At 35.5% G+C, this 144,179-nt stretch overlaps 4 protein-coding genes across 8 annotated transcripts in view; 2 read left to right on the forward strand and 2 right to left on the reverse strand.

The window, feature by feature from the left end:
- Positions 1-2,464: 2,464 nt before the first annotated feature.
- tmem30b (transmembrane protein 30B) lies at positions 2,465-10,005 on the reverse strand. The gene is made up of 8 exons (XM_056477264.1): positions 9,880-10,005; positions 8,851-9,047; positions 8,479-8,586; positions 6,823-6,930; positions 6,635-6,725; positions 5,820-5,963; positions 5,532-5,738; positions 2,465-3,808 (listed from the first exon to the last, which is right to left on the reverse strand). Exons 2-8 carry the CDS (start codon positions 9,034-9,036, stop codon positions 3,624-3,626), a joined length of 1,029 nt encoding a protein of 342 aa, XP_056333239.1. The 5' UTR covers positions 9,037-9,047; positions 9,880-10,005; the 3' UTR covers positions 2,465-3,623.
- A 506-nt stretch (positions 10,006-10,511) lies between these two features.
- Positions 10,512-29,178, forward strand: kdm1a (lysine (K)-specific demethylase 1a). Of its 4 annotated transcripts, none has more exons than XM_056476656.1 (21): positions 10,512-10,586; positions 11,504-11,788; positions 12,721-12,895; positions 13,040-13,173; positions 14,896-14,974; positions 15,092-15,184; positions 15,404-15,510; positions 15,585-15,666; positions 15,801-15,895; positions 16,387-16,404; positions 17,178-17,320; positions 17,456-17,546; positions 17,620-17,754; positions 20,159-20,232; positions 20,330-20,441; positions 22,112-22,244; positions 22,335-22,522; positions 23,560-23,674; positions 26,268-26,395; positions 27,970-28,116; positions 28,203-29,178. In XM_056476656.1, exons 2-21 carry the CDS (start codon positions 11,525-11,527, stop codon positions 28,389-28,391), a joined length of 2,502 nt encoding a protein of 833 aa, XP_056332631.1. In that variant the 5' UTR covers positions 10,512-10,586; positions 11,504-11,524; the 3' UTR covers positions 28,392-29,178. The 4 variants fall into 4 exon arrangements, with proteins under 4 accessions (XP_056332631.1, XP_056332633.1, XP_056332629.1 ...); XM_056476658.1 differs by having other exon boundaries at positions 12,721-12,886; XM_056476654.1 differs by having other exon boundaries at positions 11,504-11,787; positions 12,717-12,895.
- Positions 29,179-42,935: 13,757 nt separating this feature from the next.
- Positions 42,936-113,019, reverse strand: luzp1 (leucine zipper protein 1). Of its 2 annotated transcripts, none has more exons than XM_056477686.1 (4): positions 112,791-113,019; positions 64,149-67,271; positions 48,276-48,462; positions 42,936-45,741 (listed from the first exon to the last, which is right to left on the reverse strand). In XM_056477686.1, the coding sequence occupies exons 2-3, from the start codon at positions 67,092-67,094 to the stop codon at positions 48,304-48,306; spliced, it is 3,105 nt and encodes a 1,034-aa protein (XP_056333661.1). In that variant the 5' UTR covers positions 67,095-67,271; positions 112,791-113,019; the 3' UTR covers positions 42,936-45,741; positions 48,276-48,303. The 2 variants fall into 2 exon arrangements, with proteins under 2 accessions (XP_056333661.1, XP_056333660.1); XM_056477685.1 differs by having other exon boundaries at positions 42,936-45,774; positions 112,791-113,018.
- A 26,774-nt stretch (positions 113,020-139,793) lies between these two features.
- ptafr (platelet-activating factor receptor) overlaps positions 139,794-144,179 on the forward strand; it is a 6,973-nt gene continuing 2,587 nt past the window's right edge. The window contains exons 1-2 of the mRNA XM_056476881.1: positions 139,794-139,883; positions 143,099-144,179. The exon at positions 143,099-144,179 is cut by the window's right edge and continues 2,587 nt beyond it. Coding sequence (XP_056332856.1) covers positions 143,133-144,179 — 1,047 coding nt within the window. The 5' untranslated portion in view covers positions 139,794-139,883; positions 143,099-143,132. The remainder of the gene's footprint in view (positions 139,884-143,098) is intronic.

Raw genomic sequence — 144,179 nt, forward strand, 5'->3', positions numbered from 1 at the left:
CCTGCTTCAGCCATCTGAAAGAACAGGAAATGAAGGCACCCATATCACACGCTCATAATACAAAAACAGTGATAGCAGCTCGGCCAAAAGCGTCGGTGTCGACGGCACAGTCATCCAGAGCCCGAGCGGCCGCCCTCGCGTCCACACAGGTGGTGAGGCCTTTATGCTTCTAATGAGATTAAAACTTAAACAAAGGCGCTAAAGCAGAACTTTACGCTAGTTTTAATAATAAAGCCCTCTTAATGGTTAATTAAACTATTAGGATATTTAGGTAACACCACTGTACAACGAGAAAGAGAGAGAGAGACTGAAGGCTATCTATCTTGTGTACTAACACTCATTATTGTTAACCTTGACCCAACCATGCCACCTAGTGCACATACAGCAGTGTTACGAATTTTATTGCTGATGGACATTGTCTCATTTGCTTCTTTTATAATTTAGCTGATGATGGTTTAATTAAAATCAGTTTCTCAATATACACACGTATACAGATGTCTGTTTTAATTAAAATAATACATTTATCCAACATTATCAATTCAATTGTTCAAAAGCGACAGTAAAGACACTTAATGTTACAAAATGTTTTATTTTGTATTGATGATGAAATTCTGTAAAGATGATGGCCTGTATCTAATATTAGTGAATATAGTATGCACCAATAGAACAATACTAAGATCTGTTAGACTCTTTCACAGTTTTATTATTACTACTATTAATTTTTGTAAGCATGAACATCTCTAGTTTTTAAATGTCTGTGTATTAAATAAATGACTGATTAAAATAGGAAATGGTATCACATTTTCTAGAAATCTGTTAGCATTGTGCACCAAATCAGCATCCTGGAATTAATCATAAAGAATAAATTACACTTTTAAATATATTAAAACAGTAAAGAGTTATTATCTGTTCAGTAAAGCATACACTTAGTGCACCACTTAGGGGGCTTCCACACAGGTTATGCATCTTGCTGATATACACTGTGAACATCAGCTACGCTAATTATTTTCTTTATTCTCCATTTCCACCTGGGGATACTCTTCCCGAGGCCCCCAGACTATGCAGAGTCACTGATTCGATCCAAGACCAACGACGAGATGATCCCAAGGTTTCCATATCCTGGACCTGGCCGAATCCTGAACAACTACTGCGATGGTCATGGAGAAGTGGAGAACATGAGACTGATTCCTGTGACGCTCCAGAGACAGACGAGTCTTCGCTGAGGCCAGCTTCCAGCCTCCGCCACTGAGACTGCAGCTCTGCACAAGACGTTTGGCCAGCGGAGAAATTAAAATGGTCGTGCCCAACTGAGTCTGGTTTCTCTCAAGGTTTTTTTCTTCACTTCCGCCTTTAGTGAAGTTTTTTTTCCCTCTCCGCTGTCGCCACTGGCTTGCATGGTTCAGGATCTGTAGAGCTGCGCATCGATGGATTTGCTCTTCAATATTTGGACTCTCAGTAGTGATTATTAAACCACACTGAACTGAGCTGAACTGAACTTGAACACTACAAACTGAACTACACTGTTCCTATTTACTGTGACCTTTTATGTGAAGCTGCTTTGACACAATCTACATTGTATAAGCGCTATACAAATAAAGGTGAATTGAATTAATTATAATTATCTCACAATATCCAAGTCTTTGCTACATATTTGCCCAAACAAATGCTTGGCCTGCATCAGAGACTTATCAAACACATTTTTAAATAATCTTAACAATCAAATACTTTTAATGTGTTGGTTTCCCTAAAATATTCTAATGTTTCATGTTTACGCTAAAGACACAATGTGATAGAGAGTTTCAGTAATTCATTAATTCCATCTAAGTTATTGAAAGTCTCATTTATTAGTCAAATCAGCATGCTAGAATAAATCATAAAGGATAAATATTACACTTTTAAATATATTAAAATAGTAAAGTTATTAATTGTAATCATCTCACAATGTCCAAGTCTTTGCTACATTTTTGCCCAAACAAATGCAGTCTTAGCGTGCATAAGAGACTTCTATCAAAAACAATTTTTAAATAAACTTACCAACCAATACTTTTGATGTGTTGGCTTCCCTAAAGTATTCTAATGCTTCATGTTTATTGCAAAAGACACAATGTGATGGAGAGTTTCAGTAATTCACTAATTCCTTCTTAGTTATTAAGAGTCTCATTTACTTGCCAAATCAGCATGCTAGAATTAATCATAAAGGATAAATATTACACTTATAAATAAATTAAAATAGTAAACAGTTATTAATTGTAATCATCTCACAATATTCCAATCTTTACTACATTTTTTGCCCAAACAAATGCAGTCTTAGCGTGTATAAGAGACTTCTATCAAAAACATTTTTGAATAATCTTACCAACCAAATACTTTTGTTGTGTTGGCTTCCCTAAAGTATTCAAATGCTTCATGTTTATTACAAAAGACACAATGAGATGGAGAGTTTCAGTAATTCACTAATTCCATCTTAGTCCCAAATTTTAATTTATTGAAAGTCTCATTTACTTGCAAAACCAATGTGCAGACAATGTCTAAAAATATGGTTTAATAAGATCCAAATTACATTCCAAATCAAGCCCAGGCAATGAAAAGTTTTTTATTTATTAAAATATGATCAAAGCATTTCATTTAGAGCAGATTCAGTCTGAAGTTTTATCCTTGCTCCTCAAATATTGAACTTCAAAAACACTGCAGCACTGTGTGGAATTAAAGTAAAACCCTGCACAGAAAACTGCTCCCAAATAAAACCTCTTTCACTAACAGGGATCGATATCAGTGATGCGTGCAAACGAAGACTCCATGAGGCAGTCAAGATTTGCCCTTCACTTTCATTTAATTGTCCAGCACAAATGGCACTGTAAAAGCACAAAGTTTTCATTGCCTGGAAATAAAAAAACATTCATCTCTGTTAAACTAACAACAAAAACAGTGCTGCTGTTATGGCTTATTGTGTATTATAAGACAGAAATAAAATGTGCAAACTTTAATATTATAAAACAGCGTTTAAAGTTTATGACAGAAAATATACAACTTGCAATACATTTTAATTCTCAATATATTCAACTAAACAAACACAAAGCCTTAACACAGCAATGCATTTGACAAGTAGACATGGCACCTGAGACTGTCTCTATATTTCGTATCTGTTAAAAATTTCTTTGTAGTGGAGGATTTTACAATATAAAAATAATTTTGACTTTGCTACGTGTAGATTGTTGTCCAGAAAAAAAAAACAAAATTTATCCGTAAACATCTATTTATACCTGAGACAATCATAGAAAAAGTAGACAGATACAAAACACCTCTAACAGTCCCTGAATTACCCTTGCTCTTGGTAACAAACTGGATCTTCATATTCTAAAATGAAGATGAAGATTTCACATTGAAGTCATTTCTCTGAACATTAGTATAATAGAGTTTTTCCTCAAGTCTAAAGAACATCTGCTCATATATATTTAAGTAAACAAATAATGCTTTAAAATAAATAAATAATTGGCCTGAAGTTAAAATTATTTAGCATGTGAATGCCAAAAGACGTTTTATAATGTGTCATTGTTGTTGTTTGAAAACTATCAATTACACCCAATGTTTCTTTCCTTTCTTGTTTTTTTTTTCTTTATGGGTCATCATGCATCATCATCATCTGAGAATTTGAACTTAGCATAAACAATGAGCATAATTATTGACATGACCACACATAATGAGCCAACCACTAAATAAGCAATGCCCAAGAAATCGTTCCTCCCTCCCATCCAAGACACGTTACTGAAGACCACCTTCTTACGACCATCAAAAGTCAGTACTGGGTAATCTGAAAAGTAAGCGGTTAAGGAACAGACTTCATTTTAAAGCTTTGTTTACATTGGGCAACTTGTCTTTTTACACACTAAGAGAAAAACATTGTTTTTCATTTTTCAGCCATAATTATTTCATTAATCACACTCATTAATATAAAACAATATGTTTAATTAATAAAAATTGACAATAATAATAAATAAATAAAATAAAAAGAGTTTTTTTAGAACACCAGTCAACTTATATTTTCTCAATATTAGTGAAAACTGACTTAATGACTGCTGAAAATGTTGCTTTGCCATAACAGTAATACATTAATATATATTCTTCCTGTGAAATCCAAATTATTTATCTTTATTTCCCATATACTTTTTACAGTATTTCCTGTTGGATTAAAAAAAATTATATATATATATATATATTGAACAAACCACTGTAGTCCAATAACTTGCCGAGTTAACCCAATTAAAACTTTAAATGGTGCTGTATGTAAGTTGACTCTTCTAAAGCATTAAAAAAATGCATATTTCATTAATTCATTCAGAAAGGCTCTCAAAGCATGTGTCAGTGACCGAAATGCGACCTCTGTTGGACAGTAGCAGACTCCGAAATGACAGATTCAGAGTTCCACATGAGGTTAATAATTAGCAAATAAATATAATATGTTATATATAAAATAAATATGATGAATGTAAACATTAGGTGAGCGAGTTGCATTGTAACCCTGTGTCCTAACAATATGCTACGTGGCGAGCTTCGCGGTGATAAGCAATTTGGTTGTTTGCACCAGACGAAAAACAACAGAAATTTAAATACAGCCATTCAGAAGCACAGAATATGAGCTCACTGCGTGAAATGGTAAAGTCTATAATCTAATTAATACATAATAAACCTCTTTAATATTATTAAATGTAGATGCTGAATCACCGATAAGTTTTTCAGTTCTAAAGTTCAGTTTCAAACAATTTATTTTATTTTTAAACTATCTGCTGCTGCTTTTAGTAGTATGGCAATAAATGTCATGTAGAATGGCATTTAAATTCACATTGTTAGCATTTAAACATTGAATAAAGCGCATGAGGTGTACCTTGTCAGTTTATCCTGTTGTTCAGCTGCAAGAAATAGAAGCCATTTTAATATTGATAATATTCCTGTCCTGCGTACCGTTGCTTTTATATAGAAAACGACTTAAATCAGCCCTTAGGCTCAATCGCCAGACTCAGTCCTGCTGGTCCTTAATCTGGAAACATGCATTTGCGTTTGTTTTGATCCAGTTCAACCACTGGGTGTCAAACTTACATACCGCACTTTTAAACTTAATACTAATATCTTGCAAAATAGCTAAAAAACTATTTTCCATTTGTAAAATGAATTTCTTTTATGTAAAACGTCACAAAACTGCACCTTTAAAACTAATTTCAATAGTCATGCCTTTTCAACAATTTACATAGGGATATTAAGTGTATTCAAAGCCTCTTGTTTGTTGCTTCTACTTTTTGCACTGGAGCAGCTAAAAGCCACACCCAACCTGTAAAACCTGTTGGCCTGGATCACAGGCAAATGTGCTCAAAGACATCTGCAAAACAGAACTCAAGCCATATGTGAACTATAAATATCTAAAGACTGTAGTCATGACGAAGCTACTAACTTTAGAAGTCTGGTAAATGAATAAAACATGATAACTCTTTACTCTTAATCCCTTTGATTTGAATGAGTTTTGACTTTCAGATGAAGGATACTGTAATGGACTGTCAGAGAGTAGTTCCCAGCAGGGAGACCCGCGGCATAATTGCCCTCTGTGATTCGCCGGTAAAGCTTTCTGAACTGAGGAAGTGCTGCTCTCCTCATCCACACGAGGAAGTCCTGGTTCAGAAAACCATTGTTGTTGGGGTCTGTGGGATCCAGGTCATATGCTGGTTTGGGCCAATTTATTGGCTTCACTGTACCTGATGAAAATACAGAACTTAAGTTCTATTGCAAGTCTCAAATTAAGTATAGGGAGTAGTTCAAGCTTTAAAATGAATTACCAACAAAAGCATTTGCTAAAGAGCCATTGACAGATGAAGGGTTCCTGTACTTGATGTTGTAATCAGTCCACCAAGCTATGCCTTTACCATCTAATGGCACCAGATTTTTGGTACCATTGATTATTTGGTAGAGCTCAAATGTGTCTAAAGAAACAAACAAAAACATTCACTGTAAAATATTACAGCTCCATTAAGCGATTTGAACATATTTCTTCTATTTAATTCCAATCATTACAACAATTTTTGCATTTTAAACTAAACTCAACTTTAACTTCAAGTAATATTATTCAAATAATATAAATCAAATTAAATTATTTTTTGCATGAGTCTTGAGAATTGAGAGTTACAATATTATCTTTATGATGAATCTGCTCATATTTAGTTAAATCAACTCATCTTTAAAGCGATAGCTCACCTAAAATTTTAAAATTCTGTCATCATTTTCTCACCACTTGTTTTAAACCTGTTTTACTTTCTTTCTTCTATTTAATAAATAAAATATTTTGAAGAAATCTGAAAACCTGTAACTACTGGCTTACATAGCATTTCATTTTCCTACCACAAAAGTCAACGTTACAGGTTTCAGCTTTCTTTAAAATATCATTTGTGTTCAAATAAAACTCATAAAGGTTTGGAATCATTTGAGAATGAGTAAATGGTGATAAATGTTCATTTTTTTGGGGTGAACCGGCCCTTTATGGCATAAGGTAGAATACAAATTTAAGGTTTACCCAAATAAAATGGGTTACAGTATTAATGACACATCCCAGAGCTACATGCACACGTCAAGTTGATCTACAAAACTGAAATGATACCGTTGAACATGCTGTTTGCTATAGCGCCACATGGGACAATGGGTCTGTTTTGGGAGTCATAACTATATGGAGAGCAGACAGATTGTGGACTCTGGAAAATATAAAGAAGAAAACCAAAATGCATTACATAGAAAGCAAGATATAACACATTTTAAACATTTAAAAGATCATTCTTGCCAAATGCACACCGTGAAATATTGTGTATCGCCAGAGAGCTGATAATAGTCCAAGGACACGCCATATTTCCTGAAGTTCTGGTAGTAATTAGACAAGCCATAGTAAAAGAAGACAGGACCCTGTAAAATGCACAGACATTGGTCAGTTTTAAACATTTACACTGAGTATTAAGATGCATGTTTGTCATTCTGATCAAAAGTGTACAATGACAAATGCAGGTATGAATGAAGACATTTGATCCGGAGTATTCCACAATGAAAGCAAACTGTGGTCAAATTTATTCAAACAACCCCAAAAAGATCACCTATACTCTGACTGTTGACCTCATTCTTAAACATTATAGGACAGGTTGTTAAAGCACGCTAGCCAGAAATTTTACATTTTAAATCAAACTTCTGGTTGGTTTGAAGCTGACAAATGTTTAAAATCAAAATATTATTTCACCAGTCCTTATTCTAACACAAACCCACAGTGTTCTGTGTAGTTTTACAGCTATGTAACTGTTACTTATCATGTCATTTTCTTTATCTCCTTTCAAATTCATAATTCATTGCAAGGTTACAATGTCCTAACAACATGCAATGCAACATGATTCCAGCAACGAGCAATTTGGCTGTCCGCTACAGACGTGACACATTTAAAATATTACAGACATAAAAAATATATAAATAATATACATAGATAAATAAATAAAAATAATAATTAAATAATAATAATAATAAAAAGTAAAGTACATGTCTGCTAGTAATTTTATTTTCAGTTTGGCAATAAATTTCAGACAAAATGTTATTCAAACTGATACTGGTGACATTTATCACTGAATAAAACACATAAGCAGCATTCGAGATAATCATTGTCATAGTAGTTTATGCTGTTGTTCAGCTGCAAAGGTGCAGAAATCTGAAAAACAGAAAACTTTTAAAGCAGAAACTTTGCATGTTATCATTATAGATAGTTAGGAAAACATAGCTTTAATCACATTTTCACAGCATCACGGTGCTTGTAGTTAGGACACCGTGTTAATCAAAGGATCAGAACAGGTTGATGCACACCTGTCTAGGCATGGGACGATAACCTTTTTCAAGTTATACCGCGTTTTGGAAAACTTAAGGTTTTAAAACCGCCAGAATTTTCTGCTATACCGCTCCTACGGTATATGTAAGATTTTTTTTTACCGTTTTAGGACAACTGTATCTCCAGCAGAAAACATATCCAAAAATGCATTTTTAAATTGTAAAGAAATCTGTGTTTTTGAAACTAATAAAAACAGCAATGAATAATTAATTTGAATGACTTAAGTCTGACATGTTTACTGTTCCAAAATATTATAAACGTTTCTTAATATAAAATATATTGTGTTCAAAGAGGAAAAAAGTTTTAGTTTTATACCCAAACACTTAAAAAGAGCATATTTTAGAGCAGTTATTACCGAGAAACCGTGATATTTTTTCCAAGGTTATCATACCGTCAGAATCTTATACCAGCCCATGCCTACACCTGCCCATCAATGAAGAAAGTGGTTGAAGGTAGACGAAACACCAAGTGTAAACAGGAATATGTCTCCTCATCTACTTGTGATTTGATTTATCATTTGGGATTCTTAATACCAAGTGTAATCGGGACCATTGAAAGAACAATATCAGACTGAAAAAATGTGGAAACTTTACCGTAAACATTTTGTCGAGGGAGAATGTGATTTCACAGGTGCAGTTTTGGCTACTTATCATCGAACAGCGGAAACAGGGCGAGTCCGTCGCAACACCTGTGTAATCCATCTGTGACATGGTGAGAAAGGACAGCATTCATTTTTAATAAATGCTTCTCTTTTTGCACAAAGCAGCTAGGTTAATAACATGACTACAAGGCAGTATAATGTAAACTCCAAAGTAACTCTAAAACAAGCTTGAATGTTTAAGTAGTGTTGTCTATCCTTTAACAAACAACCAGGAACGGACATCAGTACATGTTTAAACTACTTCATCAAAGAATGAACAAAATCCACCTGGATCCTGTTTATTTTCCCTGTAGTAAAGGCTTACCTCTTGCACTTGGATGGTCTGTGAGGTCAGAAACAAGCCAACACCGATCCCTATGAAGGCCAAACCAATGACTAGAAAACCAGGAATGACAATGCCAGCAGAGAGCACGGGCTGCCATGCTGGGAGCCTTTGTTGTGTGAAGGCTGTGTTGTCAGGCCGTTGTGCCGTCTCTCCCTCATTCTTCATCCTACTGTTCTCTGAAAGGAGGAACAAGACATTGCAAGTAAATTATGTATAGGACATGGAAAAAATTAAGAGACAAATAAAAAAATTATTTTAATTTCTGTTTTGTTTTTTTGTTCCAGAAAAGGACAGCTGGTCAGAATAACAAATGCTTTTATTTGTTGTGACTGAAAATTAGGGTTATTCCACTAAATTTATTTCTTAACTCTTCTGTATTTAAAACATTGGTATTGTGTGGTCAAAATAAATAAATTAATGTCCAAAACATGAATCCATTTGTTTTATATTTTTTTAAATAAAAAAAAGCTTAATTTTAAATTTGAAAAAAAAAATGTAAATCCAGAGAATCCGAGAGTTTCCAAGAGGTCTTAATTATTTCCATGGCAGTATATTTAAAATAATGAATCAATATAATGAAACTCACATAAGAGGTTGCTGTACAGTGCAAAAAACAATGCAGATCCAATTGTATATTGTAATTGTATAACAATAGACAATAGTAATATTGCTCCAACTCCACAGAACAGACTTTTAAACAATTTCTATTGTAAGCAAACGCCAATTTTTGAGCCCCAAATAAATATTACATATAAATTGTTTTGGTTTGATACATTTGACTTAAAAGTACTGCATTTATTATTAATTGACCAATGTGTGTCTCTTTACGGTCATCTTCTCAAATATTTCTTTTGATTAAAGTTAAGGTTAATTCCATTGAGAATAACTTACAGTAAAACAACAACCGATGACGTCGAGGGAAAAACAAAACAGTGCTTCAAAAATCTCGATCACTGATGATCACATTTTTAAGAGTAGGAACCTTAAAGCCATAAAAACAAAACTCACCTCAAGAAAGAGATCGGCGTAAGTAAATTGGCTTTTTTAAGATGCCCTCTTTTATAAAATCGTAAGTTACATCGACAAACAAGAGACACACCTTCACACAGTCTCGTACCTGTTTTACCTGTCCAACACCTGGGTCAGCTTTTCCGCTTTTCGTATGCTCCTCCTATTGTGCCTACGTCACACCCCTGACCCCTCCCAGATCCATATATATATTAGTTTAAGAAAATCCTATTTTGTGAACTTGCTGTATTTACAGCTTGTAGCCATGTTTCTAAAAAAATAGTTTATTATGGTATACATTTCGCGTTTTATATAGAGATTAGTAAATTCAGCATGTTCATATTTCAAATTCAAATTATGTAAGTAGTGTAGGCTACTTAATTTAAAATTATTTTAAGACCCTTGCATGTCACCCTTGCATGTTTACTAGGGTTCTCAGATGATCCCAAATTTAGTAAAATGGTTTTGGAAACGGGACATTTGATGTTGTTGATTCAGAGTATAAATTTTGCATACAGGTGAAACATGCAAGTTGAATTTGTATAACTTTCCGCAACATTTGATTGATGGTATTTTTACCCAATTACAGTGCTGAACGATTTAGATACCACCCTCTTCACCCTTGCCGTCTACTCTGATTGGCTGTGTGATTGCAGCAAGGACAGGCGTCTGTTTCTTTGTGTGAAACTCCCCACAGCAGCGAGGAGGTAAATATAAAAAATATTATTTTTACATATATAAACAGAGCATAACACGTAAAATGAGATTAACGCATGTCAATTACTAACATTTAGTAAGATATACACTAAAATTAGCAAAGAGGAGCTTGAATGTAAATAACATTCGTTATAAATAAAGTTACTTGTGTTAGCATTATGAAGAGCTCGTGCCGCTAGCAATAGCATTTTAGCTAACTACTGCATCAGACCATCAGTTAACGTTATCCGCTCATTTCATCATAGTTTCAAAATATGTTTTATTTGAACGTTTTATGAAATACATTTTTAATAGCTTAGCTAACATTCAGAGCTGCGATTGATGTTCTGGTCATGAATTTGTGGATTTTTTTCTGCTAGCACCATTAAAACAGCTCAACTGTTTAACGATACATTACAGTTGTAAAGCTAAACACCGATAAAGGCAACTATGTTCACGTCGTATTTTAATGCAGGTGAATGCCTGATGAACACAACCCAGTTTGCTTCAAATATCGGTTTATTTGAGTTTAATGCTAGAGCATTTGTGAACGTTTCGTAACGGGTTGTTCACGATCTGTTGAGCAGTGATATTAAACCAAAATATAAACAGTACGTTCAGTAATAATACACAATAATAATGAACATGTGAGTTTTACTCAAAAAAGCTCATTTCAAAGCTATTTGTTTTGAAACCGCAGGTGCACAACGTCGACATTAAACGTATGCAAACCTTATGTTGTTTCGAGAATAGCCATTCACACGTATTTGTACATGTGCTCTGTGATAGCACGTTCTAAATATGTTTGGTATATGAAGAGTCAAATATAGTCATGATCTTTAGACAGTTAAACATTCTGGCCTCTGTTTAATTGTCTGGGTATCTATTGTTGGTATACATACATTCATCTCTTTTCTCCTCTATTAAGGAGAAGCATCTGTCATCTGTGATGCTGTCCAATAAGAAGTCAGACCCAGGCTCCTCCTCTTCGTCAGGGGGTAACGGTGGTGACCGTGCTCCTGAAACCCTTGCTGCCCCTCTGGCTGGTCTGGCGGGTCCCTCTGGCCCAATTTCAGCAGATGTAAAAAAGAAAGAGAGAGCCTCCCCAAGTGGAGAACCAGGTGGACCCCCTCTGCCGCACCCGCCTGGACCAGGAGGGATTGATCAGGACTCTGCAGAGGGTCGTAGAACTAGTCGACGTAAAAGGGCAAAGGTAAACATCTCCAATAAATTTTCCTGTTCTCTTATTCAAGAGAGAACAGGCACGATTGTGGTAGGCTTATTTAGCTGAGTTTTACTGGATTGGAAAAAAAGTTATATTATGAATGATATGGAATTTATTTTTTTACTTTTAAATAATACTAAATATGTAATATTTTTTCCATTTTGACCCAAAGAGACACACAAAATATAAATATTTATAATTTGTAAATGTGATAAAATAGGTTGATTTGTATAATTTTGCATTATTATAATTGTTTTTATTATTTTAGCAGCGATGAGTGAATGTTTTTGTTTAAGTGCATTCAATCCGGTTGGTTGGATACTGGTAATTCTTAAATATACATTCTTATTTTGTGAAATGATTAAAAATGTGAACTTCATTCATTCATTAATTTTTCTTCGGCTCAGTCTCTGATTTATCAGGGGTCGCAACAGAGGAATGAACGACTCTGGCATGTGTTTTACGCAGCGGATGCCCTTCCAGCCTCAACCCAGCACCATACTGGGAACCACCCATACACTTTCCTATTCACACACCCTCATACACTACGGACAATTTAGTTGTAGTATAGCTTTTTGTTTTAATTGTGGTTCAGATATTGTTAATGTCAAGAAATTCTCTGGAATAATTCGAATAATTTCTCAATTGTTTAATTATAAAATGCTGGTTAAAAAAAACTTTATTTTTTTGTTTGATAATTAATGAAAAGTTCTGAATCAGATAAAATATTGTTTTAGTTGTAAAATATTAAATGAAGTTTGCTTTATAAAATAACCAGACTTAACACACTCAAAAATTAAACTGCCATAAGTATATTGATCAATTGTGAGATTCAGTCTAAATAAGAGGCTTTTATTTTTTCAACCCAGGTGAAGCAGGGCTAGGTTTTAATGAAGCTTTTATTGTGCCTCCTGCTGCAGGTGGAGTACAGGGAGATGGATGAAAGTCTCGCTAATCTTTCGGAGGATGAATATTACTCGGAGGAGGAGAGGAATGCTAAAGCTGAGAAAGAACGCAAGCAGGTGATTCCTCCACCAGCACCACCAATAGAGGAGGAGAATGACAGCGAACCTGAGGAACCATCAGGTATAAACGGTGTGGCTTAATAAAAACCTTTGCACTTTACAAATTTTCTGAAAATGCTTTATAACATACAAATAAGTATTTCATAAAAGAAAGTGGAGAAAAAATGGTACTGATAGCTGTGAATTTGTGAATTTGAAATGTTGGGTTTCTCAGGTGTAGAGGGGGCCGCCTTTCAGAGCCGTCTCCCACATGACCGTATGACATCACAGGAAGCTGCATGCTTCCCTGACATAATCAATGGACCACAACATACTCAGAAGGTGTTCTTGTACATCCGAAACCGCACAGTGAGTTCACTTCTGGAGGAACTATTCTGTGATACAGTGATCTCTCATTATCCGCGGAAGATAAGTTCTAAAAATAACCCGCAATAGCAAAAATCCACGAAGTAGTCAGCTTTAATTCTTTACATTTATCATAGATGTTTTAAGGCTGAAAAACCCCTCACTACACACTTTATACACTTTTCTCAGAGAGACATTAAGGCCCAATCCCAATTCTATTTTTGTACCCCTACCCCTTGGCCCTTAAAAACAAGTGTGAAGGGGAGGGCTTCAAAATTTACCCCTAAGAAATGGGACAGCACTAGAGTACCTACTCACTTCATCAATTGTCATCGCAATCTCTTGCTTCATATAGGATCAGATGATCGAGACTTCTGTAGTTATTCCAGTTGTGCTATTTTTTTGGTATTTATCTTCAGGAAATCATTAAAGGCATATATCATGTTATCATAACGATCTAATGTGGCAATGATATTGTAACTACTGTGCATTTACACAGTGGCCATATTCATCTATGTAAACACACCAAAAACAACATTAACATTATAGCAGACATTGTAAAAACATATTCGAGTGTCAGAATGTTGTGGAATTGCTGTACAGGAGTTGTTATTATTAGAGATTATAGATAGTGAAATTTAGCGGTTTTTATTTTAGCTTTTTTTATATATGTAAAAGCATAACGGTAAAACACTAACGCGGTTATGAATATGTTAAAACTTTTTGCTTGTTTGTTGTAAAAATTAACAATAATGACAAAAAATACTAATTTGCGCATCTCCTTACTTCCGGGTGCAACTGCCCTGCCGTTGTAGCTTGTAAATTCTGGGAAATTTTCTTACCCCTTGGGTTCGAGTGTGGTATTTACCCCTTCCCCTTAGCCCTAAACGTTCAAGCTAAAGAGAATTGGGACACCCCTACCCCTTGACGGTAACGCGCAAATTGAGGGGTAAGAGGAAGGGCTTAGGGATAGAATTGGGATTGGACCTAACATTTTCACACTTTTCCCTCTTGTTTAATCACTCACAGAGTTCAAAATTTTGTAGAAAAATAAGTCTAGTATTATAAAACGAAATCAGAGATTAAAACGTTTAATCCTCATTTATTTATTAACTTCTACTTTTCTTTAGCATGTCCAAAAGTTAAACTTTTTGTGTGATGGTTTGCATCTTCCTCTGCCTTTTGGGGCTATCGCAGATGCCATTGATGGTGCAGAACATTTTATCAACATTGTAGTGAGAAAACTTGCAAACATGCAGTACAGTACATCAGAGTCAGAGAGGAGATTGATTGACAATGGTCTACAGCCAAACAGAACACATAACACAATGCGCTGTAGAAAAAAAACATGTCAAATTGCACAAAAACATTCACAAAACTGCGAGGCCGTGAAAAGTGAACCACATTATAGTGAGGGATCACTGTATTTGTGAATTTTCTCATTTATTTTTTATTTTTTATCTTGTATTCAATGTTGATGTTGAATTGATCAGTGGTATTAAAAACATTTAAAGTGTTACAAAAGTTTTTAAAAAATCAAAACCAAGCAGGACAACTTTTTTCAGTATTAATAATAATAAATATTTACAAATCCCAGATCATCATAGTAAAAAGCTTTCTGTAAGATTTCTTAAAATATTTTTCTGAGCAAAGATTATAATGCTAGTGTAGACAGAAATGTTTTAAGAACATGTTTTAAGATCCCCCTTTTTTTTGAATAAATAGCTTCAGCTATGGTTGGACAATCCCAAAGTCCAGCTGACCTTTGAGGCCACAGTGCAGCAGCTAGAAGCTCCATACAACAGTAAGTGTGTATAAGTAATTCGATGTGATTACAGTTCACCAAATGTATAAATATATTTGTATCTGTTTTACCATCTTTGTGCATATTTATTGATTTGTCTGTGGTTTCTCTGTGCAGGTGATGCCGTCCTGGTCCACCGGATACACAGCTATTTAGAGAGACATGGGTTTATCAACTTTGGCATCTACAAGAGAGTAAAGCCTCTGCCAAGTAATTGATCTCAATGCTACAACACATCACATCTAGAGATAATATTGTCCAGACCAGATGGCAGCAGTATAAGGCTTTTTCCACAATCAATTATATTTCATTTGTCAGATGTGGAGAACACACTAGTAGCATGTTTGCAGCTGCCATTTAAACAGACACAGAAAGCATTTTATATGTACTTCTGTGTTGTTCTAAAAAACCTGTCTTATTTTCCTATAGCAAAGAAGACTGGAAAGGTGATTGTGATTGGTGCCGGGGTGTCAGGGCTGGCAGCAGCAAGACAACTGCAGAGTTTTGGGATGGATGTGACTGTTCTGGAGTCAAGAGTAAGTGCACTGTGCTACAGTGTTTTCACTCAAAGTCTTTTTTATGTTTTACAAACCTTGATTGATCTTTATAGGATCGAGTTGGTGGACGAGTGGCCACTTTCAGAAAAGGGAACTATGTAGCTGACTTGGGTGCTATGGTGGTGACTGGACTGGGTGAGACATATTTAAATACTCTTCTCTCCAGAAGGTGGCACTGTTTACCATAGAAAAAGAGTCCTATATGTTCAGGTTGATATTTCATAGACATTTGCAGCAGTGAAGTGAACTGAAGTGTGTGTGTATTTCAGGTGGAAACCCTATGGCTGTGGTCAGCAAACAGGTCAATATGGAGCTGGCTAAGATAAAACAGAAGTGTCCCCTGTATGAGGCCAATGGACAGGCTGTGAGTATTCTTGAAACATGTAGTCAGACATGCATCACTCGTCTCATAACATGGATAACTTAGATATGCTGAACGCTCTGAACTTATACATGCTGAAATATAAGAAGTAAAAATCAAACATACATGGAATATTAAAGATAAGAGTATAACGTAAACAAAACACAATTTAATGTAAAATAAAGACGTTTGACAATCCTTAAGACCTCAGTGTGTATTTCAGACTATTAATGTGCTGTTTAAATAAAATATGAAAGAGCAGTGCTCCTCTTGTTTTCATCTGACTGGCTGTTAAAAGGCAAGCACTCAGCCTCTAATTGGAGAGAACAATTATCTAATGGTCTTTTTTTTTTCTCTCTCACTTTCTGCCCCTCTAAACTTTCTTAACATTTTCTCTTTACCACCCCCATTCTCTCCTATGTGTTCTTTTTACCTCTCATTTGCTTTCACCACATTTTCAATTCTTAAACTGATGGATTGCCCTGATTATACAGGGAGAGCGCTGCACAAGTGTAAGTACATCTGTTTATATTATCATACAACATTTATTATTAGAGGAACTGTTATAACAACTTTATTCAAACACTCAGATAGAAAGCCAAGTGCCATCATTTTTGTTTATAATGTATGTTTTATATGAACACACATCTGTTCAGCACAGTTTGTTGTCCAAGAACATGATGGAAGTGAACACCTGTTAAACGACAGACGTTCTCTTTTTATAGTGCATTCTGATCCACTAAATGCAAGATGTAATCTGTCTGCATTGTTTAATAGTGCAACTGAATTGATGAATTATTAATGTAGTGTATTAGTAGAAGAGATAGTTCACCCTAAAATAAAGTACAGTTTTCTGTTCGTTTACTCATTCTCCAGACCTTTTAAGATATAAGTGACTTATTTTTTTTCTTCATTAGAACATTAAACATTTAATTATGTTTATACAATGCAAGCAAGCAGCTGCTGGCATGTTCAAACTCAACAATTTATGCAGGAATATCAAAATTAATACATGTGGCTCCTGACAATACTTTGAGTTTATAAAGAGAAACAGTCTGTGCAAGAAACTGAACATTATTTGTATCATTACTTTTAATCATCTGCCTCAGCAAAAAGTCCTGACAATCTTTATTGCTCAGATTGATCATTTAGCTTTGTAAGACCTCAGTGTATCACCAGGGGACAGCAAAGACCACAGTTTGAGCTATATTTTTTAAATATTCTTCTGTAGAAAAAAAGCTTAATATTATCAAGTGCTTATTAAATGTTTGTAACTTTGCCAAAGGTCCCTAAAGAGAAGGATGAGATGGTAGAGCAAGAGTTCAATCGCCTGTTAGAGGCGACATCATACCTCAGCCACCAGCTGGACTTCAACTTTCTTAACAATAAACCTGTGTCTCTGGGACAAGCACTGGAAGTGGTCATACAGTGAGTGAACTCTATTTGCCTCATGTTCTCTGAGCATTTGTAAACATGCCTCTGAGTAAAAGCAATTTCTGACTTTTATACTTTAATAAAGTAGAGTAGCAATGTGTTGTTGAAGTGCTACTCTTCTATATTCAGGCTACAGGAAAAACATGTAAAAGATGAACAGATCGAACACTGGAAGAAGATTGTGAAGACTCAAGAAGAGCTCAAAGACCTACTGAACAAGGTAATTGACATACATCCTTCATTAACAGCTTACTCATGGCACACAGTTACTTAGATTGTGTTTTTCTGTCCAGATGGTGTCTACTAAGGAGAAAGTGAAGGAGCTTCATCAGCAGTACAAAGAGGCTAGTGAAGTAAAGCCACCCAGAGACATCACAGCTGAGTTCCTGGTGAAGAGCAAACACAGAGACCTCACAGCACTCTGCAAGGTAGAAGACTAAACTTCCCACTTTGACCAAACCCCCATGACCTCATCCCACATTGACTATAGACCTTTTTTAATAGTTTGGGCATGCTTATAAATTTAGAAACGCAGATAGCATAAACCTACATGTCAGTTAGTTCTTTTCATGTTCTAATTTTTGTGAGCAAAAAAATATAAACAATTGTATACATGGCAAAAGTGGTACTTCTGTCCTAATTGGTTTGTTTGTATTTTTATCAAAATGAAGGTCATGTTTAGTCAAACCAATATCTGAAACTGTGAACATTGTTTCTGAAATAGACGGACTTAGCCCTGATGCTAATCACTCATTCAGTAAGCAAGCATCCGTAATGACATTATCTAATGTGTTTAGAGACTACAGATGTGTCATGCTCGATCTCAGTGTCTTTTTACTGCACAGCAGTTTTTTCCAAACATGCCAAACACCTCTGCGCTTGGTAATGGAGTATAATACCATTTAAGCCTGCTGTTTCAGTTGGGTTGTTTTAGTACATTTTCCAAACCACAGTCTAACGCTGTCGGACTCTCTTTAGCACCCGCAGTGCAGAAAGTTAAATTCCTAACCTAAACAGTCGTCACTGGTGAGATTTTAGCATGTTAATTCACATAATCACTCTCAATTGTTGCCCATTAGAAGCATTCGGACCATTTATGGTTGAAACAGGAATTTCAACGCCTGTTTGCTCGCACTGAGGTTTGACTTCATTTTAAACTGATGATGTACTTTTAATACAGGTTAGACCTCATTTTAAACTGATGTACTTTTAAAGCATAACTCTCATCTAGATGAAATGTTAAATCTTTGGTTCATAGTTTGCAAAATTGAGAGTGGTTTTATTCAGATGTTTATATTCTCCAAATCAAAACTTGATTTCAGAAGGTACATTTTACAAATAAGTACATACAGACTTAATAGTTCTAAGGGGCGAAATCATCTGTTTTTCATAATATGCATGACCAGTCATTTTGGGGTCAGTACCATTTTCCAAACACTTTTGAAAGAACTCTTGTATGCTTGCCAAGACTGCAACTGTTTTTGATGTATCGCTTTAACTTTTAATACAATTTAATTTTGTAAAATATAAATATAAATTATTCCTGGATTGAGAGTTTCAGCAGCCATTATTTCAGGTTTTAATGGAACATGATTCCTCAAATTATCTGAAGACATTTCTTTAATATGTATCAAGATTTTAGTGTATGTTTATGAAACCATAATGCATTTTTATGTATTCATTGATGAAATTTACCTTTGTTCCAGAGGCAATAAGGCTTTACAACATTACACTTTAGCAAGTTTTAAATTTACATTTCTAATACATGCGTCTTTCCAAGGTTTTTTTAATTTATTTTTTTTTTACTATTTACGAAGTTATTTATGAAGCATGCTGGATTGTTTTTTTTTTTTGTTTTTTTAAACACTGTTGTAAGTGATTTGTCTCTTTATGTGTTCGTTGTATCATGAAATGCTATTACCCTAATCTAATTGCCCCTGGTGGGATTAATAAAGTTGTTAAAACTTAACATTAAAAACTTAAAAAAAAAAAAAAAAAAAAATCAATAGAATATTCAAAATAACCACCTGTTCATTTAAATAGTTTTATTAACACTGAGAGTCTTTAGGGTCACTTTTTATCAGTTGTGTAATGAATAAAACCACTTTGTTTTCTTACCACCTCCAACATACAAACTTTCTTACTAACTCCAAACCAAACTTATTATTTTGTGTAAAGTATTTATTGTCAAAAAGAGTCATGAGAACAGTTGAAGTTTGTGCCTATACCTGTAATGTTCTGTTTTTTAATACTACTGAATGAATGAAAAATAGTACTATTCATTGTGCTTGTGGTCTTAATATGACTAAAAACAAGATACTGCAGACTATAACCAACTGACACAGAGAAACTGTAGCAGGATATTTTAGAGTTATGTGATGTGGTTGAAGGGGAGGATTCTCTTTAAATAGTCCTGTGCTGGTTTGCTGGGTGAACTGCTGCCCTGCTCAGAAGAGGGATGATTCTGCCCTCTGAGACCAAATAACTTCTGCTGCCCTTAAACAAACAATGTACACATCCAAAAAAATCACTCTTGAGTGTTGAGGAGAGAGGAGGGTCTAGCTTGGAACTGTGATTTGTGTTTAACATGAATTTATTTTGAATATTTTTTTTCATAAAGCATATAAAGGCATATATTTAATATCGCATCAATGTTTAAAATGCATTATAAAGAGTCAGACACTGGCCACCCTGATATCTGGGATTATCATCTCTATTGGGTATGATCATTATCATCACTGGCCATTTAAAAATCCACATTGGTTCAACCTCTTAAAAATCGAATAGTTATATGAATGTTAAAAAATGTGCTGTTCTGTGATTCTGCTGCAGGAGTACGATGAGCTGGTGGAGATGCAGGTTAAACTAGAGGAGAGACTGCAGGAGCTAGAGGCCAACCCACCCAGGTAATCAAGAAAATAACAAAACCACTGACATCACATTAACATACCTGGTTAAACTGCTGAATGGAGTCCAAGTAATGTCATACTGGATCTCTTTCAGTGATGTGTATCTGTCTTCGAGAGACCGTCAGATTCTTGATTGGCACTTTGCAAACCTGGAGTTTGCCAATGCCACACCGCTGTCAACACTCTCACTCAAACACTGGGATCAGGTACAGCTCGCTTACCTTTTCGTGCAAAGCACCTGTAATGTTTTAGGCAGTGTGCCCTCAAAAGCTTTTTACTACTTTGCAATTATTTTCATTGGAAAACAAAACATTCTAAAACATGGGGCTTGAGAATTTTTTTTTTTTTTAGAAAAACTCATCACTGTCACATCCTGCTTTTGCTTGTTGTTGTCATCTGTAGTTGCACTTACATAAAACAAGTACTTCAAATTGGGCTTTGCTGTCTGTGAAATCAGATACAGGTAATACTTAAGTTATAATCCTTATCATAAAAAAAAATAATAATAAAAAATGCTGCACTGCCAAAGTGCTTAAATGTCCACATCTAGACTGGGAAAAAATGTGTTAATGGCCATACGGCATGCAGAGTGTTCATGTAACTCAACCGGTGCTAACAATGCCAAGGTCATAGGCAGTGCCAGACAGAATCTGTAGTTGTTGTTTTTTTTGCCATTTCTGCACAGCAGTTCGTTAAAAAAAGAAAATAAATAAATAAAATGACTGTGGAATGACTGAAAGTGCAGGAGCTGAAAATTTAACAAAATAGAAACGAAACTTTCATGTTTCTGATGCAAATTGAATTACAGCTTTGTTTGGTTTACAGATCTAATGTCGTTTTTTTTTAACATAATACATCCACTTAAAGACAGAAAAAATACTTTACAAATTGCATTGTACATTAATTATACAACCATTTACATGTTATTCAATAATATTACTGAATTAATATAAAACCTGAATATTATTATTATTATTATTATTATTATTATTATTATTATTATTATAACCTTTATTTTACCAGGAAAAGCACATTAAAATTAAAAATCTCTTTTACAAAAACGTCCTGGTCAAGATTAGACATTATACAGTTCACATGGGTTTAACACACAAACAAACAAATAACAGGTAACATTATCCATCAAAACACATACAATGACAGTTAAAAACGATTCAGAACATCTACAGGCCAATGTTTCAAACTCCAAAATATTTCAAATCTTTTTAAAAGCATGTAGTGAAACCTACTCTCTAAACTGTTGCATTGTTTGGAAATTATTCCATGCAAAAGGTGCTGCATATTTTAAAGACTTTTTCCCCATTTCAGTACGCACCACTGGTATAGACAATAAATAAACTTCCTAAGACCGAAGGATATTGCTAGAGACAGGTTTTTTACAAATGTGAGTTTGAAGATATGAGGGGAGTAAACCCAGAATAGATTTATAAACAAAGATATGCCAGTGCCTGAGCCTACCAGTGGAAAAAGCAGACCATCCTACCGTAGTGTACAACACATAATCTTAAGTGAGGGATTTTAGATTTGTTATAAACCTCAGGGCACCATGTAAACAGTGTCTAAAGCATGCAAACTCTGACAAGATGCATGCTTATAAATACCATCGCCATATAGTCCAATACAGACAAAAGTTGCAGAAACAAGCTTCTTTTTAGCATCAAAAGGCAAGATTTAATTCTAAAATAGAAGCCTGAAATCACTTAATTTTTTTTACCAATTGCTGATCATGAGAGCCAAAGAAAAGGGTGTCAAAAGAAATCTGCAGAAAGATATGAAGATGAGCCGTCATAGGTTTGATTTCCAGTGTAAATTCAAATTACAGGAAACAAAAGTGTTTGTTCCATCTGTGTTTAATCAGGATGATGATTTTGAGTTCACGGGCAGTCATCTGACTGTGAGGAACGGGTACTCGTGTGTCCCGGTGGCCCTTGCCGAGGGTCTGGATATCAAACTCAACACTGCAGTGAGACAGGTCCGATACACATCATCTGGTGAGTCAGTCAGTCACTCAAGCTCTTGTTATGTCTGTATTTTGGTGTGTTTTGTTTGTGTTCATGACCATCACGTCCTCCCTGTCTCAGGTTGCGAGGTGATTGCGGTGAATACTCGCTCCACTACCCAGACATTCATTTATAAATGTGACGCCGTGTTGTGTACCCTTCCTTTGGGAGTGATGAAACAGCAGCCGCCGGCCGTACAGTTTGTTCCTCCTCTGCCAGAATGGAAGACGGCTGCCATCCAGAGAATGGGCTTTGGAAATCTCAACAAGGTGTGAATAACCCGTTTAATCCATTGCAGATGAGAGAGGTGTTGATGTAATGACAGTGCTGGTCTGTGTCAGCATGGGACATTTTATGAGAATATCAAACCAATCCATTTAGGCTACTCCAGAGTGAACATTAGCTTGGGCTGGTTAGGTCAAATCAAATCTAAAGGGATGGATATTGGTATCTTTCTATATATAGTCCTTAACAAATTTACCCCTACGTATATTGAGTGTCCGGGATGCGTCATCGTCATTTTCCTTCTCTGCACTCTCTCGCTCTCCTCGCTCCATCTTCTAGTTCAGCTGCAGCAGAAAAATGCTGCAGTATTATGCAATTGTCCTGCTCCATTTCTCAGGTTTTGTCACAAGAGGGCACAGTGTGGTACTGGATTCATTCACAGTGCTGCTATATCAGAACCAGCTGTCTGCACACACCGCAGGATGTCAGAAATGTACATTGAAACAGTTTTTCATTGACTCGTTGAAAGCATGCATTAGTGAGGAAGCTTGCTTTCAGGCCCCCCCCCCCCCCCCCCCCCCCCCCATTTTCAAGGTGCCCTTTCTATCATGTATTTTTATCTGTATAATGATCTCAAAAAGTATGTATGTGCGACAAAGTGGTCACATGATGGTAGTATAATTAATAGTGGCCTTTTAAGTGGTCTTGAACACATTTGAATTATGCTGATTCAGCATTAGACTGCTGGTCTTTTAATTGGGTTTATTTAAAGGGGAAGTTCACCCCATCACTGCACTTTTAGTTAATAAATTAATAGAATAAATAAAATAAAAATTCTGTCATAATTTTCTTAGCCTTATGTCGAGTGATTCCTGTATGATGTTATTGTATGCAAGACTATTGGTAGAGAGTTTGGGTGACTTTTGCATTTCTTTTTTGGTTCACAGAAAAAAAACATTGATGTCTGGGACCACATGAGTTGAAACACAATTCAGTGTGCTGTGCTCTGCAGATCATATAATGCATGTCAAATGACACTTTTAAAAGGCCTGTCTTCTCAAATGTGTTTTGTGTGTCCTAGGTGGTGTTGTGTTTTGATAGAGTATTCTGGGATCCCAGCGTTAACCTCTTTGGCCATGTGGGAAGCACGACAGCCAGTCGAGGAGAACTGTTTCTCTTCTGGAACCTCTACAAAGGTGAACGTAATTTTTTTAAAATCAATGCTGTTATAATTCTGGCTATTAAATTGGGAAAGGAGGTATAGGTCATATAGGCAATAAATTGTGTTGTGTGCCAGGAGCACAAGTAAATGGTTAATATTAAAATTTATTATAAAAAAAATAGTTTTCATACTATCAGAATAAGATTCTGACGGTATGATAACCTTGGATAAAAATATTACGGTTTCACAGTTGATGGTATTGTGATTACTGCTCTAAAATAAGTTCTTTTTAAATGTCTGGGTAAAAAACAACCACTTTTCCCCAATTAAACACAATATATTTTGTTTTTGAGAAACATTTGAAATATTTTGGAACAGTAAACATGTCGGCTAAATAGTTCAAATGAATTCAAATGAATCATCTTTTTGCTGGAGACACTGTTGTTCTAAAGCAGTGGTTCTCAAACTTTTAAGCCAGCAACCCCCAATGTAAGATAGTCAAGAACTCTCGACCCCCCACTACCAAAGCATATACAAACAATAAAAATAACTTCTAAGCTGTTCACAATATTTACTTTACATTACAGGGCTCGAACATTTTGCTTGGTAGCACTGGTGCTCCTAACTTTAAAAATGTAGGCGCACCAGCCAAAATTTAGTCGCACTCACCAATTATGAGCGCCGTTACTACAAGTTTTATAAACATATTTATTGCATTTGAAATCAACATTAACCAAAACTACCAAGCGAAAAATATATATGCAGAGACACGGACTGCTTACGGACATTTGCATACGCCTTTTTACTAGCAATACCGGTCTTTTCATGAGCTGCAAAATTTGTTTAATCTTAGTCGGTACAAGCCCTTTTGCTTGGTACGTGGTGTTAACTATTGGTGTACGTGGTGTTAACTATTACATATAGCTGCCACTTGCACGGCTGACAGCATCTGGCGATTAAGTGAAGGATTAAACAGAACCTTCCTTGCTTAAAATGTGTAGATGTGGCAAACAGTTACCTGAAAATTTCGTTCTACAGACTTTACAGTGAATGCTTAAGTTATTTTCATAGCGGACTTGAAGCCACTGGAAGTCTTTTATCCACTCTTCGAAGAGTGTAGATGGTGGATTAACATTCACCACATGGTCAGTAATCAGAGGTGCCATTATTTGTAGCTTTAGGTGGTTTCTAAAACTAAATCTGTCAGTGTTGTTTTCATTCGCATCTTCAGTGCTTTACATTTTCGTGGTTGTTTCCGCTCCTGTCGTCTGAAGGCAGAAGGCATTGACTGAGTGATTGACAGCTGATTTTAACCAATCATTCGCGTTCAGTTCTAGAGCAGTGGGCCAATAATAGATTGTGAAGGCGGGCAAGCGTTGCAGGCTTTGTTTACTGCAGCAAATTGACATCTCAAGTGTTTTAAACTGTTCCTGAGCCTCTGCGTTTCAAGTGCAAAGATGCATTCTGCCTGAATGTGTCCTAAATACTTTATGAATTCATCCTGATATTTCTGAGGTTTCCTACTTTTGTCTGATGGGGTCTTGCTCTTTAGTAAAAGTAGACTGTTCCGGTTTTCACATCCACACACGTGCTGTATTGATAACTGGCGAGTTATTCGCTGCACAGTTATAATGTTCCATTCACTTTTAAAAATACTAGTCAGTAATATCTTTTTAAAAATCTGAAAATATTAGCTTTCACTTGTAATACTGAAAAATATATATTATAATCACTGAAAATTACACAACTTTTAAATCACTCTCGCGACCTCTAGTTTGCGAACCACTGTTCTGAAGAACTAAAAAAAGTAGATGAAAATATTACATATAGCATAGGAACGATATAGTTTTTGGCGGTTTTAAAACCTTGACTTTTCAAAACTGCAGTATACCTTGAAAACGGTTATCGTCCCATGCCTACGTTAGAGTAATGAAGTGAATTTAGCTAAATCATGATAAATTATTAGAAACCTGGATTTTATTTTCATGGCAAGAATTTAAAAGATTTTTGAAGAAAACAAATCTTAAAAAAAGGTTTTAAAGGTAATGAAAAAATAATAGATCATGTATGTTTGCTGCCTCTGTTATACACTTGAAAGTATGAAACCTGTGAAAAAAAATGTGTGAAACCTGTGAAAAAAAGTGTTCAGATCACCCAAACTCTATGGTAATGGTACATCCTTATATGGTCATTGATGGAGCTTGGTCATCAACAGGAAGTGTCTGGTAATTTGTGGAACAAAATCTTATTTTTTGAAGTAGTAACCTCATCTGAAACACAACAGATTTCTAATTTATGGCATTGATTTTCAGTGTAAAGTGAACAAAGCTTCATTTAAGCTTCATATGTACAGCAATTTAAGTCAGAAATGTTATTTCAGATCTCTGCTCAGAAGCCTGGGCTGATTATACTAATTATAAAGTATAATTATATTATATTGTTTAAAGTGTTATACAATTACAATAAAGAAAATCTGAACGTAATAACAGGCAGGAATGAGCTTGCACCTCAACCATAATCAGTAAATGTCATAAAAATACAAGTTGATGAAAAGCTGTGTGATAATTATAGTTGCATAATTATGCCACTTAGATCTCACATTGAACCTGACCTTTGCATCTTCACAGCCCCCATACTGTTAGCTCTGATGGCAGGAGAGGCTGCAGGCATTATGGAGAATATCAGCGATGATGTCATCGTTGGCCGTTGTCTGGCCATCCTCAAGGGCATCTTTGGAAGCAGCGCAGTCCCTCAGGTGAGCTCAGAGGCGCTTGCTTCATTTCTAGCTCTGCACTTTACAATGGTTTTTGTGATCTACTAGAGCCGCACAATATTAGAAACTGCAATATGAATACTGAGATATGAATACGGTTTCACAAGATGGTTTAAATAGCTTTATCTGACAGTTTTCTGGAGAGTCTAACAGTATTCAGGTAGAGAAATTGAATAATCACAATGTAAACATGATTTCTTTGTCTCATTTCTTGTCTAAATATCTAAAAGATTTCAGATAAAAAAATATTGTTTTGTTTTCACCTTCATAAGTAATCAAGCTAAATTAAGAGCTTTTCCTTAAGACAAGCAAAATTATAAGCAATAATCTTATTTTCACTGACTAGAATCAAGACAAAATCAAAGTAAGAGTTTTTTTTGTTTGCATAAATTGTATAAATCATTAAATTTAATTAATCTTTCTTACACCTCCAAACATCATTTTTTTGTGTCCAAATGTTTTCAACTCTTGAAATGCTCAAATGCCTTCAAAACACATGCTAATGCTAAACTTTCACACTAGTATGGTAAAACGTATTAGTGGCTCCTGGTCAACCATAATTCATACTCAATGCGGCATATCTTGCAATGTGATTATTGCGAATGCGCATGTTGCGATATTGATGCTGAAACAATAGATTGTGCAGCCCTATATACAACTGTTGCAAGAGGAAACCTCTACTAAAATGTAATGAAAACATCATCTCTCGCTACACATTAGCTATGTTTCCGTCTAAGATGCGAATTAACTTTATGCGCAAAACTGGATTATCGCATAAAAGATGTTCAAATAAAGCAGCGTTTCCATCCAACAAGTCAAACAGAACAATATCGTCACTTCCTGATTAACTGGCGCCCAATATCAACAGTAAAAACGGAATTTATGTAGGTAGGAAAAACTGCGTGAATCTTTTCCTTATTTAATGAAATGACTTGCGCCTCAGAAGACGATACCGACACGCAATGAACACGTGGTGGCGTTGGAAGGCATGAGATGCGGAGCACAGACACTCTTGACAGTTCTGGAGGTCATTAATAATATAATAACACTAATACTGAAACAGTTAAGGCGTATTAGAATGACCAAAACAAGACTTCAGATGTTGTACAGTGTGCTCAGCCTGCTGGTTTGTCCATTCACACACATTTTTATCATCACATGATCTCTTATAGAAAATCACATGACCTTTTTTTTAATGCACATACTGGAATTTGTTCAGTAAAGGTGTTTCCATCGTAGTTTATGCGCATCTTTTCTTATTGAATAAAAAGTTTATTCTACTCCAGTTGTGCGCATGTTTTTTATGCACATTTTCAAAACTGATGCAGATCTTGGTGTTTCCATCTACTGATTTTTTTTTTTTATTATTATATATATATATATATTTTGCGCACATCCAAATGGCGGATGGAAAATATATAAATATAGGTGGATGGATATATAAAAATAGGTGGATGGAAACATAGCTGTAGACACTGTGGCCTTCTCTCGGTGTATGGGGCATGTGGCTGTTCTCCACGGGTAACAAACTGACTCTGTTTCTGTTGACATGGCAGCCGAAGGAGACGGTGGTGAGCCGCTGGCGTGCAGACCCCTGGGCTCGAGGCTCGTACTCGTACGTCGCAGCCGGCTCTTCTGGTAATGACTATGATCTCATGGCTCAGCCCATCACACCTGGTCCTGCCATACCTGGAGCCTCACAGGTGAGCATCTTTGTATATTGCTCATTTCCTTTTGACGTAGTAGAAGTGGATGTGATGACAATTGTGTGTGTGTGTGTGTGTCGCAGCCTGTTCCACGTCTGTTCTTCGCCGGTGAACACACCATCAGAAACTATCCCGCCACAGTGCACGGCGCTTTGCTGAGTGGCCTGAGGGAGGCCGGGAGGATCGCCGATCAGTTCCTGGGAGCCATGTACACTATGCCACGCCAAGCCACGGCCAATCCAAACCCACAGCCCTCCCCTAGCATCCAATAAACCCGGCACATGGTGCAGACTGAGAGAAAATGAGCTAGGGATTGTCGGAGAAAGAATGTCTTGGTTGATAAAGAGCGGGTGGGTCAAGTGAGGACACCGGGTGACTCCTTAGACTGAGAATGTGTGTTTATGGGAGAGTTTGTCTGCGTGTAAGAACATGCCTTTAGGGAAATCATTCACTAATCTGGGAGCTGGAGCCGGGAATTAAGTAAACCTTTAGCTCGGTTTTATTTTTACCTACTATCTAACTTATTGGTTATCTGAAAGGACAAGTGGATTGTTCCAGTAGAGTTATGTCGGAATGTGCCTGGAATGGTTTGCTCCATGCTAAGGCACATATAAGCACATGGACTATTATTTACACTCCTACAAAGTCCTCGTTCACATATCAGATGTTTCAGTGCAGAGCATTAAAGTTTCAATTGTAAAAGATAGGAGATGGACATGGATGCATTAGTTGAAATCCAACTGCCCACCCAACCCATTCCTTTTTATTTTTTCAGAATAATAGTAAAAAAAAACGAAGAAAAAGAAATCAGAAGCAAATGTTTTGCCTTTCTGTGTCCCTCACTTTGTAGCTTGAATGTTTTTGTTTGGAAAAGATGTCTTATTAGCTGGAGTGCACATTGTGTTGCTAATAGGTCTGTTTCTGTTATAATAGATTCTCAGTTCTAGCTTTGTTTTTGAACAGTTCAATGGATTTTGAAGTTTTATTGTTTAATTATTGCTTTTTTTATATTTTGTGATTTATTTGATATTAAAAATAAATATGAAATCATCTTCATAATTCCTAATGTCTGTTTCTTCATTTAAATGTTATTTTATTCATTTTTGAAAGAGTTTGCATTGTTAGAGGTAAGTGACTTTTTTTAATCATTTCAACTTCTCAAAGTTTGAAGTTATAATTTAGACTTTATATTGTAATTTGCACTTTTTAATCTTAGTAAGTACTGTCAAATTAAGACAATCTGAATTACGAAATAAATTTTAATTATGATGTCAACATTGACAGTCAAAATTAAGACTTAGTTGAAATTGACTTGTCAAAAATATGATTCATAAAGCCGAAAAGTTACTAAAACATGTACTAAATGATTGAGGTATTGTTGAAAGTTTGATTTAGAAAGTCAAAATTAGGAGATAAAAAGTTAAAATTATGACTTTACAACAAAGAAATGGCTAGTCAAAATAATACATTTAATTATGATCTAGCAAATTACATTTCTGAAACTTTACAACATAGAGATTTCAAGATATGTATGTTTAAAGTTGAATTTTTAACTTTAAAAGGATTAAATTTAAAATATGATTTGTTAAAATTATGACTATATTTGAAATTATTAGATAACAAAAGTAAAAAATTTGACTTTGTAAATCAAAACATTTTATCTCAATTTCAACTATTTCATAAGCAAAAGTAATATATTTTGATGTCAGTCAAAACTGACAAAATTATGATTTATATCAAAACTATGAGATGAGTTGAAATTCTCATCTCATGAATTTGATTTCATAAATCATAATTTTAATGTCAATTTTGACTGCCTTGTAGTTTTGATTTTAGAAAATTAAAATTTTATGAATCCAAATTTATCACATAATTTTGACTGATTCATAATTTTGCTTTTATTAATCTCATAATGTCATGTTTTAATGTCATAGTCAAAATTATGAGATGAAAAGTCAAAATTCTAACTTTTTGACGTTATGAATTATGAGATATCAAAAGTTTACATTTTGACTAACAATCAAAATTATGAAAGTCAAAATTAGACTATGACATCAATATTTTTATTTCTAAAATCGAAATTATGAGATGGTCGAAGTTTTTAATCTCATGATTTTGATTTTTAAAAATCAAAATTTTGATCATAGAATAAAATTAGATAGTCGAAATTGACATCAAAATTTTTATTTATAAAATCAAAATTATGTGAAATGTTAAAAAAGTTTTGATCTCACTATAGATTTTATAAATTATGATTTTTATTGTCAAAGTTTCGACTATCATGATTTTGATTTTATAAATGAATTTTTTTATGTCAATTTGACTGACATTTGACAGAATTTGATTTTGACATCTCATAATTTGGATTTTATAAATCATAGTTTTGATGTCAAAGTCAAAGTTGACACCAAAATTATGATTTAAAAAGTCAAAATTATGAGACAAATTTAAAATTATGATTTAAAGAAAAAATTTTGACTTTTCAAAAGCAGGATTTAGAAAGTCGAAATTACGAGATAAAAAGTCAATATTATTACATTACGACAAAAAGTCATAATGGCTAAAAAGATTTTTAAAAGTCAAAGATGACTAAAGAAGTCTGAATTTTGACAAAACCTTACGAGATAAAGTTAAAAAATTAAATTATCTAAACCTAAATTAAAATGTATGACCTGGCAAATTACATTTATGAAAGTCAAATTTATGACTTTATTGAAATTTCAAGATAAAAGTAGAATTTACGTGTAAAGTTGAAATTATAATTTTAAAAGATTTTCAAAAAAATCTAAATTATGATCTACAGTCAAAATTAAAACTATGACATACTAAATCAAACTTATAACTTAATAAATCAAAATTATGACAACAAAAAAAGTTGTGAAATAGTCAAAATTACAAAGATAAAAAAATGACTTATGACAGTATGAATTTTGACATGTCAACATTGAGAAATTATGATTTAAAAAAAAAATCCTAATTATGATGTATAAAGTCGAAACCATGAGATAAAAAAAATTATCTAGCAAATCCCATTTATGAAATTTAAATGTTTAAGAAAATTATGAGATAAGTTAAAATTTTGACACTAAATCAATCAAACATAATTAACTTAAAAATTTAAATTATGAAAAGGATTCAATTTTGACTTGTCAAAAGTATGATTTAAAAAGACAAATTTATGACTGAAATTAAGACAAAACGTCACAATTATGAGATCAAAATTATGACCTAATAAAATGTATAACTAAATCAGAATTATGACTTAATTAAAATTATAAAATCAAATTTGATATAAAAAATTTTAATTATGGCTTAGCAAGTGGAAATTATGAGATAATCAAAGTTCTGACTTAATGGAAATGATGATTAGAAAAGTCAAAGTTTCAAGATGAAAAAAACCCCTCAAAATTATGACTAAAAGGTTGATATTACGATAAAAAAAGTCTAAACTATGACACACTGTGTCCTAACTGCATGCACTGCAATGTCATGACACATTAAAAAGTATCTTTCCATGTTAAAACCAAATTTTGTTCTAAACATCTGTGATGGCGATGAGCGAAATTTCTATTTTACAGTTTATTTATTGCTGTAACAATGTAATTCCTACAACCCTCATTTGAAGAGTCATGAAAGCGCTCTACTGCAGCAGTCTATAGAATAATAAAGGTATAAAGTATAGAAATGGACTTTCACTGCAGTATTATGGTGATACATTACATCATTCCACTTCAGAGGCCTAGCAATACAAATTTCTATAAGTAGCCTGACACATCATGGCCACAACTTATGAAACATGTATATAATGCAGAATAACAGAATAATGCCAATATATTATGAACATATTTCATCAGTATAGGCTATTGTAAACACGCTTGCTAATTTGTGTTTAGTTTCAATGTAGCTGTTAAGCCTGATTAATGACATGAATATGGTATAAAGAAAGACTAATATACATTTATTCTGACAATTATACGTCATCATTTTATCTCATATTTTCAATTTCAGAATTTGAAACTTTTTAAGGCATGATTTCCCCCCTTACCTGGCAAAAATGGGCTTCAATTGAAATAGTGTTTGCATGCTAAGAATGAGCCTGTGAATGTGCCTCTTGTCACTTAATATGTTGTTGTGGTTAAAGCTGAGTAAAAACAAATATTGCCAAAAAGCCGGATTCTTTAATTGTTCCAGGTCACATCATGTATAAAAAGGTTTTTTTTTTTTTGAATGATTAACATGAAAAATATTATTTTTAACGAGAAAATTTCTTGTTGTTATGACATAAGTGAGTGGAAAAGCTATATGTGGCAGCAATGCGTCACCATACACTGTGACCAAAAGAAAAGTGAAAAATAAATATGTTTCAAACATAATATTTCAGTAAGGTCCTTTCTTATGTGAGGTCCAGACTAAACAACAGTAGTTCCGACACTCCATCACATCTCTTGCTGTGTTTAATAAGTGTGTGTGATTACATACAATGATTAATGACCGATTGTTGTGTGTCTCAATGGCATTTGGGAAACTTCACAACACCGAGACATCAAAAAGACATTGCCAAAATCATATTGTATGGTGTGTTTCTTAGCCCCATATGTTCCATTTCCAGTTAGTTCCTCTTTATTCTGTTCTGTGAGCATTTCCTTCCCTTTTCTGCCTGCTCTGCTTTTTTTTTAATTCCTTCTTTATCCAGCATCTCCACATGTCATGCTGCCCAGAGGCTTTGGTGGCCTCTCTCTCCTGCTCTCTGTTCTTACTATAACCCTTCCAGGCCTCTGGCTTTGGCCCCGGTTTGTGTGGTGTGGCTCCTGGCAGCTACACTACATTGTGGGAGTCTGAGGGACCTGAGCTGATATTGGCCCCAGCAGTTTGGTTCATGATTAGAGCCTTGAGGAGCCTGTACCGCGATGCCACAACCATACTCTAATTCATAATACTGCAGTCGTCCAGCGGTTTTGATAATGTGAGTACATTCGGTTCGCTGACCGCAGAGCCCAACTGCCCTCAAATCACGTCCATTAGATATTAGGCTATTTTGTGGATGCTTTAATGTTGAGCTGTTAACTACAGGAAAATTCAAGACGAGCTCCTCTAGATTTATTGACTCTCCTCGAGCCACAACCTATGTCTCTAGCAGGAAATGATGCACTCGCTTCATTGCCTCAGGACAGACTCCATAATCTAATTGCGTAATATAAAAATGGATTTTTATCTCCATGAGAATTCTACTAATATTGTAACACTGAAGTATTCCTTAAAAGACACCTGCATGTCCTCAGGGATCTCTGATAAATATTTCTATGAGTGTGTATCTCTGTTTGAATGTGATTTCTGATGCAACAGGCTTTGCCGTACATGAGCATGTCAAAACTCAAACCTGACTCATCCTGTTCACAGTCAGATGTTACACTTTATCACCCACACACTACAACTTCTTCACAATGTGCCCTTCAACACAGAAACCCCCACACACCCTGTTGCTCAAAGTGCAGAAGTCTACTTCATGTGGAATGAAATACACACTCACCGGCCAACTTATTAGGCCCTTCTGTTCCACTGCTTTTTAAAGGAGTAGTTCTCCCAAAAAATGAAAATTGCTCCATAATTTGTTCCCACTCAAGCCGGTGTATATGACTTTCAGACGGATACAGTCAGAGTAGATTTACATTTTATCTAGGCTCTTCCATGCCATGTGATGGTGTTAGTGACATATTTTTAACTTCCAAAATCACATCTGTTATAAAACTAACCCTTACACCATCATAGGGGTTAACGCATGTCTTATGAAGTGGATCAATGTGTTTTGGCAAAAAATAATAAATAAATAAATAAAAATAAATAAATAAAATAATGAATAAAAAAAAGTCAAAATTATTTGCCATCCAGTGAATTTTGTTTCATTTTCAAGTATTTCCCTAAAGATGTTTAATAGGAATGTTTTACAGTATTTCCTATATATTTTTTTGTTTTCTGGAGAGTCTAATTTGTTTTATTTCGGCTAGAATAAAAGCAGTTTTTATTATTTTTTCCCAAAAATTTTTAAGGTGGATATTATTAGCCCCCTTAGGATTTTATTTCGATAGTCTACAGAACAAGCCATCATTATACAATGAATTGCCTAATGTTTTACCCTAACCTGCCTAACTAACCTAATTAACCCAGTTAAGGTTGCACTTTAAGCTGCAAATTAGTATCTTGAAAAATATCCAGTAAAATATTATGTACTGTCAAGACAAAGATAAAAAAATCGGTTATTAGAAAATGCTTATTAAAACTAATCTGTCCATTAAACAGAAATTGGAATCTTAATTCAGAGCAATATCACACGAGTAGCAGTGCAATATGGCTGTATATCGGCACTGGTGGGAGGTGGGCGTTGGCTCAAGGTCGCAGACCAAGTGCCTTAGTACCCCCCACGAGATATATCCAGCTGCAGAACCGCAGAACCACACACGTTTCAGGCACACAAAATCTAGCACACACGATTTAGGCAAACCATATATGGGAACTAACTAACTCCTTAGTAGCATTATCGCCACATATTGAATTTCACCAATATGGTTTCCCATTTCAGTCATTATTATTATATCGTAACGATCATTTTACCATCTCTGCAGTTTCTGAACTCAAATTATGTAAATAAAAATAATTGGTTAAAGACACTTATGACTTTATTCATGTGTCCACATACACAAAGAAAGCATAATAGACCGTCTAATTGTAGGATTAAGTGTAATAAACTAATTCAGGATCTTAATATTATCATACTTGGTTAAGATCGTTTTTGTTGTAAAATATAAAAAGCAAACAATAATGTGTCACATTAAAATTAATTACTATAGTTAATCATAAACAATATATAATATAGCTATAAACTGATTATCTTAACTGATTATCTGATTATAAACTATCTTTTACTGAACTGTCACAGCTGTTAGATATATATATATATATATATATATATATATATATATATATATATATATATATATATATATATATATATATATATATATATATATATATATATATTTACTTATTATTATTATTTTAAAATTAATTATTAATAGTTAATTTGTTTCTATTGCAAAATTTTTGTTTAAAAACAATATATTGCTTACTATAAATTACTACAGTATTTAATGTGGGAAATCATTAATTAAAAGGTTATTAGAAAATTAAGCAAATACACACTATTAAATCGCTTGAGTAAAATATTAATATAGTGTTATACATTTATTACATGTAAAATATTTTTATTACATATAAAGATTATTGCCTATATTAACTTGCTATTATTTCTTTCATTATAAATGAATCCATTATATAAATTAAACCTGTCCAATTTAGATCTTTCAGCAAGGCCAGCAAACAATCTGCTATATCGACTCTGTCAGACAATGATGACTGATCATCCGTGATGACTGACAGAAAACTGTTCCGTCTATTATATTGAATAATATTCCTAATCGCCCGTCTCGATCGCAATATTTGTGAAATAAAATAAAGTAAACACTATTGTTTATTGTGTACAATATTTATTAACCACATATATCAAAATATATCGATGATGTCCAAGAAGACGTTAATACCATTAACATCCGTCGTAACCATATATGGTTTGCCTAGATTGTGTGTGCCAGATTGTGTGTGCCTAAAACGTGTGTGGTTCTGCGGGCCTGCAGCTGGATATTATTGGCCCCCCACCAGTGTCGATATACAGCCATATCGCATTGCTGCTCGTGTGATATTGCGTTTATACAACAGTTTGACAGCATAATCGTGTATAAAAAAAAAAAGAAAATCAAACACAGAGAGTCCCAAACCCCCTTTTTTTTTTTTTTTTTTTAACAAGGAACTACTTTCTTCCACCATTCCTTCACATCTGCAGCTGACCACCAGAACAGCAGAAACCATTGCTACTTCACAAACGTCACTTTAGAGCTAGTATTAAATGATTCTCTAGCATGTCTAAAGTGATGACAAAACAGGTGATTTTTTCTCACATTTAAAGATTATAAGGCTGAACGGCATGAGATGATATCAATCTACAGAGATTTCCCAGGATTTCTCTGTTGCAATCAGGATATCACTATAATTAACCCAGAAAAAGCCAAAGCAAAGCAAACACTACCAGTTCCTGTAGTATAAATACAGCAATACAAAATACAAATAAGAGAGATCGACTCAGAATGTCACTTACCTGATTTATAAGGATTTGTTCAGCTGTAGTTTGAAACTTACATTGAGAAAATGCACTTTCTGTGGTCTGCTCAGACTGGTTGATGGTGGCCGTTACGCTGAATCTCAGAAATGATAAATATTTTAAAATAGGCACTATCCTTATAAATAAACTGCATCGTTGCAATCTAAACAACTACATTCTTGACTAAAAAAGCCTTAAAAGTACATTATGTTGTCCAACAACAGCAATATCTGTCAAACTGTAGAGTGTCCTCTGCTTGTCGCTGTATGTGAGCGAAGTAATACACAAGAATGAAGGAGCTATACGAGTATTATTGTATTATTTGCAGGATATCGCACAGCTATGAGCCAATCTGATTCAAGAACCAGACAGAACTGTTGTTTATATATATATATATATACACACAGTTGAAGTCAGAATTATTATCCCCCCTGAATTATTTGCCACCCTGTTTAATTTTTTCCCCAATGTCTGTTAAATGGAGAGATTTTTTTTCAACACATTTCTGAACATAATAGTTTTAATAACTCATCTCTAATAACTAATTTATTTTATCTTTGCCATGATGGCAGTACATAAAATTTTACTAGATCTTTTTCAAGACACTTCAATACAGCATAAACTGACATTTAAATGCTTAACTAGGTTAATTAGGATAACTAGGCAGGTTAGGGTAATTAGGCAAGTTATTTTATAACGATGGTTTGTTCTGTAGACAATCAAAAAGATTTTTGCTTAAAGTGGCTAATAATTTTGTACCTAAAACAGTTTTAAAAAAATTAACAACTGCTTTTATTTTAGCCAAAATAAAACAAATAAGACTTTCTCCAGAAGAAAAAATATTATCAGACATACTGTGAAAATTTCCTGGCTCTGTTAAACATAATTTAGGAAATATTCAAAAAAGAAAAAAAATTCAAAGGGGGGCTAATAATTCTGACTTCAACTGTGTATGTGTGTGTGTATATATATATATATATATATATATATATATGACACCATATAAACTGACTTACAATTATTGCTAATATATTAGAACATGTACATATTATAACATATTATAATTCCAATGGTTATTTCTAGCAGCACTGACAGCAGAACGAACAGATGAATCACTATTTATCTTAGCCCTTTTGTTAGCCTGCTCTACAAAGAACAAAATACTGTATAGTAAGTTTAATTTAGCCTGTTTTCATGCAACCGCATCAAGGCTAAATTCAGCCAGGATAGCTTGAAAATCCCAGCTTAATCTCTTGATTTGTGCAACATCCCTCTGAAGTCAAAAAGGATACAAGGCGTACCCTCTTATAATAGCCAATACACAAATGGTATGTCTAATAATGACTTAAAAACACTTACTCAGTTTTATGTTAATGCTTTTAATTAAAAAAAAAATCTTTACAAATGCTGATGAATGTTCTAGATGGGAAGAAAAGGCAGGAACAAGATTGATTTTACAGTCTAGACCTTTCTCATCCAGTTTATTGAAATTTGAATGTCTTTCAAATTCCTGTCCTCTTAGGCTGACGATTCATACAATTTCGGTCTCAGAACAAGATTAAGGTTTTAAGAGCCTCTTCAAAGACTTGGACAAACAGTGCATTCTGATGCTTATTGAACTCTCAGAGTTATAGAGTTCTCTGCAGTATTCTGTCATATTTATCTTGATTTGTAGCACTTTACTATCTAGATAGTTGTAGTTATCTCTTGTTTAAACGTCCATGCCAATACTTATCAGTGCCAGGCCATAAAACACAGTCCATACATTTACTATGTACTGATCACTTAAAAGGAAGTTCAAGCGTCAGGTCGCTGTAAAACATTCTTCAGAAAAACACTAAAGGCCCATTCATGCCCAGCCCAATAACAGCAGGTTTTAGAAATCATTCAATACTTTTATGGGTGTCCACAATTGTACAAGAAGAGACACAGCACATTATGTGGAAACAGCATAGAATTTTGTATGAAAATAAAAGTATTTACAATATACTTGTAAGGTAAACTCTGTAGTTCTTTTTCTTAGCAGACTATGATGGATGATTATTAAGGAACATCTGAGGTTCATTTAAGGGATTGTTTACCCAGAAAGGAAATTCTGTCATCATTTACTCACCCTTGTATTAGTTTTCTTTCTTCTGTTGAACATAAAAGATGATAACCAATGAATTCCATTGTATTTGTTTTCCTGCTATGAAAATCAATTGTTTCAGATTTCCAGCTTTCTTTAAAATATCTTATTTTCTGTTCAACAAAAGAAAGAAACTCATAAAGGTTTGGAACCATTTGAGGGTGAGCATTTCTTTTTTTACTTTTTTGAATGAACTATTCTTTTAAAGAGCCCTATTTTGCATTATAAAGATCATATTTTGGTTTTGGGGGTCTTCAACAACTGATACGCCTGCAAGGTCAAAAACTCTTTCATTGTCTTATAATATACATTTACTTTTACCTAACTATCCCAACGACTCCCATATGATTTGTTCAGCAATTTATTATTTTTTTTTTTTATTGAACAGTAAATGATTACAGCATAATGAAACATTTTGATCGAACACAGAGGATGCCAGGGGGATAAAACAGTTAAGAAAAAAATACAGTAAGTTAAACAAGAATTACATATAAAGTAAAGCTTAAAAATAAAAATACAATATTAAGAGTGTAAGTAATTCAAAATGAAGTACTGATGTTACCGGGGGATTTTAAATAGGGCATGACAAGAAAATGTTTTCCTAGCCTTAGTGTTTCCTGAACCAGCTAGTGTTTCAAAGTATTGTTTCAATTTTTTATGAATACCTTAAAAAGTGGTTTATTATTGCAGAATTTGCATTTATCAATGTGATATTTAGCAAGTAAGATTGATGAAGTAGAACGCTTTCTTAGTATTATTGTCTGTATCAATAAAACCAAATAACACATTTTCATTCAGCGATTCATTTGTTCCCAAACCACTTCTTTTCGTGATGCTAATCTGCGCTGATTGGTCCGATGACACAGTCTGTTGTGATTTGTCGACTGATTCAGCGCTAGATGGAAAGAAATGCTCAGAGCACAGTGTATGAGAGAGCACAGAATTCAATGCATATTACTCTCCTCTTAACCCCCCTAATCTTAAGTAATACCAAAGACACACATTCAGTGGTAATCTACACAGTGTCAAAAGTTGAACTATTTTGAAAAATGACCGCACTGCGCGTGAGGAACAGCTGATGGTGGCCGAAGCAAAGCAAACAGCAGAGGATCGCGAGTTCAGAAAAGCATTTAAATAGCTAAAGGAAGAAGCAAACATTACGTTTCAACGTGGTTTTGGACGCAATATGAGAATAGCCCATACAGATTTAACCTGAGAGATATAGTACAAGCACTGGTCTGTACTAGATACGTGATTACAAGTTACAACACACAATTAAACACATATTTGGCAAACTACAGAAAACGAGGCAACAACTTTAATTACACTTACATGTTATGATCCGGAGGAAGAAGAAACTGGTCCATATGAATGCAAGAAATAATGCTCCAGGATGACCAGATTCAACACTATGTAGAGCTAAAAACCGAGGTTCTGCTTAGCCAAAGACAAAGAAAGAAGACGGAGTTGGCAGGGTAATTAATCACCAACACACATGACTGCATTCTGACGGAGAACTGCACCTGTACGGCAGGGTATGTGAACTTACAGAGGTAAAGGTGGTTATTTATTCACACATTCAGACTTTTTCCTTAATAATATAATTTCATAAAAGTATTATTTGCAAACTCTAAATAGCAAAATCATATTAGCAGCCAATGACTATCAAATTACAACATTGTTTACAGTCAAATCAACAGTGTTAATGTTGTTTTCAAGTCACACTTGCAGGTTATTTCAGACTGAATATTCAAAGTGTCATGGTAAATAATATAGGGAGTGTGTCAAAAGTTGTCACTGAATGAATGTGTGAATAATAAAACCAAGTTTACCTTAATAACTTACACTTTCACGTTTCATTCTTAGCATTCAGTGTCCGCAGTTTAATTAACCATATGTAACGGTTATTGCTGAAATCATTTCTGCAATCAAAAACAAGTAATGTGTATGATTCAGCATAGCGTGAGCTTACCTGATATAACATGAGAACTGCAGAGTCCCCCTCACTTTTAGAGATTTAGAAACTGGTGATTAATAATTATATGAATGTATGATCTCATACAGCTGTCCCCCCACTTTTAAAATGTCCGCTACGACCCTGGTCCTGTGATCCCCCGCGCTCTGCTGAAGGGAAAGGCGCATTTACATACCACATGCGGTACTACATATTTGATGATGTACCGTATCGACGTCAACACATTCAGGCAAAAGATCCAAACCAAACACGATTCAGACTATTTTGTTAAAGAATAAATAGTTTAACACAGTGCACTTTCAGATTTAAACCTCAGCTGGAGGCTTTCACTGACTTAGAGCTGTGTTACACAATGCATGGAAAGTTATTTTCAAAAACCCATAATAGGGGCTCTTTAATGATTATTCTGTGTTATAAACAATATATATATTCACTGTTGATCATTCCACATTAAATAATGAAAAATGTAAAATATAATTACAAAGAAATGGCAAGGAACTCAATTAATTAAAGTAAATAAATTGGAGGAAATAAGAAAGGGCATCTTGTCCTGTATTGCCTAACCACAAATTTTCAGGCAGACACCTAATATTTACTTTCTTGACTAGAATATAGCGTTGCCTTTATATCTATCTGGTATTACACACAGAATGTGCCTTGGCAGAGTAAACTGAATGGGTGTGATAGACAAACAACTTTTTAGTTCTTGAACATGCATGCCATCATCACTACATTCAGTCTCGATGACTGGTTAATAAATAAATAAATAAAAAAAACAATTAATAAACACACAAAACCAAACCAGTTACAAACAAATTGCTTTTATTATATTAGCTGGAATACATATAGCCTGCAGTTCAGCCTAAAGAGATGTCTAGCTCCATGCACAGTGCTGAAACATTAAGCTGAAACATGCGCAAATATTACAGTACAAAGGTGTAAGACTGAAATACAGAGAGTGTGTGCGTGTGTTATTGCTGACACTGAAAGGCTGAATACAATGAGCACGTTCACCTGTGTCCTCACCGCAGGTTCACTCTATAGCCATTTACAAACACTGCTATATCAGAGAAACACCACAATTATGCTCTCAGCTTCTGTCTCCCTTCTTGAACCACGCAGGCCTGTAGTTATATGTGGAGTGTGTTTGGAGAGATATGCAAGCAAGTATCAGTGAATTTCAATTCAGTTAGTGTGTGTTACAGCATGTTTGTGCCTGTGTATTTAAGGCCTGAAATCTGTCTTTGGCAGCGCTTTTAATACGGCACAGGAGATGAATGAACCCTGAATGAACAGAAGGGGAACCCACAGTCTGAGCGGTTAATAAAAGATGAGAACAGTACAGAACTGAACCATACTGAGCCCCTGGCTCAATGTATGCATTAAAAAGAAAGAAACAAAAACGTCACCTAAACATTTCCCTTAGTCTGAAAGAAAAAAAGCATAGTTAATGTTTGAAAAGTTGGTGATTCACTACTTTAACTGAGTCTACTACCTTTAATAATTCATACAAATGATGAATAAACAAAAGATTGACAATAATAAATCAAAAAAGAAAGAAAAACACACTCTCCAGGAGCCCAATAAGGTACACATCTACACAGTAAACAAAAAAGGGAACAAAATCTTAACAGATCTTAAACATGGCCCACTTTACAAAATTACAAAATACTTTTAAATAAAATCTAACCGATTGTAGTTTGAAAAAAAGGCAAAAAATAAAGGAAAAGCTTGACAACAGAAATATTTACCCTTTCAATTTCAATAAGGCTTTTAAGAAGCCATTTGTTTCTTTGTAAACTACAAAAATACACTGGAATGATTTTTGGCACATTATGTGTCAAATAAAACAGACAGAGCACACTTGGCCTTACAGAAAAGAAAAAAAGAAAGAATAATGACACAAACTAAATTAAAACACCTCGCAGTCTATACAAATAATGTGGACAGTCTACTTCTCAACTTATTCTGTCATTCTGGCCATTGCACAAACACACATACACACACACACACACACAAATATATATACACATCTTTGATGGCTGTACATTCACTTAACAGGGGGCAAAACAATACAAAGGGGGCTTTTTAGAAAATCAAATCCATAAATGTTGAGGAAAAGGGTAAAAGAGTGATTTAAGTTAAGTGCTGGTTAAGTGCAGATTCTGAAGTGTGTTATTTCATTACACGTGACCTATTTTTGGCCTTTAGGGTCAATGCCGGCTCACAGTGCAGGCATAACTCAGCAAAGCCTTCAAATAGCTCTTTTCTGTACATTCAATATTACTTTATTGCTTAGAAATGACTTTTATAAAATAATTACAACTTCTTTCCTCTGTAAGGCTTAGAAAATCGTCACTAAAAATGATTAAAAACCATTCCGAGTCAACACCAGCTGGTAGTAATGCTAACCGACTGGCATCATAGCTAGGTTAAGTTGGTCTACCTGAAATGCACACTAAAGTAGACAGGGGGAAACCTTGATGTAGATGCATTTTCATCGGATCTTTTAAATGAACAATAAGTGAAACTACATAACCTTTGATCCATTCTCAGATGTGTAACCGAATATCACGGCGATTATTTCCACCGAGAGCTAAAGACAGAAGCGGAGGAATGAAAATCAGAGACATGTGTTGGATGACTTCTGAGGGCGAACGGCACACTGACACGTTAGTAAATAGGCTTGAGAAACGAGGAAGAATTCCATGCGAAATGCGGTTTCAGTCGGCCTCTTTAAGAAGACTCCTTCACAAACTCTGGACTGTCTTGTGAGCACATAAAAACTAGGGTTTCCGACAGCTGCGGTTGAAGCAACAGAGCAGCCGAGAGATGTTTGCCTGGCCGGGGGGTTGGGAGAGGAGATGTAGAGTCTGCTGGTATTTCCAGTCCAGACTTGCTCTATATCATCACATCCATCTGGGTCATGCAGCAGTGGTAGGATGGCGTTTGCAAGCTTTGAGTGGGTTGAATTTTTTTAGAGAGGGTTTTACAATTCATAATGCTGAGCTCTATTTACGGAAGTAAGGTCCTGGCTGACCCTCTTGGTACCACACACAGGCTCCATCTCCGTGAATTGCACACCACCCATTGGCCGCTCACCCACTCTGCTTCCTCTTGTGCTGCCAGCTGCTCCCACTTCCTCCCTCAGAAGTTCTGAGCCCATCAAATGCAGCGATGACCTTTAACCTGCAACCAGCCTGGGGGCCGTATATCAGGCACGCTGCCACTGCTTTAGCCAGCCAATAAAATGGCTTTAGGGACCGGCAGCTTGGATTACAGCAGCTCAGGGCACTAGGGTATTCTGGGAAAGCAGGGCAAGACATACAGAAGACAGCATGTTTGCTTCAGAAGGAGACCCCTGAACGGGAAGTCGAGGTGAAGTCTGGGATATACATTTCTATAGACGCACATTTGTTTTTACCATGCAGAACAAAGCAAATCTGCGAAGTCAAATTGTGGCTCACTCGCTTCTACATGAAGGCTGTTTTAAGTTGGATGTCAATGATGTTTTGTAAAGAAATACTTTTTTATTTCTGATAAGCCACATCATCTCCATTTCTGTCGCATAATCCAAATCGCAATTGTTTCCTGAAAGATATAGTCTGTTTTCTTACTTTTGAAGTGTGTTTTAATGATTTAAGTGCAATTACAAATAGATTAGAATCACTTAAAATGGATTAATTGATAGGCAAAGTTTCAAAGACTCCATCCAGCCCATGGCAGATGGATGAATGTCTACACAGAAGCGTAGGAAACCAAAGCTAAGCATGATCATGTGGCATGGATCTTTTTCTAGGTGTAATAAGCGAGACGTTGCAATGACAGAGAACAGTCCACCTGAACATCGAACTCTATAACAACATGACACAAATACAGCATTCGATTCAAACAAAAACGGATCAAATAAAACATCCCACATTCCAGTGGCATTGGAGGTTGAGTTCCTCCAGAGATAATGGACCCTACCTCGTCATCAACTGTGACATGGTATTGGATAAGAGCGATATTAATGCACACAGACACTGTTGAGTAATGTCCAAGGACAAAATCTGAGCCTGAATGTGAAACTAGAGTTTAAAACCTAATAGAAACAGTACATTTGAACTGCAGCAGCTCTATTCATTAACACTTTAACAAGTACTAAACGCATGAGAACCAAGTGTCCAACATTACAATGTTTTTTATGGTGAAGCCATCTATCCGGGCACAAGCATTCCTAACTCAAGCATTCGGGATCCTGTGTGGTGTCATGCTAGCCACCCTCAAGGCTCAAGCTCTACGGCTGAAATAACATGAAAACATGACCCATCTAGGGGTTTTATCATACCAGCAGAATCCCAGACGCTGGTTTCCTGTGACACACCGAGTGTTTGGATCATTGTCTTTCTGTGCAAAGATTGCGATTAGAGTCAGAGCGGCTGTGAGGAGTCCGCTCTAGATATCCTCCATAAAACGTCCAGCATTTGGGTTAAGCTACCTAGATGGATGAGGTCACATCCGGATGAGCTTAACATGATCGTATTATTCTCCAGCAGTTCGGAATCCAAAGTAAGCATCCCTTCGGAGATACTGAGACAGGGAAGGGTCATCATGCAAACACATTTGCAAAGTTTTGGTAAAGTGTTGGCGGCCCGTTTGCTATGCTGGTTGTGGGAGCATTCAATCCAGTTAATGAAAAGATGAAGAAAAACTAGTAGACATGATCAAATACAAGGAGCAAATTACAAATGAGATCAAACTCAACACAAGGCGCTTTAAGGATGAAAAATTGGGCGTATGTACATCAATCTATACTGTCGACATTTGGCTTAACATAAACTTCTAGAATGTAGTTGATTCTATGGGTTCCTACGACACAAGGGAAAAATACGTGTCTGGATGATCAACAAATATCATTTGTGTGTGATAATCCTGACGAATTCCTGAATTAAACACCGTAGACCAAAAACAAAACAAAAGTGAGAGATTGTCAAACGAACTGAAAACCAACGAGCTGTAACTTGCTCCTTATGAAAATAACTCAAGGTTTGAACATCTACCAGAACCCGAGGCCCTTTCACATCCTCCCAACATCAAGACAGTCACATGTCTGTGCCTCTCCCTTGTCACGTTTGATGACTTTAATACACGATGAGGAGCAGAAGAGGATTCATGTGGCTTCTGTTCCCTAAGTGATGGCTGGAAGATGGTGAATTCATACAGGTTTGGTTGATGTAGGAGTAGTACGAAGTCCCCAGGGGTCACTCTAGTCTGGAAATCTGGGAATCCGATCAGGTGTTGGGTCTTTGAGAGATGAGATGAGCTTCATACCTTGAACACAGGAGCCGCTTTGAGATGTAAGAACTACAGTAATAAAAACACAATGACACTTTAGGTCAGGACTCATTAACATGCGAGTAATTAGCTTCTAGCTTGCGTTAATTAAATATAACCCAGAATCCTCTATAGTGTGCTTTTGTTTAAAGTGCCCCTATTAACAGTGGTTTAAAGATTATTAATTTTATTTTGGGGATTTCTTTGAAGGTTTACAAGTAGCTTGACTATGAAAAAAAGCAATGACTATTTTTTGATTATTGTTGAAATCATGATAATTTCACACAATTACCCATTGAAACTGGAAATAAGTTGCAGTAATTGAACAAAAAATGTAATTCTTCTTAAAACCAAAAATATATCAAATCATTTAAAATGTATAAATAGATTTTGTTGCTATAAATAAATAGAAGATGCTCAACTGAAATATGAATACACACTAATGTGTGCATATGTATATGGTTATAAATATGATAACGTATGTATGCATGTATGTATGTATATGTACAGTAAAAGTCAGAATTATTAGCCCCCTTAGAATTAGAATTATTAGCCCCCTTTTTTCCCTTTTTTAAAATATTTCCCAAATGATGTTTAACAGAGCAGGGAAATTCTCACAGTATATCTGATGATATTTTTTCTTCTGGAGAAAGTCTTATTTGTTTTATTTCGGCTAGAATAAAAGCAGTTTATAATTTTTTTATAAACCATTTAAAGTCAAAATTATTAGCCCCTTTAAGCTATATATATTTTTTCGATTGTCAACAGAACAAACCATCATTATACAATAACTTGCCTGATTACCCTAACATGCCTAGTTAACCTAATTAACCTAGTTAAGCCTTTAAATGTCACTTTAAGCTGTATATAAGTGTCTTAAAAAATATTTAGTAATATATTATTTACCGTCATCATGGCACAGATAAGATAAATCAGTTATTAGAAATGAGTTATTCAAACTATTATGTTTAAAAATGTGTTAAACAAAAATTGGGGAAAAAATAAACAGGGGGGCAAATAATTCTGACTTCAACTGTATATGGTTATAAATATGCTAACGTGTGTATATGTACACTACTGGTCAAAAGATTGGGGTCAACAGGATTTTTAAATGTTTTAAAAGAAGCTTCTCCTGGTCACCAAGGCTGCATTTATTTAAAAAAATGACAGTACAAATTGTAAAATAGTGAAATGTTATTGCACAATAAAAAAACGTCAAAAGTAGTTTATAGTTTAATTTAATCATTTATTCTAGTGATTTTAAAGGTGAATTTTCAGCTTCATTACTCCAGTCTTCACAGTCACATGTTCCTTCAGAAATCACTATTATTATTATTATTATTAATAATAATAATAGTTGTTGTTGTTGTTATTATTATATCATTAATGGTAACAGTAATAAAAGCATTAATGACTGTAATAATTTAATGCTATAATAATTTCAGTAATAATTTTATTTGAAACTACATACAATAAGTAGTTATTAAAAAATGTAATACATATTTAACAATTTGTTTTATATTTAATAAATGCTGCCTTGATGAACAGAATCATTTTCTTTAAAAAAACATGAAAAAAAACTGACCCCAAACTTTTGACCGGTAGTGTATATAGTTATAAATGTGAATATTCTGTGTAATACCTATGTGTATAATTAAGATATTTGAGAATATTCTGGAAGGAATTATATTAGAACACATGTTCTCGCCCTGGATGTAAATAGTATTTTACATTTATTATGATTATTATTTTCTTTTGATTTTTATGCAATTTGTTTTTTCATTTATCAAAAAATTTATTACTATGTATAGCTAGTGCACTTGGCAATCATGTATATAAATTGTATGTCATTTAGGGGGCACATACTGAAATCCAAATGTAACATGAAATATTGTATGATTGTACTCAGGTTAATGTTAGCAATAAACATAAAATAATAAAATATAACAAAAAAATAATAAAATAAAACGTATAAATCGCAAAACATACACAAAAAAGCTCAACAATGTAGTGTGCAGAATTCAGAGCACAGGCAAGTTGAAAAGTTAAAAAAAAAAGTTTAATAGTTTAACAAATTGATGGGAGTAAATGATAGTTTTTTAATATATATTACATAGCATTTGTGAACATTAAGACCCAAAATTGAAACGTTAATAATTGCACAGCCCTAATTTTAAGCTCTATGATTGAGAGATTAATTTTGCAGAGTTTTTGTAAAGAACAAAAAAAAAAGATGATGCAAAGATAAATATTTCATGTCCTTCTCAATTTGATGCTAACAACATGAACTAGATGTTTAAAGTTATATCTTTATAAAGTTATTTGTAGGCAGCCAATGAAGACCTTCGGGTAGTATTATTCTAATTTGCAGATTAATTACAAGAGTGAAACTGTAATTGTTGAAGAGTTGTTGCAGAAGTTACTTTATCTTTTATATTCATCAACAGCTACATTAGACACTGCACGGTAATATTCAAATAAAAGCATAAAAGGGGCACATTCCATTAATAAGACTAAATAAAAACACATACCTCGAGTTGGAAATGTGGGTGATAGGGTTCAATTGTCCAGATGACGATTTGACCACGACCGGCTTCCATCAGCTGTGCGGTTCCTGCTGGACCATGCACCACGACTCCCAGGCCTATCGTACGAGTCCAGGTCACCTGCGGGCTGCCTGCGCCATGAGGACAGAGCAGGATCTCGATCATCTACAGACTGAGAAGAAAGACAACCATACGACAAATAAGATACAGTATATCAATGATTTCAATAGACTTGAAATCTAAAAAGTTCCACACAAGCCACATTGAGTTTTATGCTGGAACGTCACAACCTTAACCATTAACTACACAGCAGGGTTACACACTATTCCTTCATGTTGTCCCAATAGAAATCGATTAACTTAACCTAACACTTTCAACAAATGTTTGTGGATTGAACATAAAAAAACTAAGTTGGCCCAATGTAATCTCAAGAATTGTGTTGTTTCAGCTCAATTTAAATAAGTAGTTTGAACAAGCAAAAAATATATATATATATATATTTTTTGAGTGTATAACAGATTAGGGAAAATTGCAAACAGTTTCCTTGTGTGAAATGCAATACATGAGGGGAAATATAAAAACTCCATAACGGAGTAAACCAGCTTAAAAACATTATTATTATTATTATCATCATCATCATAATGCTGATCATCAAATATATTTCACTTTCTGAACAATGATATTACCATCCAAATTATGATTTCATACAATTTTATTCACAACCTTTTCAAAAAACAAAAAAATCCCTGATATTTACACAATATGCATATGCAAAATACGATGGGACCATCGCAACTGGCCCACCTTTACAGGTACTCTGCCCTGCACCAACTGTGGGCCAGTGGCATAATTCCCCCTCCTTTCTTCCTTTAGCACCAGTTAGGGGGTTAAGGATGTACTCTATATAAGGTTGGTGGTTACAGCCGGTCATCAGATGGGCACCCCCCTTCCTTGGTGTTTCACCGATTTAAGCCCATGACACCTCGGGAGGGCTCGACAGCAGATCCAGCGTCCTGGATCTACTCCTGCTGACCACCACCCAACTCTATGTTATGGTTTGTCGTTCAACTGGTTGGCTTTTCCACTGAACCTCCCTTTGTAGCCAAATCCAGCGAGATGTTACTTCTGCCTCTTTAGTAAACACTTATATCATGAAATTTAGTTGGATTTTTGTACACATTTGATGTAATCACATACATTTCATGAAAAAGTGTATTACAAATACATTATAAATATTTAATTTCTATGGTAAAAGGAATTATGGAAGCACTTTACAATAAGGGATCATTTATTAGGGATTTATAAAGCATAAATAGTCCTCACTTTAGACTAGGTCACAAAACTGGAAGAAGTTGAGTTGATAAAGCCTTTGTTTACATGCAAAGTATCTATTACTATATGCCTGAACAATAAGATATCTAAATGTTGATTTAAATAGTTTATTAATCATTTACTTACTTGTTCTGAATGATTTAAAAAAAAACAACTATTCTTAAGTAACTGGTTTGTAAATAATGGAATACTTAATTTAGCAATGAAAAATAAATCATTAACAAAGTATGAAAATGCAGTCATAGCACATTATATATGTGCTTATAAGTCAAGAACACAGCACTTGTAGCTGTGTTTATAAACTGTTTACAACCATCTATTAGAGTTAATGCTTAACAATGAATTAACTATTCGCTAATGGTTAGTAATTGATTCATAGTGTGAAATTAAAAAGTGTTACTGGAATTATATTTTGTTTCAATGTATTATTATAATATAAGAAATAAATATCCATTCAATTCTTATTATTAACATTTTTACTCTCCACAGAGTACAAATTCCCCAAGCTCATTTTGGAGGAGAGCAAATGCTCTGACCGCAGAACAAGTCCTAATATAGAATGTCTATTGTCTCTTTTCTTTACCATGAAGGTGGAGATTTACACAGCCAACCAAATGGTTTATGACGTCAGTTATAAAAAGTTCCCAAATGAGGCAGCAGGATATGCCACACACTGCTGTGGAATTTCGTACACAGCAGACAGATGTTAATTGTCCATAATAGGGCTTGAGGCCTGCTGGGATACAAGAGGTGGGTGTACAGGAAACCAGTTACGATGCATCGACTGCCAAATGGGCAGGCACAACCTTGCAACTTCCTGTGTCACTCAGGAAGGGGCAGCGGGTGGGAACTACCCAAGCACAATCTAACAGAAAGATGTCCTGACGGAATGGGCTGCACGTAAGTCCATGGTACAGGAAGTTCAAAGCAAATTATATCAATATTAGCAGAGACCGTGCTGAAATTGCAAATGTGTGGGTTTATTTAATCCAAAAAAGGCTACCACAGATCAACCATATTTGTACTAGCAGGGAAATAAACATGAAATAAAGTCCATTCTCAGAGTAATTTATGAGAGTAAAGTAGGGCTGCTGGATATTGGAAAAAATGAACATTGCAATATTTTCTTTTTCTATGATTTATATTGCGATGTGAATATAATTTCAACAGATAACTTTAGGAAATCCATTTGTAAAGAATTCCTCTTTTTCCTTTGATTGGGATTTTGTAGTTCATCTGCATCAAATTTCCAAAATTACCCCAAAAACAAATCAAAGCACAGATGAAAACAATAGCACAATGATAGAAATTAAATAATCAGCAATTAATGGTGTTTGGTGGTGTATTGAGGTACAGAAATTCAATAATCACATGTAAAATAACTCTTGATGGAGTCTTCATTTATAAATAAACACATTCATTCTTTGTTAAAGTGGCAGACTTTATCATTTCTTGTGCCCAAATAGTTCAAGTTCACTTAAAACATGCTCCGATCAAGATTGTTGCTGCTGATACAGAGTACCGATACCTTGTCATGGTGATTGGTCAATACCGAATACCGATTCTGATGCTTCAAGCTTTATATAACTGTACCATTGCATAAAGCACCTTTTTCATCCAAGTATGATACCTAAGGGGATGTTGCATATAATCCCTTAAACATGTCTCTTATAACCATTTAGTGTGGATAGGTCATCATAAGCAGAAGCAGCTTTAAAAAAAGAATATATATAACCAACACAATCTCATGGCAATTCGTAACTTTTTGATTTAGTGGCTAATTCGTACGAATTTGGACGATCTAATTCGTACAATTTAGTACGATTTGCTTATCCGCCAATGACGGTTGGGTTTAGGGGTGGGGTTAGGTGCCACGCCTCCTTTTTAAAATCGTACAATTTCGTACGACTGAACTTGTACGAATTTGTACAAATTAGCCACTAAACTGTCAAAACGTAAAATACTTACGTTTTCTCGTGAGATCAGGCTGATATAACAGATAAAAACATGTCATGCACACCTATAAATCCATTACTTCTTTACAAAAACGAAATAGGTCTATTCTGCTTATTGCAATAAGTATATTATAAGAAGTTAATTATTAAGTGTTTGTATTTCTTTCATATTTTCAGCCAGGTTTTAGTGAACTTGCAATACTGTGAAAAACATAGAACTTCCTCGAAAGCAATCACACTTGTGATCGGTTCATGAGAACAGCCAGATCAGCAAGTACCGATCGAGTCATGAAATGTGATTATCGGCCTATACCGATCTTCAGCCGATCGATCGGAGCATGCTTACTTAAAACCTTAGTCACAGGTCTTAAAAACATATCAAAAATCCTTCACACCATTAAATTAGGGTCAAACTTTGCAATCATATCATGTGCTCTGAACTGTTTCCTGGTTAATTATAATTCCAACTTGACATTGCAAATCTTGCAATGTGTCTATTGCAGATTCGCACATTGTGATTGTGCAGCCCTAGTGTCAAGTATGTGCTTGTTAGTCTGTAATTATGAGAGTTAAGGTTAGTTATTAAAAAAAGAAATCATCTTAAAAATTGTATTAAAAAAAGTACCAAAATGGCAATAAAAAGGTATCATATAAATGGCATAAAACACATTATTATTATTATTATTTTTATTTTTTTATTATTAAATATCATGTAAATGCTATAAAACACATTATTATTATTATTAAATATCATGAAATACTGTATATTAAAATTAACAGTATTACCTTCTGACATACCTCTACTGATTACAACACACTAAATTTTTGTGAGGTTAAGCATCTTTAGGAACACTAAAATTGAATAAAAATGAACTGTTTTATTGCACTTTATTTAGGGTGTTTTCAAATTTGATAGGTTTGGTTTAATTAGGACAAATTGTGGTGTGGTTGCTCTGTCAGTGTTGTTTATTTGAATGAGTGTGAACACTGAATCCTTTTGGTTTGGTCAGTGGATGGAGACTGCTGAAAAAACATGGACCACTTCTAAACCACTCTAATGAGGTTCGACTGAAATATGAACACAACACAGACAAAAGCCAATTAAGTAAATCCAAAAACAGGACATGATGTCACAAGTTGCAACCATTTGAATGACAGGATGATCCAGTATACCCATTTTTTCTAACTTTTACAAGTACTTCATGGGTTATTGATAAAAATGGCAACCCTTGTACGAGTATACAATAGGGATGTACTATACAGTTTCAGCATCAATATCTCAATTTGTAAATATGCAATATTTACATCACAGGATCTGCACTGTTGAGATTGTAATGAACACAAATGATTTGAAGAGTCATTGCAAAGTTTAAGTGAAGTTTTACAAACTAATTTCGAGAGGAGCGTGTAATATAATCGATCACGGTGGGCCTCTCATCCATAATCAGCAATGATCCAATCAGATTGATTCAAGCTTACAATAAATAGACAGATTTTGCCCTACTACCTTATCTCCGTTTTGGAAGAATACCCCCTTCCACCCAATCTCCTCCTTTTCCTCCGTTTACCAGGGGGAGCTCTCGAGACCTACTTGATCTCGGACCCCCTTAGATGCTTTTTGACCAGGCGGGAGCCCTGGGCTCAATTATCTCAGAGCTCAGGGTTCTCTCCCGGGACAGCATGCCAAACCTGCTAATCGCGTAAAGCATATTAGCATATGTGAACACTTAAAACCTAGTAGAGTGAAAGATTTTTAAGGCCCGTCACTGTAAGATTGAGCCAATTTCAACAACTGGTCACAAGAAATGCAAATATTTGTTGCTTTAAGAAAGATAAACTATATTTAATATTTTGTACAATGAATAATATAGTGTTATTTTACATTTCATTATTGAATTTGAATACATCGCCACTGTTAGACTCCACAGAAAACCCTAGTCATTTGTTTATTATATTTGATGTAAAATCAATTAAGTAAAATTGTGAATTTTGTCTAAATAATTATACAAGCCATCTTGTGAAATGTGACTTGAATGACAAAACCAGTCATAAGTGTCAACTTTTCAAAACTGGGAACTAAAGATCATCTGAATGCTAAATAAATAAGCTTTTCATTAATGAATGGTTTCTTATGATTTGACAATATTTGGCACAGATGCAACTATTGAAAATCTGGAATCAATTTAAAGGGTTCAAAAATAAATAAATATTGAGGATATAGCCTTGAAAAAAAAAATTAAGTTCTTAGCAAAGCATATTACTACCATTTAAAATTACATTTGGTACATTTACAGTAGGAAAAGTACAAAATGTCATCATACAACATGATCTTAAATTAAAATGATAAATTTTTAACTTATGGCAAAAATGATTAGAGCATTGGTTTTGTGGTCCAGGGTCAAAAGTTATATTCATATTGTAACATAGTTAAAAAAAAATCTATATTTTTCCAATATCATGGAGCCTTGGTATATAACAAGAGTGCTTAGCCCAGCACACAGCATTATTTTGGATGTTTGGATACTATGCCCACCACAAAATATACATCAGAAATGATTTTCCTGTTTTGAGAACCAAACTACAAGTGTGAACACACTTTTAATTGGCTCCTAATAACAAAACATTAAACACGTGATCAGCACAGATAAAGTGAAAAAAACAAATTCAACATTAGCCCTAAAATTTAATAAATGGAAAGATCATCACACTACACAAACACCAAAGTGCTATTATATCTGTACATCAGATGTTGACTAAGTACTTTACATCAGTAAGCAGCTAATGGTTGCCTGTCTAAACATAATATTCCCATATGAACTTCTAGTAATAAAATTTTGGGGGAAAAAAATTACAGAATGAACCTGTGATCAAAATTCCTCCATAAATCACTCCAGATTTGTGTATTTTTCTAAGCAGGGATGAAAAGTCATTCCAGCTCTAAACATAACACGACATCTGGCCGAGCCGGATTACTTTACTTTATACAGGCCTCCTCGCAGCAGGAGTATTAATGACTTCAGCACGTATATTTGACTCGCATAGGCTTTATGTCAGAGACACGAAACACATGACCTTGATCTGCGAGGACAGTCCTGGACTTGTGCCTTCATTATTAATGGAGGAGATAAAGCCTCACTGTCCCTGTCAGCACTACCACGCCGAATCATTGATGAGCGGATTGAATCTCCTTTAGATCACTATGGTATTGATCACATGTCTGGAAATCCAAGAGAAGCTTTTAAGACAGACATCCATGGTCAAGCTATGGAGAGATGCATTCAGTCAGTAGGAAAAGTACAAAATGTCATCAGTCAACATGATCTTTACTTATAACTATCTATTTTTATTTTATGGCAAAAATGATTAGAGCATTGGTTTAGCGGTCCAGGATCAAAAGTTACATTCATATTGTAGCTAAAAAAAATCTCTATTTTTCCAATATCATGGATTCTTGGTATACAATGAGAACGTTTAGCCCAGCACACAGCAATATTTTGGATGTATGGATGCTATGCCCACCAAAAAATACACATCAGAAATTATTTACCTGTTTTGAGAACCAAACTACAAGTGTGAACACACTTCTAATAACAAAACTTTAAACACGGGAGCAGCAGAGACAAAGTGAAAGAATAAATTTACATTAGATAAATGGAAAGAGCATCACACTACACAAACACCAAAGTGCAAATTAGCTCTTTGGGTTTTAGAAAAGCGCATTATAAATAAAATGCATTATTTTTATTATTCAATGCAATGCGGGTTATATATGCTTTATTAAATATCTGTAAATATTAACAGTTTCCATATTTATAGATTCACAAGTGTTTTCTGTTTATTTATGGTTGTGAAGTGCATTATGAGACCTTGATCTCTGCTCTGTTGACATTTCATGTGGAAAATTCAGATCTACGGTTTAACAAAGTGACTTTTATTGACATTTTAGTAGTTTGAAATAATATAATGTATAAGAAAAAATATATTCTGTAAAAAAACAGAAAAAGTACTGGCAGTTTTTTACAAGGTTTTGGTAGCATACAATACAACACCAACCCATACAAAATATCACATTTTAACTATTACAGATGTTAATAAAAGTCACTTTTTTGAGATTTCCAAAGTTAAAAGCTGTTTAGAAGAAAATAAAAACTATTTATTTAGCAAGTAATTAGCACGGAAAACTGCAAATTCACGTATATTTTTTTTTACAGTGTATACATAAAGGGAATTAGAAATTAAAGGGATAATCAGGGTTTCTGCAGATTTTATCAAGTGCTTTGTGTGTCCAGAAAAGTGTTATATAAATGTAAGGAATTATTATTATTATTATCATCAAGTCAAATTTAAGACTTTTAAAGACCCTTTTAAGACCATTGTGAATGAAATTTTAGACTTATGCAGGACTAAACACTAATGATTTTTTCTAATGGCCCGGTTGAGCCAATAGAATTTAATTATCTTATAGCGACATACTTTAATAGGTCAAAACAGGAAAACTCTATTTGTATACACTTAAAAAATGACAAGTTTAACATTGTTACAATTATATTTACTGTGGAGGCATTTACATAAATAATGTATTTGGTCCAAATTGATTGAGTATAACTTCTATTCAACCTAATGCCTTTTTTTGAACCTTAAGTTTCATGCCTATTTATGAATATTATGTCTACTCCCCCTTACTTCTGTAAATAGTTTTTGTATAAATGGAAGATAGCAAAGCGATATATTGCTCTGTTATTATTATGAGGAACTGTGTAAAATTAAAATTTTCTTTCTGTGATTAGGGAATTTAATTTGGAGAAATTGCTGTAAAAACATGTCTAACAGCTATTGCAAATTGTATCTCTTTGCAATAAAAAAAAGTCAATATAAACAAACTTAAAAAAAAAAAAAAGGTTTTATGAAAATGGATTGTTGGTAATTGGATGAACGTCGGCCCGATTGGGTAGCTTTACTTGGACAGAGGAAAAATAAGACCTGTTTAAAATGATTTAAGACACACAACACAATATTTCAGTGAATTTAAGACTTTTTAAGGCCTAAAATGTAGTTTTTGAAATTTAGGACATTTTAAGACCCGGTGGATACCCTTATAATTCACTGAAAAACTGAAAATTCATTCATTATTTCATCATTTACTTTCATCTGTCACAAACAAAGAGCATCTTTTTTCTACTGAACACAAAAGAATTTATGTTGAAAAATGTTAGAAACCTGTAACCATTGACTTTTATATTATGACATACAAACACTATGGAAATCAATGGTTACAGCTTTCTAACAATCTTCAGAAAAAGGAAACTCTTAAAGCTATGGAACCACTTAAGGGTGAGTAAATGCTAATTTTTGGGTGAACTATCCCTTTGAGGAATTAACAACTCTACAGCTGTGATGGCAATTCATTTAAGACATTGCTTTTACAAGCTGAAGTCTGCAGATTTTTACAACACAGCTCATAATTATCTACCAAACATAATAATAAAAAAACAACAACAACTACACAGATCTTAGTTTATATGGCGTTTCTTCATTTAAACATGGATCATGGTATGTGTCACAATTAGAGTGATAACCTGGAGTGAGGTATTTATTGAGAAGTCTAAATTCAGGGAGGAAAAAAGGAATCAGTTGGAGATAAAGTTGAATGCATGCCTGACTAAGGCTGATTAGATAAATCTTTCCTAATGGACTCCAGATTGAGTGGGAATGGATGAAGATTACTTTCAATCAGTTGTTGAAGCCGGTTAGACTGGAAATAGGTGGGTGCCTCTTGAACTAAAGGCACTTTTAGTATTCCAGGGGTTACATTTTATTAAAACTGGCATTACTTTTTTGGTCTTGAAAAGGTTTCTACATTCATTTTGCATAAATTTTTTTTAAATATATATTTTTTTGTCCCAGAAAAAAAAAAAATCCTAAACTATGAAATTGCATTATAAAAATATAAATATTGAAAATCACAAAAAAAACAATGATCATACAAAAAAAATTTGCAATTTTTTTCACTTAAAACAACATTGTTCTACTTTATTTAATAATTAAAAAAAAAATAAAAAGCAATTCAAGCATAAAAAGTCACTTTATTCTTTTTCTCATGCTTTTTAAAAAATATATTTATTTTTAGTGAAGAATGACCACCATACATCTTTACTATGATTTGCACAAGACACCAACTACAACATCATTGCCAATTTAACAATTAATGTTATTCGGTGTCACAAATAATCTTGTCAGGTATGTTTAGAGTCATTGATGATATATTCAAATATTAAGATTAAGCAATGAGAAATATTTTCATTTCAAATCCTTATTTATATTTCAACGCACTGGGTTTTACCCATTTGCCAGCAAGAAGTCTTAATTATTTAAAAAAAAAAAACATATTAGTGGTGGGCCTTTATTGGCGTTAATCTATTCACAAATTTAGGTTGGGAGCTGGGTCTATTTTACGCAAGTAGTATGACTTTCACCTTGATATTTTAGCGCAGATGTATACCTGACCGGTGAGCCGTCTGACAAACAAGTGCCCTTCTAAACCAAATCAGCAGGATGCCTGACTTTAACCTCAGTTCAGCAGTTTCACTTTAACTCAAACATTTTATTCCTGCCGTCGTGACAAACTAGGGTATTAGATGCAAATAAGGAGTAAGGATTGGTGAGAGTTTTGGAATTTACTAACGCAAGCCGATGGAAAGAAAAAAACTTCCGGATTTTGCAATGTGTGTTTGTGTGTGTCTGTGTGTGCGGCGTCCGTGCGTGCGTTTTTTTGCTGACAGCAGTGTGTGTGGATCTTGTCGAAAATATGGCGAAAAGTCCTACATGACGGTAATAGTATGATTGCGGTGTCATCAATAATGCCACTAATACTTGCATACTCCACATGTCTTAATTCCATTTCTGTTTAGTTCAGTTAAGACTTTAGTAATATTAAGGTAATCAGAAATCGCTGTTTGGAGCTTATGTAGGAATAAATAATAATTTATTCGAGTGATTTTAAAGATGAATTTCCAGTTTCATTACTCCAGTCCTTCGAGTCACATGGTTCTACAGAAATCACTCTAATATTAATTAGGGGCCAAGCAGTGAAGACACCTATTGTGTTTGTTCTGCTTCCTTTATTCTTCTTCTTCCGTTTCTTCTCCTTCTTCTGCCGTGATTTGAATGGCAGCTTATAAAGGAGTTCGCTCCGAAAGTTATGAAATTTGGCACACTGGTAGAGGACAACCTCCTCATTAAATTAGAAGCAAAGCATAGCAAATTTGGGGCATCTAACTCAAACTCTCTAGCGCCACCACTTGTCCAAATTTGCAGTTTTGAAATGCTGATAACTTTTGAACCGTAGACCACAGAACCAAAATTAACATTTTCTCTGAATCCTTGGCTTATGCCAATTCAATTTGACAAAAATCGTAAGGTTTAGGTTTTTTGTATTTTTAATCGTTTGTAAAACCTACTTTTTCGAACTCGTCCTAGATGGTTTGTCCAATTTTCACCTAAATTGGCTTGGATCATCTTCAAACCATGGTGGCAAAAAGTGATGGAATTCAAGACGATTACTTAAATTGTTGTTGAATAAAGAGAAACTAAACTAGTCAAAAAGCACGCAAATCATAATTGAGGCTATATCTCGGAAACACTTAACTCTATTTGCACCAAACTTGCAGTGTGTTATGACAACTATGATCTGAGGTTACCTGCGCAGTTTGCAGCACCCCTTAGTGGTCAGGAGATATGAAAAACACCTATTTTGGCTTATATCTCGTGAACGCTTTCACCAAATTTCACAATATTGGTCTCGTTACATTCAGAGAGCGATTCTAAGTCGAATGATATCCAATTTTCCCATATTCGCCATTTTGGGCGTCAGCCATATTGAATTTTGTTGAAAAATGCTATATTTTACGAACGCATTGAGGTATCAACACAAAAATTGGTATACATCTTCAACATCATGCCCTGAAAGTGCTCACAAAGTTTCAGAGCAGCGTAAAAGTTATAAAGAAAAAAAAAAATAATAAAAAAAAAATATATATAAAAAAAAAAAAAAAAAAAAAAAAAAAAAAAAAAAAACAAAAAAAAAAAAAAATCGCCAATAACTTCTGCTACATTGACCACATTGTCATGGGATTGCTTTTGTTCTAGTCCTTGGATAATTCTGCAAATATTGATACCACATTTTCCATATTTTGCAAAACATCCGGTCCACCATTTTGATGTGCTTGAAGATATTGACATCAAACTTTGAGCCTACCATAAAAATTTGGTGACAGCGCCACCTATGGGTCAAGAGTTATAAACCATTCATTATACATTAATAACGAAACTTACAAATTTGGTAATAACTTTTGACTGCATATTCTTATTTTGAAAAAATTGGTCTCAAATTATTCCTTGGGTCAAGCCGGCAACACAGATACCAATTATGCCATCATCTGGTAAAGTTCTTGTTCATCATCTTGATTTTGTTCCAAAATGTTCTTTTTCAAACTCCTCCTTGACCATGACAGCAATTTTTACCAAATTTGAACCAGATCCTTTTCAGACTATACTGACATAAAGATATGGAATTTGGGTCGATAGGTGTAATGGTGTTTGTTTTCTGGACTGACGAATATGATCGTACAGTAGCAAACTGTGTCTGAGGCTGTAACTCTGCAATGCTTCAATATGCTGACAACAAACTTGATGTATGTCATTGTGACCTCTTACTGAACAAACCATATAAATTTGGTAATAGCGCCACCTATTGGTTAAAAGTTATAAAGCATTAAATATTTGATGAAATCATTGTTTTCATGATTTTCTGATATTTTAAATAAAATAAATTTACAAATGTATTCAGAACTCATTGTTTCTGATCTCATTTGATTTGAACTGATGGCCTCTGTACTGCTTTGTTCATTCTGCCTCTGGACTGCTTTGCTCATTCTGCCTCTGGACTGCTTTGCTCATTCTTCCTCTGGACTGCTTTGCTCATTCTGTCTCTTAAGTGCTTGGCCCCATTATTGTTGCTTGCAGCTATATTTATTATTGTTATTATTATTATTAATGGTAATAGTAATAAAATTAGTAATGACTGGAGTAATAATTTGAAACTACATATAATAAGAAAACAGTTATTTAAAATGTTAATAAATATTTAACAGTTTGACTTTTTTTTACATTTAATAAATGCTGCCTTGATGAACAGAATCATTTTTGTTTGAGTTTGTAGTGTACATCTTTATTCTCTGGAACCTACTTTTTCCCCTATTCCTCCCAGTTTCAATTTTAAAGGTCAATGAAACAAATCACATTTACTTCTACAGATGGAAAGATGCTTTAAAGATGAAAAAGGTAAAGATTAATGATGGTGAATCCCCGACAGAGAGAAGTAGGAGCGAATGAAGGATTGTGTGATCACAATAGCAGTAGATTAACTTACAGCTGCAATGACAGCAGAAAGAACCATCTGTAGCACAAAGAAAACTAACCTTCACTGAGTGATAGAGAGAAGGGAGTAAGACAAATGATCTGACCTCTGCTTTTGCAAGTGCTAGAATTTACTTGTGCATAAATCTTTCAACTTTCTCAGATAAATGAACAGGCATTTTGCCATCCATCCGAGTAATGGACAAAGAAAACATGGCATGAAATAGAATGTGAGAAACCAGAAAGAGGGGCAGTTTTTGGTTAGTCGTGTGCCAGGAAGGGGCCATGTTTGAGGTCCATCTTAGTGGTTTAATTAGGTCTTTGTTGGTAAATTTGGGGGGTTGGGCTGTTTGAGATGTTTAATAAGAGGATGATGGTAATTGGTGCTCTGATAGGATGCAGCTCCATTCTCTTACATGCATTCCCTGTAAGTGAAAGGATAAACGCTTGTGAAAAGGGCCCACTTTCCATGTTTTGTTTTGACTGCTGGGGGGACGCCAGACTCAAATTGGTTTAGCTGATGAGACAAAAACTGCCAGTTGACCTGACTAAAAACAAAGGCTTGACCCCTGACCTGTCCATCATTAGCTTTCATCACCCTTCTGACATGTATCAATATCTTACACTGAAATATTACTAGACAAATATGATAACTATGTGAAAAAAACATGCATATGCAGTTTGGAATATTGCATATAATAACTTATGCGCACAACTGAGTAGTATACATTTTCTATCCAATTTAAAAAATGTGCATAGACTAAGATGGAAAAATATTAACAAAAAAAAAAAAATCTAGCATGCACAAAAAAAACAAACAAAAAACATGTAGTTTTGTTTTAACAGACCACGTGATAACAAGAAGAGGCAGGATGGGATGGCATGGCATTAATGCAGTGGTTCTAAACCTTTTTATCACCGCAGACTGGTCAACACTAGACAATTTTGGTGGGGGGTTGGAGGTTTGTAGGTTGTTAGGCAAGGCGACGATGGCGAACTCTAGAAAAGATGAGATATATGAATGGCCCCTAAAAGGCCGCCATCATTTGCAACCTCCAGCAGTTGATCTTGTACAGACATGCTGGAATCACCTGATTTGTTGACAAATGGGCTGTGGATCTATCACTTGGCAGTTTGTGGATCCTTCACTGGGCCTTTTCACCTTAGCAAATAAACTTTTCCAAAGATGTCTGTTTCTTACTTATTTTGCTGCTTGAGGGTTAACCTTGGGCACTCAAATGACCGAGATGTAAGCAAGAGAATGTTGCCATTTTATCAAAATAAAAGACTTTAAAGATCGGTCAGATAAATAAAAGGGAAATAATGAAAGACTTCTTGTCCCGGCACCAATTGTACCAATTGGCCCAGTTGTTGAGGACGACTGCATTAATGGACAAACCAGTGGGGCGATCGCACTATAAAACACTGAAATTATGTTTTGGTCATTCTTATGATGGCAATCTCTTAGACGGAGTCCATCATCAAAGTGGTTCAGTATTATTATATTTCAGATCTATTTTGAGTGGTGTTTTGCACTGCTAAAAACACCACACATTCATTGTGGTTTGTCTTCATCTGGCACAAGTGATTTATTTTATTATTAAAAAAGGCCCTACTCTCCGACTGCAGCAAATTCCATTTTTCTCTTTGATATTTTGTGCCAGTTTATCAAGAAGTGAAGATTTTTCTCTCTGATTCATTGATAGAAACTGTGCTTTATTCACAAACATTTTATGTGATATTTCAGTTTTGTGCATAAATGTAACTAGCATCTTTGAATGGACACATAGCTTATGTCATACTTATATAACCTTTTACAGTTTAAGTCAAAATTATTATTAGCCCCCTTTGATTTTTTTCTTTTTTCTTTTTCAAATATTTCTCAAATGATGTTTAACAGAGCAAAGAGATTTTCACAGTATGTCTGATAATAATTTTTCTTCTGGAGAAAGTCTTATTTGTTTTATTTCGGCTAGAATAAAAGCAGTTTTTAATTTTTTTTAAAACCTTAAAATGGTCAAAATTATTAGCTCCTTTAAGCTATATTTGTTTTTTGATAGTCAACAGAACAAACCATCGTTATACAATAACTTGCCTAATTACCCTATCCTGCCTAGTTAACCTAATTAACCTAGTTAAGCCTTTAAATGTCACTTTAAGCTGTATAGAAGTGTCTTGAAAAATGATTAGAATTGAGTTAATAAAACTATTGTTTAGAAATGTGTTGAATAAAATCTTTTTAAAAATTAAACAGGGGAGCTAATAATTCTGACGTCAACTGTATATAATTTTTTTTACCATAAATACAATAACTGACCAAAAGTGAAAATACAAAAATGACAGCCATACAGTATTGCTTAATAGGTAATTTTATGAACATGCTCAAATGTATGTTGTTATTAATGTGTTTGATTATGCATGTGGATAACTGTACCATTTTAAAATGCTCAGAAATATTAATTTGTACCCTTATCCAGATATATAATAATCCAGATTATATTATTTTATATCCAGATACAATAGATACAACAATAGTTATTTATTATATACTTCAGTCATGTCACAAGCATACTTGTATTCAAATCAAAAACCCAAAACACAAAACCGGTCACAACAACTAGAAAGCACAATTTCCCGGCACAGATTCCATATCAAGAAAAACAGAGGAGAAAACAATCCCTCAAGGGCCTATTTTTCTCCTTTAGCAGATGGAGAATGATCTAAAAATAAATCATGCTTACGAAAGATCTGTCCCCTTCACCTTCTTCCAGATGCAGAGGATTAGATGAAAGACTTCCAAATCAAACAAAACTTTAAACAAATATGTTGAATTCCACGGCTAAAAAGTATTATTAATCAAGATGGTGGTAAACCAAATATGTGAACAGAATTAATGTGGAAAAACTAAAATAAAAAGAAACAAACAAGACTGGATCTAAATTATCAGATGATTTTCATAAACATATGTGCTGATTCCACATCAGTATTAGCAGGATATGTTACACTCATGTTTATATTTATCTTAAAATGTAACATTTCCCTTAGCAAATCCCTTATAGCTATAATAAGTAAGCCATATGTGCAAAATCAATACTGAATACCTGAAAATGTAATCTTCAATGTTTTAATCAAGCAACTGGTAAAAATCTGTACTCACCAGGGGTTGTTTACGGACTCTTGGTTGAAGTTGCTGGGCACTGACAGGCTCATGTGCAATAGCCCTCTCTGGTGAAGGGGTCTTCTTGTTTCTCCGTCCTGGCTCAGGAACAGATGATGCTGAATTGTTGATCCTACGCATGTATACCTCAGCTGGGCTTGGTTTATTTGCACAGTTAGCACCCATGCTAGAGTTTGATGGAGTGTCCAACACTGTAGTAGCCCTATATGCTCTCCAGGTGTTTGTAGACTCACTCTCATCCTCTGAGCCATCTTGCCTCGGTGCTTGAACAGATTCATCCACAGAAGCTGCTCCCCGGCTCTTCCAAGTGCTCCTCACTGTGATGTTTCTCATTTCTGACAAACTGTCATCATACGAGAGGTGGTTGTGAGGGTGGCTTCTCCAGCTGGTCACTGTTGTGCTGCTACTGCTGCTCTCAAACCCAGACTCAATGTCATTGTTGAAGTCTGAGGCATCAGAAGACTGGAGGCTGAAACTATTTTGAGACAGGAGGGTTGCCTCAAAGGGAGCAGTCTCAAGGTAACTGTGAGGTTCAGAGAAGTCGGTGTCAGTTTCACTTTGACGCAGAGTGAGCTCACTCTTAGGGATAGATATTTCATAAGGTATAGAGATGCTACCCCTGTGTTCACTGCTGGGGCCGATGACAATATTACTGGTGGAAGTGTGCCTTTCCTTGGAAGGGGGCTCACTTGATAAACTACTGCTGCGACTGCTTGTTCGAGATGAGCTGGGGTCATTGGGATAGAAAGTGATACTGCTGGTCATTTTGCTAGTCAATACTGGCTTAGTGGAGATCTTGGGTTTCCCACTGGTGGTCAAAGCCTCTGTGGTTCCCCCTGACATCACTTCCTTCCTGTCGATCTCAACAATGGCTTGCTTGATGACAGCTTTTGACTGGAGGGATTCACGGGGGCTGCATACCCTGCGGACCTCAATACCTGAGGAAGAATGCATAGTCTCCTGTGCTTCCTCTTCCTCTGTAAGAGGCCTCTGCTGCTCCTCACTGAAGGGGCTCTTTGAGGAAGCATCAGAGTAAGAATCTTGTAGTCGTGAGTATCTAGTGTACTTCGATGTTCTTCCACTTGTACTCGACACTAGTGGATCACTTTGTTCACCAACCGATTTCCTTGAGCCAGTAGATTCTGTTTCAGATGCTGAGGAGTGGCCATCAGATCCATGATCAGTCAGAAAAGATGGAGATACATGAGACCTATAAGCAGTATAGGATCCGTTTGCCTTTGAGAGACTCAACACTGCAGAAGTATCCTGATCTAAACTCTCAGGTTCAGCAAGTCCTTTTTCAGGTGAAGCAATGATAGTGGCTCTGGCTGAATTTAAATGTGTCGCATCAGAGTTGCTCGATTCATTATCACTTCCAGGGCACTTGGGCAACTTCTCCACTCGACTCTTCTTGCAATCACTGTCATTTTGCTTGACCGATGGCCTCCAAGACTTTTGGTCATTAGCAGCTGGAGGATAGCGACTAAGGACTGAAACTTTCTTGCTTTCGCTGAGAGCACATGATGAGGCACTTGCAATTTTTTCCTCTTTCTTACCATCTCTTGTCCCATTGTCAGAAGTGTTGGAAGCACCGGTCTTTTGACCTTTTCTAACATTATGTGCTGGACTAAGAGTCCTACGTACAGTCTTTGGGGAACTTTCTCTGGAGTGACAAAGATCTTTGTTCCTCAGCTTTGTTTCTCGCCTCTGTTGAGGAGATGAATCTCTGCTTTTGTACTTGGAGGTGACTTGTTCGGAAGCAGCAGGACTCCTATTTAGAAATTTAGGTTTCTCCTGTCTGAAGCCTCCCCGTACATTAAACTCCTCATTTTCTGCCTTGCCATTCTCCAGGACCTTTGTAGTGGTGGTAATTGCTGAGTTTCCATTACTTGTGCTGCAAACATTGAGCTCCATTCTCATCTGCTCAACTTGGTCATGGAGAGCTTGACTACGGTTCCTCTCCTGCTGGTACTTCTCTATGAGTTCAGCATTCTTGGATTCCATGTTCCTCAAGTCCTCCTCCACTAACTCCATCTGCTTCAAACGATTCTTCAGTCTTTCCACTTCCTGACTGAGGTCTTTAACCTTATTATCTTCCTGACCTTCTAAGCAATTTTTCTCATTCTCTGACTCATTTCTCAAATCAAGGTCATCTGAATGCTTCAAGTAGTCAAGACTCTTCTTCCTGGCCAGTTTGCATGTAAGGCCTGATGACAACTCATCCTCAATTCGAAGATCTCTAGAATCAGTTCGGCTGTGGTCTGTTGTGCCTACTTTATTTTTTTGACGTTCAAGCTTCTCAGTCAACCTGAGTATGATTTTGTCATCCTCTTTTTGCTTTTCCAGAAGCCTTTTGCGTTCGTTGATGAATGTCTGAGTGAGACTTTTTAGTTTCTCCATCTCTGCAGTGAGAGATTTCTCTGCCCTGTCTAGTCGACCTTCAGAGGCATCCACTTCCTTTACACGGGCCTTCAAAGCATCAAGCTCTGCTGCAAGCTTTTTAGTCAGGTTTTTCTCCTCATTAAGACTAAGGCACAACTGGGTACAGTCTGACTTGCTTTTGCCAAAAGCCTCTTCAAGTTTCTCAAGTTCAGTCATTCTGCGCTGAAGACGTTCAATCTCCACTTTAAAATCCTTAGTAAGTTTCTCCTCCTGATCTAATTTCTCCCTAACCTCACGACAAAGATCCTCTGCTTTCCTGACCTCCTCATCTTTACCTTCAATTTTGAGTAATCTCTTTCGCATTGTTTCCACATCTGTGAGCAATGAGGAATTACTCCCTTCAGCCTGAATGATTTTGTCCTGAATGTCAAGAAGTTCATCTTCAGCTTTCTGTAACTTGCCTTTGGCCTCTTCAAGTTCATCCAGACGCCGTCCTAAGCTCTGCAACTTGTGTCTCAGATGGCGATTTGTTGTGTCTGTCATTTTTCCCTTCTGATACTACTCTACTATGAGGTCTTTATGATTGTTTGATGGAGGGGTACACATTTGTATAGTGGAGTTTTCTAAGCAGCCTATGGACTTCAGGAATCAAAGACAAGTTTTAAGTCCACATGTCAGGAGCCAGGACTCCACTATCAGTGGTGAATGAGTTCTGTTGGCCTGCAAGACAAAAAAAGAAAGAAGCAAAGTTTGAGTGTCTATTGCAAAACAAATTTGTAATAGGCTAAATTAATTTTCCAGATTTCAATTTAACTGAATAACTTAAGGACAACTAGGTTTGTTTACACACCGCAACTTTATAGATAAGCACAAAAACAACCATTCATACTGTCTCTTTCCAAATTTCCACCCCCAAACTGGCCAGTTTTGTCTGAATATTAAAAATGTTCAAAGCTCACATAAACAAACCAATGGAAAAAATAGCCCACTAAGCTAAAGAAGACCTTGCAATAGGAAAAAGGACAGCCTTGTCACTGCTCAGAGCAATTTCATTATTGATTTCTTGCTGCACTTTTGCTGACATCAGCACAATGCAGAGACACTGGCATCTGTCCAAGCTCCTTTCTTCATGGCAACATCGTAACCACCACCCTTAATCACACCCTCAGGATGCTGTAGAAGATTTAGAATGTTTCATGCGGCAAAGACAGTTTTGGCCACAGCAACGTACACTATAAGTAGCTTACAGGACAGAGCTACTCAAATTAAAAATAAAAATGCTGCAGCCATTTTTACTTATACATTTGATGCTGAGCTGATGAGCTTCCATTCAAAATCTAACACATTCAAAATGACTCCAAGTCTAATTTTAAATATATTGACAGAAGTTGTGTTTAGTCCATAAAACCGCACTAAATATGGTAACATACAGTAACAGCAGGTCTAGAGGTTATTGAGCATTTTCTTCAATTTAATCTAAAGTGAATTTCAATATGACTGTTTAAATGGCAGGCCCACCAACATGGAGACGGGCACAAATGAATGAGCTGCTGTGTGTGGACTGCAGGAATTTTGTCATAATACTTTCATAATCCCATAATTTTATGGTGTGTGAGGCACAGGCAGCGGTACTTCGGGGTTTAGAAAGGAAACGAGTCATCCAGCAAATGTACCAGCCAAGCAGGAAGGAGATCCAGCACATCTAAGGCAGATTTCCATGACACATGACATTCATAATCACTCTGGCAAGATTTCTCAGAGAAGAGGCTTCTAAGGTCATATTAAACACACAATGATTCACAAACCCACAACAGAAAACTGACATTTGCGTGTCTATAACACCCATCAATAATGTTATGAGTAACAATTCATCAAAATGTGCAAATATATTGGCACAGTATGAATCATGGGCCTGATCAATCAATTTTTTTTCACATGACCTAAAACATATTTGAAGACCTTCATGTTTGCATAATGAAGCTCACTTCACAGGGAGTCCCCATTCCTGTGATGGCTAACTTTTATAAGGCACCTAAAGTATGGGTTGACTTTATGACTTAACCACTGGCATTTGACCTCATTTTAACCATATAATGAATGACCGCAAGGATGCTTAGATTCTAATAGAGAGCAAAATCTGTTTACAGACTACAAGTTTACAAGACATTATAAGATCCATAAAATCTTTTGTTAAAAAAAATAAATAAATCAATGAGAGAGGTGAACTTGATATATAAATACGAAAATTAGCCACAATAATGCAAGCAAAGGAAGTACTTCTTTCTCTAGCTTTTAAGCCTCTCGCACACACTTTCACTTTCTTCCTCAAGAGCACCACACATGCAATCATGCACCATATCATTAGTCCAAACCACGCTAAGCAATCCATTGGCCTTCTGAACATTCTGTTCCCGTGGAGGAAAGGGGGGAAAAAAGACCTTCCCCTGCACTTGACATCAGTTGGTCAGCCTAAAGTTCTTTATTTTTAAAAACATATCCCTTAATAATACCTTAACCCCAAAAATCATGCTAATCACAAACAATGAGAAACAGGTGGAATGCACATTTCACGAACATGGCTTCCAGACTGTTTTTATTTTGTTGTTTACCACAAGTGGATGTTTAAAGAAATAATGTCACAATTATGGATACTTTAACAATACACATGTACTAAAACACATTTTGTACTTTTGCGTAAAAATACGTACACACGATTCTGCTGTTTTAAGGCTGATTTTTACTCCACGCGTTCGCTAGTTAGCTTGAATGTGTATGGCAAATGTGACGTTATCGCAGTGTTTGTGGAGGTTTACTTTGGGTGCACGCGACATGCTTTCAGCTGGCACAAAAATTTTTGAGACTTGAGCAGTTGAGTTGAATATTAATCACTTTGAAGTTATTTTGGTACACCTGTACAGACATCTTTATGATCCGTCCATGCGTGATAATAGAGATAACCAGATGGCCAATAATTCTTGGCTAGAAATTGCAAGTTTTTGTTAAGTTTGTTAAAGCGAAAAAGAAAGGGCCGTGGCAAAAGTGGAGACTCAGGTGGTTTTAATACACAATTACAGAATATGTTTTTCCACCATTCTTGGGTTTTAAACTGATGTGCTTATTACAATTTTACATTTAAAAAAATTTAATAGCTACAAAACTAAAATGAATTAAATTATTTCTTTGATTACTGGAAAAGAATATTTGATATTACAAACAGAATATCTGTTTACAATTTACTAGGCTTAATTGGTGATAATGTCAGGAATGTTGGACTATTATTGCCTTTTTAGCACATAAGTAGAGGACACAAACTAAGCCAGACAGTAATGTGTGAATTGTGAAGTGGGCTAAATCTAAAAAAAATGCTGACAGTTTTTTTAGATTTAGCCCACTTCACAATTTTAGTGGTTTTATACAGTACAAACTGCATTTTCCATTTCCCTACTCAAACCATACCCCTTACAGGAGGGGTGTCCAAACTTGGTCAAGGAGGGCCAGTGTCCTGGAGAGTTTAGCTCCAACTCTAATCAAGCACACCTGAACCAGATAATCAAGCTCTTAAGCCGTGGTCACACTGCACTTTGACCCATAGACTTCTATACATATGCATGCAACTTCGGCAGTCCTCGTGCGACAAGCTTCGCATTTCGCTTCATTTGAAAAGTTCAAGCTTGGTGAACTCTGACCTGTGAAATCCCATCATGTGATTGCGCGAGACCAATACAAGATCAAAACGTGACCTCTCTGTAAAGAAATTTTAAATATGGAGCAATCGCTTGCTTCAAATTTGTTTTTATCCTGCCCTTTTTCGCAACGTAGTACGACAGAATTTGCAGACATAAACTCTATAATAATAAGTAGAACTGTTCGAGACATAAACAAAAGCAAGTGATGCATCAAAGTTTGATAATCACTTTATAATCATTAAAATAATTTATAAAAATAATTAGTTAAAAAAATCTTGAATGATATTAATATGACGTAGTTCCAAAAACATCATACCTCTATGTTTATTTGTCTGATTTTACGGTAGATTTCTAATGACTGCCTCCTTCTCCATCTTAACAGCGAATTCGCCAAGTATAAAAGCCTCATCCATTTTACGAGGTGTGCGCGCACTCAGCGAAGGTCTGTGACATGGCACCAGGCGAAAGTATAAATCAGCCTTTATGCACACCAGACCAATAATTGACGCAAATAGTCTTGAATTCCACCACTCTTGTTTTGGTTGTATTCATGTATGCTTGGACTGAACACTATTGTCCTTTTGTAGTTTACAACAAGATAAAGGCATTGTCTTCAAAAACTTGATAACATTTTTCAAAGACTTGCATTTTTAGGCCATTGTTGTGTTAATAAACATCCAACACGCATTTTATTTGATTTGTGACCTAGTGTCTGTCTATTGCCAGACAATGCATCACATATATGCATCAAGTAACATTTTTCCTGTTTATGGCAAGAAATGCCTAATACACAAGACAAACTGATCACATCTGGTTGCTTTGGTGCTGCCAATCAGTTTAATGTGTCAACATTCATTCCGACCATTGCTGATCTAGCATTGATTGAATGATGTCAATATTACACAGTTCAAATGGCAAGAAAGCTCACTGAATTAAAATAAGAGAGGGAGCGAGGGAGAGATGATGATGAGAGTGTGTGTTTGGCCTGCTCTGAACTTGTGCAGTTCTGGCAGAAACTGGCAAGCCACAAAATAGTGGCAACCTGAAGCTTGAAGCAGCAATTTTTTACATTTTTCCATGAAAGCAAAAACCAGCCTATAATGTTCAGTTTGTTGTTTCCTGTGCAGTCATGTCATTTTCTTCTCCCTCTCTTCACCGCGTTTGGAAAACTGGAAAAGTTAGGACAGGAAGTCTGATGTTTTAGTGGGGCTGTACGTCGTCTGAACGGCTGAGCAGACAGCAGGGCTACAAAAAGACTCTGGTGAGAAAAGAACAGCCTAGTGTTTAAAATAAAGACATGCTGGATTCAGATTTGTTTAGACTTTCACAAGAGTTTAACATTTAAAAGAGAGCTCAGTGCTCATTTAAGTACCATAAGACAAAGGGAAAACACAAATCACTATACAAGCAAACAAACCACTCAACATGCAAACCTAAAGACAGTTTTGTTTATGCAAAACAGCTTCATAATGGCAAGTAAATGCCAAGATGTGACATTCATCTTTAGACTAAAGAGGAAAAAGTTTACCCCAGTATACTGAATATAAATACACGGTCAGCCCAACAAGTATTTGGACAGTTACAACATGCTTGAAAAATAAATATCAGAATGTTATTGCTGTAAATAAAATCATGTCAAAGTGGAATTGGAAAACAAGGGATGCCAGAGCTTTTCTCAGAATTAACTTTAAACATTCTTTGTTACTAGTATCTACAAGCTCCTAACAATAACTTTGTTTTTTTTAGTTGGTTTTACCAACTATTAGATGTTTTGACAACCTGAAAGACCAAATGATCTTTTAATATCTGTTTCATAACTTTGTATCAAACTTATTAGAACACACACACATTTGCTTTCCATTGTTTTTAAACCGTGCAAACTGTGTTTTCCATTTCCCTACCCAAACCCGACCCCTTACAACAGGGGTGTCCAAACTTGATCCTGGACGGCCGGTGTCCAGAAGAGTTTAGCTCCAACCCTAATCAAACACACCTGAACCAGATAATCAAGCTCTTACCAGATATACTAGAAACTTCCTGGCAGGTGTGTTAAAGCGGAGTTGGAGCTGAACTCAGCAGGACGTCGGCCCTCCAGGACCAAGTTTGGACATCCCTGCCTTATAGGAAACAATGTGCAACTTTCCTTTCTGAAAAAAAAAAAAAACTCATCCTGTATGATTTACGAGTCTTTTGAAAAAAAATGGGGACAACAATGTTCTCATAAGCAGTGTCCTCATAACTCACCATCTACTTGTAATACCTGTGCCATACCCATGTTGTTATACACATTTGCATTTGCAAGTGACATTTTCCAGTTACACCTAGTTAAAAAACATCTGAACTTTTTCGAATGTTGCGAGCGCACAATAATTCATGCAAGTAGAACTAACCAATTTGCTTCACACTTTGTATGAAATATACACATTTCAGTAATAATGGTAGACTGATAACCTCAGACAAACACAAAACATCCGAACACTGCAGTGCTTTTTACTTTTCTCCATAAACTTGCATAAGAGCTGCAGCAATGGTTCATCCATTTGTCACCCTTTGAGAAAATGCTTGATGGTTGCCTCGTTACGAGAGACGGCATAGAAAATGGTGAAGGAAACCACGCGCTAGCGCTTGTCACTTCAGGTCAGAATAAAAACACATGCAAAATGCGTGCCGTATAGCAGCAGTGAGGACATTGTAAATAAAAAAGGATGTAAGGCTGCCACCAGAGTAGCTTTTCGGTTTCTCTTCCTGTGCATCCTAGCCACAAGCACCCCACCTGAAATATTGTTTAGCATAGGGGGTAATATAGTCATTCAACTTCACAATTTGTAATGTTGTAATATGTATTTAAATAATGATGGTTAGTTTCTTTACTTGAAACCTCAGATTTGATGATCATAATTTGTTTTTTGTTTACAGAGTTTGAGGTTTACTGTATTATTATTATTGACACCTTACAGATGTTGATCTACCTTTACCACTCCACACACTCTGTAACATTTTATTTATCAAGTTTAAGAGTCTCTTTATCACTTATGTTTATTTTATTATAAAGAGATCAAATATTTGCTTAAATATTTTAGTTTTTGACTATTAAAACTATTTGCCTTAGTAATGTTGGTAAATGAAAATAAAGCGGTTAAATAACAAAAAAATCCTAATATTCCTAAATGGACTGTTAAAAAATATTTAATAATTATCGATATCGAATAATATGAAACATGATATCGTGATAACTTTTTTTGCAATATCGCCCAGCCCTATTCTTTATCCTCATCCCAACCTAACCCTACCCTCAAACCTCAAAACAAAAAACATTTTCCAGGTTTAAAATGTTAAAATGGTTAATTCTGTGTGATTTTTTGAGCCATTTTTCTCATAAGGAACAAAAATAAATCTCCACAAAGTCAAACAATACGGGTGTTGCTATACTTGTGTGCACAATGCGATTAATACTAGGACCACACACACCAATTTGTAAGACGTTATGAATGAGCCAAGGGTTTTCTTTAGCATGTTTGCATTAACCTACATGGATTCCTTCTGCACTGTATGCATGGAAGTGTTTGTCTGAACTGGTGTAAGAGTCTTTGCGGTATCACTAAATTAGCAGCAGTGATGAGGGAATACATAAGCAAATACATGCTCTCCTTAATGTCCTGTCAATGCCAATAACATGCATTTAACAACACACTCCAAGAGATGTTATGTACTCCAATATTTTGAGGTTTATTCTACCGCAAGCAAACATTTTTGCATTCATTTTGATTTAGTAAAGAGACAAATCCACCCCACAGGTCACTTACCCTGGCAGACACAAAGAATGCACAACTCCAGAACCATTTCAACCCAACATATGCACTTAACAAACAAGGAAAGCTGGAGAGATCAGCCACACATGTTTGTTATAAACACAGGTACTTGAGCGGAATTTATGCTGTTATTTGAGTTTCTGTGGAGATTTCGAGTGAAGCCTAAACTCTCACTGTGTGTGTGCGTGCAATTGAGTTTTGATTATGTGTGCATTTCTGAGAATACCAGTTTAGGGCTCTATAAAGCAGAGATTCAAAATTTCACAGGCGTATCTGTAGTGCTGCATGCTGTGTCAGTGTATTTCAAGATTCTAAGCTTAACGGCTAAGCATTTGTCTTCAGGATCAGCACATTGAACACAGCAGACGCATTACTGAAAATGGTGCATAATTGCCGTTTACACATCCAAAGGGCTTTATTAAACATTTTGGTGCCATATAACAGCTGTGCTAGAAAGTCTGTCTGTTTGAAAACCATTATGACATCAGGGAGAGATAAATTGTTTCTCATTATTAGTTTTGGCTGTAAGAACAGGAAAGAAACTGAATGAAACAATATCTGTTATATTGTTACCAAAGGTGGTTTTTAACTGGTGGGTCATGACCTAAAAATAGGGCTGTGGATAGGACTATTTGCTAATAATTTTACCATAGATTTGTGCATAGGTAAATATACTAAAACCAGCTTATCAGGGAGTAAAATGCTTTCCATATTTTTTTAAGGTAAGTTAATGGGATAGACATTTTGAAAAACTTATCTATGTAATATAATAATTAATACTTAATTTTACATACTAAATTAGTATGTAAACATTAGTATGTTTACATACTAAATTAATAATTGATATTTTAACAACAATGAATATTATAAGCATTCTAATACATTAAAATTAACAACAAAATCTGGAACCTGAAGCATAAACTGTCAAGAAAGACGGTCATAAATCTGTTGAACTGAACTGTAATGTTACACTGATCCAATGTCTTTCACACGCACTTGGGGACTTTCTGCTATCCAAAATATTTAATGAATGGAAAAAATTAGACTGATGATTAAATCATTCAGTGGATTGGAAATGTGTGCAATTCACTGTGATCAGCAAACAAGTTTAACAATGATGTAAGGGTTAAAGGTGTGTCTGTGATAAAGCAGGGCTCGAAAGGACATGAACTGTCAAAGCTGACCTTATCATTAAAGTCACTAAACTGAACACAAAAATATGTATTAATTTGATCAATTTAAAATTATGATTTTATCAGCTAAAAAAAACAACAAAAAAAATACAATCTGTCAATAAAAAATTAAACATTTAAGATTAGGGCTGGGCGATTAATAATCAATCAAATTTTTCCTAGGTGCATTTTTTTTTATTACTTTCCTTACCGAGTCTTGTGTCATGTGACCCCACAGAACTGATAAACGTTCAGCATTTTGCAGCCAGATCTGATCTCTATGGCGTTATTTCAATGACAAATGTCGTGAGCGCAGTATTACACGTTGAGCACGCATTCATGTAATACGAGTGTGTGAATCTATAAGAATTTAGACAATGTGTGTTTTAATTTCAGTTGCTGAACGTTGATGTTCAATAAATAATCATAGATAATAGATGTGTATTATAGTGTGTATTTTCTACTGTTATTTTAAAATCAAGTAATGCACCCTTCATTCAAAAATCTCTCACTTGTAATATTTGAGCAGTGGACTACGAGGCCAAAAAATAAATGAAATAATTGTTCATTAATAATAATTGAGTTAAAATGTTCAACTAATCAAGATTTTGATTTAAGACCAAATCGCCCAGCCCTATTCAAAATTCTATTCAAAGCCCTATTCCATTTTTTCATCAGTTTGACACTGTTCACAAGAGCACAAAATAAAATAAAAATAATTTGGCTGATAACATAACCATCAATATCGTGAGTGCAATAAATCAATAAATTAAATCATACATTTAACATTTTTTACACTTCATACGTTGTACATGTACACATGATGAATTTTTTACACTTCTGCATTAATCAATTGCTGTTCAGAAGAGCACCACAACATCCATTGTTTTAATGCAACTGCAGACTCTCGCTGACATACAGTTGAATTATTAGCCCCCTTTGATTTTTTTTTTCTTTTTAAATATTTGTCAAATTATGTTAACAGAGCAACAACATTTTCATAATATGTCTGATAATATATTTTTCTTCTAGAAAAAGTCTTATTTGTTTTATTTTGGCAAGAATAAAAACAGTTTTTAATTTTTTAAAATCCATTTTAAGGTCAAAATTATTGGCCCTTATTTTGTTTTGATAGTCTACAGAACAAACCATCATTATACAATAATTCCCTAATTACCCTAACCTGCCTAGTTAACCTAATTAGCCTAGTTAAACCTTTAAATGTCACCTTAAGCTGTATAGAAGTGTCTTGAAAAATATCTAGTACAATATTATTACTGTCATCATGGCAAAGATAAAAGAAATCAGTTATTAGAAATGAGTTATTACAACTATTATGTTTAGAAATGTGTTGAAAAAAATCTTCTCTCCGTTAAACAGAAACTGGGGAAAAAAATAAACAAAACTGGGGCTAAAAATTCAGGGGGGCTAACTTCAACTGTATATGTATATTTATGATTGATATTAGTTTTTTTTAACCAGACAATAATTATTCTATCCAGTGAGGACGCAAACATTTTATCTAATTTGATCATAAAATGTAACCTTGGTGACCACAAGTGACCTCTAACAAAACCATTAACAAAATCCTTAAACTTCTAAATGATAGTTCATAACCATTGTGCTTTTGTAGATTATTCATAGTTCCTATATCCTGTGTTTCTTGGGCTGAATTGCAATTCAAATTCTACATGTGATGAATATATTGCAAAAAGCATGACACTGGATAAAGCACTTTCCTTGCAGCATCTCTCTTTGTATCCTTCTAAATACTTCGGTTATTCTCAAACTACTTTGCATATAAACAGAATTGCATCATTCCATATCATTTCTAAAAGCAACACATCAATATAGAGTATAAACTCGATATACTGCCTAGCCCTGTTCCCGGTCTCACTCTGGGTGGGTGACACAGAAATCAAGCATCTGCTCTGTTTAGGTGACCTGCTTTTGCTGCTTGGGGATTACAGCACAGCCGGATATAAAACTGCATACAAACCTAAATAAACCTAGAACTAGCTTCAAAACACATCTAGATCTCATCTGGGGTCTGAGGTTTCTTTTTTGTTTTTTTAATGAGATCCACTAAAAAGTATTACCCTAAAAGGCTAAAACAATTATGCCATAAAAGTAAGGCATATCAAGTTTGATGCCATGCATAAAAGCACATTGTATGAGCTTGTTTTTGAACAAGGTACAAGATCATGTTATGCCAATAATGCAAAACAAAACAACCCTGAGACACTTCAGCATTCCTGAGTCAAAGGTAAATGTTTATCGTCCACAGAAAAAAAAAAAAAGTTTTCACAAATTGTTGATGATACTGGTGATGTGTGTCTTTATTATCTTGATGGTTATGTTCGTGTTTACAGTCTTATTACACTAATAACTGACTCATCTTCAGTGACACTCTGGAAGGATGCATTCCTGGTAATCATCTGAATGTTTTAGTCTCTCTTGAATTTTGATATTCAGATAACCCAAGTGTAAAATCAGTTCACATGTTCACAATGTGTTTGAGAGGAGGAAATGGTTTGTTAGTGCGTCTACAGTTCCAGAGTCCATCTGAAGTCTTTGTGAGCGACTTCCTTTAAAAAACCGGCGCCACTTTTCCTTCCCTCTACATCTGTGATGAAGTATTGGAGTTCAAGCTCTGGTGTGTCTGTCTTTTTTATCGTTACACATTTCACCATTTCTACTCTTCTTTCTCAAATCAGTGAAGTGGCTTTCTGTCATCAGTCATCATCAACCTGCTGTGGCATAACCATCGACTGACTCATGACTTTAATTAAGGCTAGACAATTAAAACAGGATTTGATTTGTGAAATTTTGTAATTAATTCTGTCAAAACAAGAAGAAATATGTCCATGGGTGTAAGTTTACTTAGCATTACTTTAGAGCAACTTGGTCTCCAGACGTTTGAAAAATGTGACAAACCCATACATTCTCATTTTCTGAAATGTAGACTTGAATCCAGAAGTACTGAGGAAAAGGTTTTTCTAATTGATATATTATTCTCACCAATATTTTTGAAGCTAACAATAAAAACAGTACTTGTACTGTTTAAAAGTTTTCTGATTTAATATAATCAATTTTGTTATTTATTAATATGATGTTAAAACTACATTTTCAGCATCATTACATTCAGTGTCATGTGATCCATCAGAAATCATTTGAATATGATCATATCTGATTTCTTTCTCAAGAAAAATGTCTCAAGAAAAAAATACCGGCAGCTAGCTTTCTGTAACTCTCACATGGTCGCCCACTGAAGCTAAGCAGGGTTGCGCCCCATCATAAACTTGATGTGAGACCACATGTGAAAGCCAGGTTACTGCTGGAAGTGGTGTTAGTGAGGGCAGTTGGGCGCTCAACCTGCGGTCTGTGTGGGTCCTAATGCCCCAGTATATTGATGGGGACTCTATACTGCTTATGCAGAGTTCAGACTGCATGATTTTAAAAGTAGTTGTGCCACAGGTGTTTTCACATTGCATGACTATTTGGGCTTGCATTTTGTCGCTGCTTTGTTTACACTGCAAGATGGATCGGCGACAGGGGGTTTTACACTGCATGACTTTATAATAAGAAGAATCGCAGACAACTATGTTCAAACTACGTCTCACAACCAAAAAACACATAGTATATCCTTTGTTATTAACTACATAACGAGAAAGAAGCCTTTAATGGAGTAGAAAATGTACATATTTGCTTATCTGGGTTTGAGGGAATTAGCAATTTCTCCTCAACTTTTTATTTTTTGACCCGGTTATGATATTGCTCTCATGGCACGTCAAACAGACACAGTGCTCCTGCCAATTTTACAATAGTTTTTCCTCCAATTCTTGCGTCCAAATAAACTGAAAATGAGAACTTTTAAACTTCTCCCCCAACCTCCCGCTGGCCTGCAGGTACTCTCTCAATGGCTGTAGGTGATCGCTGATGTTATTTTCAGTCAAAACTCATTTCACACGGCAGGAATTGAATCGCCGACAGCTCCAGATATTTAGCATGCCAAATATCTCACGGGCATCAGCGACTCATCAGCGATTATCTCAGACCGCGTCTTTGATAGTTCACATTGTGTGATTGTTACTCACGTGAATGAGCACCGATTTGTCTGTGATTTCAGGCATTTGTCGGCGATTTCTCAAAACCTGTTGGCGAGTCAAAAAAAAAAATCGGGGTTAAAATCACGCAGTCTGAACTCAGCATTAGTGAGCACTGTCTTTCGTTAAACCGATGTCCTGACTCTCTGCGGTCGTTAAAAATCCCAGGATGTCCTTCGAAAATAAATAGGGGTTTAACCCTGGCATCCTGGCCAAATTTGCCACTCCAAACCATCCCTATATAACAATCAGCTGGCGTGTGGTGTGCGGTCAGGCGCAATATGGCTGCCATCGTGTCATCTAGGTGGATGCTGCACACTTGTGGTGGATGAGAAGATTTCCCCCAATGTGTAAAGTGCTTTGAATGTCTAAAAAAGCGCTATATAAATGTAAGGACATTATGATTATTATTTTTAAGAAAAATGTCTATTATTATTAATATTATTATTATTATTAGTGAAACATTTATTTATTTATTTATTTATTTATCATTTATTTATTGCTACATCAGCAACTTCTGGCTATTTCATGGCAAAATGGATATAATTATTAATGAAAAAAAGTTTCTGCTAAGTATTTTTTAAAGAAACTACTTATTTTTTCTTCAGTTTTCATCAAATATCAGTTTTTACATGAAATACAAATTAGGCCTGTCTCACGATCATGAATTTTGTGTTGATTAGTTTTCATGCAAATAATTGCAACTAACAATTGCAATTATTTAATTTATTGTTCTTGTTTCATTTAAAGTTTAAGCTTTATGTATTTCTATTTGGCAACATTTAGATAATATTAATAAAATTTACAATGCAATTAAATACTTTTAATTTACTTATTGAACAAAAATGACAATAATCAGGATATTATTGCAACAAGCCTAATAGTGAAAAATATTATTAATGTCCTTGCAGACCAAAAGCATGAATAAACAATATAGAACCTAAATATTTATGTAATATGTTTTACAAAATATTTATTTATTTATTTAGATTTCCACAACAACATATATTTGATGCGTGTACTCATTTAGACAACCACACAAGAATTTTGCTCTCCCTCATATTTACTCGAGTAAACAGTTTGTAAGATGCTAGCCAAGGTAAACAGATCTGCCATAGATACACACACATGCACACACAGACTTGTGATGCATTGTTGTAGGTCTTGCTACTTTTTGCTGTATCATATTTTAATTTGTTTTCAATAATACACAAGAGAGATGAGGTAAACCTAAAGAAAACCACACCATCGTCATATAAAAGTATAGCTCAACTACAGTTCATGCAGACTTCACATCTAAACATTTCTTCTCTAATAACTACTGACCTCTGCCTGAGTGCTTTCATCAATCAACAATCACCAATGATATCAACAGAAGACTACAACAAACCAATCAGAATAGAGTGCTCCAGTGAATTCGTATCATTTCACAAGAAACCAAAAATCTCTCGACCAAAAAGACTATCTGGATACAAACTGAAGTCCAAAAGCAGCTAATGGATGTGCAGATAGGAAAAAGAAACAAGCTTAGAAAGCTAACGACAAGTGAGCTGATTGGAACAAAAACCAGCCTATCAGGAACAACAACTAGAATAACATTCTGTAAACTACACAAGCTCTAAAGCAAAGTTAAAAACATTTTAGAAGGAAACCTACCGGACCACAAACAGTCATCAACTCTAGTATGCACTCAAAAGCACGGCACGATACATATCCAAAGCTTGTTTTGCCCTCTTTCTCTCATGCTGTACAGGAGCCCATTTCCTGTGAGTGATTAGAAGCGGGGAGCTCACGGTCCAGAGAATTTTCTCTCTTTGTTGTTGTTGTTTTGTCTGCGAGCGAAGGGGAAGGAATGCCCGAATTAAACACGTGGAATTCGGGACGCCCAAAGAGGTACGAAGTTCAAAAGATGGCACGAACAAACAGAGTGTGTGTGCGTGAGAGAGAGCGAAGGAGAGAGAAAGAAAGAGTTAAGGGGGGAGGGAAAACTGAGTAGATGGGTGATTAAAGAGAAGAAAAGAAAAACCTTGTAACATCTTTGGAATCCGTTTTTATTGTCTACTAACACATTATGCTGGCAGCTGAGCGCTTTGTATTCATGTTCGTATTTTCTGACAGGCAGGAATGTTAAATAAAACGCCTGAGTCTGACCTGAAGAACGTGTTCTCGAATGCGGTATTGCTTGTGCACGCACACACACACAGAGCCTGTGCAGCATGCAAAACACTCACACCCACCACCCAAGGAATTAACCTGAGTGTGATTTTAAATGACAAGCCGCTTTCACAACTGGATGAGTGATTGCAGAAGACTAATGAAGGTGAAGAACAAAACAAAAACAAAACAAATGTGTTTGGGTCATGGCAAGACACTCATTTTGAATGGGGAAATAAGGAAATAGGGAAAAACACAAGGTGGATACAACTTCCTGATATGACAATGAAGAAAAAAGCCTACCTGACAAAAGTCTTGTTGTCTATCCAAGTTTTAGGAACAACAAATAACAACAACTTCATATTAATCATTTGGTATCAGAAGTGGCTTATATGAAAGGCAAAGACCTCTAGATGACACTTATTTTACCAAAATAAAAGATGATCATGCCTTGATTTTTAATTATTTAATTAGGACAGTAAGGTCTGACTTTGCTTAGACAAAAGTCTTGTCACTTAACAGAAATAATGTACAGTGTAGAATATAAAGTCGTGGTGCAGTGGAAAAATAATTAATATTGTGGATGACTCCCTTGAGCTTGGACGACTGCATCCATACATCTCTGCAATGACTCAAATTACTTATTAATAAAGTCATCTGGAATGGCAAAGAAAGCGTTCTTGCAGGACTCTCAGAGTTCATCAAGATTCTTTTGATTCATTTTCAATGCCTCCTCCATTTAACACAAGACATGCTTAATAATGTTCATGTCTGGTGACTGGGCTGGCCAATCTTGGAGCACCTTGACCTTCATTGCTTTCAGGAACTTTGATATGGAGGCTGAAGTATGAGGAGGTGCGCTATCCTGCTGAAGAATTTGCCTTCTACTGTTTTTTGTAATGTAATGGGCAGCACAAATGTCTTGAAGCCTCAGCCTGTTGATGTGGCCGTCCACCCTGCAGATCTCTCACACACCCCCATACAGAACGGAACCCCAAATCATGATTTTGAATAAACAAATAACAAATTAATAAACAAATTGAATAAATCAATTAAAAGTGCAGATAAATACAATAAAGCAAAGCTAAAAGCGAAATAAACAGTGCTTTTTGGGAAGTCTAACAGTATTCATAAACAGAATTGAATAATTAAATGTAAAATAACACTACATTTTTCAATGTATAAACAGTTCAATAAAATTCATATTTATTAAAGCTACAAACAGTACAATTTCTTGTGCCAGAAAGCTTAACGCTCCAGTTATAGGCCTAAAAACCCATGCAAATGATAAACTTCCATTCCATTATGGTTAAACTATTAAGTAACTCCACAGATATTGTGTGTTTTAAACTGTAGACTAGTCTAGAACAATATGAAGTTTAGGAAACATTATATACTATAATGCCAACTTGGAAGACTCTGTAGTCTAGAACAGGGGTTCCCAAACTTTTCAACCCGCGACCCCCAAAATAATAATGCCAGTGACTTGAGGCGTCCAATATCCTCTGAGGGGGATATAAACATACAAAACTTGCACACAACAGTGCATACACTCCAATAGACCCAAGTCTATTCTTCATTTAATTTTTTAATGTATGAGAGTGCTGTAAAAGGTGTTAGAAAGTTTAATCTGGTGCCATAAAATCAAGCTACTGCATCCAATGCCATTGCGGTGTTTTTAATATAATGTAGCCCCCCAGGAATTACAATACAATGAAAAACTATTTTTTATGCAGCTATTAACTACTATTTTTCATATACTGTAGTTTATGGATAAAATATTGTAATTCTAATAGTTTAATAAAATTTATTTGATTTTTCGAAATTACCAAACGCCCTCTTCCACAATGTCCTGCGACCCACCCAGGGGGTCTCGACCACCGTTTGGGAACAACTGGTCTAGAAGGTATTATATACCAGTGTTTCCTCTAGGACTTTTTCCAGCTGTGGCGGCAGGCCTTTTACACAGATCTACAAACTACCTATGGCATTATTTCAATGACAATTGTCGTGAGTGCAGTATGCTACTACAAGTCGAGATAGCATTTATGTAATACAAGCATGCCAATCTCTTTGCTTGCGCGCCGATTTCTTCTGTTCGCACACAAAAGTTCTTGTACGCCCTCAAATATATGCTGCGCAAGTGCAGATTTTCTTGTGCGCTCTCAAATAAACGCTGCTGAAGTGCAGTTTATTGCGTTTATGTGACGAGTATTTCTCCAACATTTATTAGATTTGCTAGCAATATTTATGAATGTCTCCAATAGACCTACAGAGCGGCTGTGAAATGGCTATAAACTCTAGCAAGATAAAGTCATTGTGTGCAGAGCCATAGACCTTTATCTATAAAGTCGTTTTTTTTTTAAGATTTATTTTTGGCCTTTTGCCTTTATTAGATAGGACAGTAATGAGGAGCAATGGAAGCGAAATTCGAGAAAGATAGGGGGTAGGATTGGGAAATGTCCTTGAGCCGGGATTCAAACTCAGGAAGCCCTGACGTGCTGCTGCACCATATGTTGGCACGCTAACCACTAGGCTATTGTGCTGACAGCTACATCATGTTTGCTAGCCCCACACATCTGTCAGTCAGCATGTCACCTTAAAGGGTTAAACAAAGCACAGCACTACTACAACTACAGAAAGGTTTGCGCTGTTTTAATTCACTTACATTTTAATACCCTATGATTTGTGATCCAGAAAACACAGATTTCAGTCATTATACACAAATTAGTTGTATTCAACTTGATATTTTTATTTTAAATTATTATTTTTTATAAATAAATTGGTAGTAGCATTGTAAACCTAATGAAACGTGGTGTCAACTAGTATCTTTGAATATTAAACCAAAATTCTGTTCTGCATGTTTGTGTAATAATTGGAACAGTATTTTCTTGTAAGCCTGTGAAAACTTCAAGAAATTATGACAGAAATGTATTCCATTTTACAACAGAATGCAGAATTTTATTGTATGAATATATATTTATACCTTAAAAATAACAGCATTTGGGTGTGGTGATTTCATAAAGTTGTTTAAAACATCAGATAACATTTGGATTTAGCATTTAGTCACAAGACTGCAAAAACATCATCTGGTGTGAAACCCTAAAACTACTGACCTTTATTAATTAGCATCTCAAAAAATGCCTCACTAAAACACTTAAGAATTTTAATGGGTAATAATATTTTTAAATTAATAATGTTCAAATTATTAAATACGTGTACATGTCCATATGTTCAAAGGAGAATGAGTAATGAAAGTAAAAGGATATCAATCAAGCATAAACCCCAAAAGTACATCTCGAAGAACATTTCTTCCCTTTAAAAAAAAAAAAATCCAAATCAATCCAGCAGTAGTTTTTGCCCAAGTGTCAGGTTTATATAATCCATGTGAAGTGCTTGGCTGTGGAGAGAGAGAGTGGCTAAAATGAGAGAGAAAGAGAGATGCCAAGTGCAAATGGTAAATGTAGGATTTGCCTGCATCATGTCCTTATAAGGCCTGAATAAAGAGCCTTTTCTCTCTAAATCCATCTGGTTGGCATGACCTACAAACACAATACCAGAAGCCTGAAATGATAAAAAAGACATCATTTACACTGCATTCTCCAGAGCTAGAACTACAGGAAGAGAGCGAGAGAATGGGATGAATATATCAAAGTGGGTGGGCGTTTAATATGCTTGACCTTTGGCACCGTTTTCTGTCTTGACTTTGGGGTAGAAAACAGACGGAAAGCAAACGAACAGAAAAAAAGGAAAAGAAATCGCTTGTATGTGTGGTATGTTTGTGCAGACCTCTCCAAACTGCCCTCAATAATTGGCTGGACACACACACCAACTAGAGAGCTTCTATTCAAGAACATGATCAAGAAATAACTGACATGTTTCGTAAAGCTGCAACTATATTTACATGGTACCAATCGCCAGATGACTGTAATTCCTGGAAAGACAATTGCCTCATCATCCTGTGAAGTTTCTGGACATTTGGAAACTGTCTGGGAATTCTGATAGCCATCAGGAATTACGCCACCTTACTTTCTCTCCTAAAGAATTCCTGATCATGTTTGTCAACGCATATCTGTGTGTGTGTGCTTTGTAGGACAAAGACAGAGACTTTGTTCTGCAAAAGGGACTGATGCCGCAGTAGGAGGCCGTGTCCATATCCTATTATGGGTGGGAATGAGTCAGGTCAGAGTCATGTTGACATAGTTCCATAAAGCACGGCTGACAGACTGACAGCTTTGGGGCCATGGGTAGAAACTGAAATAATAATCGTTAACTGACTGATTGCACCATTTGTGGAAGACTGATGACTGCTCTATTTGTCATATCACCAGAGACAAAACACGTGTCTGAATAACACTGCAATTTTTAAGAATTGAAAGTGAAGTGACAATTAACCAAAAATAAAAAGCAATAATAATAATAATAATAATAATAATGGTGACACAGTGGCTCAATGGTTAGCACTGTCATCTCACAGCAAGAAGGTCGCTGGTTTGAGCCCCGGCTGCTCAGTTGGCATTTCTGTGTGAAGTTTGCATATTCTCCCTATGTTCGCGTGAGCTTCCTCCGGGTGCTCTGAGAATCAGAGAAACTAAATTGGCTGTAGTGTGTGAGTGTGCATGAGTGTGTATGGATGTTTCTCAGTACTGGGTTGCAGCTGGAAGGGCATCCACGGTGTAAAACATATGCTAGATAAGTTGGTGGTTCCTATTACTGTGGCGACTTGTGATGAATAAAGGGACTAAGCTGAAGGAAAATTAATGAATGAATAATATTAATATTTATGTACTCTCTAAAGTCTGTATAACCTTTCTTCCATGGACCATGTAAACTGAATTTGTGAAGAATAGCCTAGCCATTTCTTACTATATTAGGACTTCTGTTGTCAAACCTGGAAGAAAAGCATCTTCAAACAAGTATCATAAAGTGGTCCATTTTATAAGCCATATTAAGCTGTGCAACCCTATTGTTGTGAGGAACCAACTTTGATATAAGAGTGTGTTTACACTTGGTAAGCTTGAGCTTAGTTCAATTAAAACAAACTTTGATGCAATTGACAATTTGTGGCAGTTTGATTGAGTTCCTGCCATTTTTTTCTGACAGCTGTCAAAGTAAGCAACATGAAACATTGTGAAAGTGTGCTCATAAGGGATTTGAACACAGGCAGCAGGTATCCAGAAAGGCTGGGCAATATACAATTTCATAATTTCTCTAGGTTTCGGGAAAGGGATGAAATGGAGGTTTGTGTGAACGGATAGCCATTGACTGTCAATTATTGGTGCTGTCACTACTGCTGAACGAAGACTTTAAATGCAATGAATCAAGATTGATGAAATAATCTTGTCTGTTATTGGATTGGCATAGCCTGCATAACTTTAGTTTATGGAAATGGGACTTTTGACGTGGCATAACCAGTAAACTACAGAAGATGACAGGTGTGAGGTGAGCTAACTTAGACTTTACAGTCTCATAGTTTTATAGATACATTATAGTTTATAGTGTTGTTTGAGATGCCACTGTTGGTGTGTGTTTGTGAATTATGTTAGGAAATTTAGAGCTGGGCCGATAACCAATATTATATCGAATTCCGATAAAATTTATGTCAATAACAATCATAAGCTCTGGCTTTTTTTACTCTATATTGATCTAAGAGCCAATCACACAGCAGAAATGTGCAACAAAGTGTTGATATTAGAGATGTACGGAATTTTCGGCCACTTAAAATGTATTGGTCATTTGTTTGAGGTACTCTTAAATCTGGAAGCATTAACAACTTATATTGAAATACTTATCGTTATTGATCCATATGGAAATTAATTATTGAGACTGCATGTTTGCCATATTGCCCAGTCCTATAGGAAATCAATGTAACATTGTAATTTTAATCAAATGATCTGAACTTCTAATCACATGTAAGCTATAGCTTCGATCTTGTTTTTATTTCAAGTTATGCACAAGTCATGAATATATTCATCTTATGCATATTGCAGACCTTTATGCCTGATTCTGTCTGAAATCAGTAGTAGGCTAAGGCATTTTTCCAGAAATTATACACCATTCGCTATTGATCTGCAACTGAATGGACTGATTTTTTTTGTTTTTCAATCAGCTGATTCAGTTGCAGATTCATATATTATATTTGTAAATTATTTGACAGCCAAAATCCTCAATCCTATCAAAAAGTAAATCAGAAAAAAAAATGGTTTAGCAGAAGAAAGCAATTCCGTGTTTGGAACGGGCTGTGTAAATAATGATATTTGACAAGGCTTTAATATGTAAAAGGAAATTCCAGTTGAATAAATGGATGTCAAGCTTCCATATTTCCTTTTTTAATAACATAATTGCCTACAGATTTCTCTCCAATTAAGACACATGTCATGTATTAAAATTCTAAAAGATATGCATCGCGCAAGATAATTACACGCCTCTGCATGAAGGCATTACAAGCCGATATTCTGGAAGATTAACAAGGAGTTTCCACAGTTAAAAATGACATAATGTGGTGTGGAATTCAACCAGCTGAACACAGGTATTAATTTTTTAAGTTATAAATATCGAAAAGATACTAATGACAGGGAAGAGGACGTAGAACACTTTTAATCGGCTAGACAAGATGGACTTTGATTTAGCCACAGCAACGTCAGGCACAAAGAAAATTAATGAACTACTTGAGAAGAGTCGTAAAAAAGGCAGAAGAGGAAATGATGAGTGTGCATGGGGGAGAAGAGGAGACTGATAAAGAATGAGTGCGTAACAGAGGAAGAGGAATGCTGAAAATGAGATGCATCGTCATCCAGATGGTTAGACTATGAAGACTCAGACACAGCAAACCTCACTTAACAAGCCAAAATCAACAACATCCCTCTCTCAGGAGCATCAGCAGTGCCAAAAGCCCCTCAAACTATTCGCAATCCAAACGCCTCATCACAAGGGCCTAAACCACCACATCTATCAGGCTGAAAAGAGTCAGGGAGAGAGGAGAAAGTCTGCTGTTTTATGCTTTGGAGAGAAAGAGGGGAGACAGAGGACCTGCACCATGTTAGCCTGTACATTCCTCTCTCTGAGAACATGTATATTTTCACTGATCACAGAGAAAAACAATCTAGCACAGAAGGGCCATGAGATCGCATGCTTAGAGAGAGAGAGGGAGGGAGAAATATGGCTCTTTCAAGCATTGGACACCTCCAACAATCTCAGAGTGATCAAAACCAGAGCTTTTCTACTATACACTGAGGTTCGAGACCACTCGTGGATATGATTTAGCTTGCATTTTTCAAATATCATTGAGCAAAAGTCTGGTTTAAATGCACCTATTTTAACAGAATTAGGTTTGTATTTTATATAAATATAAATTTTATATTACTTCTTAGAACGAATGTATAAACTGAATATATTTTCCAAATTGCTCCTCAAGGAGTTCGAGCTATGTATATTGAATGGCCTTCTAAAACTTAATCAGTGTCGCCATTTGCGCAGAGGAAGATACATTAGGTAGAGTTGTCACACCATATTAAAGAGTATAAAAACTATGGCTGTAAAAACTAGCTAAATGATGCAACATTCAATGTGTGATACATTTTTTAAAATTTAATTATAGAACCAACGTTTGTTTATTACTTCAGGGAAAAGAGAGTATCCCTACAACTTCTGAAAGTGAACAGTCCTGCATAAAGGCTGATTTGTACTTCTGCGTTGAGTGATCGATGTGACCCACGGCACCTGCTTTGCGCATATAGTCATGCATTTATACTTCTGCATTCTGTTTGTGTTGCTCTGCAATAACATTTCCAAAAAGCTAGCTGGCAGTACATCATGTCTCTCTGCGTTGAGTTTCTTCGCTGGTGTTTTGTTTTTCTGAACGATACCTTAATGTACAAGTAGCTAAAACTCACTTATTCAGAGGCGGGAACTGGCAGACAAGCAACAACTTTAATCATAAGGTAAACACAAAACAAAAGTTTTCATCTGGAGCTCCTTTATGGGACTTGACACTTGTAAACAATTGCTTAATCGGGCTTGCGTCTCTTGGCACCGCCCACACTCGTCACTGCTACCAAGCTGACCAATCACAGAGCTTAGCTGGCAGTACATCATGTCTCTCTGCGTTGAGTTTCTTCACTGGGGTTTTGTTTTTCTGAACGATACCTTAATGTACAAGAAGCTAAAACTCACTTATTCAGAGGCGGTAACTGGCAGACGTGCAACAACTTTAATCATAAGGTAAACACAAAACAAAAGTTTTCATCTGGAGCTCCTTTATGGGACTTGACACTTGTAAACAATTGCTTAATCGGGCTTGCGTCTCTTAGCACCGCCCACACTCGTCACTGCTACCAAGCTGACCAATCACAGAGCTTGCAATCTGAATCTGAGAATGATCAGTTAAACAAACCCAAACATTTCATTTTATTTACTCAAACTCCACTTGTTTCAAATATGTTTCTTTCATTTGTTGAACACAAAGGAAGATACTGTAAACTGAAGAATGTTGGGAGAAACCAGCCACTGACTTCCGTTGTATTTTTTGTTCCTCCTATAAATGCCAACAGATGCTTTTTTTCCATTTTCAGAATATCCTGTTTTGTGTTCAACAGAATTTTTTTTTTTATAAATGTTTAGAACCACTTGAGTTTGAGTAAATGGTGAAGCCTTTTTTATTTTTGGGTGAACTACACTTTTAACTAGGCTTGCTTGCTTTGTAATATTTCAGCATCCATTTTCTGCTTGGTTTCAGAGATGCAAGTATTGCCTGATGTGCAGAAAAAGATTGTGCAGCCCTAATGAAAAAAAAAAAAAAAGAATATTAAGCTTATTACAAATATTGGATAACAGACACATTTTAGTGAAGGTTTCTTCATGCATCAAAAACAGCACTGACTAACTGAGCAATGGCTGGGCGACTTGGCCTAAAATCAAATATTTAACTCGATTATGATTAATGAACGATTATTTATTTTATTGTTTTGCCCTCATAGTTCACTGACAAGTTTTGTACAGTAAATATGCTCACATATTACATGCGAGAGATTTCTGAATGAAGGGTGCATTACTTAATTTTAAAATAATTGAAGGAAACACACACTATCTATGATTATTTATTGAACATAAACACTGAACAACTGAAATTAACACACATTGCCTAAAGCCAACATTGCCTATAGCAAACTTGTGCTTTTGGAAACAAAATCAATTATTTTCAGATATTTTTCATATTAAAAGTAAAAAATATCTCTTCTAAATAAAATAACTCTTGCATATCCTGTAAATAATATTTTAAACTGCATTTCTTGCATCTTCTGTAAACAAATATTTTAATGTAAATAAAAACGTTCATGTAATGGAAAATATGGGCAAATATGGTCTCAAGGCATCTCTGGCGCAGCTTCCAATCATTGTCAATGTGGTGCAAAGTAAGGCTCATAAACAAGCCCATCAACCTGTTTGACCAAATATCAGATGTGGCTGCAAAAGTTTAAATCAGCCTTAACAGAGCCGGGTCATGCGACCCCACAAACAGTATGGAAAATAATTGAAAAATTCGTCCTGGAAAAATTTGATCGATTGTAGGTTCACAATGTCGATTTCGATAACTGATTAATCGCCCAGCCCTAGACTGAGCTTAAGATTTAGGAATCTATTCCAGTGTAGAATAACATCAAGACATCCATATTGTCACGTATGAAAGAAAGCATACCTAATTGTACATCTATTAATTACATCTATTTCCAGATCAAATGTCACATTTTCAGTGTGAACCCAGCTTTAGTTCAGGTTATAAACGTAAGAAAAGCTTTGATTTAAAACATCAGGAAATGATGGTGCTTTTTCTGATCTCTTGTAAGATCACACCTCTCATACCACTTTCCCACGGTTTCTGGTAAAAGCACATGACAATTTCCCAAAACAAAGCCAATTTTACAGCCCATGGTTATATTTTTCTACTGTACTGGTGAGAATGAGAGTGACAAAAAGATCTTATTTTTGTGGCAAACACAAGCGTGGAAGCCTCCAGCTCAGCTTACAGTTAATAAGCTCTTAAATCAACGTGAACATGTTGCTCTATACATGTTAACAAATGTTCAAATACTTCACAAAGCCTCAGCTGACACTCAATCAGGCGAATCATAACAAATAGCTTGAACACCGAGTGTCTAATGAGGTTTTTAATCAAAGAGCAACCGTTGACAGATGGAAAGTTGGACGTGAGAAACAGACATGGAGTTATTGTCCCACTCTTGGACTGAAAGTTGATGACGGATGACATAACAAGGACTGACAGCAGTGCTGGAATCCGACCGCCGAGTAAAACACCAGCCAAACTTCAGTTCAAGTTTCTCTTTTATTCCTACATCGCTTTCTTTTTCCTCTTTACGTTTGTTCACCATTTCATTCTCAATTGGTCTCTTCAGAACACGTTTCTTGCTGAGAATTGAGGAAAGTGTCTGGAATTGAATTTCTTTGTGTGTTCTGCTTACACACTGTTTCCCTATTGCAATGTGTCTGCACTGTTATCCCCCATCCACCCCAAATCAATCCCACCAACCACAGTAGAGGATTTATGAAAGTCAGCTTGAGGATGTTGATACAGGTGCCTGAGCCAGCCCTCATTCTCCCTCTCTCCAGACACACTTAAACCTCACTGTACCCACTTGATTTTTTATCTATCCATCTAGCTTTGTCTTCCACATGCCTTTACAAGACAAACCTTTGAAAAACAGATGCACAACACAGAAATGTACTATGCACTACACAATTAAAGGGATTGTTCAGCCAAAAATGTAAATTCTGTCACCGTGTACTCGCTCTTGTTGAACACAAAAAGAATAAGTTATGTTTTTTTGGATATGGATGTCAATAGCAATACATTTATCAATACATTTATATTATTTTGTGTTCAACAAAAAAAATACACTTTATAAACCACCTAAGGATCAGAAAATGGTACGTAAAATTTCATTAAAGGGTGACCTTCTTGAATACTTTCAAAACTGCTAATAAATACTCAACTTTAAACTCATCAAAACATCCTCTAAAACATGTATTAAAGCAGTGGCCCCCTAACCTTCATCAAAGTCCTTTTATTTATATTAATATTAATTGTATATTAACATTATATAGAAAAAGAATGCAACTGAAAGCAAAGCAATACATTTAGTTTAACTGGACTATTTTTAATTAATCATGTAGATGATCTCACATCAACATAGACAGTAATGCAAACAAACAACGCACAGGCATAATCCAAATATTGGACAACATTATTATTTTTTCCTTCTTTGTTTTAAATTTATCATGGCCTTAACGTAAAATCATTATCAAGCAACGGAGAAGTAAAGCCATCCTAATGTATATCCAGAAGCCAAAAGCTCTTTTTTAATCATTTTAAATGATATAAATACCCAAAAAATTACAAAAATGTATTTAACACAATGCTGTATAACAAATAAGCTTAATAATGTTGTTCATCTACATTAGTCCCACATAACACTATATGTGCAACTTCTGCTCAAAAACTTTTAAACTAACTAGTAACAAAATGATAGCATAATTATTTTTAAAATACTTACAATAATTTATGTTAATCCATTTTTATTATTCCTATTATGTGTTGTCAAGAGGTACTCCAATGAAAATACAAGCATTTGCCAATAAATGCTTATTTTTAACCTTTTAAATTTAAATCCATTGAAATACTCAGTGTTACAGGGGGTTATTAAAGTACACAGTAACTTCTATGACTGAAAAAAAAGTTTAAAAATTATAGTGTAATTAATTGCAATCAAGTTAAAAACCTAAAATTCTGTCATCGTTTACTTACCCTTTTTTTCTAAAGAAGTATCTTTCTTCCGTTGAACTCAAAACAAGATATTTTGAAGAAAGCTGGAAACCTGTAACCATTGACTTTTATAGTATTTGTTTTTCCCACTATGGAAAATTTTCAGCTTTCTTCAAAATCTCTTCTTTTGCAGAAGAAAAGAAGAAAAAACAAACAGACGGAAAATGTGTTTGTATCTTTCATTATTAACTACATAATGGAAAAAGTAGGCTTTAGCTTTAGAAAATGTACTTATTTAGCTCACCTGGCTTTTGAAGAAAATAAGCTATTTCTCCTCAGCTTTATTTACTTTTCGACCTGATTGTGATATTGATCAGATGACACTTCAAACAGACACGGTGCTCCTGCCAAATTTACACTAGTCTTTCCTCCTTTTCTTGGGTTCATATAAACTGAAAACTAGCACTTTTGACTTCTCCCCCAACCTCCCGCTGGCCTGCAGGTACTCGCAGTAGTGAATGCTGCTCTCTCATTGGCTGTTGGTGATCGCCGATGTTGTTTTCAATCAGAACACATTTCACATGGCATGAATTGAATCACGGACAGCTCCAGATATTTAGCATGCCAAATATCTCACGGGCGTCAGCGACTCATCAGCGATTCTCTCATTTCACGTCCTTGATAGTTCATACTGTGTGATTGTTACACGCGTTAACGAGCACTGATTTGTCTGTGATTTCAGGCATTTGTCTGCGATTTCTTAAAACTTGTCGGCGAGTCCAAATCGGGGCTAAAATCATGCAGTCTGAACTCAGCATAAGCAGCTGTCTGTGAACATGTCAAACCAACGATCAAAGATCACCAATTTTAGCCCAGGATTTCAGGATTCTTTTAGGACTTCCCAAATTTGTCTTAGATGACAAAACCGTGGTTGAAATGTCACAGTGTGAGCAGGGCTTTACATTAATTAATAGAACGTTGTTGCAAATTATTACCTTTCAAATATTTACTTTTATGTTGGCAACTTTTAAATGCGACTGTTGTTCAAAACAAATTCCTATAAAAATAGCCTGTAATAGGTTTAACAAGCGTACTCGTCTCTTACTCTCTGCTACACACAAAGGCTTCATATAAAATCAATCCCAAACAAACAAAGACTCATTTCTGCAGCTTCCATTCTATAATTCATTCTAATTCATTCCAATTATAGATAATAATCGTGGAAAACCACCAGTATGCTCCAATCTCAACAATAATCTTCTTTAAAAAGTATGTAAATGGACTTTAACAGAGTAAGAGCCATACAGTCAAAATACTATGGGATCATACAAGGGAAAGACACAAGAAAAAGATCAGTATCCACATGATGAGCTGTTAAAACCCAAACTTTCTGCTGAGACCGAGAGATTTGTTTAATGGGCAAAAGGCATGCTGCTTTTCTCTAATAAATGCTCTTTTAAGTTACTTTCATGGCTTCAGTACAGAACAGGATTCTATGTGTTACACAAGCCTCTACCATAGCATGTCTCCGTAGGCAAAAAAGTGGACCTTGAAGCGAGCTGGAGCGCTTCTAAAAAATGCTAACTATGCCCCTTTTCCCCTCTCTCTCGCTCTCCAAAGATCGAGTCCAGCCCAACTTAGCCATCCAACCCATAGCATTCCTGTGTTCTCCAGCCCCTTTAACAAAACACAGTGTGAGAGAGACGTCAAAGGCATTAATAACACAACTTTCCACACAGCTGACCCAGACATCCCTTTTAAGGCCAAGCGGTTCAGATTTCTCTTTTCATTAAGTTCCAAAAATACCTCAAGAACAGGGAGAAAAAGAGAAGGGAAGAGAAATCATTTCACTGCCCAGTTTAAGCTGACATCTCATGGTTTGGAAAATAGAGCGAACAGCTTTCAGACTTTGAAATTGGATTGACTTTGAATTAAATTGACTGAAAAAACAAAACAAAACAAAAAAAATACTAAAGCTTTAGACAGAAATACATGATCTAGTCTACAGGATTCATTCTCCTTCTGCTTTGTAACTATATTATTCAGTCATTCCTTTTCTTTTCGGCTTAGTCCTTTATTAATCTGGGGTCACCACAGCGGAATGAACCGCCAACTTATCCAGCACATGTTTTACGCATGCCCTTCCAGCTGCAACCCATTACTGGGAAACACTCATACACTCATTCACACACACAGACTATGGACAATTTAGCCTACCCAATTCACCTACACCGCATGTCTTTGGGCTTGTGAGGGAAACCGGAGCACCCGGAGGAAACCCACGCGAACACGGGGAGAACATGCAAACTCACAGAAACTCCAACTGACCCAGCCATGGCTCAAACCAGCGACCTTCTTGCTGTGAGGTGAACGTGCTACCCACAGCGCAGCCCGTATCTATATTATATTTGTATAAAATTAAGCTATTATTATTATTATTATAATTACAATAATTATTATTGTGATTAATTGTCATTGATTATTTCATGCACAGGTACTTATTTTAGATCACAAGAGATCCAAAGACTATTTAAACAACAAAAATATTTGTTTCTAAATTTATTGTATAGAGTTGTTGCTGAATTTAAAGAAAAATCCTTTCCCTTTCTCTCAAGTACAAGTGTAGGGTGCTTTCACACTTGGTTCAATTGCCTGGACAGAACCAAAGTTTGGTTGTCCCTCCCTGCCACCTTCTCGGCTGGTTTGTGTTCACATTAGCTAGGTTTCCATCCACCTATTTTTATGTGCATTTTGGACATGCGCATAAACCGGTTGATGGAAACGTCAAAATGCGCATATATTTTTAAAATGTGCATAAAAAACATATGCGCATAACTGAGTAGGATAAACTTTGGCAACACTATTTTGATGGTCCAGTTGAGTATTAGTAGACTGTGTGCTTAATACCTGTTGATTCTGCTCCTTCAACAGACATTTAACTGACTATAAGTAACTTTGCAAGTACGTCAACTTACACAAACCCCAATTTAACAGTCTACTTATAATCTAATGAGAATTAGATGGCATGTAAATGCTATGTAACTTAATTCAACAAATGGACCATCAAAATAAAGTGTAAACTAAACTTTTTATTCGATGAAAATCAGCCGGCTGAGCACACTGTAAAACATCTAAAATGTTGTTTTGGTCATTTTAAAATGCCTTAACCATTTAAATATTAGTTTTATTATATTATTAATGACCTCCAGAATCAAGAGTGTCTGTGCTTTGCGTCTGATGCCTTCAAACGCCACCATGCGTTCACTGCATATCAGGATTGCCTTCTGAGAAGCAAGTCATTTATTAAACGAAAAAAGATTGAGTTTTACTGTTGATATTTGGTGCCAGATAATCAGGACGTGACGATTTTATTCTATTTGATTTGTTCGATATTCCAGTTTTGCGCATAAAGTTCGCATTTTAGCTAGTATAACATAGCTAGTGTCTTTTTTCCTTCTGAACTCTGGTACACTTGCATCATCAAGCTGCTGTTTTGTCAACAGCTGTTGCTAGGTGATAGTCAGGAAAGCAAAGCGGCAAAATGGAGATGTCTGAATATCACGGTCATTCTGCTTTTACTGAATGTTTTGGTTTTGTTACCAAAACCAAAATACAGAGAGCAACTTGCGTCTATCTGCTGCAAAAAAAATATATATATTAAAAACGTTCAGAACATCACACAATGTCTGAAGAAGCCTTTTTTGGTGAAGACAAGCAGACATTATGTTTGCACTGGGTCAGTCCCGCTTGGCACCAAGGTAGGACATACACTCATGAATGAACGTTATAAAAACTAAAGTTTGTTGTACAGTTGGTGGTTCACTTCCGTTTTTTGGTACAATTGCATTCATATCAGAAGTGAACCTTACCAGAGTTCGCACGAACCGTACCCCAGACCACCTCTTTCAGGTGGACTCGGGTACAGTTCACAGTTGCGCACCCAAGTTTAGAAGACACGTTGACACTAGCTAAACGTACTGTACTTTGACGTCAAACAAACCTGGGTGTGGACCAAAAGTGCTAGTGTGAAAGCACCGTTCAAGACCTCTGCCTGGGAGAAAACTTTCAAAAAATGTTTTGAATTCCCTCATATTTGGTGCCATATCATCCACTATGTCTGACAGTCTTCTGTAAGCAGCTCTTTCAAGAGCAAACATCTGAGAGACATAATAGTTGAAGTTAGTGTACAATTGATCATAAATAAACTAACCCAGATGGAGAAAATAATCTATTTTGACTGGGGAAAAAACTCTTGTTCAGTCCAGTCACACACTTTTCCCAATGTTCACATTTCATCCATTTCTGTAATAAATGTTCTTCAGAAAGGGAAAACAATAGTCTGAACATCTGCACACAATGTGTGCCATTCCTAGAGGTCATTTCCATTTTGTTATGCCTTAAAAGAGCTTTTGTAGAACATACTTGGACGACATCCTGAATATGTTTGGCTGTGTATAAAATTATAAACAAAAGGTTGGTTCTGAGATCTTGCACTGCTCTTTGTGATGTTTTTACCTTTATTTACAACATCCTTTCAACAGAAAAAGGTCTACAGAACTCAGTGTGCCTAATAAAAGTCTAATAAAATGAGAGTCTTCTTTACATCATCTTGCAGGTGTTAAAAGCAGAGTTTTACCAGGCATGATGTGGAAGAGATGTATGAGATTGAACTGAACTGTCCTTTCAAACTGCAAAACCTCCCAACCATATGTAAACCATTATAGAACTCAGGACAATGTTTGCAATCAAGTGTCACAGTGGAAACATGTTTTCTATCAAAGATAAGGAAGAATAGGCCTCGGACCAGAGCAGTAAAAAATGTGCATCTGCCTCAGTTTAACTCTCTCAATGTGTTTGCACAGTTCAGAGGTCACAGCTATAATAAAATATCACAACTAAAATCAAACTGAAGATGTTTTCCATTTATTCAGCACAACTGTGTGTGATCAGAGGGTTAGACAAAGGATGTGCTATGTTGTTCTACTGGGATTGTTCTACATATATGGTTTTAGAGTTTGATGCTGAATCATGGACAGGAAATGATACATTTGTTTGTCATCTAATCCCTGTAATGCTAAGAACAGATAGTAATTCAAAATGCCAATCAAATGCTAGCATGTTTCTATTTTTATATGTGGTGTCCCTGTGGAAAATGTATTAATTTAGGTCCATTTTGAAAAAGATTAAGGGTTTGGATGTACATGATAGCAAAATAAAATGTTTTAAGGATATGTGTAGGGTGGAAAACAATGGTTTTCACACTGTATGCATGAGTGCACAATACATTAAATGTCTCTTCTAATAAAGCCAATAAATACAAAATGATTACAGATGCGTCAGTGACCCAAACAGGAATTAAGGCAGTTTTAAAATCTGATAACAGAAAAAAAGCTGTATTCTTGTGAAACGATTCTGATTTAATTACATTACTCCATCTTTAATACATCAGCTCAAGCAACATCCCAAATAGTGAACTTGATGTGAACTTGTGGACACTGCTGTGGCCAAGTCCGATCAGTGTTTCATCAAAGTGTGAACTTTCAGAGTGAAACGCAAGGGTTTAGGGTGACATTTGGGACAGAGCACAAAAACACTCAAATATTTGAGAGTTGCTCCTCTCTATTAGGCCTACACGCATTATGGTGATGATGGATGATAGGAAATAGCTTGCTCTTTTAAACTATCAACTTTGACAGATGAGTCCATTCAGTGTTTATTCAATAACACTCGCTCTGAACCTTTGGTAGAGTGTAGACAGCAACGTGGCTAAAACGTCAGCTAAAACTAGAGTTCATGCTTCAGTGAGAAACTGTGTGGCGAGAGGAAGGGCACAGCCTCTTTCCCTGCCCATGCCTGAACCTCTCTGCTAGACTGGAAATCAGGTCAGCTTTGGACACGAGAGTCTCTGCTTATGTTTCCATGTGGAGGGTATAAATAGGCAGTGTAGTGGAGAATTTAGGGGGAAAAAAAACAACATGGTCAACAATGAGGGAATCCTGGGACATCCGAAATGACTTCCACAGTATTTTTTGGACATCAATAGCTAGTACTGTCTGGTTACCCTATTCTTCAATATGTATTTTTTAGGTTTTCAACTAATGAAGAACTGTTACCGCTTGAGAAAAACATGAGGATGAGTAAATGTTAGGTACATTTTTTTGGGGGGGTTAATACTCCCTATAATAACCAACACAAACCAAGTCAAGTACATCATGAATCAGTATATAATATATAAAAATAAGACTCAATATAGTCCTAGAAAAAGCCAGTTTATACCTCTGCATTAAGTGCATGCAGTTTGTTTGACGTAGCCTTCACACAGTCGCATACCCCTTGTCGTAACTTGATGTGGATCCTGGCATGCACTTTTTAAAAAAAATTTAATTACATGTCATGGCAATGCAGAGTGCAAGATGATTGGTTGCCTTGCTAGCACTGGTTCCTCCTGCGTCTTTCTTCCTTCAATAAATGCAAGTTTTGGCTCTCTCTCGCTCTCTCTACATTATCATTGCATATACTGCTAGCGTAAGTTCAAAACGTCTGCAAAAAACTTGACACAGTGGAACATTCAACCCCACTACCTACTAGCATCTAGGACAGGGGTGCCCAAACTTTTTCATAAGTAGGGTCAATAACCAAACTTGATTAGGGCTAGTGGGCCGAAGGTAAATACAGTTGACATGGGTAATTTCCTAATTTATTTAATATTGTTTAAAAACTAGAAAATACTGCTTTATATTAACTAATACAGTAATATAAATGAACTTATTACAGCACAAACAAAATCTAATTTATAACAGAATGAAACTAGTTTTTGCCTTGATTTTCTTGCCAATGTCTTCTGCATAGTCCTCAATCTGTCGAGTGACATTATTTACATTTTTTAAAAATCTGATTCATTATAAATAACGTTTAATTAAAACATTTAAATTTTAAGTTCTGCAGCTCAGCAATAAAATAAACAAAAAAGGTTACATCAAATTAGAAATGACGATCTCCGTGTTAAAGGCATTCGCCCCAACCCGCTTCATTATACTCAATCTTCTCTCAGATGAGATGGTGGGCCAAATCAAAGGTTAAGATGGGCCAACTTTGGCTCGCGGGCCCTGCTTTGGGCATCTTTGGTCTAGGAAGTGTTATTTCTGTAGGAGCAAAGACAGGTGCAGAATTATAAATGCTCTAAGCCATGTGGGCTATATGCAAGGTATGCGCTGAGGGGTAAGAACAACCCAAGCTCATTCTGATTACGTACGCCTATATACATTTCTGAGGAGCACCAATTATGTCCCAGGAGTTACGGTTTTTTTTTTTTTTCAGTTTTTGTTTTCCCAAATCCACCAGAGGCCGATGTGTACACCTTTTCAAATCTCAAATTTTTCTCGCCAGTGCTATTCGCGCCTGCTGCTCTCATGTTAATCCACCAGAGGCCGCTGTTGACAGGCTGACTTAATGACTGAACAACAGACAGATTCCCGCCACCCTCCTCCTTACCTAAACCCAACCAATAGTGTTTTAAAAAACACCGATTGACCCACCCACCCACTTCTTTAAACCCAACCGCAGTGTTTTATAAAGCAATCCAAACAAAGAAAAGCCCTGTTGTTTTTAACACATTTACCACATTCTCACCCAGTTATTTACTTGTTTATTTGATTTTTTAGCGTTTGTTTCTTTCTTACCCACTTTCTGGAACTGTTCTGGAACTCCGCTCTGCGTTTCAAGTCCACCAACGTACATGTTGAGCTACCGGAGAAACTGGTAACAGTGGAAAAGTCTATACGGAGGCAAGCGGTCAGCTCGTAAGCGAGAAAAGGAACAGTGTCATACCGCCCCGTAGCATTCATTTTAAAGATGAAATGCAGCCATTCATAGCTCTGGCTACATAATTCGCAATCTCCAGAAATGTATATAGGGCTACGTTTTCAGAATGAGCCTATGTTGGGTAAGAAGTATGAATCACACCTAATTCAGAATAAAGGAGCTTCTGCCCTCTACACATTGATGATGATGTTCACCTGTTATTTACATTACATTTACAACTGAGTCTGGTTTCTCCCAAGGTTTTTTTTCTTTACTTCTCCAACTAGTGAAGTTTTTTCCCTTTCCGCTGTCACTTCTAGCTAGCTTGGTTTGGGATCGGTAGATCTGCGCATCGTTGGATTTGCTCTTAAGTGTTTGGACTCTCAGTAGTGATTTTTAAACCGCACTGAACTGAGCTAAACTGAACTGAACTTAAACACTACAAACTGAACTACACTGTTCCAATTTACTATGACCTTTTATGTGAAGCTGCTTTGACACAATCTATATTGAAAAGCGCTATACAAATAAAGGTGAATTGAATTGAATTTGCATTTCATAATGCTCTACATAACTTTCAGGGAAGCATTCCAATTACAATGCTACTATCAAAGTTAGAATAATTAATTTTGGTCCACTTTTTCCACACAACATTATGAAAAATTACTATGTGTTAGTAGGTGGCATATTGTGAATTCAACCCTAAATCCTTTCGAATTAGTTTTCAACTATGGATGTGGTCAAAAGCAGACAAGCTTAAAGCATTTTAGATTTCATTTACAACTGGGTCTTCCGCTTGTAATTGAATTGACCAAGAATTACCTTAATACCAAGTGTAAACCTGGCGTAAGTGGAATATTAGCCCCTTGAAGCATGCTAGATGAGGAAATCAGGACAGTTCTGGCAAGTCATCACCCATATCCCTGGTGGAATTCCCCACCACCACTTAAAACAAACACACACAAAAGCTAATGAACTTTAATTCAACTATTTTGGTTCTGCAAAGTACTGCAGCTGTGGCCAGAGTGCCGTGTCGGTTACTGGGGGAACATTACACCATCACAGAGCATGTGGGCTGCTGTGTATGCATCACTCGCTTCAGCTGGGCTATTTTCAGGAGACCTTACAGATATTTCAAACACTCCCACTCTTGCACCCACACTCCTCAACAGAGTCACAGAGGAGGTGGAGAGAAAAAAACAAAGTCAAAGGTCAACGAGGAATCATTTGCTGATTGATTTGAGAAGCATGTTACTGCTGTGAACAGCAATGTGTCTGGGCTGACCTTTCATATTTGGGTCACTGACACGGATAATAATAGGTGTAAAAAGGCCATATAAATACACGCCTGCTCTTTAATGCACACTAAATCTCCTGTATTCTGTACACATGCTCAAGTGTAAACACAGGCATGTTTGAGCACAGGTGAGAGAGAAGGGTGTGGCATTTTTGAGAAGAAAAGTCATTCAACATCTTTACAGATGACACCGAGTGTTTAACACTGGAGAATCTGATGAGTTCTGCTCACAAGTATGCTGGATTATGTAAAACATGACAGGAGGAGCAGGTCTGAGCATATCCAAGCTCATCAGTAATCCAAGACGCAGTGCAGTACTTTTTAGCTCTGGCTGTGTGCCTCTTTATTACTTTACTTTAAGGGATGCATGATATATAGGTGCCTATATTGATATCGGCCGATATCTGCTATTTTTAATATCGATTGTTATCGGTTTAATAAGCCAATAAATTATGCAGTTTTTCTGCTGGTTGAACCACTGCACGCACTTAATGTCTGCTGCTTATTTGGTTTATGTTTATTGATTTGGGTTAATTTATTGCTATATATATTGTGTAGATTTTATTTATATAAAAGAAAGTTGGTCATAGAAAACAATAGCTTAGACATTAAGGTTTTAAAGTAAAATCAGTTGCTCACTTTATGCTTTTGCCTTTTGTTTTTGAAATCATGCAGAAAAATCAGAGAAGTAATCAATGTATTTATCAGCTAACATATCTGCTATCGTTCTCCAAATCTAAAGAGTTATCGGTATCAGTGAGAATTTCCATATCGGTGCATTCCTAATCCTAATAGTGGTCAACTAAGTAGGTTTTCAATAGCCAAAACCCATAACAAGGGTGGTCAATTCAAATAATTTAATTACATTTCAACAAATAAACAAGCGAAACTGCATTCTGCCATTGAATACATTTAGGCTAAAAAGTATTTACATTAAATCAACATTTATGCATATGTTTTGAACACTATACAAAATGATGCCAGACATTAGTCTAGAACAACATTAAAAATAACAATATTTATTCTGTGATGCGCCACTTAATAGACATATAGGAACCTAGATTACAGACATTTTCTCTTTCTTCAAAAATAAATTTTTTTTAATCCTTGAAAAATTACATTTCAAATAAAAGAATCTACATTTACCTTAGACCAGCTTAGGCCACGTGCAAATTTGTGCATTTAAAAAACATTATTTCAATGTCAAAAATAAATCAAATAAAATGTTAATTATGTGTTTCCAATAGAAATTAGATAAGACCCTCCTTACATTAAGATATCAAGACATGCCTTGTGTGATCCAATTTCTGTTTACACCTGGTATGGGCTATATGCACGTGGACTTTTAATTTTCAGTCGGGCGGCCTAAGGGCTTCCGGTGAACTGTCTTTCCCTTACAAAATTGTCAAATTTCTTTAAAAGTCAGCGATCTTCACTGCCTGTAAGATATATGATATGAAGTGGGTCTCAGATCAGGCAAGAAGTAATGCATTAAATACCATTTCCCCCACCATGTCTTTAAAATAAGACTGTTTATTTTACCCCAGTATTTTCAATGGAATTTCTGCACTAGCCTGTTCCTACTGATGGCGCTAGTGGTTTCAACAGTCTTTCATCTCATTTTACGATTGAACATCTAAATGAATGCTTTAGAATGTATTGTAATTACATTACAACATCGATGCTGTAAAAACAACCTTGTGAAATTGAAAATAGTCACATTAATCTTTCACCAGAACTTTATCCTTGGCTTTAAAACTCTAGCTGTGCATAGAGCCCATTAATAGTCAGACAGATTTGTCTTGCAATAGAGTAAAAGTGACTTTCAAAACTAGGGGTGCCTAAAGTTTTTCTTATGAAGAGCCAAACACCACATTATTTTCATTATATTAGGTTAACTAATGCATTATAATTTTGCACATAGGTGACACCGTGGCGCAGTAGGTAGTGCTGTCCCCTCACTGCAAGAAGGTCGCTGGTTCGAGCCTCGGCTGGGTCAGTTGCCGTTTCTGTGTGGAGTTTGCATGTTCTCCCTGCATTCGCATGGGTTTGCTCCGGGGGCTCTGGTTTCCCCAACAGTCCAAAGACATGCGGTACAGGTGAATTGGGTAGGCTAAATTGTCCATAGTGTATGAATGTGAGTGAGTGTGTATGGATGTTACCCAGAGATGGGTTGCAGCTGGAAGGGCATCCGCTGCGCGAAACATGTGCTGGATAAGTTGGCGGTTCATTCTGCTGTGGTGACCCCGGATTAATAAAGGGACTAAGCCGAAAAGAAAATGAATGAATGAATGAATTTTGCACATTTTATAACCAAATTATTACAATGAAAACAAACAATTCCTTTTATAACACAATAGAGTTCAATGCACATTTAAATGAATCTGATTCATTCGCAACATTTAATTGCAAGATTTAATTCAAGCTGGCTTTTTTGTAGCTCAACAATAAATCTAACAAGCAAAAGGTTGCGTTAAATTAGAAAAGACAATTAGAACTTCGCTGTTTACACCTAGCATTAGTTTGTGTTTTGATCAATCAGATCACATGTAGATGGGGGACACGTTCCAGTTTGACAGAACTGTCCTAATCCTTTTAAAACAAGGTGCAAACACACTCATGGGGGAAGCCCCTTTTCTTCTAGTTCTGTCGCACTGTGTGAAGATCTGTCCTCAGGGCAAACTGGGACAGCTGGACTGGTTCAGTGTGTGTTTGTGTGTGTGTGTGGGAGGTGCTGCTGTAATCTTCTACTGTTCACACTTTAACACCTCTTCTTCAAGCTGGATGTCTGTCAGCGAGCTCTCCCACTCCTTGACAGCACAAAACTAAAGACACATTCAGCTGAGGACCAGATTTGGTCACCCTTCCCATAAACACCAATTTTTAAGTCACAGTTTTAAGGAACACCAACAAACAAAGTTATTTGTTTCTTCCAAGTATTTATGTATTTGAAAATGGATATTTTCAAAAAAAAAAGTGTTTGTTGATGTCAGGCTTTGTTTACAACTTGTGTTACAATGCATTTTTGTCATGACCACAAGGGTTGTGAATGTGATTTTATGCATTAAAGTAATCTGAGGTTGCGTTTACACTAATACGTTTTAGTTTTAGAACGCATACGTTTTGTTATGGTTACACCTTCCATCTACATTACCCCTGAAAACTGAGCTTTTTGGAAACACTGAAGAGGCAGATTTGGTTTTAATCGCTGCTGCTGTGTCTCAGTGTGGATAGAGGAAAACAGAGACATCTGAAAACGGAGGCAGGGCTGCAGACAGTCACGCTACCTGATTGGGGCTTTCAACCCTGGCTATCTTAACAATAAAATGAAAACCTATTTTCATTTTAATATTAACAACTTAACAGAAACTGAAAATGTTGAGGCGTCATGTAGCTACATATTTATATGCCCGTTATCTTCAATGTATGCATATTTGTAACAAAACGGAGCCTGTAACATAACTGCCTCCTTTCACTTTCATTGAAAATTATGAAACATACTTTATAATGGCCATTAAAAATGTATTACATACAATACGTTAATACAATATAGTAAATAAAGGCAAGCAATGAGTCAATGTACAGAATCAGTGTACGTTTTTAAACCGTTACCTGAGAACAAGTAATAGATTCAAAATACCAAAGAGTCTATAGATAGAGACAAGAGGAATTAAATATCATGTTTAAGAATAATAGTGAGATTAAATCCAGTATATCCTTAATAAACTGTCTAACATGCGCTGCTCTGACCAGAGAAGGTGTGCTCAAAGGACCCGCTGACTGCCTGGAGCTTAGACGAGCACATACACTGCAGCGCATGCCAGAGTGTGTGTGTGTGGTCACGTGATGTGCGTTTTCAGCAGTATAGTGTGGGTGGAGAACTTTTAAGAATTGCCAGGTTAAACACCAGTGTGAATGTGGATTGTTTTCCTTCTGAAATGCCGTTTTAAAACTAAAACTTATTAATGTAAATGGGCCTGAGATTGTATGTTAATTTGAAGGTGATAAAAAAAACAGGTTTAAAACGGGAATGTGTCTACTACTTGTGATCGAATTAACTAAAACTAGAAGTAAACAGGGCCTCAGTTGCAATGTTGGAAATACATTTGCAGGTTGTAAAAACCTAATCTGCCAGTGACGTTTACACCAGCTTCACTGTTTGGCACATACGAAGTACATCTGTCTGCTAAAATACCAAAATAAATTTCACTTCCCTTTGCATTCCAGCAGAAGTGTCAAGTCATTCTCACAGAGAAAGAAGAACAATGATGTCATGCGTTTCCAAACTACCCCAAAAGTATAAAACTAAAGCTGCACTGAGAACCTTTTCCACCAGAATGAAAACTTATTAACAGAATCTGTTGGTTCATTTGATTGAGAAAGAAAGAGACACAAAGACAGAGACGGAACACCAGGAGTGAACCGCAATATTCAATTTAAACCTCAGACTAGTCATTTAGCTTCTCCATAATCCCCGGGACTGGTGCTAAGTCTGGTAATTACTCTTATTGGATACCGATAACCATCACAAGCGTTTCATTGCATGTTTCCTCTGAGTGGAAAAGCAATCAGCAGACTGGCAAAACCAGCAGCAGTCCCTGGTCATAAAGAAAAGTGCTGAAGAGGGAGCACCGCTATTCATCGCGTGAAAGTTGTGCAAACGGTCCTCTTCAAACTTTCTCTTGAGAGAAAACCGAACTGCCCCTGCTTTTACACTTTCACAAACACCCACCCATCCTGTTCCAGCTGACAAAGTTCACATGCACTATTGTATAACCAAGAACGGCTCATCAGAAATCAACCTTTGCTCTTTTAAGGTGAGAGACAAGTGAAACAACATAGCAGGTCATGAAACACACGAGACAGAAAGAGAGATAATCTATAATAGAAGAGCAACACAGTGTCGGCCAGCATTTGGCAGAAAGCAAATACATCCGGCTCCAGATCTCCAGCTGAACATACTCCAGTACAGTGGCTCTCCACTAATTTTTATGCATAGGCCAAAAATAAGTGGCAACCAAACACAGTACAGTATTTAGTACTCTTTGTTGCTGGGGTCATTTTTACATAAATACTGGCACAAAATCATTATTACACAAACTCATCAAACAGCAGAAATGTTTTGACTTTAAATAACTTTTCTAGAGCTCTAATTCAACGTCATTGATTACGTAATCATAACGCTGGGCGATTAATCGAAAAGTAATAGAAATCGACATTCAGAACCTATAAATCGATCAATTTTTCCAGGTCGATTTTTTGATAACTTTCCCTACAGAGTCTCGTGACCCTGCTGAACTGAAAAATGAAAAATGATCTGATCTGGCATTACTTTAATGACAAACATTGTGAGTGCAGTATTACAAGTTAAGGGCGCATTCATGTAGTACGAGTGTGCTCACCTGCCAATTTCCTCTGTTTATGCACAAAACTTTTTGCGTGCTCAAATATACACTGCTGATTTATTTTCACTTTTTTATAAGAAAAAAGTGACTGTTGGTGTTTTTTTTAACAATTTCAGTTGTTCAATGTTGATGTTCAATAAATAATCATAGATAGTTTGTGTTTCCTTCAATTAACTTAAAATCAAGTAATGCATCTTTCATTCAAAAATCTTTCACTCGTAATATGCGAGCATATTTACTAAACTTGTCAGTAAACTAAGAGGCCGACTTTATTTTTAAAAAATAAAATCATCATTCATTAATCGTTCACGAGTTAAAACGTTCAATTAATCGATATTTTGATTTTATGCCAAATCGCCCAGCCCTACTTAATCATGTACATCCGAAGAGCGAGAAAGCGTGTGTCTGTGAACGCACCTCGCATCTCTAATAACGGCTGTCAACATTAATAGCAATGGCTTGAAATACATTTTCTATTCGTGTCAGTGCCGTCGACAGTAATGCTGGTCAGGACAGACACTGTGTCAAAAACAGCTGCACGTTACGATACAGAAATCCAAATATAGAATCAATGATTATATTTTATTTTATTATAATATATTTTTAAGCAAATTAAATGAAAGCATAAAAAAACTCTCCAAGCTAAAATGACTGAACAGTATTTTTAAAAATGTATAAATAAAATATTTTAATCAAAATATAACAATTATATATTTCTGAGCCTGGTTTCTCTCAAGGTTTTTATTCCTTCACTTTCGTCAATTGGTGAAGTTTGATCCTCACCCCTGTCTTACTTGGTTTGGGACTTGAAAAGCTGCGCATCAATAGATTTGCTGTTCAGTGTTTGGACTTTCAGCAATGAAAATTAAACCACACTGAACTGAATTAAACCGAACTTCAACTCTGAAAACTGGACTGACACAGTTTCAGTTTACTAGAACTTCTGTGTAAAATCTAAAATGCTTTTGTGTTATTTTTTGTGCTTAATTGAATATATTTAAAATAAAATAAATATTATTATCATTAATTATTGTGCAATGAATTTCGTTTGCTTCCCTAAATGCATGGGTAACATATTTTCTGTTGTCTGCAAACTTAGCAGAACAACATGTGACTTTTTTATGGTGACAACCCAGCACTGAGAAACCTTAAAGACTGTACTAAAATGCAACTAGATAGGTACAGCAAAACTCTAATTCAGTCTGTCAAACTATGCTACTCCATCATAGAAACTCACATGAAGTTCAAATATTTAATCTCCACTCCATAAAATTCCTGTATCAACCCAAAGGCAGGGCTTGTACAAGATTCAAGTCTAAAGCTATAGAGTCATATAAGTGTCATATAAGCTATCAAGTGCCAGTATCCATAACAGTATTTAGTTCACCAGGTTAATTTACAGTTCACACTGCGCACACACTGACAAAAGTGTTCCCTGACAGGCGCTGTCTCTCAGGCCTTACTGGAAATCTGTCAGTGCTCTGCATTTAAGTCGGGACAGGTCATGGCAGGTCCTCTCTGTACTCGTCCTCCCCGTCTTTGCTTTATGGGCCCCACCTGCCTAATGTAATGGAGCTTGTATTGGGGGTTGCTGCTGTTCTTTCTGTGCTTGGTGTTTCATTTTCCTGTCAGTTCCCCAACCCCCCAACCATCACCACTGCAGCTTACCTGACAAATGTAGACTTGTGTGTGTGTGTGTGTGTGTGTGTGTGTATGCATTAACAGTTCCCTTTTCATGAATAATTGTTTTTGAATTAATCTTATAATTACAGTAATTGTTTTTGCTTTCTTTCACACACTGATTTTTAATCCCTGAAGACTCTAATTTAAGCATGTCAGTGCTTTACTTCATTCATAACTTCTGTATAAAAGAGTTAGTTCACCCTAAAATGAAAATGCAATGATAGATTACTGACCCTCATGTTGTTCCAAACCTCTGAAACATTTGTTCATCTTTAGAATAGAAATTAAGATATTTTAACTTAAATCCAAGAGATTCTTCCTCCATAGACCACAAAATTCCTGACTCGTTCAAAGTCCATGAAGGTCCAAAAATAAGCTTAAAACGGACTATTTGCCTTCAGTGGTTCAATTGGAATATTATCAAGCTACAAGAATACTTTGGTGCTCACACAAAAGAAAAATAACAACAACTTTTTGAACGGTTTCTTCTCATCAAAATAGTGCATGCATACACAAGTGCCTTGTTAATAGACCCTTATCTCAAAGAAGTAAGTGCTAAAAAAATAGACAAGAGGTCAATCAAAACACTATGTGAAAATGCAAATATGTCTCCTTGCTATTAGATTAAACAAACTGATGAGAAAAATCCACAGTTGGATCTGGAATAAAAAGGTCCCTTTACTGAAATAGCCATTAACAATGTATAAACTCTACAGATAAGCCTGTAATGTGTCCAAGATACCAAACTCTTCCGATCAAGTACTCAAGCGCACTTTTTCCTGATGGAATATTTAGAGCGAACACTTTACTCGCACTACTTGTTCTACAAAATGGCACAACATAATGCACAAGTATCTAAAATGAGAGACCTCTGTTTTTAAAGTCCACTTAAAATCAACATTGACATTGAAATGAACGGGACATCTCACTTGATAGATTTAAACCTTTGATTCTTTTGAACCTTTGATTATTATTTGACTAATGCAGGGGTTCACATACTTTTCAGCCAGCAACCCCCAAAATAACAATGCTCGCGACTCGCGACCCCCAAATTCCTCAGAGGTGTAAAATATAAATATACAAACATAGACAACAAAAGGCCAATATAGACAAGCATATTGACATCACAAAAAACTTATGACCATATCATTTTTATAGTCATTTAACATTTAATATTAACTTTAATATTAACCTCACCTAAAGAGACTGGTGGACACAATGTTTTCAGCACAAGTCTATTCTTGGTTTAATTTTGGAGACTGCCAATCAGAGATCAATATTCAATATTCAGCTGTGGCCTGTATTTATTTTTAATGTACTTGATTGCCATAAAGGTGTCAGAAAGTGTAACCTGATGCTATAAAATCAATCAGCTGCAGCTGACACTATTGCTTTGTTGTTAACATCTTATTAAGGGCCAAAAAACAAAATTGATTGAGGCTAGTGGGCCAGAAGTAAATATAGTTGGATAATTTCATAGTTTATTTAATAATGTTTAGAAATGACTAGAAAACATTGCTTTATATTAACTAATACAGTTTTTTATTTACATTTTATAATGAACTAATTACAATAAAAACAAAATGATCTCATTTATAACAGAATTACATTTTTTTTGGCTTGATTTGCTTGCCGATGTCTTCTGCATAGTCCTCTATCTGTCGAGTGACAGTATTTACATCTTAAAAAATAGGATTCATTTAAAACATTCAAATGAAACATTTAATTTCAGTTAGCTTTTTTGTAGCTCAGCAATAAAACAAACAAAAAAGGTTATGTCAAATTAGAAATGACGATCTCTTGACGAAACACCTAAAGGTGTTTATCCTCTCTATTATACTTACTTCTCTCAAACGAGAAGGTGGGCCAAATCAAAGGTTACAATGGGCCAACTTTGGCCCGTGTGCCCTACTTTGGGCACCTCTGTTTTATATGTAACTATTAACCACTTTTTACAGTGGGTTATGGATAAAATATGGTAATTGTATTAGTTTAATATAATTTGTTTGACTTTTGGAATTCACCAAGCGCCCCCTTGTCATTATCCCATGACCCCTACTTTGGGAACCACTGGGCTAGTGTACATAAATACTCCACTTTCAGTTATTTTACTTATCATGCATACTATGTGGGGAAGTGTGGAATACTAGGACTTAATTCTCGCCACCTACTGGCGTACTAACTGAGGAAAAAGTCTGAACAAATCAGAACAAACCAATTTAGTAACAGATTGAAAAGATCCGAATTACTAAACATTTTAGACATGAATATACACAAGATGCACAACTGCAATTGCAAATCTGCCTGACCTCCACATGACACCCCTCTGTCCCCATACAGCACGCAAGTCACACATTTTAGGCCAAGGCAAAAACAGGACTTCCCACTTCTAATAAAAGCCTTAATATGAACCATTTAAGGCTAAGTTTCTGTTAAAAGACATCAAAACGCGTTTAATTGTGTCTGTCATCGTGTGTGTGCACGCACCTCGCATCTCTAATAACGGCTGTCAACATTAATAGCAATGGCTTGAAATACATTTTCTATTCGTGTCAGTACCGCCGACAGTAATGCTGGTCGGGACAGACACTGCGTAAAAAAAGCTGCACGTTACGATACAGAAATCCAAATTTAACATGGGATATCTGACAGGCTAACATGAGCGTCCCAGTCCCACACCACTGAATCTTGCTTGCTTATTCGGCAGAAACGCAGGAAGAAAACGCTTTCAAGGGCACATGGAAAACCGCTTTCTTTAAGAAGGAAAGCAAACTATTTAGACTTTGATTCACGTCGACCCAAATTCTTTCAAATTCTTTGTGCGGTATTGTTGTTACAGAAAGCGACTTTTCCTGTTTGAAAACTCACTATATTCTTTGGTGTACGTGGCGTGGATTGTAAATCGGTTTGACATTTCAATGCTCGCGCACGACAAAGTGCAAATCGGAAACAAAATGTTACCAATGTAAACTTTACTTCGCTACACAGGGTGATGCTGCTGACGTAGAACAACTCGTCCTGAAAACTGAGGGAATCTCTGGTTCAGCCACACAAAAAAAAAATCACAACATAATCGGTTGTTTCAGTTACCGCTCGGCTACAAACACCCGCGGTTTGGAAAGTCCCGGTTAAGTTTACTTCAGCATCTCTGCGTCGCTATCATTCCTCCATCAAGCCTCTGAATAACCCGACTAAATCGCCGCAGTCCGGCTTATCGTCGAGCTCCTCCGCTGCAGCGAACAGGAGGGGGAGGAGGGTGGCAAAGTTGCCGCAGTTTGGAGTTGTGTCTAGGGGGCCAGATTCCACCATTCAGCTCCCCTTCCACTAAAACTAGCTACGGTTTTCTCTTACCTTGAGCACCGGGAGAAGACCCGTTTTCGGAGGTAGCTCTCTGCAAGGGCAAACCGCGTTTGACTTTTTGAGGATGAATAGAGCAGTTCTCAGCAGGGTCCGCGCTGGTTCCTTCTCTCACCCCCTCCCTTGCGCAGCAGGATCAAACCATCACATTCCTTCGAGATCCAAACAATGAAAAAGGTGGGTTTTCCTTTGCCAAGAAAGACCCACCCCTAGAAGGACTACGCCGCCTGTGACCGCAGAAAGAACGCCCTGCTCGGCTAATACGGTCCCGCCTTCCCCGAGAAGAGCGAGCGAGCGACGGGACACTCCAACACACGAGCTCTAGAGGAAGCCGGAGGAATAACGGGAACTCAGTCAGTTCATAGCAGAGCTCGACTTTTTATTTTAGATTTTTTTACCTAGCTCTACAGCTGAATTAAATCAGATATTCAAACATTATTTTTTTTTATAAAAATTGAATAAATACACGAGTACTGTAAAATGGCTTCACAGTGAATACAGAAAATGAAAAACTAAATAAAATTCTGTATTGTCGTCATTTGTGATGTCACTTCGCATGTGATCTGTGGCCAAATATCAAGCAATGCATCAGAAATCACTATGCCCTTTAAACTTGGGCTAATCACTATGCCTCTGCAAACATCCCCCCTAAAAATGTTTAGATTTTTGATCCGACAGAGACGTTTTAGGTAAAATTTGTTTTTCTAATAAAAAATATAGAAATTACAAAACTAGACCTCTTTTTATTGAAAATGTTGTTATTTGTCCCCTGTAATTTCTTATTGGAATAATATATACAGAATAGAATAGAATATATATATATATATATATATATATATATATATATATATATATATATATATATATATAATAGAGAGAGAGAGAGAGAGAGAGAGAGAGAGAGAGAGAGAGAGAGAGAGAGAGAGAGAGAGAGAGAGAGAGAGAGAGAGAGAGAGATTTGAAATATGAAAAAAATATGTTTAATATTAAAAATATTTGCTCGCCAATAAAGTCAAAGAAGTATCTTTTAAGTTAATCAACAAATTGTATCCTATTCAACAATTTATGAAAAAAATGTTTTTTTCTAAAATGTTCAATTTGTCAGTTTCATACTGAAACTGTTTTTCATTTATTTTGGGATTGTAATTATGTTGTACAATTTTGGAAACATTTTTAGATCATTTATTAATGATAATATACACCAAGATGTTTCTGTTTCTGTTTATTATAAATCTGTCTCTACTAAAATAAATGATTTTTTTGTTATAAATTTAATTTATTTTCTTTGTAAATTCCATATCCACAAATGCAAATTTACTAATACCATACGGCCGTACGGTGTTTGAATGTGTGTATAGATGTTTCCCAATACTGGGTTTCAGCTGGAAGGGCATCTACTGTGAAAAATTAATGCTGGATAAGGTGGCGGTGCGGAATAAAGAGACTTAACCAATGGAAAATAAATAAATAAACATAAATTTTTATACTGTATTGGTTTAAATCAAATCATTGCTATTGAAAAGCTATCTTTAATGAAAAAACAATTATATTAACTATAATTAAATATAGATATCAACATCACCACTAATTAATATGTCACTAATAATAAGACTGAGACTTTTTCTTTGACATTTAAATGTATTGATATGTTTCAATAATAAAACATGCATTAATGTCTTTACAGTGCAGAAAAACAAAAATATGTTATGCAAAGGTAACCATGCAGAATATCATATTAGTCATATTTTCATCAGCAGAAATAGAATAGCATGATATTACTCATCTCACTTCACTTTTACAAAAGTAGTGGTCAGAAATAGTACACCCACTTCTAAAAAAGGCAGCAATCCCGAAGAAAGACTTCCTCCAGTGCAGAATCTGAACCAACATCTGATTGCTGGTGTACAGCCTCAGCCCGCAAGACCACCAAAGTCACAAACACCATTATATTTTTAGCAACCACTCTGATTTTAGATTGCATTCATTTTTCTCTTCATTAGTCAATTTAAAGCAATGCATTGTGATTGCTCGTTAGAAAATGTTTTTTTTTTTTTGTTAGAAAAGATGGCTATGTTTGTCTCAAACTCCAAATTCACACGATCCTATTTTTGGTTCAGAATTAAAGCAAATAATTTAATTCTGAGAGCAGTATAATATTTAACAGTTAACAGTTATATAACAGCTAACATACATACATACATACATACATACATACATACATACATACATACATACATATATACATATATATACATACATACATACATACATACATACATACATACATACATACATACATACATACATGTACATACATACATACATACATATATACATATATATACATACATACATGTACATACATACATACATACATACATACATACATACATACATGTACATACATACATACATACATACATACATACATATATATATATATATATATATATATATATATATATATATATATATATATATATATATATATATATATATATATATATATATATAATACAATTGAATTCAAAAACAATTGCAAAAAACAATCAAAACCTACAAAATTTCAACTAAATTTTCTACATTTTTTTGCTTCTCTTGATTTTTCCTATTTTTTAAATTTGTATCTAATATTTTTTTTAACAATTAAATTTGGGTGTACTAGTTTTTGCACTGTTATCGCAAGTTATTTTATTAGATAAGCCCCAGATTTGGCTTCAGTATTGATTAACCTAATGTATGCACAAATATAATATTGTATAGCTTCCTATTAAAATATGAATTTAAAAGATACATTAATAGTATATTCATTGTATATTTCATGTATATTCATTAATATATTGATGGATGCAATTTAGGAGCGTTGTCACGTGTTTTTATAACTAGCCAGTGGACATCAATGAACCAGGCTCATTTCATAACAGTCCACGTTTCATATATACACTGATGGGGATGGCAGTTAAAATTAAATCTTTCTGCAGTGGCAGTGATCCCAAATAAGCACATGGCAGAAATAATATGCTAAAAAGAGCCTAGTGGCCTCAGAGTGGCTGAAGCGCAGCTAACTAGTAGTTACACCTGTCATAGTCAAGGATAATCTTCACCATTTGTCTATGATCAGAAATACTGTGTATTACATTAGCCTGTCTTTGCATTTGTGATATATATTTTAATAAAAAAGCATTTGCCTTAGATAAAATATTGCATTGGAATATATTTGTACCTCAGTTATTTGCTGCATGCAGTCTCATGTTGCTCATATTATATATTTCAATGGCAGAAAGCAATCTTTTTGTTTCTCCCATGACAAGGTTGATTGCATTTTATTGAAAGTATAATATCCTTGTTTCTTTCTCTGTAAATCTCTGTAAAGTCTTTGCTATTGTCTTCAAAGCATAGCAATGTAGCCTGCACACATATTTTATGATACAAAATTCTTTTTATAAACACTATTAATATAGAAATGATAATTTATTGAACATAATATTTAATAATATTTAAAAATAGACCCCATATTTAAAAATAAAGTCTAAAGTCTAAAATCAGTGTATTGCATTTATAACTTTCAGTAATTTTACATTTCTAGTGAGAAAATTTTTCTACCACAACACTCATTATGAGCAATGCAATGTTGAAGCTAATTGTGAAGCGATTCATGTAGTGATACTGGTAGATCATAACATAGCAAGATGTGATGTTTGTGCTTCTCAGCCAACCAGATTCAAGAATCAGAACTAATTGTTACACTGTAAATCCCAACAGTCAACTTTATCCAATGAAATGAGTGCAGTTAACTCAAAATTTACATAAAGTTAATTCTACTTATTCTCTTAAATACCTCATTCAGTAGGTTCACAGTACTCACATAGATTAGGTTTAAATCTCAAATGGTTAGAAGCAATCGGTTTCCTCAAACGGTTTGAGTTGCCTTAACTTATTGGGTTTTACAGTACTCCGTTGGTTTGAGTTCTCTTCATTTATTTGTTTTTACTGTGCTCAAATTGCTTAATTTTCTAAAATGGATTAAGTTCACAATACTCATTAGGATTAGTTTTTGAACTTAAATGGTTTGTTGCAATTGGCTTCCTCAAATGGTTTGAGTTACCTTAACTTTTTGGGTTTTACATTGTGTATCATTACTTGTAATTTTGTTTGAAATGAAGTAATTTTAATATAGCAATTTAATTGTCTTTGTAATTTACACATATGATCACCTGTATTTTAGGTTATGAGCATGAATGTCGAAGAATATTCACATGTGGCTTTCAGAACTCCTACACAAACCGTCACTGGTGAAATCAAAACAAAGTCCTTCACTCTTTAATTATTTTTTTGTGTAAAGCCACTGCATGTCCCAGCAAGAGAGCCTGTAGGTGGGGAGAACATCATAACCTCACACTGATTGGTGAAAGGTGAACCAAATATGTGGGAAAACATACTCTTACATAACACACTAGACATGTTTTCATTTGTCTCCCCCCCACACACACACTAATTCACAATTAGTATGTAATATGCTTTGCAAGGCAAAATACTTGAAAGATCACATTCTTATTTTAAAATAAAGTTGCAATCAGTATGAAGAACTCAAACAGCCCTAGAGACTAAAACCATCTGCAAATATCGGTCTTTGTGAAAATATCAAATTAGGTCTCATAAAGGTATAAAGTGCTTCAGTTTCATTGTCAAACACCTGTATATACAACCCCAGCTATACCCAAACCTTTAATCACGTGTGCCAATGCCAAACATCAGTTTCAATGGTACCAGCAGCTAAAATCTTGGTCTGTGGCCTGAAAGAAGTGTACCACCCAAACTGTTGCATACACAGTGAAGCATGGGGGTTGATCATTGATGGTTCAAACATTGATTTCTGAAGGTGGTTCAGTGTATTAGGATGATAATGCACCAATACACACAGTAAAACTGGTGACCAAGTGGTTTGATGAACATGAAAGTGAAGTTGAACATCTCCCATTGCCTGCACAGTCACCAGACCTAAATATTATTGAGCCACTTTGGGGTGTTTTGTTGGAACAAATCAGAAAACGTTTTTCTCCACTACCATCACAAAGTAACCTGGCCAATATTCTGCAAGAGGACTGACTCAAAAGCCCTTTGGCTTCTGTGCAGGAGGCCCAACACCATACTAATTAATTACTGTGGTCAAAAAACAGGCATATAAGTTTCTTTGTCTAACCCCGGTATATGACAGGCAGCATAATTGGTAAGTCTAAAATGTATTTTACTATAAAATCTTCAAGGGTGGAGAATTAAAAATATTAAAAATATCTTAATATTATCAAGAAAAATAAAAACTTTGCTTTTAAAAACATGCAAGATGACCTAATGAAAGGAGGAATCCTGTTTCAATAGTAAACCCACACCAACTTGATGTGGGAGAGAGGATATAGGCAAACAAAGTTGTATTTACAGTTTTTGTGCTGCATAAACATGTTCTTGTCTGATTACAGCTTCATATGATTACAGTTGAACCATTGAAGAAGTCACACAGAATGATTTTGGTTCCTTTTCTGGACTTTGAACATCTCAGGAGCTCTCTTAACTTGTGCTTCGACGATTAACAAAGGTCTTGGGATTGTACCATCTTAACCAAATATTTTTTTTTTTGCTGAACTAACCCTTTAAAGACCTACTTGAATATGATAAAGTAATTTGAAAAAAGTCCTTTAAGAATGTTTTATGGATTGATACGACAAAGTGAAGCTTTTTGAACCTGTAAATTTTGGGGTAAAAAGGCAAGGCTGATGATGAGAAGAACCCCATCTAGGGCCAGACTTGTTATTGTAATGCTTTGCTGTACCAGGAAGTGAAAATCCTAACTGTATGAAAGACATTATAGATTGCATTTTATTTATCAGCCCATATTGGGAAAGGTTGTGATGCCTGCATTGACTGGAGTTTGATGATCTTTAGACTTTCATGCAAAATAATCACCCTAAAGAAGCTTGGTTCAGTCATTCTGGACTGTTTTTAGGTGCTGTTATGCACATTAAAAGCTCATTAAAACAAAAATATTATGGAATTTGTAACAGCAGTGACAATGTGAAAACCAAAGATTATCAGTCATTTTGAAATTTGACAATTAGGAATGGGACAAGATTATCAAAGAGGTGGCAGAAGACACCATAAGAGTTAACATTTATTGGACGTTATAAATAAATTATCTACAAAATGTCTTTTGCGGGGTTAAAGGGACACTCAACTTAAAAAAGGCTCATTTTACAACTCCCCTAGAGTTAATCAGATTAGTTTTACCATTTTTTAATCCATTCAACCAATCTCTGGGTCTGGAGGGAGCACATTTAGCTTAGCTTAGCATAAATCATTGAATTGATTTAGACCATTAGCATTATTTTCCAGATTAAAGATTGACTCGTCTGTAGGACTAAGACTGACAGAAAATGAAAAGTTGCTATTATCTAGACTGAAATGTCTAGAAACTGACATTCCAGTATAATTATCATGGAATTCTGCTGCTATAATGATGCAGGCACAATGATATTATGAATGCAGGGCCTGAAAATCAGCCAACTTAAATATTTTGCACATGAAAATTTAGACACGATCTGATGGTTGCTTCTGTTTATCAATGTTATGTCTTCGGAATCACACAAACTTATCTAAAGAAACTTTTCATAATAGTTGACTACTACTTTCATTGAAATGTTTCAATAAAATATGCAAAATTTCTTGCACATTAAGTGGGTTTAATAACATTGATTGCAGCTTGCAACTGCATTTAATCTTTCGTATCCTATAAAAAAAAAATTCAATGCTTATGCTTTTAAATCACAGGCTCAGTCATGTGAAACGCACCCTTCCAAAGCATGGCATGATGGGATATGCCCATGTTATCAAAACACAACAGGTAGATCTGGAGATCTCTTTCATGTGCTGATATATTTTTCACTCTGTCCTGCATACAAATGTGGGCTTACAGATGTCAGGAGAGGATATTTACACAGAGTGCAATGTAATCATGTTGAATCTCATGATTTAGGCTCTTAAACAAGCCATTTTATCTTATGTGCAAAGCTGTGAATTATCTTTAATACCTGTACACTTACAGTATAGAAGCATCTTGATATCAGAACAGACATAAGTTGACTTATAGTCACATCTCTCTCATTAGAGTATAGGAAAACCTTGTGCTCTTCTGCCATCTCATCTCGAAGGGGGTTTGTACACAGTGGAAGGTGCTTCAGCTTCTTTTGGAATGTAGCTCCATCTATCTCCACAATATCGCATGAAGCCTTTGGGCTGCAGGCCAACATTCCCCGATGAGCACCTGGGTGAGTTTGCCCCATCACTTTCCCAGATTCCATCTGCAGGACCAGCCCTCTGTAAGGAATGATTGAAGTTTGAAGAATTGTAATGAAAATCAGGGTGCGCTGCCCAGGCAGAGTGCATTTTAAAAGTATTCATGCTGTAAAAGTGATATAGTTACTTATCTGGAATTTCTGTTTTTTATCAACAACATGACTGCAGGTGTGATACTGTTACACTATGAGCTTGAAAACATTTTTTAAATGTGTTCGTAAGACAGTTCACCAAGGGTGCATTTATTTGATTACATTAAATAAATATAATAGCAAAATGTAGTGAATTTAATTACAAATGTAAATATCTTCTAAATGTAATTTATTCCTTCTATTCAATGCCAAATTTGTCAGTAGCCATTACTGATCCTTCAGAAATCCTTTAATTTGTGCCTCAAGAAACATTTCTATTATGATGGTTAAAAAGAGCTGTGTTGCTTCATACTTATATGGATACTTTAGATACCATTTTAAAACTCTCAGAATTTAGAATTTTCTTAACAATGTGACAAAAAAGGTTAATTTCATACAAGAGCTGTTAATTTAAACTTTTTGATTCATCCAAAATATTGAAAATAAAAAAGTATCAAGATTTAAACAAAAATATTAAGCAGAAAAAATGCCTTCAAAATTAATCATTTTAAGAACATTTATAAATGATTGAACACCATTAATATCTGACCATAACAGAGCAGTAAATCAGCATATTAGAATGACTTATGACGGATCAAAAAGACACTCAAAGACTGGAATAATGATGCTGAAAAATCACAGGAATAAATTTAATTTTAAAATATTACCATCAAATTTCAACTGAAATAATATTTAACGATATGTTGTTTTATTTTTGATGCAGCCTTAGTCATCAGAGGAGACTTCTTTTGAAAAGCATTAACATTAAATTCTTAAAGTTTTCAAACTTTGATCAGTACTGTAAATAATCAGCAATCATACAAAGAAAGTTTACTCACCAAATCAATGCTGAACTGATCTGAATAATGAGAGTGTTGTCTTTGCTTATATCTGAATTGATCTAGTTTCACCACTGAACTTTGCAACATTGATACAGTTATTGAACTGAACTCATTTGACCTGAGTAACTGTTACTGATAACATTGTGTTCTGTAAAACTGTTTTACAGCTAAAATAAGTCATTTAAGAATCAGAGGGTAATTTTTGTTCAACATTGACACTTTATAGTCCAGTATATTCCAAGTTGCTTTGAAAGAAACTCTTTTTTTTGTATGAAACAAATAAATTAGACAACATTTTAGACACTTTTTATCTGGTTACTAAAAATGCTGGTAGCTGTTAATGAATCCACAGCAGAGAATAGTTATATGTATCTGAACAAAACAGAGCTGCAGGTTTGTTCAGAAGCAATAAGTATATTTTGAATAATTTGGTTCAATTATGGATTCAGTGACTCATTAATAAGTGAAATTTCTGCCATGACACATGCGCGCGCAGAATGATAGTTCACCTAACCTGCTCCTGCGTCATTAACTACATGGCACAGGAGATTGGTTGCTGCCACCCCTGCAGCCAATGAGCTTGCTCCTCATCAGTTTAAATGCTCCGCATTGTTTTACGCTGTTAAGCTGCGGAGTGTTTTCAGAGACCCTCCTCCACCCCAGCACCACATATGTTAGATCTGCTACAGGGATTACATATATTATGCTTGCAGCAACAGCGTGCTATTTTCTCAGACAGCATGTCTATGTATATACTGGCAGTAGCAAGTCTCTTTACTTGCTCTACCATAAAAATCAAAGCAGCAGCAGCAGTGTAGCAGATCTATACCGCCAAGACCAAATACATCAACACTGCCATATATATTTTCATTACTATACTAAATCCTGAGAGTGTTCATGACAGAAAGACAGTCCCGGCGCTGGTGTAATGATGTAAACTGTTATTCATTAGGAATTTGACTGACAGGCAAACAGACACTCATAATACTGATAATATGTTCTCTCCTTTGTTATCTAACAATTGACCAGAAAACAAACAAACAAAATACAGTGTAGTTGGTAGAAGAGACATTCGAGAACATAGAGCAAAATATTGTGACAGATTTTGGAATATACAAAGTGCTTAGTATTTTGACTGTTCTAGGTTGTTTTAAAGCAATGGTCTCAAACTCAATTCCTGGAGGGCCGCAGCTTTGCAGTTTTGCTTAGCCTCTTTTAGGGTTGGAGCAGAACTGTGGCCCTCCAGGAATCAAGTTTGAGATCTATGGTTTAAAGAGAAAGTTCATCCAAAATCCAACCTACAACCCCCCTCCCCCCAATTGTTGGAAACCAGTAACTTGACTTCTGTAGTCATTGCTTTTCATACTATGGAAGACAGTGGTTACTGGTTTCTAACATTCCTCAAAATACATGTATTCTTTTGTGCTCAACAGAAAAAGAAAAAAAAAAAAAACATAAAAAAACCCCTCATATTGGTTTGGAAGCAAATTTACATTTTTGGACTCTATAAGTCTAAAAGTGTCTTCACACTGAAAACTGCAAAAAAAGAAAAAAAAAGAAAAATGGGTGCACATTAAATACACAGAATACACTATTTTAAAGGCGAGGCAGTGGCACAGCAGGTAGTGCTGTCGCCTCACAGCAAGAAGTTTGCTGGTTCGAGCCTCGGCTGGGTCAGTTGACGTTTCTGTATGGAGTTTGCATGTTCTCCCTGCCTTCGTGTGGGTTTCCTCTGGGTGCTCTGGTTTCCCCCACAGCCCAAAGACATGTGGTACAGGTGAATGGGAAGGCTAAATTGTCCATAGTGTGTGAGTGAGTGTGTATGGGTGTTTCCCAGAGATGGGTTGTGGCTAGAAAGGCATCTGCTGCGTAAAACATGTGCTGGATAAGTTGGCGGTTCATTCCACTGTGGCGACCCCAGATTAATAAAGGGACTAAGTTGAAAATAAAATAAATGAACACTATTTTAATACATAACAATATATATAAAAAAAACAATGTTAGACACTTTATGCACTCAACTCATAGCTTTATTCATATAGTGGAGGGGGCTTTTTAGGCTACAAATATGAATGACAAAATAGACTTAAAATTAAGTTCATCCACTAGATGGTTGAGTGAATAAGTACAGTGTACAAGTGTAACGCATGTTTAGGGAGCCAGCTAAAATTAACATCTACCATTATCATAAAAATATGCACCAGAATGTAGAGAACTAGACTGCAGAAAGTGCACTTTGTTGTTTCCTTTCTTTGTGTTTACAAAAGCAAATTGTTGATATAGTGATGGTTAAATAAAATTAGACACTATACATTTTTTGAATACCTTCTTGCTTAAATGTAACCTTAATTAAAAATGAAAAATTCAGCATGTGCCGCATTTGTTTTGTTTGCTTGTTTTTGCATGTTTTTGGATTAGTTGAATGATTCGTTCCTGGATTCGAATCGAATGGACCTTCCAGTCACAACATTATTCCTTATTTCCCTGACTTCACAAACTGTCAGTTGGAGCAGAATTGGCTGTTAGCAAAAACTTATCAGACAAAACAGGGGGTCAGGTTGTGTAAAGGGCCAACTGGACTGTACAGTACAACAATATTCAAACAGCAACATTCAATAGCATTAAAACAAACTGCTAAATCAACTCAAGACAAGACTTGTCATGGGATCATATTGCTGCTCTCTGGTGATTTTAAAACGTTTATTTATCATCATATTCAAGTCAATTAGGATAAAAGTGTCTGCAAAATGAATAAAATGTACAATATAAAAAAATGAAAGAACAGACGGAATGTACAGACAAACAGATAGACAAACACAACATTCCATAAGAGATAAATGCACCTCTGTAGGCCACTTTAGAGTAAAAACATTCTATTCTGCCATATGGAAGGCTCATCCCAAATAGAAGTGCTCAGAACTGGCGATTTGCAATGGATTGTTGGAATGAAGGATTTCAAAGAGCATAAGTGGTGGATCGCTTCATTTCCATGACTCTTTGGGCTGGTTTAATTTGTGGTAGCCTACATGAAACAAGATGATGCAGAAGTGCATACCAAATAACAGTTTTGTTTTTGGTGCCAAACACCATCATTCTTTAGAGAGTCTCTTGGTGGAAAACCCTTTGAAGAGTTTAGGGCAAAAAAGAGAAGCCCTTCAGAATGAAACACACTTATTATACTTCATAGGAAATATTGCCATCTAGAGAATGTTGCACGCAACATGCACATTCCCAGAAGGAAAATTACCTAATCTGAAATATAAATCCTCTACAGGACTCTCATTCATTATTCTGAAAAAAATAAATGAATCTCAAAGACCATAAAATCCACAGCGAAAATACTTCATGAAAATGGCTTGTAGATAAGAGAGAGCAGCTATATATTTTTGTTTTTTTTTATTGTGCCCTGTGGTTTGTTCTGCTTCATCAGATGTTTCTCATCTCTATTACATTCAGAACTATACCAAACATAACAGTAGTTTGGTTAGAGACTATCGTTAACCTTAATCCAGGATTTAGCCTGTGGCTCCGTCAGGACTGGGGCCCTGTGTTTGTTTGTGTGACTGCGTTGAGCTGTGTGCATGTTGTTAAAGTTACTATCTATTAAAACTAAAGTATTGTGAGGCAACTCACTTTAACCATAAACTAACCATGAAAAAAATATTTTTCATCCCTGTTTTTAGAATTTAAGAGCTTTTTTTGTATAGAGAAAGTGGTATAATAACTATTAGTTGTATGACTGTTGTGTCTGTCTGCCTGAAGGGGGAGTATATCTGTTGCTGCTTTTGTTACTTATAACTTTCACATTGAAAAAAAATATTAATATTCTTAGAGTGGGACTGCACTATTACTTTTGTTTAAATAGTAAAAAAAAGTTTTAAATAATTAAAAAAAATAAATGACACCACAGCTGATTTGGTTAGGCATTCATGTGCTTCAACTTTAAAAACTGACGTTGGGCCTCTTATTTAATCCTTTTTGATGTTTTTTCCCGTTATATTTTTGATATAATCCTAAAACTCTAGAGGACAAAGAGAAATTTGAATCAGCACAGGACTAAAAGCATGATTGATGATAGCATGCTGCCCCCACGTGGCCATTATGAAGTCTAGCTTGAGGAGAGACACGTTATGGACTTTATTAAAGGGTAGTACACCCAAAACTGAAAAATTTGCACTTGTTTCAAATATATTTGAGTTTCTTTCTTTTGATGGACACAAAGGAAAGAATGTTGAAAATCGACCACCTTAGCCATTTTTTTTTATTCCTACTACAGATGTCAGTGACTGCTTTTTTCTATTATTCTTCAGAATATTTTGTTTTGTGTTTAACAGAAAAAAGAAATTCCTAAAAGTTTAGAACCACTTTAGTGTGAGTAAATGGTGAGTGAGTTTAGGAAAATGAGTTAAAAATGTACTTAACTCAAAGCTTGATTGAGGTGCATGTTGAGCACAAAAATACACTGTAAAACCCAACAGTCAACTTTATCAAATGAAATGAGTGGAGTTAACTCAAAATCTACTGAAAGTTAATTCTACTCATTTAAAAAGAGTTTTTAATTCAATGTTGGCGTTAATTAGTTCGGGTCGAAGATTTTATATGCTTTTTAGTAGGTAAACGGTTTTAGTTTAGTTAACGGTTCAGGAATAGCTATTTCCTCATCATCTATCCCTGCTCTGAATAAATTGTAATCTTTCATAAGGTACTATACATGCATGTGTATGTATGTATGTGTATGTGTGATTTAATTGTTTTGTATCAAATGCCAAACTTTGCTGCAAAAAGAATCTACTTACGGGTACTAATAAAGTCAACTCAACTCATTAACTCAAATGGATTCATTTCACAGTACTCATTAGGATTAGTTTTAGGATTAGAACTTAAATGGTTTGTTGCAATCAGTTTCGTCAAATGGTTTGAGTTACCTTAACTTTTTGGGTTTTACAGTGTATTGTCTTTTACAAAGCTTAACCATACATTAATAATCAATTTTGAATGTAGTAAAGTAAGCCATGACATAGGACAATCTAAAGTGTTTTTTTTTTTTTTATTATTTAAATCTGATTAAATTAAAAATTTTTTTTTTTTTTTTTTTTTGGATGGTGTCTCTATAGGTATGCAATAGTGTAAATCTTGTGTAACTTATATACAGTTATCATCTCTAATAACTGATTTATTTTATCTTTGCCATGATGACAGTGAATAATATTTTACTATATTTTTTCAAGACACTTCTTTACAGCTTAAAGTGACATTTAAATGCTTAATTAGGTTAACTAGGCAGGTTAAGGTAATTAGGCAAGTTATTGTATAACTATGATTTGTCCTGTAGACTATCGAAAAAATAGCTTAAAGGAGCTAATCATTTTGACCTTTAAATGGCTCCAGAAGAGAAAATACTATCAGACATACTGTGAAAATTTCCTTGCTCTCTTAAACATCATTTGGAAAATATTTAAAAAAGAAAAAAGAAAATTCAAAGGGGGGCTAATAATTCTGACTTCAACTGTACATTGTTCTGCATAAATACACTGCAAAAATGCTGAGTTACACACAATTGATTTCTGTTGGGGCTACATGAAGTAATTAGGTTAACTTGTTAGTTTTTACAAATTTAAGTGGATTGAACATAAATCAATTAATATGTCCCCCCCCCCATTTTTTGTTGTTTTTTCAGCTTATTTTAAATAAGTACTTAGAACAAACAGCAAAAGTCATTTTTTGAGTGTACATATTTGACAACTCAATAAGTGTAACTCACCTTTATTCCTCAAAGTGGCAGTGTCTCATACAGAACAATGATGTGATGTTACTAATGATGTCATAATTACCACAGATATAAAGCAAAACAATATGTTCAATTCTTCAAATGACTTGCATTGCATCAAATCAAATTACAGCAATAAAACAAAAGCTACTGCCACTGATGCTGATTCTAGTGTATAAGCTTTTAGAGGCTGAAATATTGATTGTGTATGTGTTGGAAATGATAGTTTAGAGGCAGAAGCTGAATGTACTTGGTAATGTGCTCCTGTGGTGGCAGTGATGATGAAATCATTTGCTTAAATTGAACTCTTCCAAGCTCCAAAGATAACAAAATAGACATTGTTTCATTCTTTTGTATTTGTTATTAATATATTAAAAGAGTGTTCTGTTATAGATGTAACCATGTTAGATATATATGTCAGGGATGCTGAAGACCCCATTATGTAATAATTATGCATTTAGGAGTTAAAAAGAGTAATTTCTTGATGAATAAAAGTGTTACATAACCCTTTGAATCATTGTCAGAATTAACAATGAAACCACTTGGGAGAGAAATTTTCAGGAGACTTCTTTCCTTGCCCAGAAGTTGACAATGGTAAAAGAACATACAATGAAGTGTGAAATATATAGCAAAGTAAGACAGGAATTCTAAAACAATGGCCTTCCAGCAACAGCCCTGAAATTAGCTAAATTTAATCTTTCATTTCATGATGTGTGATTTATTTTTATAGTTTTTAAAGAGAATACAGAGAAATACAGAGAACATGGCTGCTGATGTTAGTGAATTCTGTAAAGATTGAATGTTTCATTTCACACAGCAGTGAAATTGGTGGTTGTTGTCCACAGATGTAACCTATTATACCCAAAGCACAATGAACTCATACAACATATAAGCAAGAATGTATTTTGTGCAACCAAGTTAATTATTTGGAATCTGTCAGCGCTGCATGCATGGGAAACAAAATAGCCCGGTCTGCTTCCAATAAAGTTCTTAGGTTTTTAAAAGTTCATTCATTCATTCATTCATTGTCTTTTTTTCGGCGTAGTGTCTTTGTTAATCTGGGGTCGCTACAGCAGAATGAACCACTAACTTATCCAGCATATGTTTTACGTTAGGGGATGTCCTTCCAGCTGCAAACCATCACTGGGAAACATCGATACACACTCATTCACACACATACACTACGGACAATTTTAGCATACCCAATTTACTTTTACCATGTCTTTGGACTTGTGGGGGAAACTGGAGAACTCAGAGGAAACCCACGCCAACACGGGGAGAACATGCAATCTCCACACAGAAATGCCAATTGACTCAGCCGAGGCTCGAATCAGTGACCTTCTTGCTGTGAAGTGATCGTGCTACCCACTGGGCCACCATGACGGCCAGATTTTGTTATTTCATCTAAAAATTTATTATTCTGGATTTGTTTGTGTGCGCATTTAATTATTGCTGTTTTTAATTATTGAGTTGTCAAAAAATATCTAATAAAAACATTCTGCTTATTTCAAGTAAGTCATTATTTTTTGGTCTTGTGTTTTAACAGTAAATCTTGTCCAATCCCTGCACTTTCAACCACTTTGTACAGGCAGGCTAATAATACATGCATGTATTTTTAATAGGAGTGTGTCCATTAAAGAGAGTAATATTGTCTTTTAAGTTCAATGTTTTGAACTCTACTGACATCACTGAAAAAAGAAAAAAAATCGAGTCTTGAAACATAAGTGCAAAAACCACTAATGATGCATTACACAAACAATAATAATTTCTCTGCTCCTTGTGTCAGCCATTAAGGACCCATTAGTTGTCTAATTATCAAACAATATCCGTCCCTCTACTTTGTACTAATTTGAAAAATTTCCCCTCCTTCCTCACGCTTTCAAAAGAGTCATCGTGGAAAAACACAAACAGAAATGAGCAGATTTCTAGAACATTCATGTGTTGAAAAACTAATTCAAGTCTAAACCTGCAACTAGCATGACACGTCAAAACATGTCTGCACATACAGGATTTCCCCAAACGTCACCATGAGCAGAAATGATATTTGAGTTTGCATCAGCAGACTGAACATATTCTTCAATGTGTTTTTGGGGAATTACAATTATATGCACATTTAAATCTGCACATATACACTACCGGTCAAAAGTTAGGGGTCAGTGTTATTATTTTTATTTTTTTAATGTTTTTTTTTAAAGAAAATAATTCTGTTCATCAAGGCAGCATTTAATAAATGTAAAAAAGATGTTATATTTCTAAAAAAGTTAAATAACTGATTTCTTATTGTATGTAGTTTCAAATGAAATTATTACTCCAGTCATTACTGCTTATATTACTATTACCATAATTACATAATTATAATAACAATATTAATAATAATTATAACAATAAAAGAAATTAATATTAGATTATTTTATATTAATATTACTGTATTTTTGATGAAATAAATGCAGCTTTGGTGAGCAGGATAAGCTTTTTTAATACATTTGAAAATCATACTGACCCCAAACTTTTGACCGGTAGAGTAGATTAAAAACAAAGATACCATCTTTAAAACTATTGGTCAAAAAACGATTTCATAAACTGAAATAAAATAAAATAAATGAAATACTGGGCGTCATGGCAGCACTGTGGGTAGCACGATTGGCTCATAGCAAGAAAGTCGCTGGTTCGAGCCTCAGCTGGGTTGGTTGGCGTTTCTTTGTGGAGTCTGCATGTTCCCCCCACTGTCCAAAGACATGTGCTATAGGTGAATTGGGTAGGCTAAATTGTCCGTAGTGTGTGTGTGTGAATGGGAATGTGTGGATGTTTCTCAGTGATCTGTTGTGGCTGGAAGGGCATCCGCTGCATAAAACATATGCTGGATAAGTTGGCGGTTCATTCCGCTGTGGGGACCCCAGATTAATAAAGGGACATAGCTGAAATGAAAATGAATGAATAAATGAATGAATGAATGAAATACTGAATCTAAATTACAACAACCAACTAAATGAAAAAACTAAATAAATAAAATAATAATTTACAAAAATAATAATTGTTTTCGAAAATAATAACCAGCACTCATTTTGACGTGGAAAATCCAAGCTGCAGCTGTTTGGAGAAACAACTGTAAATGACAAACACATTTTCTTCATTTGCCAAAAAACCCAAACTAGCTAATTTTTTGTTTGTGTAATTGCATTTGTATCATATATTAGCTTCAATGTCTGTTCAAACTATTATCTGACTTTTATTACTAAGAGGTTGGTGCAAGAGTTAATATAACATGGTTAAACAGTAAACTTTGCTTTGGTCGACACTGGACATATTCAGTTAACTCAGTTAAACTAGAATCACTAAACTAACACTGAAACTAAACTAAATAAAACTAAATGTTCACTAAATAACTAAACCCAAACTAGCAAAATCATTAATAATAACCTAACTAACTAACAAACTAAACCTAAACTCAAATCAGCTATAAATAAAGCAATAAAAACAAACTAAAAATGCAAAACTATAATTACCTTAATGCTCTATAGCTTGTAAACCGTCATGCTCCCATTAAATGGATCTTCAGAGATATGCTACTCAGGAAACTGGTGTTTATATTCATTGTAGGGTTAGAAAAGCCAGTTTGTCTAAGTCAACATTCAGCAGATTAAACACACAATAGTTTAAAAGCAGGCGTTCAGATAAAACCCTGTGCTACTGTATAGCAGCTGGGGATCTACGGTCATCTTTTGCTGAATGTCAAAGCGATTCTCCACTATCAGGAAACCACTGAATAACAGAGCGTGATCTGACTGGTCCTTAATTGCGTATTTGTTTCCAGTCCTAGGGCTTGACTTCAAAATAATAAGGGTGGGTCTCAAGTAATTCTGGTAATCGCAAAAAAATGTGTTTCACACTCTCTTGTGGTCACAGGACATGGGAAAAAAAAACTAAACATTTCCTGCGCTCCCTGATGAAGATCAATTTTTTTGGAAAAACATTAGAGCTTTGTGTGAAAATTAAAGATGTGTGCAATAAATAAGCAGTAAACTAATCATATCAGACAACTGTGACATCAAATTCCTTTGAGGAAATGGATAGTACATTATAGTGTTACGTCCCTGATGTTAGGTGTAGTTAAGAATGTACACCATCCTACAGCACATTTCCACAGTTTATGGACAGAGCTATGAGCCACACAGGGGGTTTCCTTTTTTCTTCCTTTCCAGTCATTATACTGTCATAATGGACAGCCATGTTGCAATATGGGATTTATAACACTATGAATTGCAGGCAATGCTGTTTTTTCACTGAGGCCACTTTATTAGGTTCACCTGACTAGAACCGGGTACTGCCTTCAGAACTGACTGATTCAACAAGGTACTGAAAAATTCCTGAGATTTTGGTCCATATTGACATGATAGCATCACGCAGTTGCGGCAGATTTGTCAGCTGCATATTCATGATGCGAATCATACCCATTCCACCACATTTCAAAGGTGCTCTATTGGATTGAGATGGTGACTGTGGAGGCCATTTGAGTAAAGTGAACTCATTGTCATGTTCAAGTAACCAGTCTGAGATGATTCGCACTTTATGACATGGCGCGGTACCCTGCTGAAAGTAGCCATCAGAAGATGGATACATTGTGGTCATAAGAGGATGGACATGGTCAGCAACAATACTCAGGTAGGCTGTGGCGTTGACACGATGCTCAATTGGTGCTAATGGGCCCAAAGTGTGGCAAGAAAACATCCCCCCCACTATTGCATCCCCACCACCAGTCTGAACCGTAGATATAAGGCAGGATGGATCCATGCTTAAATGTTGTTGACGCCAAATTCTGACCATCTGAATGTCGCAGCAGAAATCAAGACTCATCAGACCAGGCAACATTTTTCCAATCATCTATTGTCCAGTTTTGGTGAGCCTGTGTGAATTGTAGTTTCATCTTAGTTGACAGGAGTGGCACCTGGTGGCACCTGGTCTTCTGCTGCTATAGCTCATCTGCTATAGCTCAACCCTACAGATGGTTGTGTGTGAAAATCCCAGTAGATCAGCAGTTTCTGAAATACTCAGACCAGCCCATCTGGCACCAACAACCATGCTACATTCAAAGTCACTTACTGTAAATCATCTTACAGCCCCATTCTGATGCTCGGTTTGAACTGCAGCAGATCGTCTTGACCATGTCTACTAAATGCATTCAGTTGCTGCCATGTTTGGGTATATGTTTTATGCAGCAGATGCCCTTCCAGCCTCAATGGAATAATTTAATAATTCTTTAATTAAACGTAAAGCTTGCAAAAAGCAAAGCAGCTGGATGCAGCCTACACTTACCTACTTGTATTTTATTCAGTCACAAGATTGTGCCAAACAGTCAAGAACAGTGGCGTGACAGATAAGCGTTTTGGTATTGACTTATCAGATACAAGTATTCTAGAGAGAAGTGTAATAAACATGCATATGAATTTAAAATAAATAAATGAAATGGCATATAAACACTCTTCTCTTCTAGAGTTTATCTAGTAAGCTAACAAGCTGTAGACACTCAATTAAGTTTTTTTTTTCATGCATCAGTTGAAACGGTATATACTGAAAGATGTAGCCAAACACATGGCAGCCATTCAGTGCATAGGCATGTAAGATGGGGTTAGGACAGCCAAACAAAAAGCATTTTCTTTCTTCATCACAAAATGGTTTCTTGAAATATGGCATTGATTTCACCCTCGGTATGTGGTGGAAAGGGAAATTTGAATCAGTGATATGCAGCTGCAAATCTGCAGCAACTGTGTGATAATATTATATAATGTCAATGGTGCAGAAATGATGTCAGAATTGAAAGAATAATTTGCGATTCGATTTTCTACCCTCCAAAAATATTTAGGCCTAACAATGAAGATTTAGGTATTCTGATTGCATTTAACATTGCCATTCATTTTGATTCCACATTTTTAACATACAGTAATTGAACTAATGAAGTTATGTGATTGATATTTGTTAAACAAATAAGAAAAAATGTATGTAACAACATTAATAAATCCAATGTGTTTTAAATATTTCTTATAAATTCATCTATTGTGTGGAGTACGGAGCTGAATTGAATATCAATTGAATTTTAAGTAAACCAATCTCACCTAATTGGATCTGGATTTACAGCTAGATATATTTATACCATATTCATATCTTTTAACTGGATAGATCTAATATCTTTCAATTTGAACAAATTTAGATGCATTTTTAAAAACTGACAAATCAAATCAAAAAGTCACTTAATGATAAACTTTGTCGTGATTCTTTTTTGAGTATTGTCACGATTATAGATCATTGGGGAATATTTATTGTCATCTAAACTACACATCCCACCATGCACCTCACACACACCAGTTCCTCCTCATGCTTGATTACTAACACACAGCTGGATACTCATCATGGACTGATTACCTGCACTATATAATCACCTCTCATACAAACACTACGCTGAGTCTTGTTGTTGTAACACTACGAAGCGTTTTCTTGTCTTGTCTTGCCGTGGATCCTGACCCTTGCACTCTGTGTTGTTTATGCTGTTTGCCGCCTGTACCAATCTCTTAATAGTCTGTGACCTGACTATTCTCTTGGATTGTCCCTAAACTCACTGCTTGCCTCTGCTTGGACTGTTTATTTGTTTTATATTATCTAATAAAGATGCTGCATTTGGAACCTCAACCCAGTTGCCAGAGCCGTTTGTTTTTGTACAAGTATATGGGTTTTAAAATGTGAATTTTCATAAAACGAGTTAAATATAATTTGTGGTGATGACACTTGAATGTTTTGCTCCACAAAATAAACTACACAGACTCACACCCCAAATACCTGCTTTCTAAAGTATATGTAAATTGTTTTTGCTGTGTGTCTTATTTAGATTGTAGAGCATACTGCTAAAGGATTGCCAAGTAATGTTAATCATTTTTATTTTGCAAAAAACAGAAGTGTAGAACCTTAATTTGAAGATATCATCGCTGAATGTGAATTACAGAAAACACAACTTGAGGCCGAATTAAAGGCAGTAAAAAAGAAGTTCCATCGGGACACGGAAGATTATAAGATGCAGCGTGTCTACACCTGGAGACGCGGTAATTTCACTCAACGTGCGCGGAACTATCACAGAAGGATTAATCCCGAACTTACATCTGGTAACGACACAGACTTTGATTTGCGAAGCATAGGTTCTTCCTCGTCATCTTTTTTAGGAGAGAACATGACAAGGCACGCTTCTCAATTCACTCATCCCACTCGCAGAGCACGACGAAGAAGGCATGCAGAAGGGGTAAGAAGAGATCACCAATACGGGACACGTCAGAAGTTACCTCATCACTGAACTGTCAAAATGTAGTGAACCTTTCCAGTAAACCCTTATCATCCGACTGTTTACAAGCTCTTGAGAAAGGTTTGTCTTTTGTACCTACTACATACTGTAATGAATTTAATGTCTTTCTAGATTTTCAAAAATTTTTTAGTACATTACGTCTTAAAGAATTTTTTTCGAGTAATGAAAATAGGCTCAATTTGTGTCCTTCTACACAGCATAATGCTAATTCCCCTCCTGATAATCATCTAGATCAGTGTTTCCCAACCCTGTTCCTGGAGGCACACCAACAGTACATATTTTGGATGTCTCCATTATCCGACCCATTCATTTCAGGTTTTGGAGTCTCTTCTGATGTTATGATAAGATGATTCAGGTGTGTTTGATTAGGGAGAGGTTGAAAATGTGGACTGTTGGTGTGCCTTCAGGAACAGGGTTGGGAAACACTGATCTAGATAATATACCAATTGATCCTGGGGCTTTTCGTAAAAAATCTACTTTTATGCCACCTAAAAATAAAAACTTTTCTGTTGAGACATATTGCAGATTAGTTGAAAGAGATGTGGGACAAGTTCTTAACAAAAAACAAGACGGTGTTTAAAAAAAAGAATTGCTGAACACAGAAGTAATATAAGATTAAACGATCAACGAAATGCTATTTCTGTTCATTTTAATGCATCGAAACATAACCTTGAGACATTACGATATATCGGCATTGAACAAGTGAAGGAGCCGAGAAGGGGTGGGGACATTGACAGACTTTTATTACAGAGGGAAGCGTTTTACATTTACACACTTAATACTTTATCCCCGAGAGGATTAAATTTGGATTTTGATTTAAAATCCTTTTTGTAAGTGTATTTATATTCTATACTGTTATATACTAAATATGTGTGCACAATTGTTTTCCCCTATATCTTGTGGTTGATTGATGTGATTTTGTGCAGGTGTGATGCGCTAGATTTATATATTGAATAGATTAGATTAGATTAGATTAGATTAGATTAGATTCAACTTTATTGTCATTACACATGTACGAGTACAAGGCAACGAAATGCAGTTTAGGTCTAACCAGCAGTGCAAAAGCAGCAAGTGCAGGATACAGGTATAAGTTATAAAGTACAGTTATAGAAAAACTATGGTGATATTTACAGATGGATGTACTATAAACATTATATACAGGTTGTATTAGCTATGAACAGATTTACAATAAATGAATATATGTACAGGATACTATTAATAGCAGAAGTGTGCAGACAGATAAACATAATTACAAATGTCCATGTGCAGTGGGTATGTCCAGTTCAAATAAGTGAATCAGTGCAATGAATATGTGCAAACTTTAAATGTGCAAATGTTAAATAGTTCAGTGATTGTGAGGAGTATAAGTTAGAGGAGTGTGGGGGGTGTATTGGGGGGGGGGGGGGGGGGGGAAACAAAAGAGTCAGTGAGGGGCAGAGTTCAGAAGGAAGACAGCTCTGGGGAAAAAGCTGTTCCTCAGTCTGCTGGTTTTTGTCTGGGGAGCCTGAAACGCCTGCCGGAAGGCAGGAGAGAAAACAGTCTATGCATACTCTGTCTCCAAGGAAGTTAAAAGTTAAAATTTGGATTTGTATTTTAAATCTTTTTTGTAATAGTATGTATGCATCTCAAATTGTCATATATATATATATATATTATTGTATGTAAATGCTCTTGTTTGTTGGCTTGTTGGCTGATTGTGATGATTGACTGCAAGTGCTGTGTAGAGTTGTTTCACTATTTCTTGAGTACTTCCATTTGTAATTCTTTACCTGATGAAGACCATGTTGGTCGAAACGTTGTGACATAAAAAATTTCTTTGAGAGCTGAAGTGGCAGTGTGCCGATTTTTTTTTGGATCTTAATAATTTTTATTTTAAATTTTTTACATATAAAAATTCTCGCTTCTTACTGCTTATTTAAAAATTCCCATTTGAATACCCAAAAACCAGGACACCCCTGCTGAATGACTCTTCTGGGTTCTGACATAATGCATGCAAAACTTCACATGAACCAAAATCTCTAAAGAAGATTTCCAGAATCTTGTTGAGTCTATTCCAGAAGTTATGGCGATATCTCATAGCAATAGTAAAACAGAACTGATAGCCTGGGAAAAGTCGAATGACTGGAATTTTCTGATTAATTTACCCTCTTATAGTTATACACACACAGCTGAATCATGGTCCTCTGAGATCCCAGATCTCAAGTCACACATTTTATTTTGGAAGCATCTGTAATCCCTAGAGGCAGACAACTTGTGTTGTATTCTGATAAGCAAACATGAGAAGAATACAAATAAAAGCCAAGAAAAGTGAGCCAGCTAGTCAGCTTCAATGATCGTGTCCAGCTAAAACTATACCCAGTAACCTCCACTAATATTTGAGCTTGTTTTCATATTTTTGGATAAGATCAGAGACTTTTCTTGAAAACCTTTTCAAATAAATACTGGTGATGTTGGTAACGTCGGATTGTAGTTTTAGGAAAATGTTTTGGCCTCAAGAGCAACCTCATTTAATTCTCCAGCATTGATTCTTGGGATAGTTTTTAACTCCTCAAACCATCCTCTTAACAGTGGGTTTGGATAGACACATGTCCTCTTCAAAGTGGAATCTTAATCCTTTCTGAGTGCTAGAATTTCTTTTAGCCACTTACTTTTAGTGTTTTCTTTTAGCCACTTTCCATTTAATGGACAACATTTTGCTGTAAAACACAGCTCTGTTCTCATAGTCTTTTCAACTCTGAATGACTGAGTGAGTCTGGTTGTGGTTCCTCATATTTATACCTTGCAAAACCGGAGGTCAAGGTCAGCAATTTCCTGTTCCTATTTAAAAAAAGTGCTAATTGGCACTTCTTTAGACTGAATATAACACCTATAAAAACTGTTAAACCCAGTAATGGTTCTTCTGTGTTTTTTTGGCTTGGTTAAGGTCCTACATAGCACCGTCTTTAAAAGATATAGGTGTTACCTAGTACTTTCAAGCTGCTCTTCAGTGGATCAGCCTTCAACAGTGACATTTATGTTAAACTGAACTAAATATCAACATTGACACTGATATTATACTAAACTGAAATGAATCAGTTTTAATGTAACTAGAACTACACCAGCATTCTACCTCAACTCTCCCGCCTACCTGACTTGCTTGAATGTTCCACAATCTTTTTATTTTCTTTCCTTCATCAATGTTAAGCTGCTTTGGCACAATCTACTTTGTAAAAAAGCACAATAGAAATAAAGATGATTTGATTTTAACTTTAAGTGGTTCCTCGATGTTTATGAGCCATAGGTGGCTGAGAGAGCTGAAATGCATGCAAATTAATAAAACACATGCAAATAAAAAAAGTAACAAATTGAACAAAAATGAATACAGTTGCTTCCTGCTGAGTTAGTTGTGTTGTCAGAGATGATTTTCACACTTGTTTTAACATCCTAATCAGACTGTTCCGTGTTTGTATTTTTGCAGCTCTAGTAATCTGACAAAAAAGTCAAATATCAATGGAAATATTGCTAAAAAATATAGCATAGTCCCTTTAATCAGGGGTTGACACAGCGGAATGAACCGCCAACTTATCCAGCATAGGTTTTACACAGTGGATGCCCTTCCAGCCGCAACCCAACACTGGGAAACACCCAGGGATAGACAGTATTTATGATACATGTATTTCAAATAAGTATTTTAAATGAAAATGGGTGAATATTTTGTATCAAAATACTTTAGTGTCTTGTATTTTGTATTTTTCAAATACCGTAAAATACTTTGTATGAAGTCTACATGATGACTTCATAAAAATGCGGCCTCACATTGATGCTTTCTCAAATTTGTTTTCACAAATAATAGTAGTTTCAGATAGATTGCTGATGTAGTTGCTAAGAAAATAAGACAAACAACATACAAATAAGTCCTACCAGCCTGATCTCACGAGAAAACGTAAGTATTTTACGTTTTGACAGTTTAGTGGCTAATTCGTACGAATTTGTATGAGTTCAGTCGTATGAAATGGTACGATTTTAAAAAGGATGCGTGGCACCTAACCCCGCCCCTAAACCCAACCGTCATTGGAGGATGAGTAAATCATACTAAATTGTACGAATTAGATCGTACGAATTCGTACGAATTAGCCACTAAAAAAAAAGTTACGAATTGCCGTGAGATTGTGTTGGTCCTACAGTGGCAATTCCAACAAAATTTCATTGCTCTTTATAGTTAATGAAGAAGAAAGATGTTAAAGTGGCACAATATGAGACGCAAATATTTAATAATACTCCAGTCTGAACAGTCTGGTCAAAAAATCCAGACACTTGTTACACAGCAGCAGGATGTATATAAAGAGTTTATTTGCAAAAACAGATAGCTCAATTTTTTTAGAGATATCATTACTAAAATTGGAGATGTTAGTAGTTTTCAGAAATCATGTTTTCACATTAAGTATGAAAGATTTCAACTGCAAAAAAATAGATTTAATAAAAATATAAATAAATGAGGGTGGTATGGTGGCTCAGTGGTTAGCACTGTCGCTTCACAGCAAGACGGTTGCTGGTTTGAGTCCCGGCTGGGGCATTTGGTATTTCTGTGTGGAGTTTGCATGTTCTCCCCGTGTTGGTGTGGGTTTCCTCCGGGTGCTCTGGCTTCCCCCACAATCTAAAGACGTGCTATAAGTCATACGCTGTTGCTGTCAATCATTGTTTACTTCACTAAGTCAGTTTGATGGTAAGAGGATTGATCGAATAGGCCTGTCGATAGAAGGTTTGCGAAGAAATTTCATGCTCCTTTGTAAAAGTATTTTACAGTATTTTATTTTGATACATTTGTGGCTGCTGTATTTTAAAGTTTATTTTGATAGATGTAACATTCTGTAGTACATTTAGTTATTGCCCAGCAGGCACATGTCATAAGACGTTATTAGGTGAGATTTAGGTTGTGATGTCAGGTGACCAAAATTCAATGTCTAGCCAGCGTCTAAGGACAACAATATTTTGACATCCAATATCGACATCAAATGACGTAGATATTTGGTCGATTTTAGGTAGTTAGAAAGTGACTAAAATTCAATGTCGAGCCAACACCTTAAACCAATGTCATATTGACGACAAATACTGACATTTATTCACCAGTTATGGCAACCAAAATTCAAGGTTGACAGAAAGTAGTGGAGTAAAAGTACCAATACTGCACTAAAAATGTACTCAAGGAAAAGTAAAAGTACACATTTTTAAAACCACTTAGTAAATAACAATTTCTGAGAAAAACTTTTTCACCGCTGTGTATATATATATATATATATATATATATATATATATATATATATATATATATATATATATATATATATATATAATTTTTTTTTACTACTACTATCTATTGTGTGTACTGTTTTTTATTATACATGTAAGTAACTTTTTATGTAAAGTCTATAAATTCTTTGGCAATACATTTGTAACATTTGTCATGCCAATAAAACAACTATTGAAGAGAGAGAGAGAGAGAGAGAGAGAGAGAGAGAGAGAGAGAGAGAGAGAGAGAGAGAGAGAGAGAGAGAGAGAGAGAGATAACCCCGTTTGACATTCGAAGAGTTGAGAGAAAGGCGTGAGTGAAAGGTGTAACTGCGTTTGAGATACGACGAAGAGTTTCTAAAAGAGCAGCGCGAGCACACCTTCACTGGTATTTGGAAGGTAGGTCAAAGGATAATTGTAATTTTATGCTCATTCTTAAATGATAAAAGCTACTTACACCGTGTCTGTACTGTGGCAAAATGATGTGACAAAAACCGCTCGCTTCATATGTGACATAACGTTAGATGATATCTCTCACAGTATATAGGCTAATCGTGTTTACGTCTGGTCTTATCTGCTTGCTTAGTTAAAATTGTTTAGATACGACCCAGAAAAAGCGAGATGAACTGTCATACATGTTTTTTAATCTCAAGAGTTTGTTGGTGCTTCATAACGACTACAATACTTTAACGATCCTTGTTCTGCTTTGCGTATTGCGAAACACGTTTATTGCTGTAAGAAAATCCCCACAATATCATCGAGGAACACTGACACATGTAATGCCGGAAAAGCCCATTGTATGTTTCATAGGCAATAAAGACGTTGCATGGGATGAAATACCTGAATGATAAGCATGTCGTCAGTACAGTGCAGATGTTGCAATGTAAATAAGTAATGGGATATATAGGCTATGTTGTGCTGAAAACTATTTTAGGGGAACCGGATCTAGGTGTGACAGGTGTCTGAATTCTGCCCTGTAACCAAAATTACAGTATAATAATATATATTTTTTTTGCTTTGTAAAAAAGTTAATTAAACCACACATAGCATTTCAGGCAGATGTTTACAGTAATGCCACGATGACAATGATGCTACATTTAATGTGCAACATGTTTAAAAGTATATGTGATATAAGTTTTTACCCTTCTTTTCAGTGATGTTGACACCTTTGGGTTTTCATAACACTTTTTCGGTTGCTAAATAGCTTATAATTAATGTCCAGTTAATATCAAGGGTGGTGATAGAAACTATTTCAAAGTCAAGAATTTGCTGTCTGTATGTTAAAAGAATCACACACACGCACACACACACACAAATAAATAAATGCAACTAGAAAATCTGTTTCAAGAATTCTGCAAAAAAACTGCGATGGTAATCTGACATAAGTCCTTTGAAACTACTGATGTAGCATAGGGTCGTGGTTTACATAAAATGCAGCTTTACTGATTCACTTCCTGCTTTCAGGAGATTGCAGATAAATATGCAATGATACAAAAACCCTAATGCTGTAGCTTTCAGTAAATGTAACGATGAGAAAAAGAATGCATATCTCATCTCGCTGTCTGCCAGAGAAACCATATGTTGCTGTTCTCCACATTTCATGAAAGTGACGTGTGACATTTTTATCTATCCCTGAGTAATATGAAGACAATTGTACTTATTGTATTTTCTGAGTAAAAGTAAGAGTAAGCATACAGTGCATGTTATGTAAATATCATCATTGGGAATGTTCGTACTGTGTAATCTCTCTGTAAATGCGTTTAAATGGGTTAAAACACATTTTTGATTGGTTGTAATGTCTGTAATTAATTAACAGTATTTCGCAGTATCTTGGTTGAGGAAATAAGTTTAACTTGCAGGAAACGCATCTCTAGACTGTTTTCTCAATTCCACTGTGTGCATATGCAATTGTTCAATGCAAACATAAATAGCAAATACCCATCAAACATTCCATCTAAACAATGAAAGAGTCCATATTATGGTTCTGTGACACTATGAAAACATTTACTGGTGCCATGTTTATACTTTTAAAATGGTACCTGACCTGCCAAATGATAACTGGCCTTGCAGGCACAGGATGTAAACATGACGTCATATTGATGTTGTACCCTAACATTGTGGGGACGTTGGATTTTGTTTGGAAATGAAAATCGGGTTGACGCCAGAACCCAATGTCAGGTCAACGTCAATGTCCAGTGTCCAACCTAAAATCAACGTAACGTCGTTTTTGGACGTCAAAATAACATTGTCCCTAGACGCTGGCCTCAGGACTCTGCAATTTGGGGAAAATATCTAATTGTGATTTTTCTTGACAGATATTGCGATTTCAATTTGATTTGCAATTTAATTTTGTAGTCAAGCTTCAGATCAATAATCTGTATAATAGCTCCTTACTGCTAAAATGCTGTGAGTGTTAGTTAAAAAAAGGAACTGAAAAGATATTAACTTAAACACTTATTCAAATTTGTTTTTAAATATTGAGAAGTAAAACACTTATTTTTCTCTAGCCAACAGCAAACACAAATAAAAGGACATTTCCTTTCTGTAAACAAGTCAAACTCAAATTATGGAGATATAGCTTATTATATAGCGTATTAGATAGCATATTATAAAAACAAAAAATAGTAATAATTCTAAAAATACAGAACACTCAGCAAACATGGCTGAAACAACTTGTAGTTTGCTGTTGCTTGCTACTAGGTTGAGTGTCACTAGCAATACTTTCAGTTGACTTTTTAGCAAGACACTCATCACTCAATTGGCTAGCAAGACTATCACACACAGACGGCAGTCACGCATTTGCTCTGGGCCGGGGGAATTAAATAAAACAAATATATTTCATATAGCAGCCTCTTGTGATTAGCTAATTGCAACATTTCAAATCGCGATTGCGATTAGATTTCGATTTATCGCACAGCCCTAACCTGACGTCTTATGATGTTGTGTGCCTGCTGTGGGATAAATAATGCCATTTTTATTGAAAAAAAAGAGTAATTTGAACAATACGTTCCAAGTTTAAATTGTATGTTAATACAAAAATATATGAATAAGGACAAAACAATTAATATTAATAATAATAACTAATACAACCTATACCACCTAACTAAACCACAGTAATTAACACTAAATACCAGTTACTGTATAAATCTCACTCAGACTCAAATAACAGCCAACAGTTATCTCGGTATACTACAAAACAGCATCAAAGTTCAGTAATTCTTTTGCAGAAACATGACCATATTTGGCTTTTCTGCCAAAAAAAAGACTCCTCTCCTGATTTTACTGCATGTTCTGATCTAAATCATAAGAAATCATAAAATCGAGCACATGAAGTAAGCACGTTTAACATTAATTGATATTACAGTTATATTTCTTTCAGGTTACTGGTTTAATCTGTAGTCTATTTATTTGTTTATATAAAGAAGCAGATTTCCATATCTTCTACTTAGCACGCCTCTGATTTCAATCAACAGAAATGTTATTGACAACGAAATCTGCATTCTGATTTGCTTCAAGTATATACTGGTTAACACTAGATTTCAATCAATGATCAGATAATATTGTTTTATTTTTTAAATAAACACATCGAATTTAATTGTTTGTTGTTTTGTCAGTCTGCTTTGTTTGCAGATAACCAGGACGGAAAACATGTCGTCTACTAACTGGACTGAGAATGTCAACAACACTGAAATAATCGACTCAGAGTTCCGTTACACTCTCTTTCCCATTTTCTATGGTGTGGTCTTCGTCTTGGGGTTGCTAGCCAACTGCTATGCTCTCTATGTGCTTCACCGTATGCGGGAGTCTAAAGCCATGAATGAGATTCGAATCTACATGACCAACCTGACTGTCGCAGACCTGCTGTTTGTGTCCGCTCTACCGTTCTGGATTGACTACTACACGCATAAAGGTCACTGGAGGTCCACAGAAGCCTTCTGTCGTATCACAGGCACGTTTTTCTTCATTAACACCTACGGCTCTATTCTGTTCCTCACTGTCATCAGCATTAACCGTTACTGGGCTGTTACCAAGCCCCTAAAGGCAGCCTCTTCTGACTGCTGGAAACGTGGAGCAATCATCTCAGTGCTCATTTGGGCTTTCATCCTTTCAGCATCGATTCCTCAACTTACTAAAGAGGGAATTCAGAAGGAAGTCAGAATGAACAGGTCCATGCAACGCTGTTTTGAGGGTTACCACTACACAGATAAAAATACAAAAAACGTATTGGTCATCACTCACTTCAGCATTATTGGCTTGTTCTTTCTTGTTTTCTTGATGGTGATTATCTGCAACATCTCCATCGCTCGAGCTCTTCTGTCCCAACCCATCAGTCAGCCTCGAGCCAGTACAGGACGACGTCCTGGCGGGACCAAACGCAGAGCTTTGAGGATGTTGTGTGCAGTCATAGGCGTCTTTGTGATCTGTTTCCTGCCCCATCATGTGGTGCAAGGTCCCTGGGTTTTGTCCGTGCTGCACCTGAAGTATTGGTCCACATGGACTCACCAAACCTTAAACGATGCTCACCAGATCACCCTCATGCTTATGGGGATCAACTGTCTCCTAGACCCGCTGGTGTATTGCTTCGCTACCACAAAGTTTCGCAAGTACATTGAAAATCATTTCACAAAGATGAAGAATAGGAAAAACTGCTCCCGTTACACGTTAAGCACAGGTATCTCACTTAAGAGTAGACAT

This window comes from Danio aesculapii, chromosome 17 (genome assembly GCF_903798145.1).
Source record: "Danio aesculapii chromosome 17, fDanAes4.1, whole genome shotgun sequence".
NCBI classification, from domain to species: Eukaryota; Metazoa; Chordata; class Actinopteri; order Cypriniformes; family Danionidae; genus Danio; species Danio aesculapii.

Coding starts and splice junctions, on each gene's coding strand:
- kdm1a (XM_056476654.1), top strand. CDS start 11,525: ATGCTGTCCAATAAGAAGTCAGACCCAGGCTCCTCCTCTTCGTCAGGG. Junction 12,896..13,039: donor GGAACCATCAGGTATAAACG/GTGTGGCTTAAT, acceptor TGGGTTTCTCAG/GTGTAGAGGGGGCCGCCTTT. Junction 14,975..15,091: donor GCTAGAAGCTCCATACAACA/GTAAGTGTGTAT, acceptor TTCTCTGTGCAG/GTGATGCCGTCCTGGTCCAC.
- tmem30b (XM_056477264.1), bottom strand. CDS start 9,036: ATGAAGAATGAGGGAGAGACGGCACAACGGCCTGACAACACAGCCTTC. Junction 8,587..8,850: donor AGACCATCCAAGTGCAAGAG/GTAAGCCTTTAC, acceptor ACCATGTCACAG/ATGGATTACACAGGTGTTGC. Junction 3,809..5,531: donor CTCTCTGACAGTCCATTACA/GTATCCTTCATC, acceptor CTTACTTTTCAG/ATTACCCAGTACTGACTTTT.
- luzp1 (XM_056477686.1), bottom strand. CDS start 67,094: ATGACAGACACAACAAATCGCCATCTGAGACACAAGTTGCAGAGCTTA. Junction 48,463..64,148: donor GAGTCCGTAAACAACCCCTG/GTGAGTACAGAT, acceptor CTTTCTTCTCAG/TCTGTAGATGATCGAGATCC.